General features: G+C 39.3%; 4 protein-coding genes across 6 annotated transcripts; 1 reads left to right on the top strand and 3 right to left on the bottom strand.

Annotated features, from left to right (window-relative positions):
- Positions 1–10,127: 10,127 nt before the first annotated feature.
- Positions 10,128–49,595, bottom strand: LOC113019244 (zinc finger protein 638-like). Of its 3 annotated transcripts, none has more exons than XM_026162807.1 (32): positions 49,535–49,595; positions 47,753–47,832; positions 33,927–35,835; positions 30,773–30,834; positions 30,024–30,287; positions 29,716–29,903; positions 29,224–29,423; positions 28,846–28,980; positions 27,994–28,092; positions 27,831–27,892; positions 26,333–26,993; positions 24,757–24,906; positions 24,047–24,175; positions 23,366–23,404; positions 22,843–22,971; positions 22,632–22,758; positions 21,711–21,881; positions 21,599–21,633; positions 18,360–18,515; positions 18,129–18,263; positions 17,668–17,706; positions 17,430–17,570; positions 16,610–16,698; positions 16,473–16,496; positions 15,659–15,791; positions 13,368–15,503; positions 13,219–13,279; positions 12,455–12,568; positions 12,094–12,372; positions 11,654–11,770; positions 11,431–11,552; positions 10,128–11,345 (listed from the first exon to the last, which is right to left on the bottom strand). In XM_026162807.1, exons 3-32 carry the CDS (start codon positions 35,442–35,444, stop codon positions 11,271–11,273), a joined length of 7,590 nt encoding a protein of 2,529 aa, XP_026018592.1. In that variant the 5' UTR covers positions 35,445–35,835; positions 47,753–47,832; positions 49,535–49,595; the 3' UTR covers positions 10,128–11,270. The 3 variants fall into 3 exon arrangements, with proteins under 3 accessions (XP_026018592.1, XP_026018593.1, XP_026018594.1); XM_026162808.1 differs by having other exon boundaries at positions 22,843–22,968; XM_026162809.1 differs by lacking the exon at positions 33,927–35,835 and having other exon boundaries at positions 49,535–49,591.
- A 5,710-nt stretch (positions 49,596–55,305) lies between these two features.
- Positions 55,306–63,692, top strand: LOC113014286 (uncharacterized). The gene is made up of 11 exons (XM_026155711.1): positions 55,306–55,419; positions 55,509–55,681; positions 55,801–55,941; positions 56,304–56,442; positions 58,124–58,304; positions 58,814–58,955; positions 59,466–59,609; positions 60,882–60,928; positions 61,011–61,043; positions 62,350–62,426; positions 63,557–63,692. Exons 1-11 carry the CDS (start codon positions 55,306–55,308, stop codon positions 63,665–63,667), a joined length of 1,302 nt encoding a protein of 433 aa, XP_026011496.1. The 3' UTR covers positions 63,668–63,692.
- Positions 63,693–80,370: 16,678 nt separating this feature from the next.
- On the bottom strand, positions 80,371–93,138 carry LOC113019243 (gastrula zinc finger protein XlCGF46.1-like). Its single transcript, XM_026162805.1, has 2 exons — positions 92,588–93,138; positions 80,371–82,042 (listed from the first exon to the last, which is right to left on the bottom strand). Exon 2 carries the CDS (start codon positions 82,031–82,033, stop codon positions 80,627–80,629), a length of 1,407 nt encoding a protein of 468 aa, XP_026018590.1. The 5' UTR covers positions 82,034–82,042; positions 92,588–93,138; the 3' UTR covers positions 80,371–80,626.
- A 15,744-nt stretch (positions 93,139–108,882) lies between these two features.
- Positions 108,883–115,391, bottom strand: LOC113019242 (zinc finger protein 239-like). The gene is made up of 3 exons (XM_026162804.1): positions 115,022–115,391; positions 114,407–114,484; positions 108,883–110,268 (listed from the first exon to the last, which is right to left on the bottom strand). Exon 3 carries the CDS (start codon positions 110,258–110,260, stop codon positions 109,157–109,159), a length of 1,104 nt encoding a protein of 367 aa, XP_026018589.1. The 5' UTR covers positions 110,261–110,268; positions 114,407–114,484; positions 115,022–115,391; the 3' UTR covers positions 108,883–109,156.
- Between the last annotated feature and the right edge of the window lie 787 nt (positions 115,392–116,178).

Raw genomic sequence — 116,178 nt, 5'->3', positions numbered from 1 at the left:
CCTGGGCTTGTTGCAGTGACCTGAAGTTACTAAACTTCACGAGTGTATGCACTCACTCCAAGAACCGTATGATTATAAATATGAGCGTGGTGAAAGTTGGGCAGCACGCTAACGTCTTTTGTCCACTCTGTGTGCTCATAAGGGTCTGACCCTTTCACTGGTTTGATTTTTTTCCTCGTATCTTTTCTTTGACTTTTCATCAAGTCTGTCTTTGTACGGACCGGCATTGTTCTCCTTCGTTTTGTACATACCTATTTGGGGGCGAAGAAAAAGCAAGAATTTATTGGAACCGAAGAATGAATGTTTTGTGGTGCTGCAAATGCTTGCATTTGATGCGGTACTTGGATTGTTTTGCCACGAGTTCCCAGCATGCAATGCGCGAAAGTCACGTGGTCTGTCAATCTCTATACCCTTCAGTCTTTTCACGTATCCCAGCCTGGTCTCCCACCTTGTCTAGGTCATGACCTCTTTGAAGGAGTTGTGTCATATGATCTAGCACTGTACCTGAAGAACATTATAAAAAAGAAAAAATGGTTCACATACTCCCTTTTAACTCATTCACTGCCATTGACGTCTATAGCCGTCAATTGCAGTGAATGAGTCAATGGGTTTAACTCATTCACTGCCAATGGCTGGCAGTGAATGAGTTAAACAGACGCATTAAACAGTTTAAATATAAAGGATCCGAAGCACTTACAAAGCCATGTACTGTCAAACCTGACGGATCCAAATTATCAGGGCAAGCCGTTCAAAACTGGAACCTTTTGAGATTGCTGCCAGTTTTGATTGGTGACAAAGTACAAAACCATGAGGATGAAGTATGGCAGTTAGCTCTCCAGTTGAAAGATATTGTGGATCTTATTTGTGCTCAGAGCATTTCCTTGTCCCAGATAGCATTCGCTGACATTTTGATCCAAGAATATTTGGAGATGAGAGAGATGTTGTTTCCTGGAATTCAACTAAAACCCAAGCACCACTATTTGCGCCATTATTCAGCACTGTTGTTGAAATTTGGTCCATTGATGAGTGTGGAGCAGGGAAATTATTTTACTGCTATTGTTAAATAATTATTATCAGTACCATTGCATTGATAATATAATCTGCAGTATGATCATTGCTTTAACAATGTAACAGATAGCTTTAAGATGGCCTTAAGATGTTTATGATGATGTTAATTTTGTATTTCAGATGCAGTTATAACTATTTTATACATATTGCATATCTGTGCTTATTTGAGTTGATGTTCAGGTTCTTTAAAGGTCTTAAGCTTCACTGACGTGACTGTTCAGGTGATACATGCTGAGGGAAAACTAGAACATAGAAGGAATTGCAATACATGCTTACACAACAGTTCATTTTAATATCTTTTATATGTTCATATTCTTGTATTAAAGCTTTTAGTAGGGGTTCTTGATTAGAACATTTATTTAGCAGATGACATACACATAGTCTCAGTGAGCCTCTGGTCTGGTAAAAGGTCAGAAGTGCAACAGGTGAATTGAGAAAGAGCATTTGAGGACGAGACACAGACAGTTAGTAGGTGAAGAGGTGACACAGAGAGCATGTGAGGTCGTGACACACACACACACACATGAGTTAGATTTATTTAGAGGAGAGAGAGATTAGTCATGTCTCGGTAAAAGAGGAACCGTCCTTGTCTTCTCGGCAAGAAAGAGGAACTGAAAGGTTGACCGGAGGAATCGGCCATGAAAATAGAAGATGATCTTCTGGGTTAAAAGTCATTGTGGTGTTGATCTGATGTATGTATAAAATGTATCTGTGACGCATGAAGGGGCGTCAGTAAATTCAAACCCTGATGCTATAAAATATCTGTTTATGCTTTGATTAAGTTGAAGATCACTTGCTGTCTGCGTACAGAGTTGTCTTCCCACACGTGTGTATTCATTAAAAATCATTGTTTGACCAAGAGCTTCTGGACCAAGGGTGGTTTGTACTCTCCTTCCTCAATTTTGAACCTTAACATGAGGTTATGGACGCTTAGGTTTGAATGTAAACACAGTTACTTCAAAAGATGTGCCAGACACTTGAAAAGCTTCAAAAATATTTGTCAAACTTTGTCAACACGTCATCAGATGTATCAGGCTTATCTTTTAGCAGGGCAAGAATGCCGTGAACTGCTGCAAGTCAAGGAGAGCTGTGTGTTTTATCCCAACCTCTACAGTGACACTATTCAGCATGCGGTCAGGGAGTTAGCTTTTTCAGAAAGCAATACCACAGTTACCACAGACATTCAGTACAAGGGCACTGCATATAAAAAGGGACAGTTTCTTGTGTACAGAAATGACGAGTGTATGGAGTTTGGTGAACTTCTACTCATCTTGATTCAAAATGACACATCTGTGTATGTTCTAATGGATATCCACAAAGGCATCTTCCTCTCAGAATACCATCTGTATTCTGTGACAAAGGACAGTCTTGGGTTACAGTGTATCAACATTAATGACCTGCCTGATTTCTATCCTTTGGTATCATACATTCTTGAAGAATACCGAATCATTCCACTAAAGCATAGTATTGTGGCAAAATAATGTCCAACTAATAGCTCACTTCTCACTGTAAATAGTTTAACATTAATATAAGTGTCACGTAATCCACACCCTGCTCCATCAAGTGTATGAACTGTATGTGATTTTCTATTTTGTTTGGATGTGGCATTTCTTCTTCAGTGCAAGTATGAGTGACTCAGAGCGAACCTTCCTAGATGTCGCCATCACGGAAGTCCTACCAGAACTTCAAGCTGTGAACAAAAACATCCTGGAGGAGCACTTGCAGTCCATTGGAGTTGAGACAAGTGATGATCTACGCTTCGTAACGGAGGCAGATTTGATGACAGCATTAAGACCTGTACAAGCAAGAAAGCTTCTTTCTGCTTGGAAACAGAAATGTAAGTAAAAACAACTATTCAAACTCAAAAGCAGAGATGGTCATGAACAGACATACAGTGTGAATCATAATTGTATTTGTTTTGTAATTTAAAGACCAAACTCCAGAGAACAGCTCGCTATCATCTGTGGAAGCCTCATCAACCCAGTCGCTGTCATTGCTCTCACTTTCACCCCAAAGTCTATCGTCGACCTCCTCCAGCAGCCCAGGATGTGACACACAATGGGATGACAACTTTGAAATTCCATGGAGTAAACTTCCTGCAGAAGTGATGCATTTTCTTGAGAGGGGGAAAAGGCCTCGCCCAAAACTGAGGAGGCAAATGGTCCGGATTGTTGTGACTGAGATGATGGAAAAATGCCCACATGTAGTTAGAAAACATTCAATTGACGTTGCAAAAAAAATGGTGGCAAAATATCCCAATTCTCTGCAAGATTTAATAGAGGGTGAGATTGTTGGTGCAGGCTACCTTTCACTTGTCAAACAGTTGCAGAACAGAATTGAAAATGTAAGGCGCACTTCAACACCCAAAATAAGAAAAAGAAAACATCAGACTGACTCAGACCACACAGACGAGATCCCTTTAGAAGAAAGAGCAGCCATGCAGGATACATACGGGTGCATTAAATGGAATGTATCATATATTTCTGCCTCTTGAAGAAACTCCAGAGAGCCAACAGCAAAAGATGGAAAAACTCAAGGTGATGTTCCAGCAAGCTGATGCCAATCCAGAAGAGGTTAAAAGTCTAATGAAGTCCACTTACTACACACAACGTCTGCATGTCAATCAGGGGAAAAGTATCAAATGCCTTAGGGAGGAGTGGCCGTTTTGGTTTGATGAACTTGGCATGTCTGTCCACTTCAAGGAACTTACCCGGTTGTTCAGTCTGACGTCACTAGCCGTGTCTGGGTCTAAACTCCGCTGCAGGTCCATATATCAAACGATCACTGTGGCATTACTGAGAGTTGAAAAACTGTCTAAAGTCTTTCATCTTTAATAAAATGATCAGCGTTCTGCTCTACCAGGTGTAACAATTGAGTTTAACATCCAGGCATCCATGAAAACAGAATTTATGACATTTAACGGAGTTAGAAGTTAGCAGGGAGATAGCTCGCTAGCTTCTATCTAAATACAATATAGCATGTCCTGACTGCGGGGTTTTGGAAACAAATTAAAACGTACAGCTCTGTTATCACTTCCAGCATAAATGAAGACAGAAAACTAAACAGCAGTGACGTTTAGGGTTGCCAACCGTCCCTTAAAATACGGAATCGTCCCGTAACAAAAGTACACGTCCCGTATTGAGCTAATAAGGGACGCACTTTGTCCCGTAATACAGTGAGAATCAAAAGTAGTCTATAACTTTTAATGGAATTAACGCTTTGTTTGAAAACATAATTCCCAGCCCCTCTCCTGCTTTGTGACCAATGAGCTGACAGCACACTTATGACAATTCGAGTATGACAATTCAGATTACCGCTCATCTCATTGGTCGAGGAAAGGTCGCTTGCGGAGAAAATACCGGAAGACAACAGATGACCACAACAAGAAGCATGGCCAACAGGGAAACAAACGCCGTCACTGCGGTGCAAGTCTCGGACGACAGTACACCTAAAGCTGGGCAGACACTGTGCGATTTTTACAGTCACGTTATTCAGCTCCTGCTCAAACTGCATGATTGACTCGCAGGGGTTAGAAGTTGGTAGGTCACGATGCAGGTCTCACACTATACGGCCCGATGCTCTGATGCGACCTGAGTGCTCACACTGTGCCTCCATAACATGAAGGTTATAACAGAAAATCTGTCGCTCGCTCTCCCTCTGTCTCTCACTCACACAGACACACCACCACATCAACTTTGCTAAATTGCTAATGAAAAACATTGATCAGGCAGCTGTGACTGAGCAGCAATGTAAATCCAACTATTTTCACGGTTGTTGTGGTCGTGATAATTTTGTGATGCCACATCGAAAAGGCTCGGATGAGCTTTCCAAAGTTCTACAAGTTGTGCCTCCATCGCTTGTGTCCAGATCACACGCTGCACAGCCGTGCTGCTCCATCTTTTACACCAACGTTTACGTGTTTGCGCGCGAGCAGTGTGAGCGGCTGTGGTGAGACCCTCACGAGCGATTGATGATCGGGAGCTGGTCGTGAGGTGTTAATCACTTCTCGTTACCCCACGTATACTACACGACGCACGATGAAGGCCAAAATCGGTCCGATCACTCAAAAATCGGCTCAAAATGGGCCTAAAACCGCACAGTGTGAGCCCAGCATTAGAGCAGCAATGTTTGTTTGCTCAGAGAAAGGGAAAAATGGGAAAAGGAAAACACCTGGCTGGAAAAAGTTAATATGGGCATGTGCAGTGAATATCAGCGCTATGTGGCCAGAAGTGTGATAATATAACTTATTTTGTGTAATAAACATGATTACAACAAATAGATGACTAATACATAAAAGTAATACATAGATGAATAATGATGATGAGTTATGATGCGTAATCATGGGAACAAGCGGGTTTACAAACAGGAGCAGCTGATTAGGATTAGAAAAGCTGAAATAATACCTCAACTGAAGCCAACTGTACTAAATGCACTAAATGTGCACTGTTACAAGAATATTTTTCTTTCTATTGTTTTCTATTATTTTAAGTTAAGCAGGACAGAGTTCTTTTAAAGAAAGATTTACTTATATTCTCAAAAGTTAAGCATGACAGGCTTCTGTTTAAGAAAGAGACCTGTTTTACTGTGTTAATGTTGTCATTTTGAGCTAAAAATAAATGGCTAAATGATCATTTGTTTCACATGTGTTCATATCACAAAGAATACACATCTACTTAAATCAAATTCAAGTCAAAGGGTTAAAAAAATAATTTCACACACAAAAAAAGAGCTAGAAAATTCACCACACTGGGAAGGGTGAAGACAACTGGGTCGCCCGGCCCTGGCCACGAGGTGTCCCTTATTTATTTTTCAGGGAGTTGGCAACCCTAGTGACGTTTGTAGGGTTACTGAAGTTGGGCTAGCTGGTATATAATGATGTGCTCCGTTACCGCTAGCGACATAGCTATGTTAGCATAATATAAACAAGCTGACTTTTTTTTCCACTCGATAAAAGTTAACATGAGTTTTCTCGGTGGTCAGAAACAAATGTAATCGCATGGCAGGATGCTGTAAGAGGACCAAACTTCAGCCAGGAGAACAACTGAGATAATCCATCTACAATACGAGGTTAGTCATTCATATACTGCTGCATGGGCTGGGCTGTAGTTACATCCTAAGGTTTTAAAAACTGAGCTTAAATAAATGATTAGCGGTAATAAAAGCCGAGGAAGGTCAACAGTGATCACTGACTGTTTTAGGAGCTTTTTGAGATCAAATAGAAGAAAATACAAAACATTAAACATGTTAACAACACAAAAGCCATATTAAACGCAGACTACTTTAGGCCCGGAAGTAGGATTCGTCGCGTCATCACTGAACAACCGGACTGGGATTGACCTCAAAGAGACATTCACACGAAATTTGGATTTGAAGGGGAAAAGGCTTCTGGACTACTTGACCACAGTTGCTGTCAGCAAAAGCAAGGTGTTGCTTCAGACTTATGCAAGGCTTCAGAGGATGCGGGGACCGCAGAGTGGCTGCTCAGATGATGTGAAAGAGATGGTCCTGCTTCTGCTCAGCTACTTTGAAGAGAAGGAGGAGTCCACGCTTCTCTGTGTTGAAGATACATGTCTGGCAGATGAGGTACAACTGGAGCAAGTGTCTCTGACACCCACTATTATCGTGTGTGGTAAGTCTGTTTCATAGCTCTTTCTCTCTCTCTTTTTTTTTAAGTGCACTTTTTATAGATTGTCATGTGACTGCCGTGTTTATTGATATAACCTGTTAAATAATTTGTTGACAGGACAGTCCTGCTATTCCTCAAGAAGATACACACTGAGTATTGATCGGAACCTCGTCAGCACAAACATATCCTCCTTCATTTCTGCACTGTGCCTCGTGTTCGGGAGCTACTACAATTTCAACATCCATTATCCATCTGAGCTGGCTTCCACTTTAGAGTTTCTTCAGAGGTGAACAAATATGGCTTTGTTATTTCTCATAACTGAGACTCTGGGATCTGGAGTCTGGCTTTGATGTGGTTCGAGTCCAGGTCTGGCTCTGAGTCTCGGTCGGCTTTGGAGCCGGTTTCAGTTGTTTTTTTCAGTTTTTTGTTGTTGTTTTTTTTTTTTTTGTTTTTTTTTTTTAAAATACATTAACAGTCTGAATCCGGGTCCAAGCCTGGCCGAGACTCAGGGCTAGACCAAGCGTCAGCTGACGTCTGACTACCTATAACCTTTGCTTTGGATTTTAAAAATGCTAAAGTGTGACATATCACTGCAGAAGACACTCGTGAAGGGTGCCAATACTTTTGACCATGCATTGTTCACTTCCCCACAGCATTTTGGTTATACTTTGTCTTGAACGTGGTCATGGCCATGACTGTGTGTATATATGTATATACTTAATTTTTACTTACTTTGTACGTGTATTTTAACTGATCAATTATAAAAATGCTTAATAAACTTTTATATGATTTTTATTCTACAGGTGTTTCTTCTCCATAAACCCAGAAAAAGGAACCAAAGTAGAGAACAAAAACTCAAAGCGTCGTCTCAGTGTGAACCCTCGAGTCCTCACCCTGATTCAGGATCTCGCCGACCACGAGTGGCGCTAAGCCTAAATCTTGACTCTCTGTGGACTGTTAGTTTTACTTTGTTAATTTTGTTCCACAATGTGTACTGGAACCTTTTACTGGTCGAATGCATGAAGCCAATTCATGAAGATGTTCTTTCTTTGTAGGAATGTTCTTTATTTACATAAGAAAAGAAAAAAACAACATGCTGCTACTGCAGTGTTTCTAGACCACATGTGTAGGTGTGTTTCACCACGTGGTTTTGCTGATGTTTTCTTACCAGGGCCATGGTTGTGGTGACAGCAGGGTGCGTGTTGCGTTGCACGGTGATTATGATCATTTTTGGCACAATATGTGTTTTTTGTTTTAAAGTCTTAACAGGTTATTTAACTTTTTCTGGTGGAGGGTCTAACAAATGCTTGTTTCATGAACATGGTTCTTGCTTTGCAGGAATGTTCCACAGCTTTTATAGCCTATATTCTGATTGAATTGTGTAGTTGCTGTGTGCCTTGCATATTGTGTTAGTTGGAAAAAATGCATCCAATTGCTGTCATTTGGCTAATCTGGCTGCAAAATAAATTTCCCAAAAGTGATATTTTCCACTCTTGTGTTTTCTCAAGATGTATTTTTGCATGTTTGGGTGTAGGCGTAGCAGTAACAAATTTGCTGGTTTATGGTTAAAATTTTACATTAAAACATAAAATATACAGCATAGTAATGGATTTTATGTATAATATACAGAGCAGCTCCATTTAATATGCACAGTTTCACCGTTGTTCTACCATTTTAAATTAGTTTTTTGTTCCATATTTCCCTGTTAATTTTACAATTTATGGATCCACAATAAGCATTTATTACTTGTAAAAGATACAGGAAATAGTCTATTTATATATAACATCAACGTGTGAAATTAACTTCTTTTTTCTGTAGATTTAACAGTTTTAATGTGAGTTTCATTCACTGTAAATCAATTTACATATTGCATCTGTAACGCGATATACTGTGCTGCTGTATTTTTTTAGGAAGTCCCTGGTAACCCCAGCTGCCAGCGTTTTCCTGTAAAAACAGCACTTTTTTCTTTACAGTGTACTTATCGCTATTATATACTCTGTATTTATATATGTGTATATATGGTATATTTCTATTCTTGCATCCTTTTGCAGCTTCTGTTGGAGCTGTGCTACTGGAAACAGAATTTCCCAGAGGAACCCACCTGAGGGATTAATAAAGTTTTATCGGATTTTTCTAATTTAATCTCTTTCTTTATGAAACACCTCGAAGTAAACGTAGTTCCTTGTTTGCAGATAAGGAGCATGAGCATTTCCATTTAGTGATTAACTAACATACACACATGAATCCAAGAATGTGGCAGTTACTGTCCAGGTTACACACACACACACACACACACACACACACACACACACACACACACACACACACACACGAGAATTAGGCCCTAAACAGTCAAAGAAAGTCAGATTAACAAGCTGTTTTCTTTCCTGGCATTTGGAATATTTTTCTTTTAGTCTCAAAATACTTAAGTAAATAATTAAATAAAATAAATACACCAATAAATAACTACACCTGCACATTTTCCACTGACCATAATCATGCTACCTTTTTTTATCCTCTTGATAGTCACAAATCTGTCACTTATTGAGTCAAGCATGAGCAAATAAGGTGAAGTTACTTTTGTCATATGAGGTCATTCTGAAGAGCTTACTCTGTGCTGCAATAACCCGATGGATACATGGAAAAAAAATAACATTTTATTGTGCAAGTGCATTTTCATTCTGTTACATTTGAAACACCTGAGTAAATGTCATAACAAAAAAAAAAAATTACATTCCAACTTTTTCTAAAGACACACTTAACATAAATATTTATTTATTATTTCTGTTACTCCAATAGAAATAATAATTTCTGTAAGTTTTCCATTAGGTATTTAGCCCATTTATGCAAATAAATGCTATACTTTTTTTCTACACACTACACTACAATCAGTCTAAAAAGTTGCAGTCTACAAGGCAGATGGATGAAGGCGTGGCTCACATCGCAACCCGTATCATAACACAAAATGTGAATCCTCACGTGGAATTGAAATGCATTTGTTTACTCACCACTTCCTCAGTGGGAGACCGCAGCCTGGTGGCTTAATGATATTAAAAGCTGTAAAGTATCTCCAACATGGCTCCCTCTTCCAGCACAAATATGACAGAATTATACTCGAAAAGTGGAAAACTTGAGATTACCCAGCCAGTCTGCTCAGAAATCATCTAACAGTGAACTCTGACAGAACATCCTCCCACACACAGACACACTCTCTCTTCCCACATGCTCACTCACTCACACTCACACATGTGGGGTGTTGACCTTGAACTAAATCTTGCATGCCTAACATAAGCAGAGAACACTGCACTGACATGAGTGACATGTTAATTATTGTTTCTTATTGTTATATGTTAATTATTGTGTAACCCAAATAATTTTTCTTTTTCGCAAACACTTTTGAACAAATTAAGAGACATTACAAAGTTAACAAACATGGACCCCAAGATTAATTTACTGTAAGAAGCAATCTTAACAGCAAAAATTACAATACTGGCAAGATGTATTTTTTCTTAAATCACATTATGACATATCATTAATGTCATCTGAAGGAAAAAAATATTGACCTCACGTCACCACGTTCTCAAGTCATCACATTCACAAAGTTGTGTGTCCATGTCGGCAATAGCCCATCAACCTTTTACGGCAGATTACTATTGCTATTAATGTTACAAACATAAATAATTTTCATATTTCATAACATATGCTTGAGCCTTTGCTCAAACTGTAATCCAAATGATTATTTAAAAGATAACAGTGTCTGTAATTAATACTAATTATTATTACTGGTATAGTCATACAATGAAAGCAATCAGAATTATTTTTGACCAAATATAAATAACTGGCATAGAAACAGAACCAGCCACCCTAGGCATGTAATCTCTCTAGCGTGTCCTCGGTCAACCCTGAGGCCTCCTCACATCTGAAAACATCTTTATTAAATGCGCTCATATTTACACTGTACGTATAGCATTGTAAATAAATCCAAAATAACTTTTGAACACTCATTCGTCCATTGGTCTCTCATCAGCATGTGCAGCATAATAATCAGATTTTGCTGAGCCAGAGTGGAAAAAAATATCTCTTATTATTTTCTTAAGTAGGCCTATTTTCATTTAGAATACATGGTTCCTGGCCATAAACACACACACATGCAACCATATTTTTATGACAATATGGTTTTAAACATAGGCAAGGTTATTTACCATAGACACAATTATCTACTGTTAAATTCAAAATGGCTTAAAGAAGTTTAAGGCCTGTGTTATTTCCAGGTTTTCCCGAGACTAGGAACAGAAATATTTTTTTTGGCATTCACTGATTGTAAACTCTAAATCCTTCATGGTCAAACTGTCGACACTGTTATACACTGAGGCGCCTAAAGAAGAACATCTGAAGTAAACAGTCAGAACTGCAGCGCCGTGCCAACAAATCAAAGATGTCACTCCGCAATTTACCTACTTGACAGCTTTGGCTTCTTATCATTTTGCCCTTTATTTCTCAAAGTAAACAAAAATCTAGCTGTCAAAGGAGATAGCGGCCATATTTAAGCATGGGCTAAACAACTACTCATTAACAATTAGACCGAAGAGGAGTCTTGAGACTTTCTTGTTGATGTTCTTGAAGCTGTTTGTCCAACTGTCTGGTGATGTTTCTGAAAAGAAAAAAAAAAAAAGGTTATAAAAGGGAAGCAAAACATCTTTTTATCCATTCAGTTTTGTGTATGTGTTTTTGCATACCTGCAGGTTATTGTAATGTCTCTGGCTTCTACAGTGTACGTCTTTGGCAGTGCTCTCAGCTACATAGAAAACTGAGCACAGGCTACATAAATACCCCGTTTTAGGGACAACATGCTCTTGACCTGATAAGGAACAGAAAAAGGAACAGAACGTTACAAAAAAATAACTGAGTAAATCTCTGGAACTAAACAGATTTTATTTATTATTTGTGTTTGTTTCTCACCAAGTGGGATGCTGGGGTTAAAAGGCGGCAGGTCCAAGTTATCAGTGACACAAGGAGACTGAGAGCGAGATCGCTTTGCTTCAGGTTCGACAAGATCACTTCTTTGTTTCCCAAAAGCTGAAGAAGAAAAAAAAAAAAAAAAACTGTCAACAAATCCTTTAAACCTGTCAACAAATTATTTTGCAGCTATTGCAGAAACTAATTCAAAGGTATTAATTAAAAAAAATTGCTTTGTACTGTAACACTGAAGTATTAACTTTTTTTTCCAAACAAAAATGACAAATTTCAGTTGTTCCAAATCTTCTGATAATGACAGAAAAAAATACTGGCAACCAGGAAAGCTGCAACTTTATAATTTTATCGACTTCAAAATTGATTTTTAGAACGATGCATTTAAAATCAGCTCGGTGTGAATTGTGAGCGAAAACAGTTCCTTGAACCTTTACGGGCGGTCCTTCTCTGTCCTTGCTTCTCCTCTCCTAGTCTCTGGCTATCAGCATAGTCAGAGCTGGACTGCTTCCCAGCAGATGTGGTTTCCATACTGGATTGTCTATCTGCTTCCTCCAATTTCCAAATCTCTGTTTGGCCTTCACTTGACAATCCAGACACCACTTGGTCCGGGGATGATAAAAGTGATAAGGAATCAAGTGAAGAGGGAGGCAGTGATTCTGTTCTCTCATCTTTTGTGCTTTCTTGCTTCAATCTAGTAGATTTTCTCACTACAGGAGAAAACAATAAATTCCTTTAGTTTCATGTTGGTCTGACATGACTATGTAACAGATGTAGTTGTTTGTGTGTTACCATGTGTCTGTCTTGTTCTCTTCTTGGCTTGACCGCTTGTCCTGGTTGTTACCACTTTTTCTTTTTCAGCAATCTCCCACAGTTTATCAACCGTTACAAAGCTCCCATTCTCCTCTAATGCATGAAATCAAATAAAGACTCAAATTAAACTTGAAACCTTTTATTTTCATAACAGAAAACACTGTCCTATAGGTGTGCCACAGAGTACTACTCTGGGACTACCATTTTATTTCTGTAAACAAATTATTGTTAATTTTCAGTGAAAATAATGTTTAACTTTATGCTGAAACTGTTATGTATAGTGAAAGAACGTTTCTGACTTACATTAACTCTAAAAACAGAAATGTTTCGTAGCTCCCAAAACGTTCTCTGAATTTCAATTGCAAGTTACTTTTATTATAATCTCATTTTTCTTCATTTACTTCCATTAGTTTCACATTGCAGATGGCAATAAGAAAAATAATAAGAATAAGCAATACTTTATTTATTCCATATCTGGTAAATTCTTTAAACTGACTTAAAATGCAAAAGTAAAGTAAGATCTTCAAGAAGATCTAGTTTTCCTTTTGGGCTAATTGCCTATGACTTTCCATTAATAAATATGTCAACAATAACCCAGTGTTTAGATAATTAACAGTTATTCAAAGTATCTATCTGGAAGTTTTTGAAATTTCCCTGCAAAAGCAGTCTGGATTTAAATACAGAATATAGCAGACCTGTGCCATCATCCTGTTTGCAGTAAGCAGATCTTGAACTTTTCTCACCTTCATATTTAGTTGCTTTCTCCTCCCCGTCATCACCTGCTTCATCTATAGTCACAAAAGCCTACAACAAGACATGCAAAATATTTTGCATTAAAGTTTAAATTATCACTACAAATAAAAAAGAGCACATGTTTAAAGAGCAACTTTACCTCTGGGTTTGAGGACTCCACTGATTGATTATCTTGGCAGTCTGACACAGACGGCAGAGTGTCTTTTTCATCATCTATAGTTGACTCTTCTGTACTCTGGTCTCTGGTAAGCTGATCATCGGCTATCTCATCCTCAACAGAGTCAAGAATTTGATATGTGTCCTCTTCAACAGCTACTTTATCAGACGGATCATCTTTCAGTGGATTTCCTTTTATAGTTACTTTCTTTAGTCTTCCCCTTTTTGCTTTTTCTGTGAGCATAACAGAATCATCCGAGTCCAATATTTTATAAATATCGTCCTCCTCATGTAGGTCTCTTATGAAGTGACTTCTTCTTGTTGGCGTGCTCTCTTTTACAGGTCCTTTCTCTTTTGTCTTTGGAGTTTCCTCCTTGTTTGGCGCCAGTGAATCTCTGGCAGGTGTAGGTCTGCTTCTTGTTTGTATCTTGTCTTTTTTCAAGACTTCTTTGGTTGTTCTTGTCATGATGGTTAGTGGGCCACTAGAAGCCTTGTTCTCAGTGGAGTATAAAATCTCATACTTAGCATCCTCTTTTCCATCACGTTTGTTAAAAGGCTCTGTTAATGTCTTTTTATCATTGTTTCTTCTGACAGACCTTCTTCTACCAGAACTTTCTATAGAAGAGTCATCCTGAATCGATTTATCTTCAACAGAATCTACTATCTCATAGACCATCTCCTCAGCTGCTTTATTGACCTTCTTGACGGTGCTGTCATTTCTCTCAGTCTGGGTCTGTTTCTTTGATGATTTGCCCTTCTCTTCACCCTTAGATGTTCTGTTTTCTGGTCCACTCCTCCTTGGGGATCTATAAACTCTTTTAGCTTCATCATTTTTCTTTGTTCGTTTTACATTCTTGTCAGCTTCTAACTCTGTGTCTGTGGTCACTGGCTCATCTTCCACAGAATCAATTACCTGGAATGAATCATCCTGTTCTTCTATGGCTTCTGTTTTTGATTTAGATACTTGGTCTCTGAGAGTTTCCAGTTTCTGGTTGTCTTCTTGTATTTTAATCTGAGCCTCAATTGAATCCAAAAGCTCAAAGCCTTCTTGTTTAGTGTCATCCACTGAGGAGCCTCTGTTGTCCTGCTTTTCTAAAGTTATTTGCTCAGGATCTTTGGAAACTTTAAAAGATTCTTCTAAAATCAATTCCTCTTTTTCCCCGCTTCCATCTCCACTGGTCCTTGGAGTTTGGTTCCCACTTGAATCCAACACTTCATTTTTATCAGCTGAATCTTTATCAGAATTGTCATCTCCTGTCATTTCCTCAGACAGCTTATTTACTGTGGAACCTTCATCTTTGACCAGATGACTGTCCCCTTCAACTGTAGTTTTTTGGTCTTCTGTAACAATTTCTAACATATGGAGAGAAGCATCTGTTTCCATTTTACTGGAGCCCTCTGTGCAGACCTCATAGTTTCTCTCAAGCAGTCCATGTACTTCCACAAGTCCAACTGAGTCAGTTTCCGTGTCGTTATCTTTGTTCCTGTCTTCAATTATCTGCTTATCACTTTTCTCATTGAGTGAATCAAGGATTTGGTAATTTTCATCATCCCCCTCATCCTCTTGATGTTTGACATTATCCTTTTTCCTGTCTTCTCTTTTGTTTTTCTTCAACTCTTTTGTGTCATCCTTAAAATCGGTTAGATCAGTCTCTACTGTTGCTTCAACAGCTACTGTTGATGCCATCTTTGATGTACAGGTTTTATAATTTAAGGATGAGGAATTTAGCGTTTCTTCTGGAGATTTGAACTTAGGATATGTTTTCCGATCAGGGGAGGCAGGAAGTGGAATCGACAGTGAAGAATGGGTCTTTCTGACCCTAGAAGAAAAGGTGCTTTTCTCAGTGGTTTCAGTCGGCTCAGATAAAGAGGAAAATGAAGAGGCAGAGCTCTTAGAGTCTTTTGAGGACCTTGTTAAGGTCTGTTTTAAGGTAGATGACGCATCTGAGCTTCGCCCTTCTCTTTCCTCTCTGGAGATCTTTTTAGCTAAAGAAGAACGTTTGCGGTTGACATCTTCTTCTGCTATGTCTTCACCAATTTCATCAATAACAACAAAGTCCTCCATGTTGAAATTTTCATCATGTTGCTCTGAAGATACAATTTCATCTACAAAATCATCCTGTCAATGAAAAGAGAGCAAAGAACAAACTCTGAAGCACTAAAATGGTTGGCTTAATAATCACTGCTGAAATACTTTGTGTAACTTCAACATCCTACATCTTATATTGAAATGCAGTTTTAAAAATAAGAAACTTTGCAAATGTTTGCACTAACTTTATCCTCGCTCTGTGTACTGCTTCCTTGAATAGTTCTTGTGAAATTGTGAAATTCAACAAAGTGAGTGTCCAGGTCAGGGTTGGGTGTGTTCTCACTGAAGTCTTGTAGACACTCTTTGAGGCTCTTCAAACTGAAATTAAAATGAAATTTAAAAAAAAAGAAAAAAATTATAGTAAAAGCTGTTTAGTTCTCAAAGAATGACTGACTATAAGATGAATTAGTGAAGCAAGAAATGCAACATCCAAGTTCTCAGCTAGTATTCCTGAACAAATAAGAGGTGCGACTTTTTTTTCTCTTTTCATTACTGATTAAATGAATCAGTTAACCTCTCCAAAAGTTGATTCTGTTGATCTGGACATAGCGTTTTCAGAGGTAGTAAAGGTTTCGTCACCCAATCTTATAACACTTTTATACCACTCAGATGAACAGAATCAACTTTTGAAGATTGACATACCTGGATGATTGAGCAGGCATCAAGAAATCATTTAACCTACTTCCAACTGTGCCAAATTATATGAAAAACAAATTTTACTAGACTTTTCTGGTGTAATGTTGTGTTGTAATGCAGTGTAGTTTTTAAAAACATTTGTCCAACCAACAAATAACTAATGGTATTTAGTTATCCACCCACAGTGGCTCAAATGTTCACTGAATACTTGATGATTCATCCTCACGTGCCTCTAACTAAATTTGAGTTGTTTTTTTGAGATGAACCAGTAATCATACTGAATACAATTTATTACTACTGCTGAGAGGTTTCGGCTCCCTAAACAAAAAGACTTAAAGAGTAATTACAGGAAACAATACTCACGATTCAATGCGTCCAACTTTGCTCCTGTATAGGAGAAAAAAAGGAATGGGTTAACTCAAGAATAAGTAAAGACAAGCCCAATCTTATAGACTCTTTGAAATACCGTATTTGTATTTATCTTGCCATAACAAACATACCAAATCTTGTTCATAGCTATGTAGTCTCTTGAGAAGATATTCTCCAACACTTTTGTTACACCACTGGATTCAGCCATTTCAATGTATATCTGAGGTAGAAGAAGAGAAAGAACCAAAGGAGGAAAAATTAAAACAAGAATAAAATATATGTCTCTAGCCAAATAGGAAGGTATTACAAACACAGGTTTGCTAAAGTAGGTAGGAACATAACATTTGGCAGACAGTCACGTATTTTTTAATTCTTTAAGAATTAAAATGGATGAATGAAATTTAAGAGCAGCAAAATTATTTTGCTCATCATGTTTTTTGTTGACACATTGTTCTTCCTCTTGCAGCATTAAAAATCAGAACTTTCAACAATCTTTCATTTTGTGCATGCTGTCACAGCATTATTACGTTGAGAAGAACTGCTGGTCTCTTATGCAGAAAAAACTGACAATTTCCTAAAGGTGCATTTGCAGAGGTGTTCAGTACCACAAAACCCTTTGCACAAATTTTTCCAAACCAAATGGATTCAAATTGGTCTCAATAAGATGCTAATAATCCTTAAGCTTACATACTTTTGCCTATCAAAAATGTGTAACAATTAATTAAAATATGATGAGGTTCTAGGTCACATTTATGCACCCTTATAATGTAGTTCGCATCACAGGTTTCACCAGCTTTACTGATTTACCTTTTTGAAAATTACATTTAGGACTTTCTGAATATTTTACAGCTGGTTTGAACAAAACACAGCAGAAAAAGATCTGCAGACACTGTCAATCGCTGTGCTCTACACTAAAATGTAAAATAAATGCTACTGTTTGAACTATCGTACCCTGTTGGCAAGCGGCAGGAATCTGACAAAAGAAGCAAAGGATGCCACCACATCCATGACCATTGTGACAAGGGACATCAGCATTTCAGTGGTCTCCACACACAGCAGTCGCTCCTCCAGAGAGTCTGAATCTGGAACGTGCTGAAAAACAACCAAGAGTTGTTGTGAAGGATGTGGGAAAAACAAAAAACTGCAGCTTTACATCAAAACAGATTTATTCAGGTGACGAGAGACTTACAGCATTGCTCCATTGCATCATGGTTCTGTACATTGTCTCCTGAGAAAAAATTAAATGACAAATGTTAAAATTTTAAAGAAAAATGTTATCGCGTATTGTTTTTAAATTCATAAATATACAACCAAACTTGTGATCAGAGTAATTTCTAAAGGGTGAAGAATAAATGTAAGATTTTGTTTCATAATTAAACCTTATTTAATGCCGATTCGTGCATTATGCATTTATTGACAATTACTGACACTTATCGACGGATTATTAAAGTTCAGTCTCTGACAAAAAAACAAAAACAAAAACTTTAATAAAAAAATAAAACAAAAAAATAAATATCTTGGTATTAAAATGTGACAAAGTATCATTTCAGTAGGATCAATTATAGTATCCAAAATTCCAAAATGTGGGTTTGCTTGGGAAAAGCAAGATGGTATCATGTTGATCAGTTAAGCTTTCTCCAGTTTCCATACCTGACTGGTCCCAGGATGCATGTCCTGTAACACAAAATGGATGTCGAGCACCCGGCCTCCAACAGAAATTGGATTTTTAATGTGATCTTGGACAAAATCACAGCACGCATTCCAGTCACTGAAAAACACAAAAGCCTGGAGGCAATTCAAGAAGGAAAGATTAAAGACCATGACAAAGTTCTATAAATATGAAATATCTGTTTGTATCAGTCTGCAGCTGCTACTCCTTACCCTCCTCTGCAGAGGTATTACTATCAAGTTGTAGAACAGTACAGTATCCAGGAAATAATGCTGCACCAGCATGGTGACGTCCTCGTACTTGTAGTTTTCTTCTGGCAAACCAGTCAACATGATTGTGGAGAACCTGGAACCTTGAGGCTGAGCTTTCTACAAGACACAAGATTCAAAATCAAAAGAATCTTGAGGGTTAAAGGAAAATAAGAACTGTAACACCTGTACAATATACTGCCTTTGATGAACGGGTTACATTTCCACCAAGTGTGTGTTTGCACATCAGATATAATTTTGCTAACTTCCTATGCACAGTGGTTGCCAATGGTTAGTTTGGAATATTAAAAGTTACTCGCTCCAAGTTTGGGTCAACTTTAACAATTCAAGACAGTAATTTGCCATGTGAGATAGCGTGCAGGTTCTGTAATATGAGAGCCATAGCCAGCATTAACTAATATAAGCCCTGGTCTCCAGGGGAAAAAAAGTGTATTATCCATATGAGCATTGAAAGGTGTTGGCTGTTGCCACCTTGTCACAAAATAGTACTGTGTCTAAAAAGTCTGTTATTGCTTTAAACGTGAAAAAGATTTTTTTGAGATTGTTTGTAGTTTATACTAATGATGGCAACTTTTCTGCAAACACTCGCCTTTGACTAACCAAGTGGTAATGACGCTTTAAAAAGTATCATGTAAACTTTAAACAGAGACCATTCCTTTCAAAGTAAAAGTCCTGCCTTGCAACTGCAACCAACATGTTTCATAGTTTCATTATGACTACTAGTAAGGGTCAAGTGTTTGTATATACTCCACATATACTACAGGCAACTGTGGCAATTCATTACCAACAAAAGAAATCACAAGGAAGTATTTTTTATGTGGCACTTGTGAAATTGAACAAATTATTTTACCGCTACAATATAATCTACAGCATTAGCATTGCCTTAACAATATAACAGATAGCTTTAAGAGGGCCTTCAGATGTTTAAACATACAGGCAACATATTAACCTTTATTCCAGGTGCAGTTATAACTATTTGTGCAAAGTGAGTTAGAGCTATGGAAGGATTGCCTACAAGCTTACAAAACATACATGACTCAAGTTACTCATTATTATCTTTTATTCATTTATATCTTTTTTTAATTAAGCTTTGAGTAGTAGCATTTGATTAAAGCATTTATTCAATATATTCCGTATATAGATTCAGTTAGATTGTTATACATATGAGAGTGGCTTCTGTCTGGTAAAAGGTTGTGAGCTTTAGTTGGTGAGGTGAGAGGTGAGACAGAGTGCAATTGAGGTCGACACACACACACACACACACACACACACACACACACACACACACACACAGTAGGTAGAATCATATTTAGGTAAGAGTTCAGATATATTTCGCTTGTAACCGCATTTTGTGCCTGCATAAGTGACACTTTGTTGCAGGACGTGCGTCTGATGTTCCAGATATAAGCAAGAGCAAGATGAGCTACAGGAAACACCTGGCGTGGAGACGGAGACAATGTTCTTTTCAAACTGTGTCAAAAGTCATTGACAGAACGTTTGTGGTTTTAACTTATGCATGTGTTGTATCTGCTTAACGCAAGAGGGGGCGTAATAATTAGGGCTGGGTATCGTCACTGATTTCTAGAATCGATTCAATTCCGATTCACAAGGTCCCGAATCGATTCGATCCACGATTCGATTTAATTCGATTGATTCAATTCAATTCAATTTGAATCTGGGAAATTTTGACAGTCAGAAATATTATAATTCAGATCAGTACATTTACATATTTTTGTATCAAGAAAAAGGAAGCTGACACACGCAAGACTTTATCAAAGGTGTGAGCATTACAGCAGATGCCTTTGTGTCAAAGTACCTGAGGATAAAACACAGAAAAACATGAAGGTGATTTTCCTGGCCTGGGATTTTATAAAAATTTTCTGCAGTACATCAAAAACGAAAGAAAACCATTAATCAACACATGAACATTGCCTCTGGAGTTACAGCGGTTTTATTAGAGACACGGCTAAGCGTTTTGCATAATTTAAAAAAGTTTAAATTTGTTCAGTATTGTACGGCAGAAATTAGGTTTTCTTTTCGGAAGTATATATATTAAAAAAAAAAAAAAAACCGTCGGCCGACAGCGCTGTAAACAACGGTAGACTTGTGCGTAACAAGCAAGCGAATAATGCAGAAAATAGATTTTTAGACGGGAAACTGTTCTTGAAGTACAGAGAGAGAGGGAGAGAGAGCTGTGCATCGTGATCAAAGCAAAACAGTAAAAGTAAGAGTGAATACATGACGATGTTTATGTGAAGCGTAGTTTGGATCTTCTTTTGCTGCTGGTTCAGTCAATATTGTTTGGAGAGAGATCAAACTAACAGCTTTAGAATCGGCGCATAAAGGGCGTGAACACAAAGCGCCGACCCGCCGACAGATCAGAATCAGCGAGCTGTCGGCTTTCAGCCCCGACCGTGAGAAAGGCGACATCTAACTGATTCTGAACCGCGGGTTGTGCTGTGTGTTTAAGTCTATGTGCAGAAGCCCTGTACCTGCTCTCATTTATTGTCTTAGCTGTTTGGTGGTTGTTGAAATTTTGTGAGATTTCACCAGATTCTGGCATTTCGGGCAAAATAAATTTATATTAAAAAATCGATTCAGGATTTTAATGAATCGATTTTACGTTATCCAAGCCAGAATCGATTTTAATCGATAAATCGAATATAAAAACCCATCCCTAGTAATAATACCCTGATGCTATAAAACAACTGCTTGTGTATTGTTAGGAGGAGATCGACGCTGATTGTGTAAGTGTTCATCTCCCCACGTGTGTGTTCATTAAAATCATCGTTTGACCTAACCCTCCTGGACCAGTGTTGTTTTGTATCCCTCCTCAATATTTGAATCCATAACACACTGTATACTTTCCTGTGACTGATTCTACTTAGCAACTGTCTGCAACCTCCAGGAACATTGACCAACCAGTGAGGCAATACACATATTTCCTAGGGACCGATGGATACCAAGGGTTCCCTATCAGTCTTAAAGCCTGTGTGACTGAGGCCTTAGACAGGACAAGCTTCATTAACATCAGGAAGTCAGGAAAGATCAAATTTTTTATGTTGTGTTAATCCATTTAAAAAAAAAAATCAAAAAGAAAAACAAGAGTTTGAGACTTGTTAAAATGTGCACATTTAATATAAAATTAAATCAAAATTGATGATATGAGAAGACAAGCTTACCTCAATGTCATTTAGTCCATTGACAGTCAAAAAATCTAGTAATGAAAAATGAATATAGTCACAGTCACTTATACACTGGATATAAATTATGTGTTTCAACCGTTTCTCTCACCTGGGATGATGAACCAAGGGGAGACGGTAGGGAACACAAAGGGATAAGTGGTCATCGTGACCCAAAATGGTGAAGTGCTGCCCTGTGGAACACCAAAATTTGCTGTTGGGACAACTGCCCCTTCAGTAACATTCTTGGTGTCTGGCAATGCTTTGGATGCCAGTCTGGGTGCTGCACAAGCAAAAATAAAGTGACTGTAAAATTATCTGAAGAATTGCAAAAACATTGGTTCACAATAGCTGTGTTTTAGTTTCCTTTGTGACAATTATGCTGCGATTATTACCATCACTTTATGGCTTTAGTTTGTTGCTGCTAATCAAATGGTTTCTTTTCCCTTAATGCTCATTATATGTAACTTCAAATTCAACTGGCAAGATACCAAAGACCAAACTCCCTCTGTTGCATCTAGAGGGAGATCCAGAGTCAATTTAGGTGACCGCACAAAAAAAAAAAGAAAAAGAAAAAGAAAAAAAAAAAAAAGAAAAGATAAAATGCCTTTAAGTATATTATATATTAAATATCTCAGAGTTCTGAAGTTAAAGTTATATTTCTGAATTTGAAAAGAAGTCTTGATTAACCCAATTGTTGTTTTTTTCAGCAGCCCTAATTCTCTTTTGAACTTATCAATGTGTGCACATTTATCATTGCTTTTTACTTTCAATTAGGCTTGGGTTAAAATATAACAAATTAATAATTATGAGCATTACGAATGAAAATACTTGCCCAAATGAATCACAAACACAAAATAACTGATAAAAATTTGTAAAACATTATTTTTAACAGTAAGCTAAATTTTTGCTAAACTTTATTTAACCACATGTTACCTATGTTTATTGTACTGTGCTACCTAAATTTGTTACAACTTTTGCAAAGTGCAACTTATGTGTATTTTTCTTATTGTCATAAAAAACAAATACTTACGTTGTGATGTGCTTTCAATTCGTGGTATTTTCAACCTGTACACCGTGTGGCAAAAGCCCCGTCTGAGGAGGCTGTACCAAACTCCGAGTCGATCAGCATCATAAATTGAATTAAATTCGACAAACACCTGGATAACACATAAAAATATTGGAGATAAGATGCACAGAATTCGCCTAAACATGAATGTGTAGGTAAGTGTGTGTGTGTATACCTTGTTGAGCAAAGGCAGATAGTTTTTCACAGAATCAATCTTTTTCAAAGCTTTTCTGAGATCCTTGGCTTCCTTTTGTGAGATGTTCTTGATGTAGATTATTGCTGATCCATCATCAGTCATCTCCTGCTTCGAGAAAAGGTACATTTTCAAACTAACCAGAGACACACATACATCAGTACTACTTCTCTCCAACTAAACATGACTGCTGATGGTTTCCAAAGGTTTTAGCACAAATAAAATATTTTTACGTTCCCATGATATCGTGATAGAAAGATCAAAAGTATTTCATACATTTCAAAAACTTTTAATGACAAATAAATCAAATGCATGCAAATGCATGTAAACATGTATTTATTTATTTATTTGAAAATTAAACAAATTGTATGAAAAACAAAATTTCTGCCACTTCTAAAACTTTTATCCATGGTTTTATAGATTTAATGTGATAAATTGTAAACCACCAGCAGTAATTTTAATTCACATTTAAAAAAAGAGAGTAATTTAATACTATATTACTTACATAAGGCAATTTTTTCATGATAGATTTATAAAATCCAAACTGAAAGAAACAAAGGTAGATGGTGGCAATGGTAAATATCCAGCTAATGTAAAAAAACGAACAAACTTCAGATTCAGTGCATTGAAAATACAATTTTTTTTTATTTATTTTGTTTTATTTCACAATTTTAAATTGTGAAATAAAACATATTACTGACATTACTTTCTATACTACTTTCTGATTGTAATATATTAATTGAAATCTATATGGCCTAAACAATGTTTTGTTTTGTTTTTTTTTTTATAAATGAGATGGCTGAGCTATTATCCTACGTTATCAAAGCATGACAAAAATCTTATTCTTAGGTTGATTAGGTGTCTTCTCCTGTTTTTACATTTATATCTTTTTTTAAACCAGATTTTCGGACTCTCAACTTTGCTCAGGCACTACATGAACCCAGACTGAAAAGGTCACACCTAGTTCTACTGATAGACACCATACATTTGTTAATGAAATTTGATTCTGCTCAATGCTTTGAAAAACAGATATAAAATTACTTTCAGTCTAACTTCCTTTAAATAAGAACCATAGAACCAAACCATGGGATGAAGGTCACGGATAATTTATATAAATGCTTTGTTTTAAAATTACATTTTTTAAATGTTGCAATAATAATCAGCAGTATTTTACACTTCTGCTTACTGGATTCATTGGAAGGGCGTAGCTCAAGGGCTTCAAATGAAGTGCAGACTTATTGAGAACAAAGCTGATCTTCTTTGTGGCTCTGATGATGTTTTGCATGTCTTGCACAGTAGGCATGAGCACAAAGGCCTAAAAAGAAAATTTAGAAAACACATTAATTAGTATTCTAATCAGCTACAAGCTCTGATAAAGGAACAAGGAGAGATACAGCCAAAAGAAGTGAAAGTAAAAAAGAAAGTTTCCCAAGTCCTATGAAAAACTAAGTAAACCCTTGGTGCTTTTATAGGAATTAAGAGTACAAGTAGCACTCAGGTGCTGCTAAACAAAAGTGTTCGATTAAATCATATCACTAATTGGAAGCATTTCTATAAAGTAAAAGTTTATAAAGATTTTACAGGTAGAAGTAAAGAAAAGAAAAGACGGTATTGCAATGACAGCGCCAATGCCCAGACCTTAATCGGATCGAAATGCTGTGGAGGGACTCTAAGAGAGCTGTGCATAAATGAAATTTCTATGAACAGTATTAAGGTTGTAAATAAGAGTGTGCCAAAATTCTTCCAAAACAATGTGAGAGACTGATAGTCATAGAGAAAGTAACTACTTCAGGTTATTTCTGCTAAATCATAGGGTTTACTTCATATATGAAAGGATTCCTGTGAAAACTTGTCGAATGTCTGTATATGCAGAGCATTAATAAACCTGGTGCCTACCATGCGCATCTGAGGACTAACGTAGATGTTTTCGTCCAAATATTGAAATCCGAATGGGATGAGTAGATTGGCAACCTCCTCTTCTGTGTAGCAGTCAGCATATTCATCATATTTTGGCAGGTAGGTGATTAACAACACTTTATTTGTAAACTGGAAAAAAAGTGATGGTTTGGGTGATTTTAGATTTTTAGATTTAAAAAAGTTGGCATATTAATTTTTTTTTACATTAGTACAAAAATACATAAATCCAGGTCTGTTTAAAAAAAATAATCACTCCCATTTGTAAAAGCTTTACATTACTTGTACACTCTTCATTGTTTACTGTGTTATGTTCTTATGTTGTTTTCCATCTCCGTATTGAGTAAGTAATGAAGGGATATTGTGACGTAATTATATAGACCATAAAGTTGGGGTAGGTGTAATGAGAGTAATGTGTTTGCAGTAATGAGTAGAGGATGGAAACGCTTTTAGGTTTCACGACAGAGGTAACCAGTGCTACAAAAACCATCTGCAAAGATATAATAGTGTCTCAAAGGTCAAAGGAGTGTTACTCCTGGGACCAACTTGGAATTTACCTGCGTAATGTAAGCTACATTGGTACATAAGGTAGATTGTACTGGACAAGACTGTCTATGTCAGTCTGTGAATCTAAATCTATCCCTCTAGAAGACAATGAACCTTTCATAATGCGATTGTTAAGAGGACTATAAAATATTTAAGCATAATACGAATTAAATGACACCTGTTTTCATTTAATTGGAACACAGGTGGATAAATTGACTAAAAAAAAAAAAAGCTCAGTATTAACGTTATCTATAGTGCAACTGGCATTAATTACAGTGCTTAAGGATTGATGGTGCTGAAACATCCAGTGGCGTCAGCCTTATTGATGTATGACAATGTAGGGGTAATACATTAGACTCTAGACTTCAGCTTTTGATATTAGCAGATTGCCAGATTTTGGATAGAAAACGCCGAATTGGGTGATTGTTTGCTTTCCAATTTCTTAGGTTTTATTACTACTCTGTTAGTAGTTAGCAAATGTTTGCAAACAAGCTGCTATCTGTCATTCAAACTGCACCAATCTGCTACCTATAGGGAAATTGTAAAGAGGTTTTGAGTCAGCACACTCATTGCAGCTGATTTCACCAGGGACCACTCACAAAGTAGTAGTGGAATAAATTTCCCTTGTGAGCATGTTTTATTTATTTATTTATACTATCTGTGCTCAGTGGTTATATCATATCCAATATAGCGGACAACTCTTAGGCTGTCCAAATGATCTCATTTGAGAAACCTGATAACTCTTCTTTCAGAAGTCCATAATACCATGATAAGTCCCATAATAATAGCCCATAATAAGTTGTAAGGTCTTTAAAAACCTGTTGATAACCTGTATATTACTACACTTCACACTATTTAGGGTATTTTCTTTGAGTGTCATCTAAGAATGACGAGAGTGAATGTGATTGAACCAATGTATTAAAGAACGAGATGCAACTCCTAACATATTTGTAAAATGGGAGCACATGTTTGAAACTTAGTGATGAATGTAAGTGCTTTAGAGAAAACTTACATTTGGTCTTAGTGCTTTCCTAAAACCTGAACAAGCTGAAGTGAACTTTGTGTACATTTCATCCAGCTTCTCCCCAACAGTCAGGGAGGTAACAGTGGAGTCTCCTGTATTTCCAGACTTCAGTGGTTCTGTGTCTGTTGCCTCAACATTGGCTTTGGTGAAATCCTCCTGCTGCATCATCTCATTGGATGTTAAACTTGTTGTTGCACCAACCTTGTCTTTGTCGTCAGATACCACTGCAGATTCTTGGGCTGCCGTAATCGAGCCCGTTTCTGCTTCAGAAGCCACCACTGAGCACCAGCTTAGCTGAGAGATGGTTTCTGTGACTTTGTTTGGTTCAGTAACGTTCGTGTTTGTAAATGTTTCCACCTGGCCTGACTCAGTAGGTGCAACCACAGATTCAATAGCACTGGTTTCACATTCACTGGACTCAACTGTTTTTTCAGAGCCACCATTGTGAGGCAGAACTGAACTTCTGAATGGAAGTTTTGAAGCTGCTTCTTTTGCCTCAACCAACTCCACTCGTCTTATTGCAGGCACATTACTGTTTTTTGCTGTTTTCATTTTTTTTGAAGAAAATGAGACCAACAGAGAGGTAATCCTTCCTGTGGAAGTGGATTCAGTGGTTTGAGGTGCAATAATACCAAACTTGGAAGATTCACTGTGAAGGAAACATGTAAATGGAAAAAAAATGAGACAAAAATAGAGAAATACAAGGAAATGTTTTGAATGATATGGTCAACTCTGTCAGACAGTCCTTCCTTTGTAAGGCTTTATATCCAAACATATGATTTGCGATCAAACATTTCTGGGAATCAGCAAATAAAATAAAGTATACCTGATTTAAATTTGTTTGTTAGGTGTGTATGGACTGCTGATTTCAGATTACTAAGTGGAAGTCCCATTCAGTCCACTTGCTTTTGTGTCTGCTTCACTACTCCGGTGTTTTAAAAAGTAACAATTAAAACCTAAATTTAACTTTGGGGAAGTGTATGAAGTTGCAAGGAGCCACATCTAAAAGTCAGAGTTAACAGTAAAGAAATCCCCAACTATTGGATGGCCCCCCAATGAAAAAAACACAACGGTGGGACGGAAGAACTTCCTTTTAACAAGAAGAAACCTTCAACAGATCCAGGCTCAGTGAAGGGCAGCCATCTGGTGCTGTTAGGGCTGAGGTATGATTTGTAATTTTTAAAGACTGATAACTTTTTGATGGCACCTTCTTATACCTGCAGAGTTTATGCTAAACAAACTGTGATCTAAGTTAATAATACTGATTCCTTCCTGTGATTAAAATAAACTTTAAGCACTTTTGGACTAAATATTGATTGTAATAAGGTACAAGTTAAAAAGGAGGTACAGCAACTACAGCAAATTCTAATTATATTGAATCAAACAAATTAATTTTTTCCCCTCTCACAGAGGACACAAAATGCCACTGGTATAGATGAATATTTATAATTATTGGGGGGGGGAGTACATGTGAGGCATGTCTTACTGCTGAGGGCGCTTCTTTTGCTCTGTTGTACAAGTTAGAAGAGGTCTCTTAGAAACAGCATCCTTTTAAAAAAAAAAAAAGAAGATTTATTTTGGATTACTCTGATTACTGATTGTGCATACTCTCAAATTAAAGACAAATAAAGATAGAAGAGGTTAAATACCTTTCCTTTCACAACAGCGACTTGCACTCCTTTCACACTGAGTTTCTTCATTTTTCTCAATTTTTCAGCATCTTCCTCCTTCTCAAAACACGCGACTGCCTATATATAAACATCCAAGATGATTGCTTACTACAATTATGAACATCAGCTCACAACGTATTCACTAACAAATTCCTAAATTTAAAAGGTCTTTGGAAATCTGCTTTCTTTAGTTAGAATTAGGCATTGTTACGTTTATTCACTTTCTTTCTTAAGTCTCAAGCCTTTAAAAGCCACATCCAGTGAGTTACTGAACTGCTGTTTTAGCCCTGCAACAGTAACTTGCACATGTTGATCCAGAGCAGGAAACGATATTCCAACACAGAAAATTTAACCCTTTATTGATTACCTGTAGAAGTAACTTTACGTTGAATATCAATAACGTTTTGTTTGACACATTCTGAAACAGATTCAACAACTTCAAGATGGCTCTTAAATTCTGATTGGGATTTATACATGCAAGTCATTAACCAGCTTCATTAAGAATACTGACTGCTCAGCATGACACTCTAGACCAAACAGCAGTTCCTTGTTAATGACGTCAGTGCAAAGATGTTTAGGATAAAGATTTTATGCCAAGTAGCAAAACAAAAGCAAAGTAGAAGGGCACTCCATCATCTCCAATATCAGTATAAAAGCAATTGCAAATTTATCATTTAGTGGGTTTCTTCCTCTTTCCATGCTCCGCCACTTCCCACGTAATTAAACTTTGATACCTATCACATACTTTGTTATTGCTAATGTGGAAAGATGAAATGGTACACTTTTACAGCAAAAAGACAAACACACTCTTTTTACTCTAACTGTGCATACCTGCAGTTTGGCCCTCAACAATAGAACTGACTTGGTTTTTCCAAAAAAACCCACAGCAGCAACCACATCATTGTATGAAATTGAATCATAAACCCCTTCCAGCCTCACCATGGTTGGAGGTAAAGGTTTATCACACTATGAAAACAAAACAAAACAGAAAAAAGACAAAGTTACACCAAATATAGATGTGATCATGACAGGATGAATCCAGCTGTTTTTTAAATATATTATTTGTTGTAGATGAACACATCGGTGTCCAGCCTTTACAAAATCAGCAGCAACTCCTGACACATTGTTACTGATCAAGGCATTGAGCAGTGACTCACATAAACAAAATTACCATATGTTAACTGCCTGTAACCAAACAAACACACCAACCTTAGGTTTTGCAGAGAAAATTGCCCATCTCTTCTGGAAGATAGGTTTAGCTTCGGGGGTCTTGGAAGTCAATTCCCTTCTTGCTGGACGGCAGGATGACAATGAAGGGGCAGCAGTTGATAATGGCTCATCCAGTAAGACAGGAGCCAAATTTTTCACCACCATCTCCAAGTCAGGCTGTTCGGGCAAAGACTGAACATCTGCAGGGACAACGATGGCAGAAAAAACAGCCTTTCACTGTACACTACCAATATGATTAAATACAGAGCTACAAAAGCACTTTATTGAAAACAACACAAGTTATTTATTGTTATTAAGTCAATTTTAAAGAAAACACAAAAAAAAAATATCTGGTTGAGGCTGGTTTCCTCTATCTTTTACAGTATAAACTAGTAATATATTTGTGTTTAGCAAGTGTAAATTAACCACAGAATAACCAACTTGTGCACTTGGTTAACTTATAAAATACAAAATGTTTGCAATTTATCAGACCTGGAGTGTCCTGTAGCTTCATTGTACTTTTCAATTTCTTTGGTTGAGGGGATGACCTCTCCATTGATGGCTGTCTTTTAAGGCCTCTGCTAAGTTTCTCATCTCTTCTTCTCGGGTCAGACCATTGCTCATGGCTCCTCAGGTCTGACTGATGACGGTAGGAGTTGGGGTTTTTATAACGTGGTGAGCTGGAAGGACAAATCAAATTCAAAATTTCTAAAAATGACAAAACGGCTGAAAGCGATATTAGCAATATTTCTGACATGTAAAAATGCTGATATTAATGTTTGTCTCCAACTAGTGAGTACCTGTGAGTATGTCTGGAGCTGTGTGGGGATCGTGATCCACTCTTGATTTTCTCTCTTCTACCCTCAGAGCTGTGGTGGTGTTTGTGAGGGCTACGTGAATGAGAAGAATAGCTACTAGGGCTAGCCCTTCTTCCATTTGAGCCATGCCTTTGGCGTGGGCTGTGTGAGCGAGAGCGAGAACTCTCATGTCTGGTTTTCTGATGACAATGCTGGGAAGTTTCAGCAGATGTGGAGGGCATGGGATTGTTTTCTGTGCCTACATCACTAAAGGATATTAATAAAGAAATGAACGGGTAAACAAATAAAAAGGAAATGCTGCAAAGCTTCTGTGATTGGTTTTTGCCTGATGACAAATATTGTTACCTTGACAATGGTACAACACTACCATCCCACTCTGGGTACCAGTGGGATGAAAATAAAATTTAGAAAAGCTATTTCAAACAGCAACGATTAAAAACCAAAAGCAACTACAGGAGGTATCCTAAAGAATGGTTTCTGAAAGAACTGATTAACCCTTAAAGATTATCAACAATGTTTTTGGGTGGCTCATATTCTGTCAAATAAACTGCTTTAGAGGACCTAAGGTATGGAACATATAGCACACCCTAGAAGTAGTAAAATAAAATTACATCAGGAGGTTTCTGTCGAGTCTACCCCACAAGGTCTGGAAAAACTGTGATTCTCACTAATCAATCAAAAAAAAGGACAAAGATCTTTGAAATTTGTAGTTAAAAGGAAGACAGACTGACTGTATCTGGAGGAGTTTGCAGTTTTCAGTATGAATGCTGGTATTCTGGTGTAAGATCCAATCCTAAGACACAGAAAACAAGAAGAAATGTAGTGTTATCAGTTTTAATGCCGCCAGCCTTCAGTTCAGTTACCATCTTAAAACACAAATAAACACAACTGTGGCCTCAAGTCCCTTACGGCTCAGTCATACTAAAATGCAGTAGTAAAAATAGCAGGGGAGAAAAAAACCCCCACTGCTGGCCATCCAGTGATTGCACCGATTTTAATTTTGTTTTTTTGGTCCAAGTAGTTGGTTTCCCCCATAGGTTGAGTGTGCAATATCCTAAACCTCTGTGTGGCCATCTTTAGTCACAATGTAATTACACAGGTTGCCCAATGGAAGGTAACCAGTTTACAAACAACTACAGTCTATTATGGATTGACTGACCCATGATCACAAATTGCCTGTGACTCATTTCTTTGCAATAAGGTTGGGAAACTGTTCTAGTTATAGTCCTACATAAAAGCTGTTGCCTATATGACTTGGAGTTAGGGCTGGGCTATATCACACTGTTCACGGTAATACCGGTGTAATGTTGGGCAACGATAAGAAGATGAAATATCGCGATAGAAAAGGGGTGTCAAACTCAAATACAGTGTGGGCCAAAATTCAACACTGGAACAAAGTCGCGGGCTAACGTTAATATTTATTGAAATATATTTATTCCTCTAGATATAAGAATGAATCTTTTCTTATGGACTCAAACACGTTTTGCTGAAAAACTGAATATGGAACAAGCAAAGCTTAATACTAAACAATATATATATTAGCTGTATAATACCAGTAGGCCAGCTCTAATAGTAATTTGGTATGGCTTCGTGGGCCAAATGTAATTAGGCTGCGGGCCAGAGTTTGACACCTATGCGATAGAATATGGGTAAAACGCGCATGTGCAATGCCTTTGTTTACATACGCACATGGCGGCGATGCAGAATGAAAAGAGCGAAAGCGTGCCGGCGACGGAGAATGAGGGCGAAAGCGGATCGTTGAATGAAACAGATGAACCAGAATAGGTTTGTAAAAATGATGCAACTTCAGTGGTGTGGAACTGGTTTGGCTTTCAACCATTAGATACACAACAAAGCACTATTTTTGGTAGAGCATGCTAGCGGGCCGTCGTTATTACCGTGTTTATTGGGAAATACAGCACACTTAAAATCAATCCTTTGATTTTTCTGAAAATCGACAGTGCCCCTTATAATCCCGTGTGCCTTATGTATGAATTCTGGTTGTGTTTACTGACCTCGAAACAATTTTATGTACACTGTGCTCGAAAATCTGTCAGATGTTTCAGTATGACTTTGCTAAGCTACGAAGCCGCACCGCTTGATGGATTGTCGGAGCATTACGGCTATCGTAGGCAGGAGCCTCGCGGAGTGATACGTACTGTGCTTCAACATAATATTACAGTATTGTGTGTGTATAACTTTTTAAGTTTTGTGGATATTATACATGGTTATGCTGAGGATATGTCGGCCAATTTCCACTGGAAATGCCTTTTGGTTAAACTGTCAGCAAGAATTTGCATTTGCACTGTAATTTTTTTAAATATAACTTTAATGCACTTAAAAAAGCTGCTTGTGTAAGTGAAAATACATTGATGTTTTCTCTTTTTTTTGCACTAATAAAGTTGTGGGGTTGTAAAGTATTTTGTCTAGTGTCAATTATATCGTCAGTTATATCGTTATCGCAAATTTTCAAATGTATATCGTGATAAATATTTTTGGTCATATCGCCCTGCTCTACTTTGAGTTACATTGCCACCCTGCAGCAACTAAATCTGTTTGTGGAGGAAACTTCTGTTTCAGAATTATGAGGTTCTGGCTGAACTCTTAATGTAAATTCAGGTTTATGTACATTTCAGTTTATATAGACAGCAACAGATAAGCATTTTTCTATCATTTATCTCAGTTGATTGGCATATTACTACAATGAGATGGCATATAATTGCTAATTCGACCCCATTCACACACAAACTGGTAGCAGAAAAGTTCTGTCTTATTGCCACTTTGTTATAGTATTCATACAACATGGCCCAAGTAATTTGAGTCGTACCGCAGTCTCCTAACACTGTTTTGCCTAGTGTGACTGCAGCATTAGACAGTCAAATTTTGTTCATCACTATGATGCCCTGCGACATTATGCAACACTAACTTGGACGTATATCCAGGTTGTCAAGGAAACAGCACTAAGCAATAAACCTCAAAAAGCATGTCACACATTTGTATAGACAAAGACTTTGATTACATTTTGAAAAATATGATAGATGATAATCATAGAAGTAACTACAGTTCAGTCCATAAGTTTTTGGACAACTGCTAAATTTTTGTCATTTTGCCTCAGTATGCCACTAGATTTGATGTGGCTGAATTCCAATTCATTTTCAGACTTAATTAATTTATCTCAAACTTTTTCAGAAGCTCAAAAGTAACTTTACAAATGCACATAGTCTTAAAAGATAATGACTTCCTAAAGTTCTGAACCCATACGAACTCCCAAATACTGTTTCCCTCTTTGAGATGCTCTGCCTTTACTGCAGGCACCTTCAATGGCTAATTGTTTGTGTGTCTCTCTCTTTTGTCAATACCCATTTTCTTTGCCTTGAGAAATTCTTGAGTTATTTCATTATCCATTTGCACTGTGAAAACACTATCTTTGCAGTTCTGCATCATTTGGCTAAAAATTGAGCGGGGAGTACAGCACTGTACAATTAATTCATCTGCTACCTCAATCAGCAGTCACTGAGACTATTCTCCTCATTCTACCAGTAGCCACACAATTCCTCTACAATGTTTGTCAAATGTGACACTTTGGATCATGAACTGTTCCTTTCCTTATATTGTTACAAAATTTCATATTGTTTTTGTTAATGGGTACACAGCTTACAGCTTGTGGTGCACACCTTACTGGAATACTTTTGTCAATATTACTGATTCAGTGAAACAATGTTTAAAATCAACTGAAAGTACCATTTATAGATTTTTTTTTTCAACAAACAGCCATCAGTTCTTCCAAATGAAAAGAAAATGAAATTGAAACTCAATCAAAATAACGTAATCTTAAAAAACTTGTCCTCCTAAACAAGGGCAAACAGAGTATACTCTTCCACCCACCTTCATATGAGCACATTGTTGTAAACACAGAGAACAGGTATGTGGAAAGATTTTTGGTGTAGCTGCAGCATAGTCTTGCTTCATGGCCCTTGTTGGGAGAGACTTTGAAAGCTCCCTGTTTGCCAAGCACTGCTTATTGGAAGATGGAATAGTTATGGTACTTCGGAGGGAAGAAAGTAGAGAAACTGGTTTTGCAGCAGCATTCATGATCTGTTTACTCTGCTTTCTTAGCTGTTGTTGTGTCCACTTATGCTGCTTCTTGTTCATCGGTTCAGCAACCTTAGAGTCTTGTTCTTGAGTTGTACTCTCTTCCTTGGTGTGAATGTAATCATTATCGGGATGCACAACACAGACCACACTGAGAGGTGGCTGAGTTTTTAAGGCTGACTGCTGATAAGTCTCTGGTTCTTTAAAGAGAACTAGCCTGGAGACCTCAGACATCTTAGGAAATCTTGAGTCTGTGTCCTTCTTCGGTGGAGAAAAAGAGCTGATGATTTCTTGAGAAGACCGGCTTGGTTGGATCTGTTGAGCTGCATTACTGCCTTGAGAAGTCACACAGACTTGGACTGAGCTCAGACTGGAAACAGTATCCTGCAGGTCAAATGGTGAAACCATCGTACTGGTTTTCCCTTCTATCATACTTTTTTGGAGTGGTTCTCTATTGTGGCTGCTACTCTCATAACAGTCCATCAACAACATACTTCTACTCCCACCATTGCTAGCTCTCTTGTCACTGCTCTTCCCAATCTCATCTACAGTATATTTGGCAGTGTGTCCAGAGTCAATCACTTTACTTGGTTGAACAGTAGGTGACATTTTATCCTGCCACATCTCTTCTCCTCTTTTTGTATTTAACCTGTCCCTTCTACTCATACTGGTGGTTGGCTGAAGATCTGGATTTGGTTCTGATTGAACTGCATTTGTACCCCTTTGATTGCGTATTTGTTGTAAGATAAAAGGCAGGTTACTAGGGGTGATCTGGTCTTCGGGGTAAGAAATCAGATATTCCAAGTCTTCTTTTTCAAGTCCAAACTGCAAAAGGATGTTAGCAGCTTCTTCTGATGTGTACTGAGGGTACCTGGACTCTGCCACAGCCACAGGTTTGTCAGGCAGTTGAGAGTCATAATCACCTAAACCTGGAATGGATTGGATATGACATTCTCCTTCACTCAGAGCAGCAAATCTACTGTCATGACTGCTTTTATTGCTATAAGAAGCCGGTGATGCATGGAATTTAGAAGAAGAATCCTCAATTTCACTTTTGTAGTTTGGCAACCAGTCCATGCCGCTATCAACATCAGAGAGTCTTTGAGAGAGCGAAGACATCGGATTGCTTGTTTCAGTGATTGATGAATGAAACTCATCTCTAGGCGTGCTAGTAAAATGACTGTCCTGAGAGTCAGCCAGAGTCATAGACCTGTTAGGGTCCCCACTTGCATGTACATCCGATAGTCCATACTGCCCCTGGTTGGAACTTTGGTTCCCAGAGGCATGGGTGTTATCCATGGGATGGGACATGATCTTATCACCCTCCAGAAGGTTATGTAGGGCTGGGGTAGTCAGGAAGGAGGATGCTGCAGTTAGACATGGAGATGGCGTGCTGAATATTGTTGGTAAGGTGGTAGGTCAACAGGCAACTACAAGAGTGCCATTTATCTATATCAGTGCAAGGTGGACGTTCAAAAGAGTCAACTCCAAGGTAACTTCTCCTCAATCACTAGTGAGATCCCTGGAAGCTCTCAATGTTGTGGCCTTTGTAGAGGCCCTGGAGCAGAAGAAGAGATACTATCCCTCAAAAATAACAAAAAGTTGAAAAATTAAAAATGGAGTTATTGAACTGGTGTGGGCGTCAATTTCTTGGATCGATGGAATTCATCATCTGCATGGTCTTGTCCTGATTTGCTCAGTCCTGCAAGATAGAAATGATGTCACTGATATCATGTCAAGGTCTTTTCTGGGGAAAAAAAAAAAGAAAGACAGACAAAAAGCAAAGCAGGCAAAAGCATAAAATGATAGGTGATGATAATCACGATTATTTTCACTGAAATTGAGATCTCGATTATTTGACGATATTTATTTAACCCTTTAAGACCTACTATAGAACCAAGTCCGCCAGAGCTTATATTATTTTTTTACATGTTGTAGTGCCATTTGTGGGAGCATTTCAAGTTGCTATACAACTGTTATAGCCCATATTTTAATAATATGTGTGCATTAAGTCCATAGTAACTACATTAATTGCAAAAAAGTGCAATAAACTACAAAAAAATTGAAAATCGTTTTTGTTTTGTTTTTTTTACATATATTTCTACTCGGAGAAATTTAAGAGGCTTATCCCTCAAAACTTTAAATACAAAAAAGTTGCAAAAAATAGTTTCCCACCACAGGAAATTTATTTTGAGTGTCTTCATAGTTTTATTTTGGAGATACACCAATTTTTATATACACTGCAGGAAAAACGAAAAAAAAAAACAATCCTATGATGCAAATTTGCAAAGAAAACAGCAGGTGCATCAAAATAAACTATTTCCAGCAGTACAATTCGAGTTCTAAGCATCCCAGAAACTATTCAGAAAAGTCAAACATGACCAGTATAGGCTTTTAAGGCCTACGAGTAAAAAACTACATTTCCGCGAAAATGACGTCACTTCCGGTTTCGAGCAGGAAATGGCGGACATGTGATAGTTCGCGCTGACGTCTGTTTCACTGTGGGAAGTGTTACGAACAGCTGATCGGATCGGCAAAGCGTGTTTCTGGAATATTATGTTTTTGTTCCTGCAAGAGCTTTTTATGCAATTTTTGCAAAGCTATATGTGGAAGGAAACCGTGACCGAGGACAAGCTGATGGCATAAGATGTAAGTACAACTCCTCCGGTTTCATATGCAAAACAAATTATTGCGCTAGCTTAGGCGGTTCCGGTTCTACAGGGATTTAAAAATAGTTACACAACACGGAGCGTGCTGCTCTGACCGGCTTTAAAGGGTTAACAATGACTTTAAAAAATAATATAAAATAGTGTGCAACACCACTGAAGTTTTTTTTTAACCTCTCTTTTCAACCAACGGCAGTCACTCTCCTCTCCAAATAACTTCTGCTTAGCTTTCCGAGCTTCCCTCGGGTGCTCTTAATCAGCGGTCTCCAACCTTTTTTGTGCCATGGACCAGTTTATGCCCGACAATATTTTCACGGACCGGCCTTTAAGGTGTCGCGGATAAATGAGGGAGGGGCTAATAATCGGCTCTGTCATTTTTAATGATCGTTGAAAGCCCAGATCGTAATCGTGATTAAAATTCGATTAATTGAGCAGCCCTAATAGAGAATACATTTATTTAGTCTTTCTTTCAATGAGACCCACCTAAGTATGTCTGACAAAGTATTTCAATTTCTATCTGTAAGAAAGAACAATGCCAATTATGATCAATTTACTAGTGGACAAACCCCTCTCTTATTCTAAAAGCTTCAACCAGCTAGCCTTGGCCTCTACCATCTCATGCTTCTCTGGCAGCTGGTTGTGGAAATCCTCAATATTGTGCAGTTGCTTTCACAGGGAAGATCTCATCTTACGACTAGACAGACTCCAACTTGACCTTTTGGACTGCAGCTAAAGAGGTATTCCCTTGGGGAGATCTTGTGTTAAGTTTGAATTGCACTCAAATCAGCAGATGCAAGACCGGTTTACTTTTCTGAAGCAGAACAAGGATCAGCTGTGATCCAAAACCAAGCAGCTAATTTTACTGTTCTATTCTCAATTTGTCACAAGAAAAATTGGAAATTGCATACAGATATTTATTGAATAAAATATAAACATACATGAAAATACAGAATAAGGCAAACACAGGGTTTATTTAATTGACAATATTGAGTATGACCACAGGCTGAAATGGAGTCGCAAACCACGAGAGAACCTCCGCTGTGTTTTACAGATAGCTGTAAATGACGACTGTTATACCTCTCTCCTGATCTCCTGTGGATACATTGATGACGGGCTGAACAAAAAAAATTTCAAGTTTGGATTCACATTATAGCAGACCCAGTGCCAGTGATAGAGAACACCAAGAATGAAGGAATAGTAAAAAGTTAATGCAATAGGTCGCAGTTAACAGTCAGCATTTAACGGGTAGAGAAGGCAAGTTCAAAAAGATAAGTTTTAAGGCGTGCTTTAAAAGAAAAAATAGAATCAGACTCCCGAATGCCAATCGGGAGGCTGTTCCATAACTCAGGTGCAGCAAAGGCAAACGATCGATCGCCTCTAGATTTCAACCGAGATCTGGGCTGAACTAACAATAACTGCGAGGATGACCTTAAAGCCCTGGCAGGGACATAAGGGTTTAAAAGTTCCTTAAGATAGGTTGGTGCAGTATTATTGATAATTTTAAAAGTAAGCACCACTCCATAAGACTCACTGCAACTGACTTCCAGTCCAGTTCTTGTGTAATCTGGCATACCTCAGCCTTTCCTCCGCATTTCCCTTTCTTAAGAATGGCATCCTGACAGTCACCCTTCCCCTGAGACCATTTCTGATGAGGCTTTAGTAAGCAGTAGATAGATCAGCTGAAGTTCCAGATGTATCTCTTAGGTCCTGTGTCAGATGTGTTTTCCTAGTTTTTAGTTTGTAGGTTTCCTACTTTCCTAAATTTTTAAGGACACACTGTATGTATAAGTGTTCAGCTAAAAGCTCTTTGGGAATTACCTTATTGGTGCAAAAACACAGTTTTATATCTGGAAACAGTTTTATCTTTAGCTTTGTTAGTTTTTTCCAGATTGTAAAGAAATTATATAAGAAAATATATTTTTGTGAAAAAGTTCCTATTTTAAAATGGGTCTTTTAACCTGTCTGTTATGAGTGAATTTTTTTCATGCGTGAATAATTCATAGATCAGTCTTAAGCAGTGTTGGTCAAGTTAATTGAAAAAAGTAATCAGTAACTAATTACTGATTACTTCCCCCAAAGAGTAATCCCGTTACTTTACTGATTACTTATTAGTAATTAGTTACTTAGTTACTTTGTAAAAAACACGATTTACAACCTGAATAGGTGATAAAGCGATACATAATCCATCATACAAAATGTAATCAAATGGAAACGTCTGTTTTTAAAACTTGTTTTATTAGTTTTAGTCTTTTAACTTTATGCATCAAGCAAAAAATTAAATTATATGCAACATTCTCTGACTGGAAGAAATTTGTTTAACATTTAAAACCTATTTTCTGCACATTCCAGCACATAAAATAAAATAGTTTTTTGTGTTTACACTCACTCTTTCAAATAGATGCAAGTAAAACACAGCAGAAAATAAATAAAATCAAAGACTAGCTGTCCTGTTGCTCTATTTTCACCTGTAAAGCAGGAGTGGGGTAGGCGGAGGTTTACCCTGGTGCAGGTGTGCCGCGGTCAGTTGAAGAATCCGCGAGTTTCTCTGTGAATTTCCCATTACGTCATTGCGCACTCGGTGCTTGCTCGGAAGTTCAGGGTTTTTTTTCGCTGTAAAAAGATTTTTTCTCCCACACACACCAGACACTAATGTTTTTGTCACTTTTTATGGAATCAAACTCAAAGTAAGGTCAGTACTTCCACGCTTTAAACGCTGCACGCTCATACTCTCTCCCGCACTCGATATATTATCCATTGTTGATCTGCACACAGCTGTTGTCACGAATGTCGCACTCGCTTACGTCACTGTCATGACACATTCTCGCAAAAAAAATCACGGTTAATAATCCCTTACTTTACTCGTTACTTGAAAAAAGTAATCAGATTACAGTAACGCGTTACAGTAATGCCTTACTGCCCATCTCTGGTCTTAAGTGACTTAGCAAATGTTTAAAACACCTCTGAAAATGGTCAGGTACAAAGACTGGACTGAAAATGAGTGTGAAAGAAGCCAATGTCCAAAGCAGAACTTTGAAAGACCTTCAGAAAGTGTGGAAAACTATTGCTTAAGAGCACTTAAAAATGTTAATACAGTCTGGCTCCTTGGAAGCAAAACATAATGAAATGTGGCAAGATGAATAAAAGACATCCCATTTCACATGCCAAGAAAGGAAGTTATTTAAAAAATAAATACATTTTCCACTTGCTGCTACAAGTTTCTGAACAACCGTGACATTTTTTTCTATGTTGCCTAATCAGGATTATGCAACCCTAAATATTAATTCATTTCCTACACCAAGTGCACACATCAACATTACAACCTGACTTCTGAGATATAACAGGATCATCTCCCACAACGAGACACTTTAATTCCTTTAGTAGTTTCATTTCATGGGAAATAAAAATGGCTGCCAAGAAAAAGGTTTTCTGAACACGCCACCTGAACAGACCAGAGGCGCTTACACTGTTGTGGAAGTTTCTATTTAATAAAGCCTGCAGACAAATGGTGAGCAGTAGCTAATATTCTTTCATCAGAAAAGAACAAAAACCCAAGCTTGGTCAGAGAAGCCAACATTGCTGGGGCAGTTGATTGGCAGAGTCTCTGCTTGAGCCCAGAATGGCCCTGAGTTTAAATACTTCCTACAGAAACAAAAGGCAGTACGCAGCTGTTTTCACACCTTTGGTCTTCACACTCCCTTGCTATCTCTTACAGTGGTTGAAGAGACAAAAGGCTCCGCTACCTTTAGAATTGTCTGCTTTTCCTCCAACTTCCTGAGATACAATCACCCGGCTTTTCAATGGCATGAATGTGTTAGACGTTGAGATCTTTGGAGAGTGTGAATAATACATACATAAAATGCGGTGGTGCATTTTCCACAGTGACAAGCCAAAATGCCTGCTGCGGAAAAGGCTTTTAGTGAAACATACCACACTGTATTTACAGTTGAATATTGGGGTGGGGGGGGTGGGGGTTGGGGTTATAATAGGGCTGGGCGATATATCAAGTTTTTAAAAAATATCGATAAATTTTTTTATATGAGATATAAGGTGTGACAATATCCTTTATATCGATATAGTCTATGTTACGTTATAATTATACTTGTGGAGCCGCAAGTTTGCCTCTCTTTCGTCCACTTTTGTCTTTACGCAATGTTACTCGGCCTCGCCCCTCCTTCACTGAACACAGCTCCCCCCCCCTCCCCCATCACTTCACCTGCAGGAAGCGACAAGATGGACACGGCAAATCTCCGTTAACGAGTTACTGCACATCGCCCCGTGCGTGGGGCTGGACGTCGTCAACGTGTTAGCTAGCTAACCACGCTAACGAGCTAACCACGCTAACGCCATGCAGCCCAGAGGTGCTGCACAGCCTAAAATCCTTTCATTTTCTCAAAAGTTGACAGCGCGCCTTATGTATGAATTCTGTTTGTGCTTGATGGCCGCGAACCGATTTTATGTGGTACACAGCGCTCAGCAATCTGTCAAAAAATGTTTTAGTACGACTTTGGTAAGCTACGGTGCTGCACCGCTGATGGATTGTCAGAGCATTACGGCTACCGAGGAGCCTTCGCGGAGTGATACGTACTGTGCTTCAACGTAATATTACCCTACTATGTATAAGGACTATAAATGGCACCTGTTAAGAGACGTGGTTACGAAGAGGATTTCAAACTCAATGCTGTCAGTCACACAGTAGAAGTTGGGAACAGAGCAGCTGTGAAATCTGTCTCTTTGTTATTACGCTCAGCATCTGTTAGTTTACATTTTGACTGCACAATTGTGAGCTTTTTGTTATGCACAAAAAACACATTGTTTTCTTTTATTTATGGAGCATTATTATTTAATAAATGCTCATAATTTATTTTTGAGTAAATCTTATGTACATCTATGCTCTATGTTAATAAAAGTGCCTGTGTGACATCTGGGACACAGCTTTGACTAAGAACTCTCTTTTTGTTCTTACTTTATGGCTTAAAAAAAATAAATATCGAGATATATATCTTATATCACCGTCCAGGTAAAAAATATCGAGATATGAATTTTGGGTCATATCGCCCAGCCCTAGTTTATAATATGGCGGTTAATGGGGGTAAGAATACAAAATAGAAAACAGGCCTGGAATGGGAAAAAAGAATTGGGGTGCAAGGCAGGAGGGCAATCAACCCCTACCCCAAGGGCAGGGCAGGACACAACACTTACTGAGGGTGAGGGGCAGACAAAGGGCAAACGCACACTATCTTAAAAGGAGATGGGGGACAGGGTGTCAGCACCCCTGGCCACTGTACCAGTGTTTTTCCTATGTGTGTTTTACTGTAGGGGGAGGAGATCAGAGGTTATGACTTGTGTGGAATTCTTTAGATCAGCCTTTAGAATAGGACTGCAGTGTGCTGATCTCCAGATGCATCTATAAGAGTAATGGGAAATAAAAGTATTGTGTGAAACTTGGAAACATCTCTGCGTGATCTGTGATTGTCCTGCTAAACCTCAGTGCTGCGTTCGATACTGTCGACCATAATATTCTATTAGAGCGATTAGAACGTGCTGCAGGTATTACAGATTCTATTTCTCTCTCAATATCAGACTTGATTTAAACTTTGCTGATCAACTGGGCGTTTATAAAATATGCTGTGGCAAATAAATTAGCAGAAAAATAAATGGCCGAAGCCCCAAGATTATCTTAAAAACACTATTACTTAAAAACAAAGTATTGATGTTATTCCTAATTTATTTTCAACTCTTCTCATTTGAGCTCAGAGTGCATTAAGCTTTGACTGGTGAATTGAAATGATGTTAGCAAAACCTTATCTTTCTGTCTGTGTAATAGAGCAAATAGAGGCTAGAAGGGTTTTGCTTTGGTTCTATCTTACATAATGTCTCTCAGACAAAACATAATGAGTGAGCAAGAAAGAACCCAAAGCATTGTTACCTGAGCTTTTCAGTCACTCCACCAGATTTAAGAAAAAGATATAACTCACAAACATACAAAGACAGAAGTGTTAGTCTGTCAGGTGTGAAACACCTTCAAACTGCTGCTGCTTTGCTGTTGGCTTCCCCCATGTAATAGAAATTTGTTGTTCTGACGTGCCCTGATATCCTGCACTGTATGCTGAAAGCAGGGAGTGCATCAGATTCCTCTTTCAGTTTTGTTTCACGGTCAGTACACACCGTGCAGCTGCACCTAGTTCTAAAACAGCTGGGCGAAGACAGCACAGTGAGAAGTTAACAGTCTGCTACATCCTTTGCATCCCTTTAAAAGAGGTTTTCTTTGCCTGATCTGACCCCTTAAGTCAGATTGCAACCACACTCTCCTGCTACCTGCTGCTATCACACATGCAAACATGCAACCAAAGCAAACAAAACAACTCATACATTAATAGGCTGGTTCTCAGGAGGATATGTGGGGCAAACCATTAATATTTGTACATTTACAGTCAGATGACATACCAACACAGTGTTGCTCCATCACACTCACAGAGAAAAACAGGAGGGAAGATTAGGAAGAGAGACTAGTGACATAACAGAAATACAGCTTTCTTTAATTTTTTTTATTTTATTTTGAAAAACAACATGTTTTGCTGTCATTTCTGCTCAATGGGATTAAACTGATGCAGTTCAAATAAACTGAGTTTCAGATCCCACTGATTCTTCTGAGACAGTATGTTGAGCTTAATCAAACAGAGCCTGAATCTATTTATTCTATTTATTGTTTTTTGGTAGAGTGGTTTTATTCTGGCCTTGCAAGAGAGTGGCAAATTGTCGAGGGTGAACGCTACCACTCGCCCTATGGTAGCTCTGACACTGATACTAATTTTGATGTTTACCACTGTGAGAATCCCCTCTTTTTTTAACATGTTTCTCCAAAACCTGTATATGCCTTAATGACAATGGTGCCTTTCCAGATGTGCAAGCTGCCAATTCCATGGGCACTAATGCACCTCCATACTGTCAGGCTTTTGAACTGAGTGCTGATAACAAGGCAGATGGTCCTTGTCTTCTTTATTCAGAAGGACAAATTATCTATTTCAGATTTGACTCATCTGACAGCAGAACATTTTTTCCACTTTGCCTCACAGCCCATTACAAGTGGGATGACATGTTTACACATGGCTCCTTCTTTTAATGAGCATGCTTTAACCTGCATTTGAGGACTGTATGCTGTGAAGCACATATGTGTTAATGAGATTTGAAAACCATTGTATGTGTTGTTTTTAAACATTTTGTTGTTTAAATTTTTGCAGAAATCAAGGTTGTGAAAGACAGTGATAAACTGTGAAACAGCAGAAACCTTATCAGGCATTCTGGGAAAATGCCTATGAACCTAATGACAATATGTGACAGAAATGCTTACTGATTATCAATGATGCACTTACTCAAGGCCAAATTTGCCCAAAAGTTTGAACTGCCAGGAAACTCAATAGTAGACAAACCAAGCAAAAACACCCAGGCAGAAAATGACGACTGCAAAAGAAGTCCCTAACTCATGTGTCCCCTCCCAGGCCAAATTATAGAAAGACAAATCCTTTGAAAAATTGCAAGACATAAAAAGTGGGTAAAAGTCACAGTGAAAAGTGCAATGCTCGACTCTTTTCCATTGCACATCTGGATAATCCTATCGAGCAGTAAATGTAAAATATTAGGTTATTTCTGAATTATAGATTGAGGTCAATACAGCCTGTTGTCAGATGATCATAGTGTAAATCCAGCTTCCTGCTTGCTTAAAGACAGCACTTACTAAAGGCAGGGTGCCATCGTTTTTTAAAATCAGTTACATACTTAGATGTGCTCATAGATGTTTAGTGTGCTCAATATGCAAGATTTTGAATTACAACATATTCTAGCAGTCTTTACATAGCCCATCATCAGTCATCAGCTACAGACTACAAACTAACTAATTTTGTTAGTGTTCAACGTAAACATCCAAGGTAGGAGGTAATGGTTAGCAATGTTTTATAATTAGCAGTAATTAATATTGATGAAATGTTTTTTATTTGAATTTAGAAGCAGAACATTGGAGGTTATCCAAGTCTTTAAGACTTCCCTGCAGTTTAACTAATTACTGTGTGTCATCTAACTCTATGGATGGCAAAAGCTTGGAATCATCTACATGGAAATGAAAAAGTATAATATGCTGTAGAATGATATAGTTTCCTGGGGCAGGATTGTATGTTAAACAGCTAAAATAAACCATTAACGTTATAAGTTGAGAGGTTAAAACTGTCAGTCAATCACCACTACAACTGGCAAAAAAAACCTGTCCAAATAAGATCTAAAACACCAAACTCAACCATTATTACAAATTATGAGGACTTAAAACAAGAAACACTAAGTATAACATATAAATAAAGAATGATATTAAATGTACACGAGGGACAGCGTGTAAAATGTTAGCTTGAGTATACAAATCAGATGCTTAAAATGTTTATTCCAGTAGAATACTTTTGCAGCAAGACAAATCTTGCATAGACATCACACACATGGGCAGAAACGAACCATTCAGTAAAGCCCACGCTGTTTTAAAATGACTGACACAATCTCCAAAACAACCTCATATCTAACGCACTTCCAGTATTGGAGACTCCACTCATAAGACAATGCAAATGCTCATAAATAGTAAATACTGGGCTAAGATTTTCTTCATGTAGTGATGCAAGTCCTTATCCATTTTAGGGTGTGGTGGTGCTGGAGCATATTCCAGCTGGGTCAGAAGTACACCCTGTATTTGCAGCATAATGACTTGTGTTTAGGGTTGCCAACCGTCCCTTAAAATACGGAATCGTCCCGTATTTAGAAACAAAAGTACACGTCCCGTATTGAGCTAATAAGGGACGCACTTTGTCCCGTAATACAGTGAGAATCAAAAGTAGTCTATAACTTTTAATGGAATTAACGCTTTGTTTGAAAACATAATTCCCAGCCCCTCTCCTGCTTTGTGACCAATGAGCTGACAGCACACTTATGACAATTCGAGTATGACAAGTCAGATTATCGCTTATCTCATTGGTCGAGGAAAGGTCGCTTACGGAGAAAATACCGGAAGACAACAGATGACCACAACAAGAAGCATGGCCAACAGGGGAACAAACGCCGTCACTGCGGTGCAAGTCTCGGACGACAGTACACCTAAAGCTGGGCAGACACTGTGCGATTTTTTCAGTCGCGTTATTCAGCTCCTGCTCAAACTGCACGATTGACTCGCAGGGATTAGAAGTTGGTAGGTCACGATGCAGGTCTCACACTATACCGCCCGATGCTCTGATGCGACCTGAGTCACACTGTGCGTCCATAAAATTAAGGTTATAACAGAAAATCTGTCGCTCGCTCACACAGACACACCACCACCATCAACTTTGCTAAATTGCTAATGAAAAACATGATCAGGCAGCTGTGATTGAGCAGCAATGTAAATCCAACTATTTTCACGGTTGTTGTGGTCGTGATAATTTTGTGATGCCACATCGAAAAGGCTCGGATGAGCTTTTCAAAGTTCTACAAGTTGTGCCTCCATCGCTTGTGTCCAGATCACACGCTGCACAGCCGTGCTGCTCAGTCTTTTTCACGGCGTTTACGTGTTTGCGCGCGAGCAGTGTGAGCGGCTCACGAGCGATTGATGATCGGGAGCTGGTCGTGAGGTGTTAATCGCTTCTCGTTACCCCACGTATACTACACGACGCACGATGAAGGCCAAAATCGGTCCGATCACTCAAAAATCGGCTCAAAATGGGCCTAAAACCGCACAGTGTGAGCCCAGCGTTAGAGCAGCAATGTTTGTTCCCCCTCAGAGAAAGGGAAGAAAAGGAAAACACCTGGCTGGAAAAAGTTAATATGGGCATGTGCAGTGAATATCAGCGCTATGTGGCCAGAAGTGTGATAATATAATTTATTTTGTGTAATAAACAACTGCAAGGATAGATGATTACAACAAATAGATGACTAATACATAAAAGTAATACATAGATGAATAATGATGATGAGTTAAGATGCGTAATCATGGGAACAAGCGGGTTTACAAACAGGAGCAGCTGATTAGCATTAGAAAAGCTGAAATAATACCTCAGCTGAAGCCAATTGTACTAAATGCACTAAATGTGCACTGTTACAAGAATATTTTTCTTTCTATTGTTTTCTATTATTTTAAGTTAAGCAGGACAGAGTTCTTTTAAAGAAAGATTTACTTATATTCTCAAAAGTTAAGCATGACAGGCTTCTGTTTAAGAAAGAGACCTGTTTTACTGTGTTAATGTTGTCATTTTGAGCTAAAAATAAATGGCTAAATGATCATTTGTTTCACATGTGTTCATATCACAAAGAATAGAATACACATCTACTTAAATCAAATTCAAGTCAAAGGGTTAAAAAAAATAATTTCACACACACAAAAAGAGCTAGAAAATTCACCACACTGGGAAGGGTGAAGACAACTGGTTCGCCCGGCCCTGGCCACGAGGTGTCCCTTATTTATTTTTCAGGGAGTTGGCAACCCTACTTGTGTTTCATCACTGGTCTATGCAATAAGAAACTGGTACATCTGAAAACATTTTCAGTTGCTTACTGTCTGGTTGATCTGACACGTAAAGTTCAGTATTATTTAGCAACATGTTTCAGTTCACCACTAGGGTGCTCGACCCTAGTGGTGAATAGTGGCCCTCCGGAGAAGACCTAAAAACTTCTTAAAAACTCCAACAGGGGTGATACCTTATTTTTAACCTAATCATAGTTTAATATTAACGTTTCATTTGACTTTATTGATCTTTATCATGTTTAAAAAGGACCGCAAACGCCAAACTCCTGAGCCAAGTTATCAGTGGCACTGTGATAAAGTTAGCCTTACGTTTAACAACAAAACAGACGCGGAACACATTTTTCATAGTGAGTCTAAAGGCTGTAACAGACCAACAAACACCGACTGTGAGTAAAAGAATGAAACTCGGGTTGTTTATGGCATTTGTTTCCTACCTTTCGTTATGGCTTTGCTTTCCTGTTGCTTTGATGAGCGGAAACTTCCTCTGCTGTCTGTTCCGGTTTGAAAGACGAGCCTTCAAAATAAAAGCACGACCTCTGAAAGACGACGTTTCTATGACACCCCCCCCCCCCCGCCCTCCACACACACACACACACACACACACCGTAGACAGTAAAGATTAAAAATAGACATCGAAGAAAAGCCGAATAAAAAAAGAATGTTGAAAAGAGAGAACTAACCAAAACAATAATATTAGCACAATATGAGCTAATGAAAGAAATGAAATAAAAAGACAGGACCAAGGTGGCTGTGCAACGGGAAATCCAAATATTTTGTTAGGAATTGTATAGTTTTTGGTGAAACCGCGTGCCTACTGATCATGTCAACGATGAACTGCGATAAACAAAGCCACCTCCTGCACCTATTACTTTTCACTTGTCCAAACCAGGGTCATGAGCGGGGACACTACGTCCATGAACCTTTTCTCTGATCGTTCTCTTTTCCTCCTGCCTGGCAGCGCCATTCTCAACATTTTCTTTTCATCATATCCACTATTTCTCCTCCGCACATGTCCAAAGCTTTGGATGCTTGACCTAAGGTATTTAAATTCACGTACAAAGCAGAAGTACCCATTTTTAATAATAATAATATCTAAAGTGATTTAATAATATGGCATAATTTATTGTTGGATTAATATTACGAAATCTGTAATAAATTATTAAAACAAATTAAAATAAATTGCATGGTAAATATACTAAATTAGAAGTAGCCAAAGCAACAATTACTTAATCATCTTGATTATCTAATGAAAACCTTTACACCAGGGGGCAGCCTTGTACCAGTGTTGAGACTTTTGCAACTGTTCTTTTAGCAAGTCTTTTTTTCCAGCCCCGCCCCAATCCTTCCTTACAGGTGCTTGTGTATTCACACTCTTTTGATGTGTCTACATGTTTTACAGTTATTTAAATCACAAATATTTAAAATAAGTACAATTTAAGTATGTGTATTATTTTTATTTGTGTAAATATTCCCTATAATATAAAATGTAGCTTGCTTGTAATTCTTGAAATTAATAGGCTCAGATAAGTATAATATGTTTGTCTGTCTGTCTGAAGGACACAGAGGGAGTTTGGTTGTGTTCCAACCTAAGCTACCATAAATGTTTTTACATACTCCCCAAAACTTTGACTAGACTAGACTAAAACTTTGTTTGATTGTGTTGCTAAAATAATTTTTTAAATAGCTCAAACAAAGAAAGTCCTTCTGTTCCCCAATGGCTACACCCTAAAAAATGCTGGGTTAAAATAACCCAATTTGTAACCCAGTGCTGGGTCAAATATGACTGAGCCAACGCTGGGTTGTTTAAACTTAACAGGGTTGGGTTATTGGTTTGACCCAGCACACTAGGTTAGGAAAACTATCCAAAAAATTGGGTTATATTGACCAGTGTTTACAGTTGAGGTTAATAAAAAATTGGATCGAAACTCAGAACCCATCTCATACTTTCTTTGTTCTATATACAGTGATTTCTAAACAGTTTGTCAAACAGAGCAACCTCACCCTCATTTCAGATAATAATTGTAACAGATGATATCAAGCATTTTAAGTAAAAATAACTTTCTTCATCACAAGATAGCTGGTGTTATCTGTCAAAAGACCTTTAATGAGTAGGTAAAGTTCTAGAATAAACAGAATAAACAAATAAATTGCACTGCAATTGCATATCAAAAATAACTCCATGATTTTCAAACTCTTAGAATTCACTTTTTACTTACCACATTTTATTTCATAGTAGTGGAGAAGTCCAGTAATGTCTGATCTTGTCACAGTCTAGTTGAAAATGGCAGTTTGTGAAGAATAATGTGGCTTCTTCTGAGGCTTATCTTCAATCCAAACAATCGGGTAAAAGTTTGACCCAATATTTGATCAAAGCTGCCCAACCTATGACCCAACTGAATTAGTCAAGCTGTGGAGTGACTTGAAGAACCTGGCACATTACCAACCCAACTTCTGAGTGATGACTTTTGAACCAATATTTGGTCACAATAACCCAACTTACAGTGGCTTGCAAAAGTATTTGGCCCCCTTGAACTTTTCCACATTTTGTCACATTACAGCCACAAACATGAATCAATTTTATTGGAATTCTACGTGAAAGACCAACACAAAGTGGTGCACACGTGAGAAGTGGAACCAAAATCATACATGATTCCAAATATCTTTTACAAATAAATAACTGAAAAGTGCGGTGTGTGTAATTATTCAGGATCCAAGAAGAAGACCATCATTTCATGTGGCTACCACTTTGGCGCCAGCTGTGGTCTCAAGGCTGGAGCCGAACAAAAACACCCTGATAACGACTGTGCATAGACTGTTCTTCTTATCCTACTCAAGGCCACCTGGGTTGGCTGGAGGACTGTTTACTTAGCCTGGCAGGGTGAAGGACACTGTCTCAGCTGAACTCTGGACACACGCACACAATCATACACTGATACACACTCATACCCTCTCGCTTTCCAAACGCCTTCGATGCTTGTTCCCTCCTGGTGCAGATGGTCAACTGGACCAGCGCAGACATGCTGCAGGACCCGATGCGCTGTCCACACCGGCTCTCTCTTACCCTTACCCGCCCCTGTTGCTTGTCTTGTGTTTCTATGGTGTATTGATAGTCATGTGCTTTTACGCTGGGGTGGTTTTTTTTCTGTTCTCAAACTGTTCTCCCGTTAGGAGCTCAGTCTGAGTGGAGTTTTTTTTCTCCTCCTCTCACCTCATGTTATGTATTTCGTTGTTTTTTCCTATCAGCCTACCTCTCTGACATGTCTTCCCAATGTGATGTTTGTGTAACGGTCAGAAGGTTCCTTTGTAAGTGTGCATGCGCCATTAGCGTGCTGCCTGCTGTAACCCATAATTTTCTTCGGGATTAATAAAGTATTCTCATTCTGATTCAGCAGGGACAGGGAAGCTGGTCAGAGTTGATGGGAAGATGCATGGAGCCAAGTGCAATCTGTCATGGTCCTGGGTCATTGACCCAGCGTTTTGTGTTTCATTTTGGTTTCATCATAGTGTTTGGTGTTTATTCTGAATTTGTATTAGTTCTTTGGGTTTGGTTGTCGTGTTTATTATCCCTACCTGTGTCTTCCCTCTGTGCTCCGTTCGGGTCCCTGCATTTGGTGTTGTTAAACAGTCTGTGTGTTTCCGGATTTACTTTGTAGGTCTGCTTCTTGTTATGTCCATTAGTGTCAGCTGTGTCCACCCCTGTGTGTCATCTCCTCATTACCTGATGTGTATTTATAGTGTATGTTGGCCTGTGCTCCTCGTCGTGTCGTCTGTGTTCATCCTCTATGTTTCTCAGTGAATCCTCCGTGTAACTCCGTCTTTATCTGTGTCTCTCCGCGTCTCTCTGCCCTGTCACGGTCTGGCTGGGGCAGACCGTATGAGTTGCAGAGGAGGACTCAAACGCAGACCAAAACGTAGTGTGGATAAACAAAACAAGCCGTTTATTGAGGCTAGCAATGAGGGTAAAAATAATCGGGCATCGGTGAAAACTAAACAATAACCTAAACTGGGTGAACTAATAACAAAACATGAAAAAGCTTAACCATAGTGAACTGACATGGGTACCTGGGGATGAGACATGGATGAGCAGACGACCTGACAATGGCATGCAGAAAACAAAGGGCTTAAATACATACATGAGGTGATCAGGGGAAGTGGAGACACATGGGGGAAACAGCTGACAGACATAAACCTAATGACAGGACCAGGAGAGGAAAGCTAAATACAATAAACAAAGAACACATGACATTGTCAGAATAAAACAGGAAATACTAAAACTAAAACATGACAACACAACTTAACAGACCTAATATGTGATGAATAAATACAAAACCCCAAAACATAGAAAACCCAGGAATAATAACTGCCTAAACTAAAGGCAGATAGGAAATAACACAAACTAAATCACATAACAAAATGAGACAAATACAAACATGAACTCAGAGCGCTGGGTCAGAGACCCAGCCTGTGACATGCCCAGCATTTCATCAGCTGCCATCTCTATACATCTCCCACCGTTCTTATGTTTTCAGGCTTGTTTGTTAGTTTTTCCCAGTTTAGGTTTATGTTCAGTTCTGCCCTCACCTTTGTTATTTTCACTGTAAATAAATCGCCACTCGCAACTCCACTGCCATCTGCATCTTGGATCCTCATTCACTCCACCACACGACTGCGACCCCAGCCGTGACACAATCTTGGAAGAAAACCTCTTGGAGTCTGCAAAAGACTTGAGACTGGGGCGGAGGTTCACCTTCCAGCAGGACAACAACCCTAAACATAAAGTCAGGGCAACAATTGAATGGTTTAAAACAAAACATATCCATGTGTTAGAATGACCCAGTCAAAGTCCAGATCTAAATCCAATCGAGAATCTGTGGCAAGATCTGAAAACTGCTGTTCACAAACGCTGTCCATCTAATCTGACTGAGCTGGAGCTGCTTTGCAAAGAAGAATGGGCAAGGATTTCAGTCTCTAGATGTGCAAAGCTGGTAGAGACAGACCCTAAAATGACTGGCAGCTGTAATTGCAGCAAAAGGTGGTTCTACAAAGTATTGACTCAGGGGCAATGTTCCCTCTAATTTGTCATGTGTCTGAGCGAACACACAAACTCCCTGAGCGGTCCCTTGGACCACTGTGAGCAACAGCAGACATGTACACTGTGGTCACGCCAGCATTGAATCCATCCATGTTACATGGTTTATTAAAATAATCAAATTACAGCATTTACATTTATGTTAGACTACTTTTAATTAACTGCTTTAGCCCACTTACAATGAAAATTAAAAAAAAATATTGTTCATGACCTGTGTAGTATGTTAGCTCTGTTGGAAGCAAAAATAACTTGAACTCCAATTTTGAAAACACAACTTTTTTTTTCTATAAAGCTCTGACTTGTATTATGAGTCTGTGGTCTGGGAGAGAGTCCTGTAACTCTCTGTCTGCAAAATACAGTATAAAATGACCAATGTTGGGCAATTAATTATATAGTTACTTCTTCAAAAAGTAACTGAGTTATGAAAACAACAAAGTTTTTTGCAGCTGTTTACCTCAAAATGCAGCCAAGGCGTTTTTTAAATAAACATTTCAAACTATTTACAGAACAATCAGCTGTTCTGCATCACATCTGATGCCAAACAAATTATTTGTGCCACTCCAAAAAATCATTTCCGTCCACTATGAGATAAAGGAGAACAACAGCCTGATACCTGCAGGCCTGACAACAGGAGGTGTATCACTCCTGTAACACCTGTAACACTCAGCAGTCGCCTCATTGTTCTGACACACACAAAACTATTGACTACACTACACACTAACTACACAAGATTTGCGCTAAACGTTGCAAATCTCTCACATCTCAAAACACTGCCGTCACTCCTAAAACTTCCCGCTTCCTAAGCAACTCCATGTTGCCATATCATTTTTTGATTGGTTGACATGGTACATTTTTCCACCATTAGGAAAGGGTGGGGTTTTTTTGTTTTTGTTTTTGCTCACAGGCTCAGAGTGCTTTTGAGCGCTTTCCTTATAAAACGCAGTTTTTACCGTTGCGTCCCGCAGTAAACATAAACAACGATAGTATTCAGGAAGAAAACCAAACATTGCATATATATATATATATATATATATATATATATATATATATATATATATTATATATATATTTGATCATAACTCTTGTTTTACGTGGCATAATTACGCACACCCCACTTTTCAGTTATTTATTTGTAAAAAATGTTTGGAATCATGTATGATTTTGGTTCCACTTCTCACGTGTGCACCACTTTGTGTTGGTCTTTCACGTGGAATTCCAATAAAATTGATTCATGTTTGTGGCTGTAATGTGAAAAAATGTGGAAAAGTTCAAGGGGGTCAAATACTTTTGAAAGCCACTCGATGTAATAGAAATTTCCATACATAAAATGAACAGCGTCTTTTTTTCATGATTATAAAATAGATTTCTTGTAGCTACTTTTTCCTTGTCTTGTGTCATATCATAACTGCGTGACATGTTTATTAAATATCTTTGGGCTAAAAAACAAAAGAAAAGAAAACTAGGGCAAACAAAACAAAGAGTAGCGATGACAGATGGACTGCATGTATTGTCTAAGTTCGGTGTGTGCATGTGTGACGTCAAATGTACATATGCGGGAAGAACAAAAGGGGCTTTTGGTTTTCAGACAAAAATATTTAATCATATGAGGTTAAAGTTATTCTGTTCTTTTCTTCTGTTCTAAATGCTGTGGATATGAAATTCCTTTGGTAGTTCACATGGTTTAACAGCAGCCATCACACAAACCCCAATGAAAGGGAATAGATTGAATTTATGCTTCCTGTATTGTGCTTAAGCAAACTTTTATTACTTTTGGGCTTCAGGTATGCTATGTGTACAATTTAAATTTAAATGCAACTTTTTCACCATTCATTACACAGACACTCTGAGTTTTCGTTATCGTCTGGATTCTCAATTTTTTATTTGTTTCATGGTTGTCAAGCAATCAAGACTATCCCCTTGAACATCGGGTGTTCTGGAAATAAGTAAAAAGCAGTTAATTTGGGAAAACAAAGCAATTTCTTAAGAAGTAAAATAATTTTGCTGAGCTGTTTTAATAAAGTAGAGAAAAAGTGGATTTCTGCATCACCAATGGTGATGTAAATAAAACAAAAAGCAGCTCAAAAACAGTAATGCTGAATATAAAGAAGAGAAAAAATAGTTGTTCAAAGCAACCATTTTCACATGGGGGACAGAAACGTCAGTTTCATGACTTATAAATTTTAAATTTACATACAAAACATTGGCACGGCTTCCCATGTCTCCAAGTAAATGGACTTTGGTTAGAGACCTGAAATACTGTCGTGGTGAACACAAAAAACTTACATGTGTTGAGTTTCCCTCTGTGTGTGTGTACAACACTGTAGTTTTTAATACTGAGAGCAGTGTGTCAGGATTTTTAAGATGAATCATTATCAATTTCAAACTCAAACTCAAATATCTTATTTTAATGCTTTTACTTTACAATATAAAACAACTTGAGGTGACTTGTTGTTTACAACTTATTGTAAATTGGGGCCCATATAAATAAAACTTTATTGAACTGATTTGTTTATCAAAGTTTTTGTAATTACAAAAGGAAAACGTTTTCCTCTCGTTGGGCATTCTGAAGTAAAAGGTCATTACTGACAAACATTGCTCTTGCATAAGATGGAGGGGACATTTCAAGTAGGGCATACTGTAATAACCAGAAAACTCACACTGACACCTCTAACCAACCACTGCTGAAAGAGTTTACAAAAATAAAATATTAAAATAAAATAAAAATAAAAAACGGAGACCAAAGATAATGTCTGAAGTTCCTGGCAACCGGATTAGCCCTGCCTTCACAGTACATTATTGTCAGACAGACAACCATGAAACTTTTCTCGTACTACAACATGCCCCAGCCTACTTTTGCCTAATGACTTTCTTTTGTGCAGAGACTTTATCACATTCATCATGTCGCTCTCTGCACTGGTGCTGCTGCTGCTGCTCGTCTGTGTCCAGGCTAATTTTTATGGTATAGTGGTGAACTACTACCCAAGTGGCAATAATTCAACAGGAGCTTCCACTGTAAGTACACTTTCTTAAAAAATCAAGTAAATTTACTTTGTGAGTTTTAAAATTATTTAGGTAAACATGTCTTCACTGTAAATCTGCAGGGCATTCTTTATTACAAGTTGGGCTACAGCCTCTGCTTGTACAGTGTGCCCTACTACATCAACGGTCAGCCACTTGTGCTACAAAAGGTCGATGAGCCGATAAGTGGAGAGTGGTGCCAAACTGAAGGAGTCATCTCTCAGTATTTTTCCAGCAACTCTATGTTTTCAATTCCGTGAGTGCAGCCATACATAATTACATATGAATAAATATAGTCTTTGTTGTTGATTTGTCACTGAGGGGGAATGAAATTTAATACCACAACTTCTGAGAAGTCATTCATTTCTATTGCAGGGCCTCTGGCATAGACTGGATCTTTGGCATCAAAAATGGCATTGTATCATTTAAAATTCAGGCTCTGGTGGAACTGAGGATCCGCTCTGACATTGGCAAAGCCAACACATCACCACAGACCACTATCATACCAGCTATCAGGTCAGCCCTGTTTGTGGCTCCATTTCTTTTTTAGTAATTATACAAACATACATACATTCATACAATTTTATGTGTCACTTCTGGTAAATTCATTGCCTTTCAGACACGGAAAGTTTCTGTGTAGAGATGGATAAGGATAGAGAAGTCTTAAAGGGAAAAAATAACCTTTGGTCCTCCTTCATTAATGCAATTTTGAAGCTCTTGAACCATAAAACCTGAACAGTGTCCAGGCTGTGGGTGTACTGAGTAGTTTTCAAATATGAACATATAAAAATGGTGTCAGATATTTCACAGAAATGAATGAATGAATTTGATTATTTTATATTTTTTATTCATTTATTTCTATTTTAACTTTCTTTCAGAGTTCCATCAAACTGTCCAAGAAATTTGAGCCTGTTGATGTTTGATCCTGATGGAGACATAGTGAAATGCAGAAATGGAGATGCATCACTCTCAGAGTGTAGTCCCTGCACACCACCGTCTGTCCTCAGCCTTTCACCAGTAAGTAACAGCTATTACTCTTTTTGTCACACGGGACATGTTGGCATAAACATGAATCCTCGTGTACCAATCTATACTAAATCTGATTGTAATGAATTTTTTAAACTATTTTGTAATAAGGTTGCTGCCATCAGGTCTGATATTTCTCCATCATCCTCTCAGTATCACATTTGCACTTTGCTTACTTCTGATGCCTGGTCCTCTTTTGCTCCTGTTACCGTAGAGGACATTAGTGCTCTGCTTGGTCATATGAAACTGACTTTAAACCACACTGACGCACTTCCTCCATCAGTTTTTTTTAGTGTGTTTGACTCTATTGGCACCTGTATTCAGGAAATAATTCATTCTTCTCTTTATACCTGCTCAGTTCCCAACTTTTTTTAAGCAAGCTATTGTTAAACCAGTATTAAAGTTTAGGTCCATCTCTTCCAGACAGTTACAGGCCAATATCATATTATTTGTGTCAAAGAAAAATCGGTTGCAGAACAACTTAACAACCTTTTGGAGAAAACAATGTTCTAGACATTTTTCCAGTCTGGTTTCCGCAAATTGTACTCCACTGAAACGCTTCTTACTTGAAGTGTCTAGTGACATTTTAATGGCAGCAGACACTGGAGAGTACACCGTTCTGGTTATATTGGATCTAACCTCTGCTTTTGATACTGTTGATCACAGTGTCATGATAAATAGGCTTAAGGATTTGTTCGGGATTACTGGTGTTGTTTTAAAATGCTTTATGCCGTATCTATCTGATCTTTTACTGTCTTTATGAATCAAGTGTTGTCCGAAACATCAGCTTTGCCTTCTGTGGTACCTCAAGGATCTGTTTTAGGTCCGATCCTCTTTTTGCTTTATATATTCCCTCTAGGCAAAATTATCAGATGTTACAATAATATTTCTTATCATCTCTATGCAGATGACATTCAGTTATACACTTCTTTCAAAGCTTCTGACTTATATAAATTGGCTTGTTTAAATAATTGTCAGGAATCAAACAATGGTTAAACAACAATTTCCTCCAGTTAAATACAGATAAAATAGAAACTTTGATTGTTGCTCCTGATCTTATGATTTCAGAAATTAAGCAGGATATCAGTTTTTTAGGCTCTTCCGTTCAATCAAGTTTCGGGCAAGTCTTGGACACCCAAATCAAGAGACTTGGGTCTCATATTTGGTTGTTCAATGTCTCTTGAGAAAAACTTCAAACAAACTAATTTGAAACTGTTTTTATCATCTAAGAAACATTTCTAAACTCAGCCTACTGGTGTTAAAGGCAGAACTTGAGATGATTATTCATGCTTTTATTTCTTCTTGATTGGATTATTGTAATGGTCTTTTTACTTGTTTCAACAAATCAGCTTTGGTTCGCCTTTAGACTATACAGAATGCTGCGGCAAGACTTTTAATTGGCACAAACAAGAGGTCACACATTATTCAATTTTTTGCTTCTCTTCTTTGGCTACCAGTAAATGTAAAAAAATTAGTTGTAACTTTGTGAAAAGTTCTAAATAATTAATTTTTACTTACTTACTTGCAATGATGCTTGATCATAGCATCATTTCATATCATATCTGGCAAAGTTGGTATAAAAAACAAATCAAAACCCCTGCTTTTTGTTAATTTAGATAAGTGTAAACTCTATGTGAGGTGTCTTCATGGCCCAATTTTTGTCTTCTTGCAGTCCTCTTGTACTCTGTCATTCAGCCCCACAAACAGCAGTGATGAAGGTCCGTATGCGGTACAGCTGATGATAGAGGACTTTCCCAGACAGAACATAACGTTGACTCAAACCAACGGGACACAAACAATAATAACAACCAACGATGCTATCAGCAAAATGCCAGTTCAGTTTGTCGTGAGAGGTACAAATAATTTCTCCTGGCTCCTGCTTAATGGCCCTGTTATTTTGGCCTTTTTTTCTTTTCACCCTGAAGCTAACATTACTTTATCCTTACTGCAGAAAATCCAGAATTTTTTAAGATTTAAAAAGCTTGTCTTTATGGCTGCTTATGAACTTGGAAAAAGCTTTCTCTTGGCTACCTGTAGATGAGAAAAACAATCCTGGTGGACCAGTTAGAGCAGGGATAGGGAACGGTAGTCCTCGAGAGCTGGTGTCCTGCAGGTTTTAGATCTCACCCTGGGTCACCACACCTGAATCAAATGATTAGTTCATTACCAGGCCTCTGGAGAACTTCAACACATGTTGAGGAGCTAATTTAGCCATCTAAATCAGCTATGCTGGATCAAGGACACATCTAAAACCTGCAGGACACCGGCACTTGAGGCCTGGAGTTCCCTACCCCTGAGTTAGAGTTTCTATCCTTAAAAAATGTCTTTATTATTGTCATCACTGCTTTGTGTGTTGCTTCAGTGGATCCTGCAGTGCCATCGTGCACAGAGGGACTCTTTCTACCCATGTTCCTGCCTCCAACCCCAGCCCACAGAACCCAGCTCTACACCTACGTCAATCAAACTCTGGCTATCAGCATCAAGGCACAGACACTTAACTCCACGTAAGTAGATCTCTAAATATAGAATTAAAGGCTTTATTTGTTAAATTACCAATGATTAACACATCCTGCAGCACTGACAGTTTCTAAAATTAAAATGTAGCTTTAATGCGCAAATCAAACCTGTTTTTCATTTAATCAGATCATGAATCTTATCTTCTGAGTTGTGTAACTTTAACACTTCTACGCTGCGCTTCTACAGACAGGTTTGATAAGCCAGCAACCCAACCGGTTTTATACTGATGTTAGGATGTACTAGCACTAGGTTAAGCTAAGACAATTAAAGAGAAACAAGAATAAAATAAATAGCTTTTTAGCCAAAATTGCTTGATTTTTACAGTAAATAAAATCTAAAATAATTATTTCAAAAATTATATAAAAGTCTGATATCCGGTCAAAATTTCACTCTAATAGTTGAAGCATTTACAGCATGTCACAGGTAAACACTTTTTTCTTATTGTAGATCATAAACTTTTTAAAAACTCACTTTTTTCTTGTTTTTTTTTTTTAAAGGATCTCTGAGCTGCTGTTCAGCGCACCGCACACAGTAACAGAAAGTCAAACAGGCCCAGGACAGTTCACACTGACGTGGACGCCATCTAACTCAGTAGCTGGACAAAGCCACCCCATTTGTTTTGTTGTCCAAGCTGTTTTAGGGTCAGTATCCTGTTTCATGAATACGATCCTACACAAAAGTATATTGAAACTTTCATTAAAACAAAGTGAAATGGAGCACATGTAATTTGCACATACATTTGAGTCTACTTCTGTTCCAATGAAACTATTTAACTTTGAGGACTGACTGGCTTAGTTCATTGCCTGCACTTTTTAATTTTGCTTTTATATTCACTCCGTCCAACCTTCATTCCTGTAAATCTTTCAGACGCAGGCATTTTAATTATCGTATCAAAACAAATGGAAGGCAGACTTAGAAAAGAAACCAAAATTCATTGAAGACAGTAGACATGGGTGTGTCAAATACCTTTGAGGAATTACTCCATAACAACAGAGACATACCTGAATGTGTGTGACAAGATCAACTTGATAGTTGAAAGAAGAGCAGAAACAGATAAAAATGGCAATGTTTTATAAAACAAGAACTGCCTCAGTAAGTAAAACAATGAGAAGAAAGAGAAAGAAGAGCAACACAGTGAGTCCAAACACAGTATACGGTCCAGCTGCAAACAAAGCTTTTTACTGTATTTGTGATAAGAACAGGAAGACTGGCCAAGTCAGTTTCCACATTTAAACCTGTAAATACTAAATGCAACATAGGTTAATGTGCCAACTTATAACTATAACTAACTGCAACTAACTATAATTTAATGCTAAAAACCTAAGTTTTTTCAATCTGTCCAAATTAATAAGATACCAAGTCCACAGCAACATACAAGTCTCTCCTTGTAAAGGCATACACATGTTATCTTTCCTTTCATAGCTGATTCATTATTTGGTGCACACCATTTTGTTAGTGTCTGATAAGAAAAATACTTAAAGCTTTTGTCCTTTTGAGTATAAAATCATGACTGTTGAGTGTTGAAGGGTACTGAGCCCACATTTTACCTGCTGAAATCCTGCCCCACTGGAAGAGCATTTCTAACAAAGATAGTAACGTTTAATGGTTTGGAGACTTGATGTTGGGACTGCATTAAATAATTGTGCAACAAATAAGTTTGATTTTATTTTTTATACTTGCAGAGTTACATGTAAACTTACTGATGGTAATTTTTTTTAAAGCTATTCATAAGGCACTGCTTTTCATGTTCTTTGACGTCAATCCAAATCCATCAAACTGTACCAAACTGAAAAACATTTTTATTTAGATATGTAACTGTAAGATAAACTCTCTAAACATTAAAAAAATGTATATTAAAAATAATGTAAAATGCATTTTGATAAAGAATCTCTTGTACTGATTTATTTTCACAGGGCAGCCAAGTACCACTCTGAGCTTCGATGTGTCATTGCGACCGTTGGTGAGCAGTGTTTTAACGTCCAATACCAACAGCTACACAACTGATACAGTTCATGAGTAACCTCTGTTTCAACTTTTTACAGCATTGCCAACTACATCACCCAATACACCAGCGTGTGAGTATGAAGGCCTGGACTAAATCAAAGTTAGCCTGACTTATCAGATTTAGAGAATAAATAGAAAATAGTAGAAGAACAGAAACTAGTACTTGCATTAAAAATGAATCAAACCAAATGGAGAGTCCAAAATGAATTGTGCTGGATCATCTTAATTTCATTTTCATCTTTATCACAAAACCTCCACTAGAGGGTGGAGTGGTATGTTAAAATCTAGGGCTGGCCAGCTTAGTTAACAGTGTTGGTCAAGTTACCTGAAAATAGTAGTTAGTCACTAATTACTGATTACTTCTCCAAGAAAGTAATCCCATACTTTACTGATTCCTTATTTTCAAAAGTAAGTTACTTTATTAATTAGTTACTTTTAAAAAACATGATACACAACCTGAAAATGTAATAAAGCAATAGACATTTCAGCCCAATTCTATTTTTTCTGCATATAGAAAATCTGTTTTGTCTGTTTTTAAAACTTGTTTTATTACTTAAATTTTTTTTTAACTTTACACACATTGCATCAAGCAAAAATTAAGGAAGAAATTTGTTTAACATTTAAACCTATTTCCTGCATATTTCAGCATATAAAATAAAATATTTTTTTGTGTTTACACTCTTTCAAATAGATGCAAGTAAAACACAGCAAAAAATAAATAAAATCAAAGCGGCACTAAGTCCTGTCGCTCTTAAATAACCTTTTTAACAGGAGTGGAGCAGGTGGAGATTTGCCCAGTGCCACAGCGGTCATGTCAATAGGGGGATCCGGGGGTTTCTCTGTGAATTCTACATTCTAGTGGCAGCGAACTAGGTGGTTGCTCAGATTTAAAGTTTAATTTTTTGCTTTAAAAGAAGCTTTTCTTCCCATGCGGGCGAATGTTTTTGTCACTTTTCACAGAATCAAACTCAAAGTAATGTCAGTATTTCCAAGCTTTAAACGCTGCATGGTCGTACTCTGTCCCGCACTCCATATTAACCATTGTTGACCTACACGCGTCTGTTCCTGACATGGACGTCACACGCTCGTGCATCATTGTCATTAGACACTCTCACAAACAAAATCACAGTTTAGTAACGCAGTAATGCAGTGTGTTTAAACAAGTAAACAGTGAATGTAACAGTAATTTAATTGCTTTTTTGAAATAGTAATCACTTACTTTACTCATTACCTGAAAATAATGTAATCAGATTACAGTAAAGCATTATTTTTAACGCACTGGCGACCATCCCTGTTAATTAACAAACTACATAAAAAAATAACAACCCAAACGTTCTTGTTGGTTTAGAGACTAACATGGTGTCTTTGTGTTTCTAGATGTTGCAGCTCTGAAAATGAAGTTGTCTTCTACAGTGGACTTGTCTCAAATCAATAGGGATCTCTTCTTAAATCAGGTTAGAATTTTTCTTATCCAGAGTTAAACTGACCCCTGTCCAAACTGACCTCCTGCAACACTAACGTTTTGGACATGTGGTGTATACTTGTATACAGCGAATAACAAATGTATTAGAACACATGTCATGAAAACCAGAAAACAAAAGTAGCTTAAAAGTCTGCAAAAGAAAACTTGCTTAAAATTCATATTGGTATTCATTAAGAAAATAACAATTTGTATTCACATTTTCAACTAAGTAAAGTAAAAGTAAAAATTTTATTTATATAGCACCTTTCAAGATAAAATCACAAAGTGCTTTACAGAGACAGAAAACAGACATTAAAATCTAAAACAAAACAAAATCAACCAAAAGCGAGTTTAAACAGATAGGTTTTTAACTGCTTTTTAAAAGACATGACTGAGTCCACAGATCTCAAACTCAAAGGGAGTGAGTTCCAGAGTCTGGGAGCCACTGATACAAACGCTCTGTCACCTTTTGTTTTTAACCTTGTATGCGGGACAACCAGCAACCCCTGGTCACAAGACCTCAGGGACCTGCTGGGGTGATAAGAAAGAAGAAGATCACTTAAGTAAGTTGGAGCTACACTGTGCAGGGCCCTATAAGTCATGATTATGATCTTATATTGGACCCTGAACTTGACAGGGAGCCAATGCAGCTGAATCAGCAGGGGAGTGGCATGGGAGTATTTGTGATGCTTTGTCAGAAGCCTAGCAGCAGCATTCTGAACACCCTGCAGTTGTTCCAGGGAGGCATTGCTTAAGCAAGTAAACAAGGAATTACAATAGTCTAAGCGAGATGAAACAAAAGCATCAATAATCATTTCCAATTCGGAACGTGACACAATGGGACTCAGCTTAGCGATATCATTCACGAATTTCAGCTGGCGCACTGGACTTCTCTGAGAAATCTCTGAGCATAATTATGCTGTGTGGCAAGAAATGTATTTTGAGTCATTTAAAAGTCTGCGCTCATGACTCACGTTATGACATATTTCAACAAATATACATTTTCCTCAACATAAAAATATTAAAACTGTTTTGCAGATGACATCTCAGATCCACTTTTCAAAGAAAAACCACACTTGAGAGAGCGGCGATGTTTTCTCACTGCTCCTTCTTTCTCCCCAGATTAAACAGAAACTGCAGTCATACGGACTGCCAGATGACATCAGTCTGCGCCTCATAAGCAGTGTGCCACAGATTGGCGTAACTGCAGCGTCCTCTAATTCTACAACATGAACCTGAAGTCCTGCATCTTCAGTCTTTCTGTACCAATTGGAAACATCTGTGTGGAAAGATAATACAAAATCTTACTTATCACACATAATTTTGCATTCAACCTGTCTGTCATAAAAATTGGTGATAAAACATTATTTGAAGTAGTGTTAAATTTTTAAAAGAATCATTCAAGATTTGTAATGTGTGTAATATAGTTCTAGATAATTCTATTTCTTATACTCTCAGTGTATATATACATGCTTTTTTGGCGTCAGAAAGCGGTTCTTCCACATCTTAGCAATCAGTAGTTAGAAAAAAAATCTAACAAACAAAACAGTACGATTTTTGAAAACTATTTTTTTTCTACAAAATAAGTCAAACATTTTTCTTGTTCTCTAATACGTACAGTGGCTTGCAAAAGTATTTGGCCCCCTTGAACTTTTCCACATTTTGTCACATTACAGCCACAAACATGAATCAATTTTTTTGGAATTCTACGTGAAAGACCAACACAAAGTGGTGCACACGTGAGAAGTGGAACCAAAATCATACATGATTCAGAACATTTTTTTACAAATAAATAACTGAAAGTGGGGTGTGCGCATATATATATCTATATATATATATATATATCTATATATATATATATATATATATATATATATGAATACCACTTTGAGTGCAAATTGGATCAAATCTTGGGAAGTGCACTGCGGTCGTGAGTTCTCAGAACCTGCTCTTTGAGCAGTTTGGATAACATCATAGAAAGCTCACGGCTCTCCAACGGGAGATTGAGAGACCAGTGTTGGACTGTTAGAACAGCTTTGAAATTCATATGAGTTGTTCGCACTAAAGTAAAAACCATCATCACTTCATGCGGAGACCCCTTCGGCGCCAGCTGCGGCCTCAAGGCTGGAGCTGAACAAAAACCCCTGATAACGACTGTGTTTAGACTGTTCCCCCCATTCCATGCAAGGCCACCTGGGTTGGCTGGAAGACTGTTTATTTAGCCTGGCAGGGCGAAGGACACTGTCTCAGCTGAACTCTGGACACACACACACACATACACTGATATGCACACACTGATCCCCCCTCGTCTTCGATGCTTGTGCCCTACCGGCGAAGATGGCAGTCAACTGGACCAGCGCAGGACCGGATCCGCTGTCTACACCGGCTCTCTCTTACCCTTACCCGCCCCTGTTGCTTGTCTTGTGTTTCTATGGTGTATTGATAGTCATGTGCTTTTTGTGCTGAGGTGTTTTTTCTGTTATCAAACTGTTCTCCCACTAGGAGCTCAGTCTGAGTGGAGTTTTTTTTCTCCTCCTCTTACCTCATGTTATGTATTTTCGTTGTTTTTTTTCCTATCAGCCTACCTTTCTGACATGTCTCCCCAATGTGATGTTTGTGTAAAGTTGGTCAGAAGGTCCCTTTGTAAGTGTGCATGAGCCATTAGCGTGCTGCCTCCTGTAAATCTAATTTCCTTCGGGATTAATAAAGTATTCTGATTCTGATTAAGTCAACAATAACTACATAAATTGCAAAAAAAAAAAAAAAATGCAATAAACAAGAAAAAAAATTAATTCGTTTTTGTTTTTTTTAAACATATTTCTAATTAGAGAAATTCAAGAGGTTTATCCCTCAGAACTGTAAATACAAAAAAGTTGCACAAAATAGTTTCCAACAACAGGAAATTTATCCTGAGTGTCTTCATAGTGTTATTTTTAAGATACGCCATTTTTTTATATACTGCAGGAAAAACGAAAATAAATATTATAATGCAAATTTGCAAAAAGAAAAAAAAAAAACCAGCATGTGCATCAAGTATTTCCAGCAGTGCAATGCAGAAACTATTTAGAAAAGCATGAAGTCAAACATGACTTTTAAAAACACCAGTGTAGGCTTAGAAGGCCCCAAAGGTAAAAAAGTAAATTTTCCGCAAAAATGACGTCACTTCCGGTTTGGGGCAGGTAATGGCAGACATGCAATAGTTTGCGCTGACATCTATTCCAACCTAGGAAGTTTTATGAACAGCTGATGTGTTTCTAGAATATTATATTTTTGTTGCTGCAAGTGCTTTCCTCGCAGTTTTTGCAAAGCTTTATGTGGAAGGAAACTGTGACTTTGGACTGGCATAATATGTAAGAACAACTCCTCCGGTTTCACATGCAAAAAAATTATCTTACGTGGTTCCAGTTCTACGGGGATTTAAAAATAGTTGCGCAAAACAGAGCGTGCCCGCTCCAGAGGGTTTTAAAGGGTTAATGTGCGCAGTGAAGGATTCCAGTTCTTGTGTTTGGGTTTTGACCCAGGTGGTAAGGCAGAGGTCTAACCGTGTGCAAATCTGATTGTGGATGAAGTTGGTTTGGTCTTCCACAGAGCTGTCTTCTCTGATTTCATCTGGATCCATGGTAAGTTTCTGGACCTTGTCGGTGAAGTCGAAGGGGTTCTTGATGTGATGTGGGGGTATTCCCCACAAGAGGTGCTAGGATGGTAGCAAGGTGTTTCGAAATGTAAGTGGCTGAGTTTATGCTGCTTACAATGGGTCTGAGTGGCACCCCTTCTTTGTGGGTCTTAGGAAATCCGTACATGCAGGGTTTGGCATCCCCGGGATATAGGCGATGATATTTGGGGCGGTCAATGATTTTGTCCTTTTCAAGTTCTTGAAGGCAGGTGATAACTTTGTTTTTGTAGCTGCCTGTGGGGTCTCGCTTTAAGGCTTCGTAGGTATTGATATCACTGAAGAGAGAAGTGATCTTTGTGTGGTAATCCGTTGTGTTTAGAACCACGGTGCACCTTCCTTTGTCATCTGGTAATATGATGATGTTGTGGTCTTTGCTCAGGGAAGCGATGGCCTTCTATTCTTGTATGGTGAGGTTCGATGGAGGGCTTTGGCACTGGAGATGGTGGCTGAAACTTTCATCCTTGGCTCATGTGATTAGGTAGAGGATCATTAGGGGGTCCATTGGATAGCTCAGTAGGTAGAGTGGTGGGCCCATGATCGGAAGGTCGGGGGTTCGACTCCACTGAACGGCTACCCTGAGGTACCCCTGAGCAAGGTACCGTCCCTACACACCGCTCCCCGAGCGCTGCACTGGTGGCTGCCCACTGCTTCACTGAGTGAATGGGTTAAATGCAGAGGAACTATTTCCCTATGGGGACTAACACGCACACTTTACTTTTTTTACTTTACTTTACTCTCTCGGTGGGTTACTCCCACAGGGCTTAAATCTGGGACTCTAAACCATTTGACCCTAGAACTGAGGAAGCTTCTCGGATGACAGGTGAAACGTCTTCAGGCAACTTAAAGAAGTCCAGACACTTTTCTTTCCAAGCTCCTTAGCTCCTGCTCGGTCACTAATTACCGTTACTGTACTTTTATTACAAGTATTATACTGTAAAAGCAACAGGCTGCTCTCTGCTTCAGCTTCTGTGCAGAGCTGGTTATGAAATATCTTCAAACAACAGCAAGTTTTCAGTCTCTTGCCACATCTGTAAAGACAGCAAAACCAAATTTAAAAAAAGAAGCTTGTACTTCAGTAACTCCTCATTAATTAGTAACTAACAATCAAACTGTAGAACTGGAAAAAATGTAAGGGAACTTCAGATCCTGGGTGGGTGAGAGAGAGAAGTATCAGTTTTATTTTAGATTTGAAAAATAAAATTTATATTTCAGTTTGTGATGATTCAATTCAATTTCTATTCAATTCAATTTTATTTATATATGTTGCACATTTGGATTAAAATGAATTGAAACCAGTGTGGCTTTGTGAGTTCGCCTTTACTGCATCTGCAAATATATACATGGACATAGCACAACGTTACACACTTTTGCAGTCTCACACAACTCTTATAGGCGCACTGCCTTATGGGTAGTGGCTGGGCTTATTTACTCCCGCTAGAGCTGCTCATTTTAGGGGATACTCCCTCTTGTGGTGTAACGGAGGAATAACTACGCTTCCTGCACTATGTCATTTTTGGAGACTGGGGCACACATTATTTTACCACAATCAAAGAAAATACAGATTTGAACAATCAGACCATTTAACTAACTATAATATTGTAACTAAAGATTATGGGGGGTGTCCTGTTTTGTCCACAATGTCTTTCTTGTCCTTACATATAGCGCCAAATCACAACAACAGTTGGCTCAAGGCGATTTACAGGGCTTTGGAGCGTGATGTCACGGGGGTGGGTGTGGTGGATCATAAATTTGATTCGTTTTGAAGTTGTACATCTCTGTTCCTTACATTTCATGTCATGCCCTTATTAATGTTTTATTTGTTGCTTTGACTGTTTTCGAATAGAATATGCAGTGGGAATATAGAGGGAGATAAGTAGTGAAAGTTTTGCCTGGGTTGATTGTGCGTCGATCCATTGTTAATGCCTCAGGGCTCCAGTAGGTGGGTTCGCACGCTTCCTCCTTCACTCAATACAGACGAGTGAGAGTGAGAGCTGCGTGTCTGTGCCTTTCTTTCACCTCTCCTCACTATTTCCCCTGTTTAAGGTAACTGTCATGTACAAATCTGTATAAATGTGTGTTACTGTTGATTATTACATTGTTATCATTGTTCATTGTAGCGGAAGATGTGAATTGCGGACTATTTTGCTGAGAAGTTCCAGTTAATCTCTGTTGCTGTGTATGCTAGTTTTCGCTATTACTCCGCCATATTGTGTGAAGATTTTTCTGTTACTATCTGTATAAGTTAACTACTGAAAGACATGCAGTACTTAAAGTATTATTTCATTGCTGTGGAAAGTTAGTGACTGTGTCAGCTAACATGTGCGAGTTAAAAAGATGTTTTTGTCTAATGCTACAGTTAATGTTATCTAAAGTATTCTCATCAGCTAATGCCGCGAACAATAGTGACTTAGTTTGGATACAGTTGTCCTGAGACTGAGTGCATCCATAAGAACATTGTTTTAGTTGTATTGCTTCTGAAACTCAATACAGACGAGTGTCTGTGCCGTTCTTTCACCTCTCCTCACTATTTCCCCTGTTTAAGGGCACAGCATGGGCGTGGAAAGGATTTTGGCCCGATCCACCATTTTGGGGGTCTAAACAAAGCACAAGCGAAAAAGGAGCGAAGGCACACACAACAGCCATGGTTCGTTCTTGCTGTGTGCTCCGCTGCAATGTTCGATCGCACGACTGGCAAGAGAATAAGCTTGAAAAGGGTTTATCTTTTCATTCTTTCCCAACCTGGAAGCAACATGAGCAGCTCGTGTATCGATGTTACCAAACGAAGGCGTCTAGCCTGGATAGGAGCTGTGAGACGAGCTGATATCAGTTCTCTTCCATCTCCAAATATCTGTTGGTGCTCCAGACATTTTCATTCCAGTAAGTTCCAAATATGTTCATATCACTCTTTATAGCCTATTAGTTTTATTTTCTATGCGCTCTGAGCTCATAGCAAATTAGAACAAACATCCTACTGAGTGATTTTGCAGAACTACCTTTTATTTATAGAGTTGCTAATTATTTGGCATTATTGCAGCAAACCAGCCTATGAAATGGATGAAACACATCATGACTGAGTTCCAGCACTACACAAGGGACCTGCTTCAAACATACCACCATGCCAATCAGATGACTTCTTCCATGTCAGGGTGAAGATGTGACCCTTCTGGATAAGATGGTGAAGGTTTGCTGCGTTTGGTGAACAGTGTGGTAGTAAAACCAGGGAAAATGAAACCTGCTCCTGTTAAATATTCTTAAGTCTTGTGCTGTATAAATAGCGGTATTTTTTCAAAAGATACAGTAAATAAAGTAATGTTAGTAGTGGGTGATATCATGTAAACACTGTCATGATTTTGTGTAAACATTTTGTCATTTGTAAACTATAAATGACATGGATTATACACTGTAACTGATGTGATGTTCTATTAAGTGGTTTTAATTTTTAAAAAAAAGGCAAAAATTAGTTTGTTTCTTTATTCAACTTTTGAACAGTGGGACTCAGTCAGTACATATTCAGTAAATGCAAATTATTTACATGGCAGTGCACTACAGGCATAAATCTAGTCCCCTGGATAAAACATTAAGCATTATAGCAGTGACAACTCCTCCACAGCAGCAGGTGGGATTTTTCTTTTTTGAGGACGACTCCTTTTCCCTGTCACTACAGATGGTCTGTTTATGTTTTGATCAAGAGCCTTTTTTTGGGCAGCTGAAGAGGAGAAGTCTATCTTATGGCCAACCTCTGACTGTATCTTGGTCACATTACACAGCAAAACCCAGTATGCAGGTTCATCTGTATCAGTCCTTGTGCCACGGATCAACACTGTTGCTTCTACATTAAACAGAAGAGCAGCGACATGGCTGCAGGTCTCTGCGACTCCAGCCATACAGGTGCAGTGGGCGGCTTCAACCTTCCTTGCTCACAGTGACCCAGGGCTGCAATGCTGGTTCATTCAGTCTTTGAGTGCAGGACCTGAAACACACAGGCAAAGTTAATTTAAAGACAAGAACTATGAGCCAAGGCCGACATAAATGTGTTTTATCTACTTTATCATAAATGTAACAAAGTGTTTAGAAAGTTAGCACATACATGTAATTACGCATTTCTTTATGTGTCCATCTATAGAACGCTGCATGTTATAGTCTAAATCTGCCTGCAGAAAATGAACCTAAAGCATGTAATGCAAGGATGTCATCACTTTAGAGATGGAGAAAGCATAAAGTGACAATTATGAATCACTTAATATGATAAGGAGATTCTGCAGGTCATTAATCAATGTATAAAACTAAAATAAAATGTATTTTTAGTGACACAAGATACAAATATGGAAGCAAGATGTATAATTAGAATTATTTATAATAAATATGAGTAAATTATTGAAATTTCTTTAACCATAAAGAATAACTAAATCCTTCAGGACAATGTCACATCAATGCACTGAACTCGCTATGTTATCCACCTAACAGCCTCCACATGTTCTCACTGTAATTTCCCCTCATGAATGAATTTATGCTGCACTAATCTGAATGTTTGCAGGGAAATCAAACGCATTTCACTCACAGTACTCAAGCTGACTTACCTTTGTTTGAATGACGACTTGTACGCGTTGACTCCACAGACAAGGTACGAAAATATATCAGGCTACGTCAATAGCGGTAGGTCTTCAGGGTTTCTACTCCACGGCCGTATTTCATACAGGTCCACATTTCCAATGCACGCTATTTTCTGCAAGTACTGCTGCTTCGCCTCTGAACGAAATCGGTCTCTATACAGTCCATTCTCTATTGAGCAGCTTTTAAGCATCTTGTAATCATCGTTCCAACACAGTGTGTTTGTTTTGATTTGTAGACCCCGAAAATGGTGCCGCGCTCCCACAATGCATTACGGCGTGACGTCAACTCCAAAGCCCTATATTGTACAGTAGATCATACAATAATATATACAGAGAAAAACCCAACAATCATATGACCCCTATGAGCAAGTACTTTGGCGTCAGTGGGAAGGAAAAACTTCCTTTTGACAGGAAGAAACCTCCGCCAGAACCAGGCTCAGAGAGGGGCGGGGCCATCTGCTGCGACCGGTTGGGGTGAGAGAAGGAATACAGGATAAAGACATGCTGTGGAAGAGAGACAGAGAATAATAACAGACATGATTAAATGCAGAGAGGTCTATTAACACATAGTGAGTAAGAAAGGTGACTGGAAAGCAAAAATTCAATGCATCATGGGAATCCCCCGGCAGCCTATGTCTATTGCAGCATAACTAAGGGAGGATTCAGGGTCACCTGGTCCAGCCCTAACTATACGCTTTAGCAAAAAGGAAAGTTTTAAGCCTAAAAAGTTTTCTTAAAAGTAGAGATAGTGTCTGTCTCCTGAATCCAAACTGGAAGCTGGTTCCAAAGAAGAGGGGCCTGAAAACTGAAGGCTCTGCCTCCCATTCTACTTTTAAATAATCTAGAAACAACAAGTAGGCCTGCAGTGCGAGAGCAAAGTGCTCTAATTGGGTCATATGGTACTACAAGGTCATTAAGATAAGATGGGGCCTGATTATTTAAGACCTTGTATGTGAGGAGCAGGATTTTGAATTCAATTCCGGATTTAACAGGAAGCCAATGAAGGGAAGCCAATACAGGAGAAAAATGCTCTCTCTCTCTAGTCCCTGTCAGTACTCTTGCTGCAGCATTTTGGATTAACTGAAGGCTTTTCAGGGAGTTTTTAGGACATCCTGATAATAATGAATTACAGTAGTCCAGGCTAGAAGTAATAAATGTGTGAACTAGTTTTTCAGCGTCACTCTGAGACAGGATTCTGTTCTCTTTATAATTACAGGAGCTGTCCTCAGATTCAGACGTCAGCACCAACCAGTGATAGCAGACAGATCGTCCAATATGTTCACATGTTAACTGCAAATTGATGAAAACAATACAAAGGTTAAAGTACCAAATGTGCTGTCAGTGAAAGCTGCAGCTGTTTTAGTGATATAGTTAAAGACAAAAAGTCACCCATGTAACTGTGTCACTGTATATCTGCATTAACAGGACGTCAGTTTGGTGTTTCAGAGAGCTGCTGATCCCCTGCACAGCTTCTGTTTTAAACACTTGATGTACTCAGCTGCATGAAGAGCACAGCTGATTTTCTCTGACACAATTAAATAAACCTGATGAAGGTCATTTGTACGTCGAACTACAAACTTGTAGTTTGGCATTTTGAAGCAGCCTTCAGAATCTCATGCTGTTTTTGTTCCCGGTGAAATTTTTTTTCTCCTGGATTGAAATAGATCTGTCACGGACCCGGCTCTGGAGGACTCGGGGGTCCGTGAGCAGGATGGACCATTATTAGTATTATTAGTATTATTGGTATTATTGGTGAAGTCACCAAGTAAAGCGCTATACAAATACAGACCATTTACACCTGTTGGTGATCAGGGCTCGTCGGGGGAGCTACTTAGGAGAGTGTTGGAGCTCCCACCGGCGCGGGTTCGTTGAGTTACCCTACCAAGTTAGTGTGTGTCAGCATATGTCAGTGCTGTTCGTGTATGCCCGCCAGAGTTAGTGTTGACGGCTGCTTCTATGGTTTTCCTGCAGGAGGAAGAGTGGTCCAGAAAGGCAGCACACACGGGGTATGCGGAAACACAACAGCGGGGAGCACGAGCACAGACGTTAGAGGGAAGCACACACACGGGATTCAAGGGAACAATGGGGAGTTATTGTGTTTACAGCTTCTCACTGTAAATAAAGAGCACTGGTTGCATCGCAGAGTCTGCGTTTTGGGTCCTCATTCCCCATATCCCCCACAGTCTGCCTACAAGACCGTGACAGAATGAACCCACACCGGTGGGAGCTCCAACACTCTCCTAAGTAGCTCCCCCGACGAGCCCTGATCACCAGGCAGGAACTTCAGGCGTGGCCAGTCTTCCTGCCGGGCCACACCCATCAGGTCCGCATGTGGCTGTTCTCCATCCTCCAGCCACACATGTACACACCCACACCCTGCCTCTACATATAATGAGTGGAACACAGAACACAGCACAGTGCAGAAAGACACACATCCCCAAATAACAACAATGACAATACTAATAATACTAATAATACCAATAATACCAATAATACTAATAATACTAATAATGGTCCATCCTGCTCACGGACCCCTGAGTCCTCCAGAGCTGGGTCCGTGACAAGATCTCAGCCAAACCGATTTTTTCACGAACAAATAAAACACTGAAATAAACCAAACATTAACATTTCAAAGTTAACTAAGAGACTTATATATCATGTTTAACCTGAGTAGCGAAAGACCGCAGGTGGGAGGGGGTGGGGTTGAAAACGATGTGACGGGAGTCCGCTGTTCTGGCCGGGCTCTAGTGATCCTCAACCTCCTGGTCTACTATGGAGCTAGTGGGTAACAGACGTTGCCAAAAACGTCGGAGCAAGGGTGTAGATTTGGTTGTGGCGTTGGTGGGGACAGATGATTCAACCACTGAACCCTGCCCCGTTTCTTATTTTTTCCCTTTTGTTTTTGCTTCTTGATAAAAGGAGAAATATACTTGCCTATATATGCTATTCTACATGCTTTTAAACCATTTAAAATTACAATTCATAGTTTTATATGTGAATTATATAATGTTAAATTACTATTAAACAAATGACTAAGTATTTTAGACTTTAGTTTACTTCAGCCATATTCATATAAATCAGGTATCATACAAAAATAAAAATGGCTTCAAATACAGTCATGACAATAAAAGAATAGGACTTTAAGTACTTAACAACATTACTTCAGTTACACCAACATCTCTGACACATTAGCACTAAGGGAACACTGACTGACCTGGTGGTTTTTGTCCTTAAAACTACTCGTCTAAGATTACCACAAAGTAAAAGATCTCTCAGCCAAATTATGCAACATTTTAGGCACTACTGCCCTCTATCAAATCAGTGAGCTGGGATGTTTTATTCTAAACATGAACTACTGTTACAGCAACAGATATGGACTACATGCCCACACAACAAACACATGCCTTCTCCTCTCATTAGCTGAAATGAACTGCTGGCATATTGGTTTTACATCTATACTGTCCAGTCTCTCCTGGTGGACATGGCATCACATTATTTATGGTTACATACAATTTTAGACTGATGTGGACCAAGCCTAGCACCTACTTGCCAACCTTGAGACCTCAGAATTAGGGAGACATTCAAAGGGGCTTTGGGGGGGGGGGGGGGGGGGTATACATGTACATATATATACAAAAAACTTGAATCTTACAGTGTTTATTTATCGGATAAAATAAGTTAAATGTCAGCGTTATTATTGTCCGGCCGGAAACAGGCGGTGTCCAAATTCAGAGGCTGCGTCCACCTGAGGACCCGGCCTTTGTGGTCTAAGTGGGCCGAGTCCTCCGAAAGCTGGGTAGACCGGAAATGAGCGACTGTGAAATTGGACGGTCTACCCTTCAGAATTACGTCACCTGCCGTCTGCTCCTCGCTGTCTAAAATATAACCGGACGCTGCCGTAGATGGTCGAATAAACTGCTGTTTTCACACAGCAGTTTATTCAGCTGTGTGAGAACCCAGAGGAATCCTCCCGAGGGATTAATAAAGTTTTATTTAATCTAAATTAATCTAATAACTTTAATCTCAGCCATACCGATTTACTCACCAACAAATAAAACACAACTAACGCACTGAAAAAGACCTAGAAAGAATAATATTTAAAAGTTTTTAGCCGCGCTCCTCCGCAATTACCGCGTTTGGGTTTTGGATGAAATGCATTCTGGGATATTTAAGTGTACCAAGTCCACACAAGTCAACACTGATGCGTGCTCGATAAAATAGGCAGAGCGAGAACCCATCTGGGAATTTTTCATGTTCTCGGCTACTTTGAATTTGAACAGTACTTGGTCTCCAACTGATGACATATCATGAGTACACGAGAATGCAAGTACGCAGAAGTATGCATATTGAGACAAGCCCCTGATTTGTACGGTCCGACTTTGCACATGCGCAGTAAGGATCGGGGAGTCCTGAGCCGTAACTATCTTTTTATTTTTCGTTTTTTGTCTACCTTATATTGAATATTTCATTATTGCAACCATTTTAAGAGATACTTATTCTTAACATCTTAACAGATACTCTGACCGTAACTATCGTTAAATGCTTTTTGGCATTGATTTTTGGCTTCGTTTTTGCACAGTGGGAGGAGGTGCTGCCACGTCGTCCATGTTTTCTACAGTCATTGGTTGAAACGTTTGTAGTGATGAACTATTTTTTAACACAAGCTTCAATGCTTCAGAAAGATTTGTATGGTCATCGCTAGATAGCAGTAAGGAAGCTCGGCACAGCCACACTACCTTTGCCTTAAGCCGGCTTGAAAAAAAAACAAAACATAAAGGAGCCCATGGGATACAATAAGTATGATGACTGTGGTTATACTCTTTCTTTCTTTCTTAAGCCTAGTTTCTGCTCTGTACATGCGCACTACTTCTTTTTTTTCTTGTTTGATGGGGGTTGGCAACTAACGTTTCTGGTGTATTACCGCCACCAACTGGAACAGAACAATAAAACATGTTCTACTGATACTTATTCTTATTGAAAACAAAAGTCTCATTTCCCTGTACCATTCCCTTGACCTTTTGTTTAATTACTGATTTCATTTCTTTACTCAGCTCCCCACCCACTTCAAACCAGATACTGCATAACATTTAAAATGATTTAACATTCATCAATTTATCAATGATAGCTTCATCAATTATTTCCTAAATGTACTTTCCAGGTAAATTTTTAACCCAACCATATACCCAAGGGGGATTAGCTCAAAGGGTAGAGCTCTTGCTTAGAATAGAATAGAATAGAATAGAATTCAACTTTATTGTCATTGCACATGCACAGGTACAGGGCAACGAAATGCAGTTTGCATCCATCCAGAAGTGCTTTAGTGATATAGATATATTACAATATATATTAGCAATAATATAGATATGTGAGTATATTACAGAAATGGGTCTATTATGGTATGTTATAATGTACACGGTATGAAGTATGTTGTGAATATTCTATAACTATAAGTATGTACAGGCTGTAGTGAGTACAAGCTATGTACAGGATATGAACAGGATATAAATATGAAAAACTATACAGAATATGAAATAAATAACTTTACAGAATCTGAGATATACAGCTATACAGAAATGGGAACTATGCAAGTTGTAAACAGTTGTAGGATTAAAGATTATCGAATGTACAGAATGATTATTTACACAGAGCTATACAGTAGTGCAGTTAAGATAAGTGAGGGTGTAGATAGTTTCTACAGAGGCTATATAAAGTGCTGGTGGTTGTGAGTGGTGGTTCAGTCCATGTTATTATTGTGTTTGAGGGTACAGTTGTCCATTGTGGGTGTGTGTATGTTCAGTCCATGAGTTTAACGTGGGTCAGATGTCAGGAGGCAGAGTTCAGGAGTCTGACAGCTGTGGGGAAGAAGCTGTTCCGGTACCTGGTGGTCTTAGTCCGGAGGCTCCTGTGGCGCCTCCCAGAGGGCAGGAGGGTGAAGAGTCCATGTGATGGGTGACTGGGGTCTTTGATGATTTTCCCAGCCCTTTTCAGACACCGCTTCCTGTAGATGTCTTTTATGGCAGGAAGTGGTGCTCCGGCGATGCGCTGGGCAGTTTTCACGACCCTCTGCAACGCCTTCCGGTCCGAGGCAGAGCAGTTCCCGTACCAGACTGTTATACAGTTGGTCAGGATGCTCTCGATGGTGCAGCGATAGAAGTTCACCAGGATGTCTGAGGACAGGTGGTTCTTCCTCAGAGTCCTCAAGAAGAAGAGGCGCTGGTGAGCCTTCTTGACCAGCTTGGAGCAGTTGGTCGTCCAGGTGAGATCCTCGGAGATGTGGACTCCCAGGAACTTGAAGCTGCTCACACGCTCCACAGCCGTCCCCTTAATGTGGATGGGTGGATGTGGCTCAGCATTCCTCCTGTAGTCCACGATGAGCTCCTTGGTCTTCTCGGTGTTAAGCAGCAGGTTGTTTCTGTCGCACCACTCAGCCAGACGATCCACCTCCTCCCTGTAGGCGGCCTCATCGTTGTCACTGATGAGGCCAATCACCGTGGTGTCATCTGCAAACTTAATGATGGTGTTGGAACCATCAGCAGGTCTGCAGTCGTGGGTGAAGAGGGAGTAGAGGAAAGGGCTCATCACACAGCCTTGTGGTACACCGGTGTTCATTGTGATGGTAGATGAGCAGCGGTTATCCAGCCGGACATGTTGGGGGCGGTTGGTCAGGAAGTCCAGTAACCATTTGCAGATGAGGGAACTGATACCCAGGTCTGTCAGTTTCCTGATGAGTTGTGAGGGGTGGATTGTATTGAATGCTGAACTGAAGTCTATAAACAGCATTCTGGCATAGGTGTTGTTGTTGTCCAGGTGTGAGAGGACAGAGTGCAGTGCGATGGAGACTGCATCCTCTGTGCTCCTGTTCCGGCGGTATGCGAATTGGTGGGGGTCCAGGGTGGGGGGGAGACAGGATTTGAAGTGTGCTAGGACCAGTCGCTCTAAGCACTTAGTGATGATGGGGGTGAGTGCTACTGGGCGGTAATCATTGAGGCAAGATGGGTTGGAGTTTTTGGGTATCGGGACGATGGAGGTGGATTTGAAGCAGGCCGGTACCACAGCGTGGGCCAAGGACAGATTGAATATGTCTGTGAGCACTCCTGCAAGCTCCCCAGAACATGCATGTGAGAAGTAGTGGGATTGTAAAAAAATCTATTTTAACATTTGCAAGTCATAACTGCAACTGCAGCTTTAGGTTTTCTGAAACTTTTTCCTCATAATAAATGCACTATTCATTTTATCTACAGAAAATTTGAATCTTCTGAATCTTTCTACACCTTCGTTATCATATGTTTCTATCAAGTAGCCATCGAATAACAAGAGCCTGTAGAGACAGGTGGATGTTCACATTGCAGCCAATTTGAGGAGAGTCGCAAGCTCTTTGGCTGATGGTTTGATACTCAAGGTGGGGCTCCTTCCATAAAACGTATGCACAATAAAGTTATTAAAAGTGGGCAAGAACTGATCCTCGTTTTTTTGCCACCACATTTGTGTGTTTTTTCCATTTGAAAAATTCGCTCTTTGATAACCTGTTTATAAACTCATAAAGAGCAATTTTTACAATCCAGTACAGAAGACTGCATATGGATCTAATCCAGCACACCTGAGGAGAGCAGAAGCAAATGTTGTTTAATGGAAAAAGGAATTAAAATGTTGTGTCTGCATGGTAAACAAGAAAACTCCAGAGCTGTGATACTTGCTCTTTCATAGGTGCATTTATTCTTTCATGTGGTACTTTGATTTTCCAAATTTTGGCAAAATTGATATTGTTCTTTTGTGTCATGCACATTGCCCATGAGAGGACCCCTGAGCTTGAACAGCTCTACAGTGACTTGACTGTCAGACACCACTGTCTTCTAAAGGCTGGTATATCATTTGGTACGAGATCTGGAAAACCCACTGTGATATAACTGGTGAGAAATGGTGAAAATAATGTACACTACAATAATGTGTTTTACCACACATGGCACATGACAATACAGTTGCAGGGGATTTGAAATGCACGTGTGGGGTTGTGTGTGGTCCTGTGATAAATGGTATAATTCCACTGTAATTATATGCAATTTCAATTCTTTTTTGAAATTGCATATAATTATATTTATCCACAAATACTTAATGGTAGGTAAACTACAACAAAGGGATTATGTTCATCTGCATGTAGCGTTTTCAGTGTGAGAATAGATAAAGGGATAGAAAGTCATTTTCTTACAGAGAACAAAGAAATTACTATACTGACATAACTTTTAAGTAATGTATAAGTAAGTTCACAGAAAATAAGAAAGATACATCATATCTTTTATATATCTAAATACTTATAGGATACACTTAATTTTACACATACTTCCCAGTTAAAATGACACAAATTGATGAAATACAATAATATTTGCAATACAACATAAAAATTACAGGTTTCATTTTCTCTTCATGCAGCTAAACCGACTCATCATTTTTAGGACAACAGAGACCATTTAAAACACATTTCACATGGGCAAGTTACAACAGAAACAGCACAGCATTTACTTCACTAATTATCTCATGATGAACAGCCAAGTAAACATCAACAGGCCTTTCAGATTGACCAAGAACGTAGTCTGTGCAGACGTTTTGCTTCTCCTTGTGATCACATGATGGTAATGTTTGGTCTGCAAGTTCACAGATGTTTGCACAGAACAGATAAAGTCAACATTTTTTGCATTATATTAACATGACAACCTTTTCCTCAATTCAATCTTTACTGAACAGTAAATTTTTATTATGTGTACATAGATTTCTAAGCCTTGCTGCATCAGTGGCCTCTTAATGACTTTAATTTAGGTTTCTAGTAAAGAGCCATTAGATTTATGAAACAACAATCAGGAGTTTCTGAAAGGACTCTGCTGCTCTTTATTAAACAGTTTGATTAAAAATTAGAACATGTAAGAAAGTAACATGAACAATTCAAAGAAAGTCTTCTTACATGCTGGATGCCAAAAGGACCCCCTGATGTCCCTCTGTGGGGCGATACTCCCACTAGGTTTATATCTGGGACTCTCCACCATTTGACCTTAGAACTGAAGAAGCTTCTCGGATGAGAGGTGAAATGTCTTCAAGTAACTTAAAGAAGTCCAGACGCTTTTCTTTGCAAGCTCCTTTGACTATGATGACCTGGATGACTGAGAACCTTCACAGACAAAAGGACATGTTCCACCACATGGAGAAACTACATACTACAGCAAGAATAAAGCTACAGCACTTTTTCTAATTGTTAACCCTCCTATCCTTCACTGCAAGCAATTCATGTTAGAATACTTACAGATTTAAGTACTGTTACAATCAATATGTACATCCTACTAAAACATTTTTTATGGCAAAGGTAAAAGTCGCAAGACCTTTTCATTCTGCCTGGTAGCTCCATCTTCATCATCCTTTGCCAAGTGTCCTTTGACCACTGTTACACCTGTCTCCCTCTCATTTACACACATGTATTCTTTCTTGCCTCTGATGACAATTATTAAAGCTGAATTCTGTGAAGCCTGATCTCAAGCTTTCGAAGTTTGACCTAGCATTCAGCAGATTTGTTCAGATCCTCTGTGCTTCTCACCGTCTCCAAAAGGACACACAGTATGGGTTTGCTGATCCTTAATACGTTTGTGTTATGGATAAAAGACTTTCCATACTCCTCATATTTCAGCGGTTTAATAGTTGGTGAGATTGGGATTTTTCTTTTAGATGACAAAACCTAGCAAAAGAATGTCAACACTATGCACAATGACAGTGTTTAACTCCAGCATAGATAAGCTTATGCAAATTTAAGAATCTAATCTGAGTAAAACTTTCTACACTGATGACAAACGCTTTAATTCCATTATGAATAATCTGATGCTTTTTAAATATATTGACACAAGTAAAAACCTTTCAGCACTGACGATATAAAAACTATTTAACTTCAGTGTGGATTAGTTCATGATGTTTTAAAGTATCTATGCGACCGAAAGCCTTTCCACACTGACCACAGACAAATGGTTTAGTACCAGTGTGAATGAGTTTATGTTTTTTTAAAACCCAAATGTCAGGAAAAGCCTTTCCACAAAGATCACAGACAAATGGTTTAACACCAGTGTGGACGAGCTGATGAGTTTTTAAAACCCTCATGTAAGTAAAAGCCTTTCCACATTGACCACAGACAAATAGTTTAGTGCCATTGTGGACGAGCTGATGTTCTTTCAAGGAACTCCTGTGACTAAAAGAATTCCCACACTGATCACAGTTGAATGGTTTAACTCCAGTGTGGATGAGCTGATGTCTTTTTAAGGTGCCATTCTGAGCAAAACACTTTCCACACTGATCACAGCTGAATGCTTTGACTCTAGTGTGGGTGAGCTGATGTTTTTTTAAGTTGCCATTCTGATTAAAACACTTTCCACACTGATCACAACTGAATGCTTTAAATCCAGTGTGGATGAGCTGATGTTTTTTTAAGCTGCCATCCTGAGTAAAAAACTTTCCACACAGATCACAGCGAAATGCTTTAAATCCAGTGTGGGTGAGCTGATGTTTTTTTAAGCTGCCATTAACAGTAAAAGCCATTCCACACTGATCACAACAAAATGGTTTAAATCCAGTGTGGATGAGCTGATGTTGTTTTAAGCTGCCATTATGAGAAAAAGCCTTTCCACACTGATCACAGCTGAATGGTTTAATGCCAGTGTGGGTGAGCTGATGTTGTTTTAAGCTGCTATTACGAGTAAAAGCCATTCCACACTGATCACAGACAAATGACTTAATTCCAGCATGGATGAGTCGATGACGTTTTAAACTCTCCTTATGAGCAAAAGCGTTTCCACACTGATCACAGATAAATGGTTTAGCACCAGTGTGGATGAGGCCATGAGTTTTTAAACTATCCACGTGAGCAAAAGTCTTGCCACACTGATCACAGACAAATGGTTTAGCACCAGTGTGAATGTGCTGATGTTTTTTTAAGGCACACTTATAAGTAAAAGCCTTTTCACAATGATCACAGACAAATCGTTTAATGCCAGTGTGGATGAGTTGATGACGTTTCAAACCCTTCATGTAAGTAAAAGACTTTCCACACTGATCACAGCTGAATGCTTTAACTCCAGTGTGGATGAGCTGATGTTTTTTTAAGCTGTTTTTCTGAGTAAAAGACTTTTCACAGTGATCACAGGTAAACCTGTCCCCAGTGTCAGTGCGCCGGCATCTTCTGGGTAGCTTCATAGTAGTAAAAGTCTTTTCCATGGGGATCACAACTGGCCCATCTGTATTAGCTGGTGTTGGGTGATTTTTGTTGAGGTCATCAATGTGCCGAGGTTTCACCATGCTTTCCCCCTTTTGTATAATGACAAAGAACCAAAACATTACGTTAACATAACAACAACGTTATGAAACTACGAAACCTACAAAAAGTACAGATGATACATTGTGTAATTCAGATCATGCGCATCCCCATGAGTAAAAAAAACAAAAAAAATATTATGTATATACATATACACACACACACACACACACACACACACACACACACACAAATAAACTCAAAAGTACAGTTTTTAAATTTAATGTTGCTGAAACAACAAAGTAATAAAACAGAGGGTTGTGCGGTCAGCTGAGCACACCATCCGCTCCGAGCTCCCTGACCTGCACTCAATCTACAGCAGGCGGTGCTGGACCAAGGCCAGGAAGATCGTGAAGGACCTCAGCCATCCCAACAACAGACTGTTCTCTCTGTTGAGGTCAGGAAAGCGATTCCGCTCCCTGAAGACCAACACAGAGAGACTGAGGAGGAGCTTCTTCCCGCAGGCGATACAGTCTCTCAATCACACCACCACACAGTACTGACCCACACATATGGTTCTTACACACACACTGGACTTTCTGGACTTTGTTTTTGCACAACACTGGTCACTATATTCTTCATTTCCGGTTAATACTTGTACAGCTGCTGTTATTGTGTATATATTTATTTATATTTAGATTTCTTCATACATTCTTATATAGTTCTATATTGTGTATTGTGTATTTTGTTGTACAGTTATTTTATTTTCAACTTTAATTTATATATTTATCTTTATCTTATTCTTCCCAGTTAAATTTACCCTTCATTCTAATTTGTGTTGTACAGTTATTTCATTTTTAACCTTAATTTATATTTTATTCCTTCCTAGTTAAATTTACCCTTTTTAATTTTTCATATTTATTTCCTATCTTATTCATAGCCTTTTCCTTTTTTGTTTTCTTTAGGTCACGAGCAGTTGTCCAAGCATTTCACTACATATCGTACTGTGTATGACTGTGTACGTGACAAATAAAATTTGAATTTGAATTATTTAATAAAAAATAAATCTATCTGATCGAGAAATCACTCATCTTTGGAAAAGAGAGTTTATTACAGAGAAATGGCATTTTCCAAAATAAAAGCTATACTATACGCTTCTTCTTGGCTATATTCTCAGCAGCATATTAAACATATCAGGTCCCCATAAGGAGAATCATGTGCTAACGGCTGTCTAAATGACTCAGGTAAAGTTTGTAGCATGCATGCCTGTTGTTTTTGTCTGCTTCCACTTGTCTTTGCACTAGGATGATGTCGGCGTAAATGTGCAGTCATATTCGTTGTGTTCCCACTAGTGCTGTCAGCATTAATCTCATTGAAATGACCTTAACGCCACAACACGGCAAATCTCCGTTAACGAGCTACCGCGGATCGCCCCGTGCGTGGGGCTGGACGGCCAACATGTTAACGAGCTAACTGCGCTAACACACTAGCTCCCACCAATGTAATTGAGCATTGCGTGGCACATCCAACATACTGTTTTACTTTTGTCCATGATGCGCTTACCTTCAGGGTCATACCTCACATAAAAACCAAAATAGTTCCAAACGCCAGATCTGAATGAGGGTGGGGGACATTTGCCATCTTTCAAGGAGAGCTTAACTTCTGTCTCGCTAGCTTGCCCTGTGCTCAGTGAATCTGCGTTCGACTACTGAGCCTAGGCTGCACTGTCAATCGCAGATCCACTGAGCGCTCAACACAGACAGCATCGTCAGAAGAAAAGTTGATGAAATAAATTACAATTTTTGTATTGTTCGATACATATGCGTACGGAACCAAAAGCGCTGTATCGAACGGTTCAATATCAATACAAGTATTGTTGCACCCCTAATAAATATACACACACACACACACACACACACACACACACACACACACAATATGTCACATATTGACAGTGGTTTTTTTGCTTTCACTTTGCAATCGCGCGAACTGTGTATAGAGGTATTCTTGCCAATTCCTTTCTGTGTCCCGCTCATGTATTGACCCATGTGCCTGTTCATCTTAGCCGATATGATGCCTGACAGGAGCTTCCATGTAGTACTGAGGCAGGTTATTGGTCGGTAGTTGGAGGGGACCGGTCCCTTCTTGGGGTCCTTGGGGATCAGGACCGTTCGGCCTTCAGTTAGCCATTCCGGGTGTCTCTCGTTAACTAGCAGCTGGTTCATTTGTGCTGCCAGACGCTCGTGGAGTGCAGTCAGCTTCTTCAGCCAGTAGGCGTGAACCATGTCGGGCCCTGGTGCTGTCCAACTCTTCATACTGGAGACCCTTTCTTGGATATCTGCCACTGTGATGGTTACTGGACCCTGTTCAGGGAGGTCGCTGTGGTCTGCCCTCAGATCCACTAGCCACTGAGCATTGCCGTTATGGGTTGCATCCTTCTCCCATATGCTCTTCCAGTATTGCTCCGTCTCCAGCCTTGGTGGTGCTGTTCTCTTATTGTTCCCTTGCCACTGAGAGTACACCTTTGCTAGTTCTGTGGAGAACAGCTGGTTTATTCTCCTGCCTTCTATCTCTCTGGTGTACCTCCTCAAGCGGCTGGCCAAGGCTGTGAGTCTTTGCTTGGCAGTTTCCAAGGCCTCAGGTATGGACAGCTTGCTGTATTTCTTAGGCACCTTATTTGTCGCACCTTTCTGCAACTCTGTTAGTTGGCTAACCTCCCTCCGTGCTACTTTGATCTTGCCCTCTAGCCTCCTTCTCCATGGAGGGTACTGCCCCTTGTGGCTGTTCAACTTGTAGCCAAGCATCTCACTGATCACTGCTGCCGTATTGTAGATCAGCTTGTTAGTGTCGGTAATCGTGGTTGTAGGTATTGCCCGTAGTGCTGCATTAACATCATCTAGCAGACCTTCTGAGGGTACTTCACGTAATCTTGGTAACTGGCTACGGGGGATCCAGGTTTCAAGCTTGGCCATGATCCTATTTTTCAGGTCAGTTCCTCTCGCACTCAACGATCCTTCTCCTATCGCACTTGGGGCTATGTGCCCAATCTCGGGTGGGGGTGATGATATCTCCCCCCTGACCTGGCGTCCTGACTCCTCCTTGCCGTAGCATTTGTACGAGTTGATTGACGAGTTGTACCTCGTCAATCTCTAGCTGTGAGAGCAGTCCCTTCTTTTGAATGTTGGAACACTGAGCTACTAGTTGTTTCGCCGTCATTGTGGATGTTGGGTATTGAAGAATCCATAGGTCCCTCATCCTATTCATGTAGCCCCTTCCGCCGGGGTTACTTGCGTAGTAGCATTCCAACAACGCCCTGTTTTCGTCCCTTGCCCACCGATGCCTTCTTGTTCCAGTAGCCCACTTTTCGTCAGGGTGCCCTGGTTCCTCGACACCTGACGCGGACCTTGTTGATCCGGGCGACGTCCGAGCCGGCATGCCTTCATATTTATCTGTCTCGCTCATGTCTGCGGTAGGCTTGCTTAGCATAGGGGGTCTAGCCTTAGGACCCTTACTGGATACAGACGCCCCAGGCAGGAATCGAACTTGCGATCCTCTGTTCCAAAGGCGTGTAGTTTAACCACTACGCTATCCAGCTGGCTACGGATACCGACTACGGAACGGAGCAGTTGTCAGCCACCTCCTGTACATGGATGACATCAAGCTGTATGCCAAGAGTGAACGAGACATCGATTCACTGATCCACACTACCAGGCTATACAGCAATGACATTGGAATGTCGTTCGGACTGGAGAAGTGTAGTCGGATGGTAACAAAGAGAGGGAAGGTAGTCAGAACTGAGGGGATTGAACTACCAGAAGGCAACATTGCAGACATAGAGGACAGTTACAAGTACCTGGGGATCCCGCAGGCAAATGGGAACCATGAAGAGGCCGCTAGAAAGGCTGCAACCACCAAGTACCTGCAGAGGGTCAGGCAAGTCCTGAGGAGTCAGCTGAATGGTAAGAACAAGATCCGGGCCATCAACACGTACGCCCTGCCCGTGATCAGGTACCCTGCTGGGGTAATAGGCTGGCCAAAGGAGGAGATAGAAGCCACTGACATAAAGACAAGAAAGCTCCTGACCATGCATGGAGGGTTTCACCCCAAGTCCAGCACCCTGAGGCTGTACGCTAAGCGGAAGGAAGGGGGCCGGGGACTGGTGAGTGTCAGCACCACAGTCCAGGATGAGACAAGGAACATCCAAGAATACATTGGGAAGATGGCCCCAACTGACCGAGTGCTCAGTGAATACCTCAGGCAGCAGAAACCCAAGAAAGAGGAGGGAGACGAGGAACCATCATGGAAGGACAGGCCCCTGCACGGTATGTACCACCGGCAGATAGAGGAGGTGGCTGATATCCAGAAATCCTACCAGTGGCTGGACAAAGCTGGACTGAAAGACAGCACAGAGGCACTAATCATGGCAGCACAAGAACAAGCTCTGAGTACAAGATCCATAGAGGCTGGGGTCTATCACACCAGGCAAGACCCCAGGTGCAGGCTGTGTAAAGATGCCCCAGAGACAATCCAGCACATAACAGCAGGGTGCAAGATGCTAGCAGGCAAGGCATACATGGAACGCCATAACCAAGTGGCCGGCATAGTGTACAGGAACATCTGTGCCGAGTATAACCTAGAAGTCCCGAGGTCAAAATGGGAGATGCCCCCAAGGGTGGTGGAGAATGACCGAGCTAAGATCCTGTGGGACTTCCAGATACAGACGGACAAAATGGTGGTGGCTAACCAACCGGACATAGTGGTGGTAGACAAACAGAAGAAGACGGCCGTAGTGATCGATGTAGCGGTTCCGAATGACAGCAATATCAGGAAGAAGGAACACGAGAAGCTGGAGAAATACCAAGGGCTCAGAGAAGAGCTCGAGAGGATGTGGAGGGTGAAGGTAACGGTGGTCCCCGTGGTAATCGGAGCACTAGGTGCGGTGACTCCCAAGCTAGGCGAGTGGCTCCAGCAGATCCGGGGAATAACATCGGAGATCTCTGTCCAGAAGAGCGCAGTCCTGGGAACAGCTAAGATACTGCGTAGGACCCTCAAGCTCCCAGGCCTCTGGTAGAGGACCCGAGCTTGAAGGATAAACCGCCCGCAGGGGCGTGCTGGGTGTTTTTTTATTCATATATATATATATATATATATATATATATATATATATATATATATATATCACTTTGCTGGACGATATATTCGTTTTCTCTAAGTCACTAGAGGAGCATCAGACCCATATACGGGCAGTGCTGCAGAGCCTCCTCGAGAATATGTTTTTGTAAAGGCAGAAAAGTGTGAGTTTCATGCTAAAACTATTGCTTTTCTGGGGTATGTGTTATTAGGAGTGCAGTTGAAGACGGACCCTGCAAAAGTGAGAGCAGTCACGGAATGGCCTGTTCCAAGTAGAGCAGGGCGATATGACCAAAAATATTTATCACGATATACATTTGAAAATTTGCGATAACGATATAACTGATGATATAATTGACACAAGACAAAATACTTTTGTCTTTACAGACTGAACCTGACTGGGCACTGGGCCACCTGTTCCTGAGGCCACCCGGTCCATGGTGCCAGACCTCCTTCCCCCCGCCCGGCTGATTGAGCACCTGAATCAAGGACCTTGTACTTCCTGTGTCTACACCTCGCCCGCGAACAGTAAGGCAAACGACTGTCATGCTTTTCCCGGACATTTTCCCCAAGCTTTATCACTAAAACCACTCTCCTCTTGTTGCAGCGTGCAGAGACTCCCAGTGCATTTCCCGCAGCCTGTGCCTTTCCTCTATGCTCACGAGAATGGACTTTCTATGAAGATTTAAGTTTGCCAATTATTCATTAGAAAGCTAGTCATTGTTTCAAGTTTGGTTCCCAAGCAGACAGGAAAACCTTAGTCCATTATTTCGTGACTCATATCTACACGTTTTTGCTTTTTGAAAATGAAATAAAGTTTTGTTTGTTTTTTCCCGTTTACGGGGTGTATGTGTGGGTCCCACATTTGAGTCCTCCAGTTAACTGGCCTGGGCCGTGACAACAGAAATGTGAGATGGTTGAGAATTTACACCTGTGTACTGTTATACTTTAGATAGCAAGGAGCAGAAAGCTGAGTTTATTCAACTCCCCGGACAAAGCTTGTGTTGCAAAACTGAAGCCTAAACCCTCCAATTTCACAGCCGTTCGCTTCACCTACACACAGCTGGACTCGCCCCACTTAAAACACGAAGGCCAGGTCCTCAGGAGGATGCAGTCTCTGACTTTAAGCATGCCTGTGTCAAGTGTTCAGGAACCAGAACGCACTCATGAGAAGTATGTTTCTTAGAACAAGAAGGACAAGGGATGAGAACAGGAGACTGTTGGAATGCTACTGTGCAAGTAATCCTGGTAGAAGGGGTATCATGAAGAGGCTGTGGGACCTATGGAGTCTTCTGACACCAAACATTTAGACCAGAGGTTACAAACAGGTCGGCCGCAGTGGACCTGGACTGGACTGCTAGAGCAGAAAGTTATGTTTTAATACATGACAGGGCTCTTCTGGATAGAGACCCTGGTCAGGAGTCAAAGTCCCAATCTGAAATACCAAAGGAATCTTTATTTCCACTTTCTTAAAATTTCTGATATATACCTTTACATACATTACCATTCAAATGTTTTTGTGATTGATTGCAATTCAAGTCTTTCAAGTCCAATGATTAGCTTAAAATTGTACAAAGGTAAGTGTTGAACTGCTAGAGGTTTAAAATAATAATAGGGCTGGGTATCGTCACTAATTTCTATAGCTGACTCGATTCTGATTTACAAGCTCCCTATTCAGCTTTTATTTATTTTATTTTATTTAACACAGTAGCTTGCAAAAGTATTCGGCCCCCCTCTGCACATCACTCTGAACACACCAAACTGTCAAATATGGTGAATCATGCTCTGGACATCAGCGGGGACAGGGAAGCTGGTCAGAGTTGATGGGAAGATGGATGGAGCGAAATACAGGGCAATCTTGGAAGAAAACCTCTTGGAGTCTGCAAAAGACTTGAGACTGGGGTGGAGGTTCACCTTCCAGCAGGACAACGACCCTAAACATAAAGCCAGGGCAACAATGGAACGGTTTAAAACAAAACATATCCATGTGTTAGAATGACCCAGTCAAAGTCCAGATCTAAATCCAATCGAGAATCTGTGGCAAGATCTGAAAACTGCTGTTCACAAACGCTGTCCATCTAATCTGACTGAGCAAAGAAGAATGGGCAAGAATTTCAGTCTCTAGATGTGCAAAGCTGGTAGAGACATACCCTAAAAGACTGGCAGCTGTAATTGCAGCAAAAGGTGGTTCTGGCAAGTATTGACTCAGGGGGCTGATTAATTATGCAAACCCCACTTTTCAGTTATGTATTTGTAAAAAATGTTTGGAATCATGTATGATTTTTGTTCCACTTCTCAGGTGTACACCACTTTGTGTTGGTCTTTCACGTGGAATTCCAATAACATTGATTCATGTTTGTGGCTGTAATGAGACAAAATGTGGAAAAGTTCAAGAGGGCCAAATACTTTTGCAAGCCACTGTATCTATTATACGTTCAGCCCCAGTTTAAGTTTCATGCTTTCCGCCCCCCCCCGTTTCAGACTTTATAATGTGTGTGTATGGGACGGAATGTTGGAGGTTAGAGTGAGACAGCTCAACTACTAGAGTGGGAAAAGGGGGAAATTTTATGTTAAAATCTTCTCTTTAAACTGCGTGTCCGCAGTGTCTGTACAATAGTGGTGGAGATTTTATTTTTGCCACCTTATATGAAGTACCGATGTTTCTCACTGCACTGGCTGAGCTGCTCCTCCATTAGACTCCATTCCCAGTTGCCTGTGACAGCAAACATCTTCATTTTTCTATTCAGTGAGATTTATTGTAGGGCATTGTTTTTCAACCGTTTTTGAGTCGCGGCACATTTTATAGGTTAAAAATATCCAGTGGCACACCACCTACCAAACTTGCTCCAAAATGACACATTGTACCTTCATACAGTACATATAATGGCAAGTTAGTCTCTCAGTTTGTTTATACTCACTCAGTGTGAAACCTGGGCTAGTCTAGATGAACATAAAGATGATATTCTGGCAGGAATTGAAGAAAAGCATACATGAAGTTCTTCCTTAACAGTTCTTAATCTCTCTCTGTTTTTAGTTTTTATAGCAGCCATGCTCGAAAAGCTTTGCTCACATAGATATGTTGTAGAAAATGGGAGCAATGTCAAAATGGCTCTGTTTGCAAGAATGGGGAACTCCTGGGCAGCAGTCAACCAAAAACTGTCCAAAGATAGATCAGCAAAGCTCAGCTTTAAACCACGGTGTTGTCTCAGTTCAGTTAATTCCTCCTGCTCCTGCAAAGTCATATCCTTTCTGAAAACTGCTGCTGAGCTATATGGGCCCCTTACCCAGTCAAGGCATTCAGTGGAGACTGAGGGGAAATAATTGGACAAAAATTCAAACGTACTGCTCTGCTGTCACTTCCAACATAAATGAAGACAGAAAACTAAACAGCAGTGACGTTTGTAGGGTTACTGAAGTTGGGCTAGGTGGTATATAATGACGTGCTACGTGATCGCTAGCGACACGGCTATGTTAGCATAACATAAACAGTGAAGCTCCAGGATGAAAGCTACCATTTTTCCACTCAATAAAAGTTAACGTGAAGGTTCCTGATGGTTAGAGACAAATGCAATCGCACGGACCAAACTTCAGTCAGGAGAACAACTGACATAATCCATCCACAATATGAGATTAGGGTTATTAATATACTGCAACAACATGGGAATAGAGCAGCTGTGATAGAATACAGCATTAATGAATCAATGGTACAGAAGTGGAGGAAGCAAGAAGAATGAGTTGAGTAGTTTGATTTATCTGACTGCTTTGTTTAGCTTAATGTGTCTTATAGGCCTAATCCCGTGCACCTTATGTTCAGAAAAATACATATTTGACTTTTTTTATTTGGCACACTGCAGTTTAATGTTGCAAAGCACCTCTTTTAACTTCAGTGGATATTATACATGGTTATGCTCAGGATATGTCAGCCCATTTCTACTGGAAATGCCTTTTGGTTAAACTTTCAGCAAGGAATTTGCATTTGCACTGTTACATTTTTATATAGCTTTATAGCACATAAAAAAAACAGCTTCTTGCTTAAGTGAAAATGAATGGATGGTGTTTTTTTTGCGCTAGTAAAGTTGTGGAGTTGTATTTTGTCTCGCATCAATTGTATTGTCAATTATATTGTTATCGCAAATTTTCAAATATATATCGTGATAAATATTTTTGGCCATATCGCCCTGCTCTACTTGTAGTAATTATTAAATTGTATTTTTGGACCAATTGTGTGCCGCGGCACAGTGGTTAGGAAACACTGTTGTAGAGCACTGCTGCAGAGCGTTGTATTGTATGGCATTATTGTGCCTCATAGAGTCAGTAACAACTAGGGCTGGGCCATATCATACCGTTCATACGGCACACTTAAAATCAATCCTTTGATTTTTCTGATAATCGACAGTGCCCCTTATAATACTGTGTGCCTTATGTATGAATTCTGGTTGTGTTTACTGACCTCAAAATGATTTTATGTGGTACACAGCGCTCGAAAATCTGTCAAATGTTTTAGTATGACTTTGCTAAGCTACGAACCCGCACCGCTTGATGGATTGTCGGAGCATTACGGCTATCGTAGGCAGGAGCCTCGCAGTGTGATACATACTGTGCTTCAACATAATATTACCGTATTGTGTGTGTATAACCTCTTTTTAAGTAAAAAAAAAAAAAACCCAAACGTACAGCTTATTGCACCAGCATGCATCTGCTCTTATATAATTATCATTAGTTTACAGCTTTAAGCTTTTAAGGTGCTAACTAAAAATAAAGACAAGATAATATAAATTTTAATGAAATTTGCAGATTGTTTTGGTGAAGTTGAATAAACTCCGTCGTCTGCTCCTTGCTATTTAAAATATAACAGGACACCGGAGTATATTCTTGAGCATCTCAAACTTAAGATAATCAGTTGTCTGCTTGATGTTTATTCAGCTGTGTAAAAACGATAACTTTAATCTCAGCCAAACCGATTTACTCAGAAACAAATAAAATACTGAAAAAAAGCCAAACAAAACTGAAAGAATAATAAGAGTAATATTAAAACTAACTAGCTGCCGCCATTGTTGAAAATTGAGTACGGCCGCGCTATGAATTCTGGGACACAGCTTCTTCTTCTTCTTCTGGGTTTAACGGCAGCTGACATCCTTGTGCATGCAGTGCTGCCATCTTCTGTTTCAGTCCGTTATTACACTCTTAAATCCTACTACTTATTCCTGCGAGGCGTCGACTATTAAATTGGATTAGTCCACGATCATGACTAGTCGACTAATCTTGGCAGCCCTACTTCATATGAAGGAAAACAAATAGGTGAACACAAATGATTAAAATAAATAAGGTGCTGAATTGCTGGAAACTCCAGTCAGACAAAATGACAGGGGCCGAACAGAACATACAGACGAAAACAAAATTAGCTAAGAGAGAGAAACCCTGTAGACAGTTATAGAGTTAGGCAACCAATATAATTATAATGTACTCACCCTCGATCCCCTCTGATTCAAACTAAAGATCCACGCGCGGAGAAGGAGGCAAGCGGGGCTTTGCAGTTGGACTAGGACTGGTAGAGACAGTGGGCTCACTGACCTCCACTCCCCAGCATGTTACTCCCGTCAATCACCACGAAGGCAAGTTATTTGTTTACAGGTGATTTATTCCAAACTGACCGACAGGATGACTTGGCGTTGTCACCGAGAGGCCAAGTAGATATACCTTGCAGAGACCAAGCTGCGTGAGCTACGAGAGCGTATATCTTTCCAATCAAGCATCAGAAACAGAAACTTGATCTGCCGGAGACCAGAGGGCGAGCAGTAAGGAAGCTCAGCACAGCCACACGATCTTTGCTTTAGCCGACTTGAAAAAAATATAAAAGTCCCCGTGGAAGATAAAAGTACGATCCACCGTGTTCTAAGCCCACTTTCTGCTCTGTGGATGATTACTTCTTCTTTATGTGTGATGGCGGTTGGCAAACAACGTTTCTGGTGCATTACCGCCACCAACTGGAACAGAACAATGAAACATGTTTTACTGTCTCGTTGAAAACAAAAGTCTAATTTCCCTGCACCATGGCTGTGTCCCACTCCAGCTATGGCGTTATTTTTGTGCCATTATTCTGAGCGCATGTTAAAAAAAATTGCAGGTGCAAGTGTTGCATTTTGAGAAGAAATTTATTTTGAGTGAAGAAAAACCTAAATTTGAGTGAACTAAATTCATTGCTGCGTGCAAAAAATGTATTTCAGTGTTTGCTATTATCCATATACACACACAATAGCAGCCCCTCTCGCTCAGTTTTTGCATTTGCGCTTGCTCGCAATGTGTTGCTCGCGCTCTCAACATTTCTGCCCGTGCACGCTCAACTCTTTGGCTGTGTCCCAATTCAGGGGCTGTATCCCATTTCAGGGTCTGCAGCAGTGGCGTGTCCAGCGGGGTGGCAGACTGGCCACCCCAGGTGCCACCCCGAAGCTAAAACAATAAAATTTAATGAAATATCAAATGTACGATTATGGTTTCACAGTGAAGCTCAGATATCCGAGGGTAAGTGAATGCAGCACCGGTTTCTGCACTATGAGCATCATGTTAGCAAAGGTAGGAGAGCCAAGCCCGAACGACAGCACCGCAGAAAACATTTTTTCGGCGAAAGATTAACAAGTTAACATAGCTGGACTAGCCATCGGACATTTGCACGGTGGGCTGATGACTTATTTATTTATTTATTTTTTGTAATTCAAAGGCTTTATGGCTTTAATACCTGGTGGGCCGGTCTGTAGTCAAAATGCCCAATTTTTTGTCCCAAAAAATACAGTGAATACAAAAAATATACAATTTAAGATTCAAAAAGTTACCGTAGTATCAGATTTCTTTCAACTATAAATACTAAACTGCTGGGGGGGGCACTTTTTCCTTTTTCCTGCAGGTTAATACTGGCAGTGTCACCATGCCAGCTGACAGTATTTCATCATCAGCCAGTGTTGTTCTTTATACATCAATATTACCAAAGTTTACCATAAGGCAGCATAGAAAGTATTTACTTCCTTTCAGGTTTTATTCAAATGTTAGTCTTTTCAGTTGTTTCCCCATTTTTTTCCAGTTTCAAAATCAAACACCAGTTTGTGAGAAGATTATCTTCTTTTTTTTAACAGGCATTGGTTTTGCATTGGCATTGGCTAATTTGCCAATTGTATGTTAAAAATGTTCGTATTTTAATATTCAAAAATGTTTTTGCCCAAAACATATGTGCACTACATGTCAGTAAAAATACTATGCAAATATTGATGTCCTTGACTGCTGAATAAACACTGACTGATTGTATCTCTTGTACTTTATCAACGCAGTATCTAAAAACTTTGCACCATAGTGGTTAAAATCTCATTCTAATAAGAGTTAAAAGCGCATTCGGTTATTAGGTTTACAGGGTTATTGAATTATGGTTAACGGTTGGTAGAATTGTTTTTAACATTATCTGCCATTTACATCTGCTACCCTTCTCCAAATCTGTGCCTCTACCTGGCCCCCCCAACAAAAATTTTCTAGACACGCCACTGCTTGGCAGCTGCACGCTTGACTTTTCTCAGTTCATGGGCAGTTATTTTGCGCCTTGGTTTTTCCACACGCTTCTTGCGACCCTGTTGACTATTTTGAATGAAACGCTTGATTGTTCGATGATCACGCTTCAGAAGCTTTGCAATTTTGAGACTGCTGCATCCCTCTGCAAGATATCTCACTATTTTTGACTTTTCTGAGCCTGTCAAGTCCTTCTTTTGACCCATTTTGCCAAAGGAAAGGACGTTGCCTAATAATTATGCACACCTGATATAGGGTGTTGATGTCATTAGACCACACCCCTTCTCATTACAGAGATGCACATCACCTAATATGCTTAATTGGTAGTAGGCTTTCGAGCCTATACAGCTTGGAGTAAGACAACATGCATGAAGAGGATGATGTGGACAAAATACTCATTTGCCTAATAATTCTGCACTCCCTGTATAGTTATTATATTAATCATTCTTAGTTATTATAGCAGTGAGTTTGAACTGGCCAATATTATATGTATTGTCAGATTATTATGATATATATATATAAACACCCAGCACGCCCCTGCGGGCGGTTTATCCTTCAAGCTCGGGTCCTCTACCAGAGGCCTGGGAGCTTGAGGGTCCTGTGCAGTATCTTAGCTGTTCCCAGGACTGCGCTCTTCTGGACAGAGATCTCCAATGTTATTCCCGGGATCTGCTGGAGCCACTCGCCTAGCTTGGGAGTCACCGCACCTAGTGCTCCGATTACCACGGGGACCACCATTACCTTTACACGTTACTGACATTTTTGTAGTAATTTGCACCTAAAACTTTTTTCATTTGATGAGTAACACTATAAAAGAGTTATTATTAAATTTAATTCTAGTTATGAGTTAAATTTTACTCTATATGGTAGTAGAAATTTTACTCCATGAGAGTTTAGTTTTAACTCCTATAAAGAGTTGAAAAATCAACTCCCGGAAAAGAGTTACTCTAACTCGGCACTAGAGTTCATTCGATGGTCACGCATGTACACTCAAATGTAGTTAATCTGAACTCCCAGAGAGTTTATTCCAAAGACCAGAATTTGCTGTGTAGGAGCTATTTGTTCTTATTTTTTATTATTTTGAAATTAGTTAAAGTTTGTTGTTAGTTTACTTATATTTTGGGGTTTATTTACAAGTTTATTTGTAGGTTAATATTTGTTTCAATGTTTTGTTTGTTTGATGTTACCTTGTTAAATTAGTCAGTAAGAGCTGTAGGGCCATTTTGTTTCTATAAATAAAGAGACTGGTATAGGACCTGAGACCTAGCTAGTTAAGATGAGCACTCGGCTGTCAGGGTTCGTTTAGCTAATCTGTGCAGGTGAATGAATTTACCCGACTAAAGAAATCAAGAGAAACGCTCCGGGCTACTCAGTCACTAATTACTGTTACTGTACTTTTATTACAAGTATGATACTGTAAAAGCAACAGGCTGCACCCTGCCTCAGCTCCTGTGCAGAGCTGATTATTAAATATGTGCAAACAACAGCATGTTTTCAGTCTCTTGCCACATCTGTAAAGACAGAAACATTTTTTTTTTTTAAAAAGCTTGTACTTCAGTAACTCCTCATTAATCGGGAAGTATGGATTAAAGTACAGTAGTGTACTGTAATACTGAAAAAAGAAGAGAAGAACTTCAGATCCTGAGTGTGTGAGGACAGAAGAATCAGCTTTATTTCAATTTTGAGGGATACAATTTACATTTGAGTTTGTGATGATTCTGTCTTTGTGACTACAGGGGCTGCCCTCAGATTCAGACCTCAGCACCACCCAGTGACAGCAGACAGATCATCCAACATGTTCACATGTTAACTGCAAAATGAACTGATGAAAACAGTACAAAGGTTAAAGTACCACATGTGCTGTGGTGAAAGCTGCAGCTTTATTGATACAGTTAAAGACAAAAAACAAAAGGATTAATCACTCATGTAACTGTGTCACTATATATCAGCATTAACAGGACCTCAGTTTGGTGTTTCACTTAGCTGCTGATCTCAGACCTGCACAGCTTCCATTTTAAACACTTTATGTACTCAGCTGCATGAAGAGCACGTTTGAGTTTCTCTGACACAATTAAATAAAACCTGATGAAGGTCAAAGGTCGTCACTGTTAAGGTTCACAATTGAGGAAGGAGAGTACAAACCACCCATGGTCCAGAAGCTCTTGGTCAAACAATGATTTTAATGAACACACGTGTGGGAAGACAACTCTGTACGCCGACAGCAATTGATCTTCAACTTAATCAAAGCATGAACAGATATTTTATAGCATCAGGGTTTGATTTACTGACGCCCCTTCATGCGTCACAGGTACATTTTATACATAGATCAGATCAACACCAGAATGACTTTTCACCTAGAAAATCATCTTCTATTTTCATGGCTGGTACTTTCCGTTCTTATCTTAAAGTGAATTGTTCCTCTTTCTTGCCGAGACAACAAGGACGGTTCCTCTTTTACCGAGACACTTTTGCAGTTACAACCAGACATGACTAATCTCTCCTCTAAATAAATCTAACTAATGTGTGTATATGTGTTGACCCCACATGCTCTTTGTGTCACCTCTTCACCTACTAACTCTGTGTCTCGCCCTCAAATGCTCTTTCTCAATTCACCTGTTGCACTTCTGACCTTTCACTAGACCAGAGGCTCACTGAGACTATGCGTATGTCTTCTACTAAATAAATGTTTTAACCAAGAACCTCTACTAAAACCTTAATATAAAATGATCTGATATATAAGTGTTTTGTAAGCATGTATTGCAATTCCTTCTATGGCTCCAAGTCACTTGCACAATAGATTGTCCGAACATCGCGCCGAACAAAGCTTCCGACCCCCAATTAATTGACCGAGCTCCAACTCTTTAATAAGCACAGATATGCATTGTGTATAAAATAGTCATAACTGCTTAAGGCCTTCTTAAAGCTATCTGTTACATTGTTAAAGCCTCGTCTTAGCCTGCTGCTCAAAATAACTTCCACTTCTGCAAAACTCTCCAAGCCTGTTTCCTGTCCTGTTACTTTTAGCCTTTCTGGAAGACACACTGTTTAAACCTCTAAACACAATATAAACTCCAGATTATATTATTAATGCAATGGTAATGATGACAATTATTTAACAATAGCAGTAAAATAATTTCCCTGCTCCACATCACTTGTATGTTGAACTACAAACTTGTGATCTGGAATTCTTTCACAGTTTTTTGCAGATACTGTGTTATTTACCACAAAGTGATTCAAAGTTATTCATACCAGAGTAACCAGAGAGGATCATATGTTTTTAAATATATAAGTTTCTACAGGACTGAATATAATATCTTTATGTAAAAGTCCGGAGCCTCTGGGGAGTATCCGAGTATTTATAACATTACACAAACTCCATCACAGTGTTCATGAAATGCTGGGTTTATCCATCTCCTGGGGCGGGCCTACGGGGGAGGGAGCTGTTGGTGAAGGTCATGAGTCCTGCTTGATCAATGCGATGAGCTTCAGTGTTCCTGTTGTTTCTTAAATGATGCCTCTCTCAGTGGGTCAACAGAACATCTGGCACAGGACAGCTGTGATGAAAGAAAGGGAAGAAGTTTCTCCAAACCTCTGGACCCAGGAAACCCAGGTCTCCCTCACTAGTTTCTGTCCAGGGTGAATGTAGCCATTGATATAATATGGACTCTATTATTAAATGAAAAAAACAAATTACACTACACTACTGAAACATTCTGCTGATGTTTTTAAAGTTTCCATGTCACCAGGCTGTAGAGGGCTCTGAAGATTTAAACCGTTTTAGATCCATTACACTCACAGTCTTATGTTAAAATCTCAAAGGACAGCATTATATTTTTGATATTAACAGTAACTCTGAGCCTCTGTAGAGTGTGCAGATGATCTCATCGCTGTCTAAAAATGGATAAAAAAAAAACCCTAAGAAGTGCTGAATCATTCAATAACACAGACTATTAGAGTAACAGGTGTGTAGCATTTCTAACTAGCAACAAGCCTCCAACACAGTGCGTATGCTAGCGGCTAATCTAGCTAACGAATTAACAACAGAGTGATTTTAGAAACCTGCATCTGCAGCATCTGAGAGATGTTAGTTTTCAGCCCGTGTAGGGTGAGAAAACCGACATCTCACAGGTTCTGATGTGTCGGGTCCGCACTTTGTGTTTACGTCTTTGTTTTTACGTCTTTGTGTGGAATCCGTTTATCTGCTCACTTTTGCCGTTTTAGCTGTTTGGTGATTGTTGAAATGAAAGCTTTAACCTGAGATTCTGGCATTTCTTGCTAAATACATTAATATTTAAAAATGGATTGAGGATTTAATTAATTGATTTTGCTTTATTCAAGCTAAATTCGATTTTAATCAGAAATCACATAACTGAAACCCACCCCTAGTGGAAACAGGAGTATTTTTCAAACAGAACTTCTGTAATTAGGGAGCTTTCCTCATACCTTGCACCGACACCTTTTATCGCTTTTCCATGGCTGCTGCGGAGACTCAGGTCTTTTGGATTCTACTGGGGTGGCAACATCTCTGTTGGGGACAGGAAAAGACTGAACAGGCTGATCCTGAGGGCCAGCTCTGCTCTAAGGCGCCGTCTGGACACAGTGGAGGTGGTGAGTGACAGGAGAATGGTGGCTTAGCTGTCATCCCTGTTGGACATCCAGGAGACTCTGATAGCACTGAGCAGCTCCTTCAATGACAGGCTGCGGCATCCATGGTGTGGGACGGAGAGATATTGCAGGTTTTTCCCTCCAACTGCTGTCAGACTCTGAAAACTTGTCTCTGCAGATTACCACACATGTGCAGACAGACAGACAGACACACACACACACTTGTAACCGTCACCCCGATTTCCTACTATGAAATCAAACAAAACAGATTTCATTTAATATTTTATTCCGTTTTATTCCATTAATATTATTCTGTTAACATTTTTCAGTTTTATTTACACAGTGCCAAATTGCAACAACAGTCACCCAATTGGGTAGCATACAGTGTTCAGGAGTAATGGAATATATGTACGACCATTACGTATTTAAAACAAAAAATATGAGTAACTGTATTCCATTACAGTTACCGTTTAAAAAAGGTGGTATTCAGAATAAAGTTGTTTTATTGAAATAAAGGAATTACACTGCGGTATTTTCCTGTTTCATATGTTGAGCTATGCTCTCTCTATTTTTTTTGGTAATTCCACACTGGTGGAAACCCAAACAAAACACGCATTAAGAGGCGCAAATGCCTGTGTCTCAATCTCACATCTCATAATGATGTAAAGAAATATTTTTTAAAATGATTTCATATAAAGCCAAAAGGCAGAGTGTTACAGGTATCACCCTAAAGAATGTAGCCTCATGGGCAGTGTAGTTCGTGCTGCAGGGAGAATGGACTGCTATACCCGTGTCTGTGAGCACCAGGGAGGGAGAAAAAGGAGAGTGTAAAAGTACGAGCTGTCACCGACCAGAAACAGGAGCTGGAACCATGTAAATATAATAACAACCACTGCAGCCAAAAAGAATGCCTGATGAGCCCAGTTGTAAGTATGCTATTAAGACTGGACGGTACACTTTTTTGTGTTTTCCTCTGAAACAATAAGTTCTGTTGGAGCAGCCTTTCAACGTCTCTCTCGTAATCCAACATTGTGGACCTCATACTGTACTGTACTTACTTACAGAGCAATTCAGGATGACAGTTTCAGCCACCCTGTCCAGTACCAAAGTCCCTCTGTATGCGAGTGAATGTTAGACAGAAGCACTAAAAACCTTAGATAAAGTGCTTGTGTGAATGGGTATGATTGGGTGAATGCATGAGTTTTATAAAGCGCTTTGAGTGCTTATTGTCAAGGCTGTGTGCAGGCAGGCAGGATAAAGAACCCAATATGCAGACTCATGGAGGCGGAATTCAAAGTCCTCTGCTTTATCGTAGGCCAAGTTAAAAAAAAAAAAAAAAAACGGAACAAAACTTAAACTGAGCCACGAACACTGAGAACAGAAACAGCCATGCCAGTCTGAGGGTACAACATGACACTTACAGAAAGGAACACGGGGCTTAAATACACTGAGGGAGTCATCAAGGAATTACAGACAGAAGGGGAACACAGCTGGGAGGAATGAGACCTAATGAGACAGGGGAGTGACGCTAGCAACACTGACATAAGACATAACCCTTCAAAATTAAACAGGAAACAACTCACGAAGACACAGACTTGACACAGAACTAAACCTACAGTCGTGGCCAAAAGTTTTGAGAATTACATAAATATTGGAAAAGTTGCTGCTTAAGTTTTCATAATAGCAATTTGCATATGCTCCAGAATGTTATGAAGAGTGATCAGATGAATTGCATAGTCCTTCTTTGCTATGAAAAATAACTTAATCCCAAAAAAAACCTTTTCCACTGCATTTCATTGCTGTCATTAAAGGACCTGCTGAGATCATTTCAGTAATTGTCTTGTTAACTCAGGTGAGAATGTTGACGAGCACAAGGCTGGAGATCATTATGTAAGGCTAATTGGGTTAGAATGGCTGACCTGACATGTTAAAAGGAGGGCGATGCTTGAAATTGAAATCATTGTTGTTCCATTGTTAACTATGGTGAACTGCAAAGAAACACATGCAGCCATCATTGCGTTGCATAAAAATGGCTTCACAGGCAAGGATATTGTGGCTACTAAGACTGCATCTTAACTCATTCACTGCCAGCCATTGGCAGTGAATGAGTTAAACCCATTGACTCATTCACTGCAATTGACGGCTATAGACGTCAATGGCAGTGAATGAGTTAATCAACAATTTATAGGATCATCAAGAACTTCAAGGAAAGAGGTTCAATTCTTGTTAAGAAGGCTTTCAGGGCATCCAAGAAAGTCTCCTAAAGAGGATTCAGCTGCGGGATCGGAGTGCCACCAGTGCAGAGCTTGCTCAGGAATGGCAGCAGGCAGGTGTGAGCGCATCTGCACGCACAGTAAGGTGAAGACTTTTAGAAGATGGCCTGGTGTCAAGAAGGGCAGCAAAGAAGCCACTTCTCTCCAAAAAAAAAAAAAACCCATGAGGGACAGATTGATCTTCTGCAGAAAGTATAGTGAATGAACTGCTGAGGACTGGGGCGAAGTCATATTCTCCGATGAAGCATCTTTCCGATTGTTTGGGGCATCTGGAAAAAAGCTTGTCCAGAGAAGAAAAGGTGAGCACTACCATCAGTCCAGTGTCATGCCAACAGTAAAGCATCCTGAGAGCATTCATATCTGGGGTTGCTTCTCATCCAAGGGAGTGGGCTCACTCACAATTTTGCCCAAAAACACAGCCATGAATAAAGAATTGTACCAAAACACCCTCAAACAGCAACTTCTTCCAACAATCCAACAACAATTTGGTGAAGAACAATGCATTTTCGAGCACGATGGAGCACCGTACTATAAGGCAAAAGTGATAACTAAGAGGCTTGGGAAACAAAATGTTGAAATTTTGGGTCCATGGCCTGGAAACTCCCCAGATCTTAATCCAATTGAGAACATTGTGGTCAATCAAAAACCCACAAATTCTGACAAAGTCAGTGAAGTGATTATGACAGAATGGGTTGCTATCAGTCAGCATTTGGCCCAGAGGTTGATTGAGAGCATGCCCCATCGAATTGCAGAGGTCCTGAAAAAGAAGGGCCAACACTGCAAATACTGACTCTTATCATAAATGTCATGTAATTGTCAATAAAGGCCTTTGAAATGTATGAAGTGCTTGTCATAATATTTCAGTGCATCACAGAAACAACTGAGACAAAGATCTAAAAGCAGTTTAGCAGCAAACTTTGTGAAAACTAATATTTGTGTCATTCTCAAAACTTTTGGCCACGACTGTACACTAAGGCACAAGACACATACAAGACACAAAACCTAAGAACAAAACCTGAATAAACTGTAACATGGAATTATACTAATAAACAACAAAGCATAACAAAAACATCAGATTACAAACCATAATACAAAGGAATATAAGAAACTGAAAATGCTGGGTTAAAATGACCCAGAACCGTGACACATTGAGAGTAGAAAAGCGCTATTTAAGAACCAGTCCATTAACCATTTATACCCAGGGAATGCCATACCCTGCATTTACAGATCCACAAAGAAGGTGTTCCACTCAAACCCATTGTTAGCAGCATAAACTCAGCCACTTACAACATCTCGAAACACCTTGCTACCATCCTAGCACCTCTTGTGGAGAACACCCACAAGAACTCCACCAACTTCACCGACAAGGTCCAGAAACTTACCCTGGATCCAGATGAAACTATGGTGTCCTTTGATGTAGTCGCTCTCTTCAATTGCATAGCTACTACGGAGGCAGTGGAGACTGTCAGAAAACGACTACAAGAAGACAGCACCTTGGAAGACACAACCAAATTCACCTTGCCAATCAGATTTGCACATTGTTGGACCTCTGCCTTACCACCACATATTTCAAATACAACAAGGGTTTCTACAGTCAAAAACTTGGATGTGCCATGTACTCCCCGGTGTCACCTATTGTAGCCAACCTTTATATGGAGAAGGTGGAAAGAAAGGCTCTTGGCTCGTTTAGAGGGAGAGTACCTTAATCAAAACCCAAGCAGTGGAATCCTTCACTGCTCACATTAATGCCGCGGATAAAAACATCAAGTTCACCAGAGAACACACAAAGGATAACTGTTTGCCATTCCTGGACTGTGCCATGCGCATTGAAGAGAATGGAAACCTCAAAATTTAAGTTTACCGGAAGCCCACACACACGGACCAGTACCTCCTCTCTGACTGACACCACCCCATGGAACACAAACTCGGAGTAATCAGGACTTTACAACACCATGCAGGAAATCTAAGCCTGAAGGGAAAAAGAAGGAACACACACACAAGGAAGCTCTTAAAACATGTGGTTATCCTAATTGGGCTTTCATCAAGTCAGTAAAGATGCACAGAAAAGAAGATGAGACATTAGCTAGGCAGGATAAGAAAGACAAAGGCAACAACATTGACATCCCCTATGTAGCTGGTGTATCAGACAAAACTCCTAAACACAAACTTAACAATGTAGTGTTGGTACTAAAAAAATTGCATTGCCTCAATAAAGCTATGCTTTTTTATTAATAAGTGTTAAAAAGTTATACAGTGTAGTATTAAGTAGACACAGCCCTGAAAATAAAGGCATTAGACTATGTGTCCTTGGGGAGTAGAAAGCTGTAGACTTTCGCCCACGCTTGCCTGGGAAAATGTAGATAAGAGGGGACCATCTCTAGTGGACAGTTACTGAGACACAGGGTGGGCCATTTGTATTGTATTTGTATGCCATGGATCTCAAAATGGTGGTGTGCCCCTAACACTTTTATTACAGAAGCTTTCTCATTCTACAAGGTGGGCCATTTATATGGATACACCGTAATAACATGGGAATGGTTGGTGATATTAAAGTCCTGTTTGTGGCACATTAGTATATGTGAGGGGTAAATGCAACCCTCTTCTCCCACTCTTCACACACTGATAGCAACACCGCAGGAGAAATGCCAGCACAGGCATCCAGCATCCATAGTTTCAGGTGCTGCACATCTCGTATCTTCACACCATAGACACCATAGACAATTGCCTTCAGATGACCCCAAAGATAAAAGTCTAAGGGGGTCCGATCGGGAGACCTTGGGGGCCATTCAACTGGTCCACGATGACCAATCCACTTTCCAGGAAACTGTTCATCTAGGAATGAACGGACCTGGCACCCATAAAGTGGTGGTGCACCATCTTGCTGGAAAAACTCAGGGAACGTGCCAGCTTCAGTGCACAAAGAGGGAAACACATCATCATGTAGCAAATTCAAATAACCAGTGGCCTTGAGGCTTCCATTGATGAAGAATGGACCCACTATCGTTGTACCCCATATACCACACCAAACCATCACTTTTGTTGTTCCAACAGTTCTTGGAGGGATCCATCCAATGTGGGTTCGTTTTGTTTGTTAACTTCACCATTCACATAAAAGTTTGCCTCATCACTGAACAAAATCTTCTGTGTGAACTGAGGGTCATGTTCCAATTTTTGTTTTGCCCATTCTGCAAATTCTGTGCGCCGATCTGGGTCATCCTCATTGACATGCTGCAGTAGCTGGAGTTTGTAAGGGTGCCATTTGTGGGTAGCTAATATCCGCCGAAGGGGTGTTCGACTAATGCCACTCTCCAGTGACATGCGGCGAGTGCTACGCTGTGGGCTCTTGCTGAATGAAGCCAGGGCAGCCACTGATGTTTCTTCATTAGTGACAGTTTTCTTGCGTCCACATTTTGGCAAATCCAACACTGAACCAGTTTCACGAAACTTAGCAATCAGTTTGCTAACTGTAGCATGGGAGATGGGTGGTCTCGTAGGGTGTCTTGCATTGAAATCTGCTGCAATGACCTGGTTTCTGCGTTCACCAGATATCAACACAATTTTGATCCGCTCCTCACGTGTTAACCTCTTCGACATGTCAATGGCTGTGAACAAAGAGAAACTTGTAAATAACTCATGAAAGAATAAAGTTACGTTGAAACCAAGCACACCATTGTTTTTCTTGTGACATTACCAATAAGTTTGATGTGTCACATGGCCCTCTTCCTATTGAAAAAACAAAAGTTGTATCCATGATGGCCGACTTCTAAATGGCCACCATGGTCACCACCCATCTTGAGGAGTTTGCCCCCTCACACATACTAATGTGCCACAAACAGGACTTTAATATCACCAACCATTCCCATGTTATTACGGTGTATCCATATAAATGGCCCACCTTGTAGAATGAGAAAGCTTCTGTAATAAAAGTGTTAGGGGCACACCACCATTTTGAGATCCGTGGCAACGTGTCATGCAGGACGCATATCCCTTATAGAAGTAATAAAGCGTTAAATGGCCTATTGAGCAGTGTTTTGTCTTCCATTGGATGCCTCTGAGGAATCAAAAGAACTCAGCGAAGTGTTGATATTTACAATAGTGTAGAGCTGGGCGATAGAACGATAACGATATGTATCGCGATATAACTTTTACTCGATAGAGAAATTAAGCTATCGCGATAGACCTCGCCGCTCTTGTCCTCTTTAAAAAAAAATAAATAAATAAAAAAAAAAGGTCAGCCGATCCAAATTCAGTAGCGCAGAGCCGAACCAATAACAGCCGCAGCGTCACGTTGCGTGACTTGTTACGTACAGCACAAGTGCCAAGCCGCACGTGTGTTTGTTTGGGAAGCAGCCAGCGGGTAATGGAGGAAATGAGTGTGCCGACTAGAAAAATCAACCGAAGAGAAAACAGATGATGGTTCCAATGCCGGAGAGATTGTCGAACGGAAGAGCCATAGAAGTTCCGTAGTGTGAAGGTATTTCGGCTATTTCAAGTCTGACAAAAAACAGAGTAGCGTGCACTGTAAATTGTGCTGAAAGCAAGTCTGGAAATACAATAAACTGGTGCATGCATCACACTGTGCGCCACGTTATTGTTTCGGTGAAATGAATTTCTACAATACTGTTACTGTTAATTCTACTCTCTGCAGTGTTTAAATGCTTACATATACACACAGTTACTGTCCGTCCACACATACGACTTGGTTCTGCTTCTATGCCCCAGCTTTGTTTACTTTTTCCCACCGAGGCTTCTAGACTTCTGATTGGCCAACATTTCGGCACGGTTAGGAATCTAGCGCCACCTGCTGCTTTGGCATGTTCATAGCAGCGTTTTCCTTCATTTCTGCCTTTATGTGTGGACGGGATTATTTTTTAAAACGAAAACGGAAAATCTCAGTTTTCAAAAATACCCGTGTACGTGTGGACGTAGCCTCAGTCTCTGACTGGAAGCGCTAATTCGTCATTCGGCTTTTGTCAGACTAAAGTAACTGTTAAAACTGTTTGAAAAGCTCAGCTATACAACAAGGAGAGATTGAGAATTCCCTTTTAGTTCTCAGTTTATTTGATATTGACAAAAGTTAGTCAGTTTTGTCTGTTCTTCTGTAAAACAAACTAAGATTTATTTTTAGAATTAATACTTTGTTTCTAAGTGGAATTGACAATTTAGTCTGTTTCATTTGTTCTATTTTGAAACTTAAACGCTTTAGCGGCTGCCTTTTGTGTAGTTTGCAATATTTGCCTTTATTTATCTGAAAAAGTCTCATGTTCCTTAAGTACATCTACCCTGTTGAACTTATTATGGGAAATAAATATTTAAATAAAAACAAGCTGCTGATAATTTCACATTTTACTTGTGAGCAACGGCACATTTAAATCTTACAAATATAGTTATTTGGCTTATATCGTGATAGATATCGTTATCGCCTGAAATGAAAAAAACATATCGTGATATGAAAAAATCTCATATCGCCCAGCTCTACAATAGTGTATGCAGTAGTGTAGCGAGGAATTCCCAGACCTCTACATTGGATAGACCAAACAACCACTTCATAAATGCATGGCACAACATAGAAGAGCCACCTCAATGGAACAAGATTAGGCTGTCCATCTGCATCTAAAGGACAAAGGTCACTCGAGGATGCCAATGTTCACATTTTGGACAGAGAAGACAGATGGTTTGAAAGAGGAGTGAAAGAAGCCACCTACGTCCACTGTGAATAATTATCTTTGAACAGAAGAGATGGTTTACGACACCAACTGTCTGCCATTTCTAATCCAATTTTGAGATCCCTTGCCAGACGCCTTAACAACCACGGTCAGAATACGGTCCTCTCAAGTTAGTATTGTCATGATGGTACTGAGTGACAGACAGAAGAAAGGACTCACAGACAGGGAAATAAACGCAAAGAGGCAGATTTATTGTTGTAGCAAAAAAATACTCTCAAACACCAAAACATACAAAAATACTAATAAACAAAACCACACACATACACAACCCAAGAACTGGAGGTTTCATTAGGAACATAATAATGATGAAACAAGAATAGGTATGTCCCAACTGCTGAACACAGAAACTAAAACTAAGAAACTAAGCTGGGAAAAGGGCAAACTGGGAAGACAGAAGAGCAACACCAAACGCAGTTCAGACACAAGCATTTCATTGCATATCGTAGTTTGTATGACTGTGCATGTGGCGAATAAAATTAAAACTTGAAAGTAAAACAAACTTGGAGAAAAGGTTGATAAAACAATGTGAAAAAGAGGGTGTCAGGTTTATATTGTTGACTGTCATTTATGCTTAGAAATATTTACTCATATATGCTTAAGAGTTTATAGTCGATGTCATATTGATAGGGGTCTGATCCTTAGTAGTCTACAAGGCTTTGTGTGCATTCCAGAGTGTTCTGGCATTCACACCCACATCCTGGGAGCATGGGAGAGATCGTACCTTCTTTTATTGTTTCATGGTAGGATAAACACATCTATATCTGTTTTAGTATAAGTGCCTTGTGTTTAGATGGACTGCTGGACTTCCAGACCAGCAGGTTTAGGGAAGTCGTTTATGGGGTCACATTCTGACCCCACACACACACACTTACACACACACATACCTACTCACACACACACAGACAGTACTCTTTGTTCACATATATACCTACGTAAGACGTCATGTGTTAATGAGCCTATGCATATTCATGTAACCTCAATAAAAGAGCAGTGTTACGAGGGAGCAGACGAGAGCAACTGGAGTCGGGCGAAGGAATGGCGCTTGTCCAGTTCTCTCCCGTGCACAAGAATCATAAAGAACTTTACCTGCTTGTGTCTTGAACGTTCCAGCAAATAGGTTTATGCTACAAACCTATCAGAGGGAAGATATGATAACAGAACCTAAAGACTAGAAATTACAAATATTACATAAAGCAGAAGAACAAATACAAGAACAGAAATAGAAATAAACACTAAATATTACAATATTCAATAAAACTGAAGCTAGAAACCGCCAATGCCCCAAAGCACAAAACACTGGGTCAAGACCCAGTACTATGACAGTTATAGGAGTCTGCAATCTTAAACTTAACCTCCTAGGACATGGCATCCACATATGTGGACATCACATTTTGGGTTATTTAGACCAAAATACTAAATTTTGCTTTACAAGGGCCTGATATCCACTTACGAGGACATTATACTGCTACTGTTCTATCAAAATTGTAAATGAATATCCTCATATGTGGCTCTTATTTTTCTTAAAAACAAAAATAAGGTAAAAAAAGAAAAAAAAATCTGGTAATTCTTTCTTTTGATGTTCTTGGGCCCCAATATGCCCAAATATCAAAGAGAAATTAAAAATGCATGCCGTGGAAGAGTTCGGGTCTTAGGAGGTTAAGATGATTGACCAGGACGTCCAAAAGAACTTTGTCAGAGCAATGTCACATTGGTCTGCCAGTTTTGTCATAGCACGACATATAGTGTGGATTTTCTGATGACTCAATAATATTTGTTATAAATGAAAGACTTTCCACAAATTTCACAATTACCATAATTCAACACACACTATAATTGCAGTGTGAACGATCAGATTTTTTTTGAATGTGTACATAGAAGTAACAGCCTTTTAGCACTGACTGCTTAAAAATGAATTAACTCCAGTGTGGATTAGTTGATGATTTCTTAAAGTATCCATGCGACCAAAACCCTTTCCACACTGACAACAGACAAATGGTTTAATGCCAGTGTGGATGGCCTGATGTTCTTTTAAGGTTGTATGCAGAGTAAAAGATTTTCCACACTGATCACAGATGAATGGTTTCAATCCAGTGTGGATGAGCTGATGTTTTTTTAAGCTGCCACTCTGAGTGAAAGCCCTGTCACATTGATCACAGCTGAATGGTTTAAATCCAGTGTGAGCGAGCCGATGTTGTTTTAAGTTGCCATTCTCAGTGAAGGTCTTTCCACACTGATCACAACTAAATGCTTTCAATCCAGTGTGGATGAGCTGATGTCTTTTTAAGCTTCCACTTTGAGTGAAAGCCCTGCCACATTGATCACATCTGAATGGTTTAAATCCAGTGTGGATGAGCTGATGTTTTTTTAAACTGCCACTCTGAGTGAAAGCCCTGTCACATTGATCACAGCTGAATGGTTTAAATCCAGTGTGAGCGAGCTGATGTTGTTTTAAATTGCCATTTACAGTAAAAGACATTCCACACTGATCACAGCTGAATGCTTTTAATCCAGTGTGGATGAGCTGATGTTTTTTTAACTTGCTATTATGAGTGAAAGCCTGTCCACACTGATCGCAACTGAATGGTTTAATGCCAGTGTGGACGAGTTGATGTCTTTTTAATTTGCCATTGTCAGAAAAAGACATTCCACACAGATCACAGCTGAATGGTTTAAATCCAGTGTGGATGAGCTGATGTTTTTTTAAGCTGCTACTCTGAGTGAAAGCCCTTCCACACTGATCACAGCTGAATGGTTTAATGCCAGTGTGGACGAGCTGATGTATTTTTAAACTGCTATTACGAGTAAAAGCCTTTCCACACTGATCGCATGTAAGGCTTCTGTTCCCACTGTCAATGCGCTGTCGTCTTCTGGCCTGCTTCATAGTGGTAGAAGTCTTCTCCACAGGGATCACAACAGGTTCATCTTTACTTGCAGGAACTGGTTGGGTTATGTTGCAATCATCAATGGACCGAGGTTTCGACATGCTTTCCATTCTTTCGCCTACAATGACAAAGAACCAAAACAGTCACATGCAGTTATGGAACGACCAAACCTACAAAGTGTACATATGACGCCACATTGCATTCTTAGAACCTTACTTCAAATTAAGACCATACTTCCAAGAAAGAAAATCCACATATGCATTTACGCATCTATATACATCTACATACTTATATACAGACGTGGACAAAATTGTTGGTACCCTTTGGTCAATGTAAGAAAAACTCACAATGGTCAAAAATAACTTTAATCTGACAAAAGTAATAATAAAGTTTTTTTTTTTATAAATCTTAACCAGTGAAAGTCAGCTGAATTACTTTAAAAAATAAATGCATGAAACAGGCCTGGACAAAAATAATGGTACCCTTAGAAAAAAAATGAAAATAATGTGACCAAAGGGACATGTTAATCCATGGTGTGTCCAATCTTGTAATCAGTCAGTGGGCCTATATATAGGACTCAGTGTGTTGATTGATGACATGGTGTGTATCCCACTCACCATGGACCAGAGGAAGCAAAGGAAAGAGTTGTCTCAGGAGATTAGAAAGAAAATCATAGACAGGCATGTTAAAGGTAAAGCCTATAAGACAACCTCCAAGCAGCTAGATGTTCCTGTGACTACACTTGCACCTATTATTCAGAAATTGCAGATCCATTGTACCGTAGCAAACCTCCCTGGGCATGGCCGCAGGAGGAAAATTGATGACAGATCAAAGAGACGGATAATCTCAATGGTAACAAAAGAGCCAAGAAAGGCTTCTAAAGAGATCCAAGCTAAAATTCATACTCAAGGAACATCAGTGTCAGGTCACACCACCTGTCATTGTTTGAGCCAAATTGGGCTACATGGGAGACAACCAAAGAGGACTCCATTGTTGAAAACAAATTATAAAAAAGCCAGACTGGAATATATCAAACTACATGTTGACAAGCAACAAAGCTTCTGGGAGAATGTCCTCTGGACAGATGAGACAAAAATTGAACTTTTTGTCAAGGCACATCAGCTCGATGTTCACTGACAGAAAAATGAAGCATATCAAGAAAAGAACACTGTCCCAACTGTGAAACATGGGGGAGGCTCGGTTATGTTCTGGGGCTGCTTTGCTGCATCTGGCACAGGGTATCTTGAATCTGTGCAGGGTACAATGAAATCTCAAGAATATCAAGGGATTCTGGAGAGAAATGTGCTGGCCAGTGTCAGAAGGCTTGGTCTCAGTCGCAGGTCATTTGTCTTACAGTAGGACAATGACCCAAAACACACAAACACCCAAGAATGGCAAAGAAGGAAACATTGGACTATTTTGAAGTGGACTTCTATGAGCCCTGACCTCAATCCTATTGAGCATCTTTGGAAGGAGCTGAAACATGCAGTCTGGAAACGGCGCCCTTCAAGTGGGCCAAAATACCTGCTGAGAGGTGCAGAAGTCTCATTGACAGTTACAGGAATCGTTTGATTGCAGTGATTGAGTCAAAAGGTTGTGCTGCAAAATATTAAGTTGTGGGTACCATCATTTTTGTCTTGGCCTGTTTCATGAATTTATTTTTTAAATAATTCAGTTGAAGCATAGTTGAAAAGCAATATCTGACTTTCATTGGTTAAGATTTATAGAATTATTATTTATTATTACTTTTGTCAGATTAAAGTTATTTCTGTGACCACTGTGAGATTTTCTTTCATTGACCAAAGGATACCAACAATTTTTTCCATGTCTGTATACCAGATGCTGATGTTTACTTTCCTTTTGTCATTTATGTTGGAAGTGATAACAGAGCTGTTAATTTGGTTCACAAATCCCTCAGTCAGAACATTTATTATATTTAGATGGAAGCAAGTGAGTTAACTCCTTGGTAACTTCTAACTTAGTTAAATGTCATAAATTCCGTGTTCATGGATGTTAAACTTAATTGTTACACCTGGTAGAACAGCCACACTCATCTTTTTATTGATGGTGAAAGAATTTAGACAGTTTTTCAGCTCTCAGTAAGGCTGCAGTGGTCATTTGACTTTGGGACCTGCACCAGAGTTTGGGCCCAGACATGGCTAATGACATCAGACATAAAGACTGGATAGTGCTGGTCTACCAAGTCATAACCAGGTCACTAAGGCAAGTTAATTAATACAGTTGATACACTTTAAAAAACAAAACAGGTTAGCTGAACGAAAGCACTTATACTGCGGACAACCAATACATGTCATCGTCCCAAAAAACATGGCCGCTCCAACGGCTTCAAAATAGTTTTAAACAACAAAGATTTAATGAATAACAAAAAAAAAAAAAAATTGTAGTTATTCTCAAGTATGTTTTTTGTGTAGTGGAGATAATTTGTAACATATTTTGAGTAACTTGTCATAATAGTCGGGTTTCCTTTTAATGAAAGCAGGTTGAGAACCTGACCTGGTAAACTAACTGAATGATGACCTCATTGAATTGAGCTGTTTCTGTGGAATGACTCGTTCTGAAAACTGATGAGTACATACCATAAATATACATTTTTAAATATAAACAATGTTTTACAAGTATTTCACAGACAAATGAACAATTACAAACAAGTCATTAATAGCGATGGGTATCAAAACCCAGTTCTTGTTGAGAACTGGTTACCACTGTTTCAATTCCTTGGAATTGTTTGCCATTTTTGCAAACGATTCCATTATTGATTCCAGTCGCCCCGAATGACGTCACCATGTTGCGGAGCGTCATTTACCTGGCAGGAATCACCGCGCCTAAGCGGCTCAAACGCTCAAAAGTTTGGTTATACTTTACGAGAACGGATGACAACAGGGCAACTTGCAATACTTGCAAAGTAGATATTTCATTTAGAAATAGTTAGCTAGTTTAGTGTTTTCTGTTAATTTATGTTGTAAATTTATGTTGCATGTAGCACCTTGGTTCCTGGAGGAACGTTGTTTCGCCTCACTGTGTACTGTTAAACTGTATATGGTTGAAGTGACAATAAAGCCAACTTGACTTGACTTGAGGAGGAAACACTACGAATATGCAAAAGCATTTGCTCACAAAACACGCGATGACCTTAAATCAGGGCTGCCCAATCCCGGTCCTCGAGAGCTACTATCCTGCAGATTTTAGATGCATCCCTACTCCAACACAACTGAATCACATGGTTTGATTACCTCTTCAGCATGCCATCGTGTTTGGCAAAGGCCTGATAACAAGCCATTCATTTGATTCGGGTGTGTGGGAACAAGGATGCATCTAAAAGCTGCAGGACGGTAGCTCTCGAGGACCGGGACTGGGCACCCCTGTCTTAAATGAATGTCGTGGTTTTAATTCCGCTCCAGACTCGTGAATCTCAACCCAGCAGCGGTAAAGTTTGCACGTCCTCTCCCGTTAATACGGCAGGTAAATAATCAACTAACAGTGCATATTATGTTAGCGCGATCTGCCTTATTACAAAACCTGCCATTACTGTGCATTTAGGTGACCATGATGAGAGAGACAGACAGAGTCTGGCTCAGATGCTGGCAGTTCTCACTGCAGTCTACCGGTAGCGTCTCCTTTCAGGCCAGGATAGACGAATGTCACCGAGCAGTGACTAAGTTTGTGGTAAAAGGCTTGAACCCATTTGCCACAGCAGATGCCCCCAATTTTCGGTATGTGAATGTGTTTAATTGTAGGCAGGGACATTACTGGATATTCTTGTGTAATTGCTACAGAAGAATATTTATTTTATTATTTTACATTTACAATTTTTTTTCCTGGGGACCCTGTGCCCATTGAAAAGCCGTAGGCTGTGGATCTCTTATCTCACTGTTGGGTTTGTAAGGCCGTGTTACTCCTAAATTTCTATCTTGTTCAAAGAGAAGATATAAAACAAAGTTCTAAGCTAATCGACCTTAGTGTTCTCCTTTTTTAAAAAGAATCGATAAAGAATCGAATCGTTAAACAGAATCGAAAATGGAATCGGAATCGTGAAAATCTTATCAATACCCATCCCTAGTCATTAAGATATTCTAGTTGCTTTACGAAATTTTTCTTCAGCAGTGATCTGTCTCTCATTTGGGAAAGACAGGCAAAATGTCAGTGTGTACAGAATTAGATGTTATTATTATTAATAATAATCAAAATAATTACAGATTAATGTCTGTAGAATAATGTTGGTGATTTTTCTTTGTCACCTTTGATGAAGAACCAATGTTTCTGACTACAGGTGCTGAGATGCTGCTCCAGCAGACTCTTCGCCTCCTGCCAGTCACCTGCGACAGCAAAAAGATTTTTATTTTTTAATCCAGTTAAAATTATTGTAGGGCACTACTGCAGACCATTGTATTGTGTAGCATTATTGTGCCTCATAGGTTCAGCACCAACATCAGAATCAGAAAAACCTTATTAATCCCAGAGGAAAACTAAGTTGTCATAGCAGGAAATATACAACAAACAACATGCACTCACTGAGCTTACGAAGACAGGGAGCTGCTACAACAGCCTGCCGCTAGAACAGCGTCATCTTAAAAGACACATTACTGGTTGGTGATTCTGTTATTAAATGTTGAGTCTGTTGTATTCTATCCACCTCATCAAATCATAATACTCAGTACAACATCTTCATTTGAAGGAAAACAAATAGCTGAACACAAATGATTAAAAAAAAACAAGGTCCTGCTGGAAGCTCCAAGCAGACAAAATGACAGGGGCTGAACGGAACGTACAGCCGAAAACAAAATTAGCTAAGAGAGAGAAACCCTGTAGACAGTTATCGAGTGAGGCAACTAATATGATTATAATGTACTCACCCTCGACCCCCTCTCAGAATAACCCGAACTAAAGATACCCCAGCGGAGAAGGCCGGCTTTGTAGTTGGACTAGGACTAGTAAAGACAGCTGGCTCACTCTCCTCCCATGTTAATGGCTACCTTGCAAAGAGACCAAGCTGTCCGAGCTACGAGAGCGTATATCTTTCCAATTACGCATGAGAAACAGAAACGTGATCTGCCGGAGACCAGAGGGGCAGCAGTAAGGAAGCTCAGTACAGCCCACACAATATTTGCCTCAGTCGGCTTGAAAAAAACCTCAAACTCCTTGATAACAAGTATGATGACTGTGGTTACACTCTTTCTTCTGAAGGCCTACTTTGTGCTCTGGGCGGGCACGCGCACTACGTCTTCTTCGTCTTTGTGGTTTGTCGGCGGTTGGCAACAAACGTTGGCAAACAAGGATGTGGTGCAATACCGCCACCAACTGGTTGGGAGTTTGTTCATGATTCGCTCATACCAAATAATAACACTAATAAAAAAAATAAAAATAAAAATAAATAGATGAATACTACCGCATATATACATCCTCGTATCCTTCCATACAAATCAGCCTGTTTTAGAAACAGGCTAATAAAGCCCCCAAAAACTTTCACATCTGGATTTCCTTTTCAAAAATCCTTTATATCTTGCTTAATCTTGTTTTCCCCCTGGTTTTAAATTATATAACTTCTTTCTTCCTGATCTATTTCAGAGTGCAACAGAACATGTTCTATGTTTGTCATTTATTCCACAGCGACTACATTTCCCCCCTTGATGTATCCCTGTAATGAATAGTTTACAGTTTAACCCAGTGTGTCCAAAAATGAATCTCCTCTCTCCTGGTGCTCTCTGTACTTCTTATGTGTCCTGTTTTCCTTTGAATAGAATAAAACCACCCCCTTGTCCTCTCCTCCTCCCACCGCTACCATCTTTTCCTCATTTTCTGTGAATTATCATGCTCTCCATTTCTGCTTTGCTAATACTGATATTTAAATGTATCTGATCTCCTTTAACAGTATGTTTTGCAATTTTATCTGCCAATTTTATCAGCTTTGTTATTATTTTTATAATTATGTATTATACTGACAATTTCATTCACACAGCATTCTATATAAAACAGCAAGTATATGTAAACTATCAATTCCTTTCTGCTTAGG

Source organism: Astatotilapia calliptera, chromosome 3 (assembly GCF_900246225.1).
Source record: "Astatotilapia calliptera chromosome 3, fAstCal1.2, whole genome shotgun sequence".
Taxonomy (NCBI): Eukaryota; Metazoa; Chordata; class Actinopteri; order Cichliformes; family Cichlidae; genus Astatotilapia; species Astatotilapia calliptera.
This window is presented reverse-complemented; position numbering and strand designations above follow the sequence as displayed.

Bases quoted from the DNA above. Each gene is read 5' to 3' on its own strand.
- LOC113019244 (XM_026162807.1), bottom strand. From the start codon at position 35,444: ATGTCCCATCCCATGGATAACACCCATGCCTCTGGGAACCAAAGTTCC. The intron at 21,882-22,631 runs GTAAGTATTTGT...TTGCTTGTGCAG, and splicing joins AATTGAAAGCACATCACAAC to CACCCAGACTGGCATCCAAA. The intron at 18,516-21,598 runs GTAAGCTTGTCT...TGTGTCTTGTAG, and splicing joins ATGGACTAAATGACATTGAG to AAAGCTCAGCCTCAAGGTTC.
- LOC113014286 (XM_026155711.1), top strand. From the start codon at position 55,306: ATGTCGCTCTCTGCACTGGTGCTGCTGCTGCTGCTCGTCTGTGTCCAG. The intron at 55,420-55,508 runs GTAAGTACACTT...GTAAATCTGCAG, and splicing joins ATTCAACAGGAGCTTCCACT to GGCATTCTTTATTACAAGTT. The intron at 56,443-58,123 runs GTAAGTAACAGC...GTCTTCTTGCAG, and splicing joins CTGTCCTCAGCCTTTCACCA to TCCTCTTGTACTCTGTCATT.
- LOC113019243 (XM_026162805.1), bottom strand. From the start codon at position 82,033: ATGGTGAAACCTCGGCACATTGATGACCTCAACAAAAATCACCCAACA.
- LOC113019242 (XM_026162804.1), bottom strand. From the start codon at position 110,260: ATGGAAAGCATGTCGAAACCTCGGTCCATTGATGATTGCAACATAACC.